Genomic DNA, 144,179 nt, shown 5'->3' on the forward strand with positions numbered 1-144,179 from the left:
GGTTCAGTTAGAGCCCAACGCCTCGCACACACGCGCGTACGTATGAGAGAAACGCACATCGCTCAGCCCCGACCACCTACCGTAACCGGGGACTCCCCGATATTTTCTGCGCCCTCACTTCTACCACGGTTTTTCCACCATGGACGGCCCAAAGAATGTCATGCAGCTGTGTCTCCGACCTGCCCAGGACGAACAGCCCATTTTCTGTCATGATTTTTTGTCATAGAAGTAAGACCCCACCACATCTATGATGATATCGGGTTTTGTCACAATTATCGTCATAGAAGTGTCATAAGTATGACAGAAAAAATTTCGTTTGGCCCAAAATGTCCCGGATGTGTCTTTTTTTGTAGTGTCTAATTCTGACTGCCATGCCTTTGCCCGGCTTAAAGCCGTAATGGCACCGGCTCTAGCAGCGGACCGTTTGTTCTCCTCAATCCTGGCAGGCAAGACAAAAAGTTGGCTTAGGACATTGCTGAGCAGAGATGGTGCTTGTTTGCTTGTAGAGATGGTGGCTATTGTGCGCTAAGCTCCAGTGTATAGTTGTTCGACTAATGTGTAAACGCCCTTGAGCTTAATCAGCATTTCCTTCCCAAGATTGCTGTTTCTCGGACCTGCATGGCATATTATGATTAAGTCAATTAACGGTTTACCACATGGAGGTTGGAAAAAGTTATTGCACTATAAAAGTTCTTACCAAAAATAGCAAAGGTCATCGGGTTGATATGATGCTTTAATCCAGTAAGTTCAGAGGTAACCTCCTCCAATGAGGTCTCAGCCTTTTCAGCCCTTTGGATCAGGGCAGCTTTCTCGGTATTAAACTCAGTTTTGAGTTTTTCATTTTCATTCAAGCTAAACTTGAACTTGGAGTCAGCCTTTCGGGTTTCAGCTTCTTGTGCTTCAAGCCGGGTTTTCAAATCAGTCAGCTGAGATTGAAATTGACTGGATGCTTCCTGAAACAAAACAAATATGCATAATTATGAAACAATATATATTGATAAGTCCCAAGCCCTTTGCAAGCAATAGCACTTGGCATTTGGGGGCTAATGGGTCAGAAAGTTTCTTTATGAAGTGCTATATATTGATAAGTCCCAAGCCCTTTGCAAGCAATAGCACTTGGCACTTGGGGGCTAATCGATGCAAAGTTTATTTAATAATGTAAAGGCAGATGACCCCGGTTCATCATTTGTTTGAGTTTCCTGGCTTGCAAGGGTGACTAGATGAGATTTTTCAACAGTGATAAGTCTCGGTTTATTCAGATGGATTCAACCAGTACTTGGGGACTACAGCTACAAAGTTGATTGCTATTAACTTAAGACCCGGCTCAACTTAATAGTTTAAGCCGGCCCTGGGGGTTACATGCGCAAAGATGATTTTTGAAAGTCCCAGCTTATATTTATAAGTTTAAGCCGACCCTTGGGGGCTACATGTTTTGACGCAGATGCACAGCTACAAGGCTATCTATACAAGTCTACATTATATTTTATTCTATCGTATTCAGTAGACTTGGGGGCTAAAGGAATATATCTCATATGAGAGGACGGATTGATACCTCATGTTTCTGATGCATGTTTGACCATGTCAATCTCTAGATCACGGTTGTTGTGTACTTGATTCAGATAAGCGAAGAGGGTTTCACTAATACTCAGTTGAGAATAATTGGCCATGTCAAATTTGACCTTGTGTCTCTCGATTAGTTCTTCGTTGGCAGAGTGCTTTGCAAGAGCAATTGGATTCCCCAATTCTTCAAAACCAGTGCCAGTAATCACAACTTCCTCAGTGTTTGGTTCGGAAGACTTGATTGGGTTTGGCGGTTCAGCACCCAAGGGATCGGCAACTGGATGATCAGCAGAGGCACCACGATTTTCTGGTAGCGGGTCATCAGCAGGTTCCTCCAGCTATTGCACGGAGGCCTCAGATATTGGAGCTTGTTTCTCCGGTTCTTGAGTCTTGGGGCCTTCTGTGGGCTTGTTCATTTTGGCCTTTTTACTAGGCTTTGCTTTTCCACAACAAGAGGATTCAAAAAGTCAGTATGAGTCTAGCGATGTTGAAAAACACAGATAAAGTTGGTACCCAGGGACAGTCTTGAAAGCCAGAACCAGAGTCTGAGATGAATCGCCAGACGAAGAGTGAGAGGTCCCCTGGTAATTTGAGTCAGAAGGATTAAAGTCTTGATGAATAAGACTTGCTTTAGAATAAATAAAGTTGGAATTTTAAGTACCTCACTCCGGCGTTTGCGTGGGGCCGGTGTATTAGGTAAGCCGGGGGAAAGTTCTCCGCCTCCACTGGTCCGAGTTCTGCGCCGGTTCTCATGTTGTTATTGCTTCAACATAAAGTTGGGATCCAAGTGAGCCAAAGGGTTAGAAAACCTTACTTTCCCGATCACTCATTGAATTTTCTCGCTTGGCAAGGGCTCTGAGTTGGAGGAAATAATAGTTACCTCGACATCACCCGCCTGGCTGGTTTCCGCGTCATCCTGATAACAATCAGTGTCAATAAGATGGATGAAAAAAGAGCCATGGGAGTCAAGGTCTACCTCCGACTCATCGTCATCGTCCAAGTTAAACATATCAGAAGCAGTGGATTTCTTTCTGTTCTTCTTCACGGCTTTGTTCTTAGCCCTGGCCTTCTTGGCGGCTTTCTCATCATATTTCTTGTCCCAAAAAGTAGATCCAGCCTGCAAAAACTATAATAAAGGTTAGAGATTTCCAGATTCTATGAACAATGAAGAAAAGTATATAAACCAGACAGACTTACATCCGGTGCCGGGTTAAGTGTGCAGAAGGGATTCAGACCCACTTTACTCCAGCTCTCCAAGCTTTCATTGAGAAGAGTCTTGGTCATCTCATTGATGGCTTTATCAGACAAACATGTCGAATTGTAACGCAATAGATCTTTTGTGTTGCCAGTATATGTACACATTAAACCGGACCGGCAACTTAAAAGTATGATCCTCCAAGCCACCCAGCACCGAACCATATCATCATCGGTCAATCCGTTACCCAATAATGCCCTAACCTTTGAGAAGGTAGGGGCGAGTTTGGCCCGTTCAGTTGTGAGCCGGTCGGGAAGAGGGTGTTTCGGGTTGAGCCACTGATCACGGAAGCCTGGCAAGGGGTTCTCATCAGCAGGAGAGGTATCTTTGTCGTAGAACCAAGTTTGATTCCAATCCTTGGGATGGCTTGGAAGCTGAGCATAAGGAAAAATGGCGTCTCTGCGTCGTTGAATTGAGATCCCTCCAAGTTCTTGGTAGGGCCCGTCAGTAAATTCATTTTGGCGGTTTAAGTACAAATATTCTCTAAAGAGATCAACACTGGGTTCTTCTGGAAGGTATACTTCACAAAAGACTTGGAAATTGCAGATATTAGAAACAGAATTGGGTTCGATGTCTTGGGGATTAAGTTGTAAAAAATGGAGAACATCACGGAAGAATTTTGACCCGGGCGATGAAAAGCCCCGGTTCATGTGATCAGTGAAAACAATGACTTCATCATCCTGTGGATGAGGTCTGACTTCGTCAGGGTTCGGAGCACGCCAGTGAATGGTGTTCTTTGCTGGTAAAAAGCAGATCTTGACGAACTCTTGGAGAATTGCCTCGTTAACTATGGACGGGACCCAGTCGCATGACGTGACGGTCTTAGTCATGATTGAGTGCACGACCTACATAAGGCGATTCAAGATATGTTTGGCGAGTTACAAGTTATTGCTTAAACCATTGTACAAGGTTAATGCTTATGGAGGTATGATATGTCTCCATCGTATCTATAATTTTTTATTCTTCCATGCCAATATTCTACAACTTTTACATACTTTTGGCAACGTTTTATACTATTTTTGGGACTAACATATTGATCCAATGCCCAGTGGCAGTTCCTATTTGTTGCATGTTTTTTGTTTCGCAGAAAATCCATATCAAACGGAGTCCGAACAGGATAAAAACTTATGGAGATTTTTTTGGAATATATGTGAATTTTGGGAAGTGGAATCAACGGGAGACGATGCCCGAGGGGCCCACGAGGGTGAGGGGTGCGCCCTGGGCCCTCGTGGCCACTACGTAAGGCGGTTGGTTCCCTTCTTTCGCCGCAAGAAAGCCAATATCCGGATAAAATCGTGTCAAAATTTCAGCCCAATCGGAGTTACGGATCTCTAGGAATTTAAGAAACGGTGAAAGGGCAGAATCAGAGAGCGCAGAAATAGAAGGAAACACAAACACACACACACACACACAGAGAGAGAGAGAGAGAGAGATCCAATATCGGAGGGGCTCTCGCCCCTCTGCCGCCATGGAGGCCATGGACAAGAGTGGAAATCCTTCTCCCATCTAGGGGTAAGGTCAAGGAAGAATAATAAGACGGGGGCTCTATCCCCCTCTCTCTCGGTGGCGCCGGAACGCCGTCAGGGCCATCATCGCGACAACGATCTACACCAACAACCTCACCGCCGTCATCACCAACTCTTCCCCCCCTCTATGCAGCGGTGTAACCCCTCTTTTACCCGATGTAATCTCTACTTAAACATGGTGCTCAAGGCTAAATATTATTTCCCAATGATGTATGGCTATCCTATGATGTTTGAGTAGATCCATTTGTCCTATCGGTTAATTGATGATCGTGATTGGTTTGAGTTGCATGTTTTATTATTGGTGCTGTCCTAAGGTGCTCTCCGTGTCGTGCAAGCATGAGGGATCCCCACTTTAGGGTTTGCAATATGTTCATGATTTTCTTATGGTGGGTGGCGTGAGTGACAGAAGCACAGACCCGAGTAAGTAGGTTGTTTGCGTATGGGAATAAAGAGGACTTGATACTTTAATGCTATGGTTGGGTTTTACCTTCATGATCTTTAGTAGTTTCGGATGCTTGCTAGAGTTCCAATCATAAGTGCATATGATCCAAGGAGAGAAAGTATGTTAGCTTATGCATCTCCCTCATATAAAATTGCAATAGTGATTACCGGTCTAGTTATCGATTGCCTAGGGACAAATAACTTTCTTGTGTGACAAAAAGCTCCCTACTAAAACTAACTTAGTTGTGTCTTCATCTAAACAGCCCCTACTTTTTATTTACGTGCTCTTTATTATCTTGCAAACCTATCCAACAACACCTACAAAGTACTTCTAGTTTCATACTTGTTTTAGGTAAAGTGAACGTCAAGCGTGCGTAGAGTTGTATCGGTGGTCGATAGAACTTGAGGGAATATTTGTTCTACCTTTAGCTCCTCGTTGGGTTCGACACTCTTACTTATCGAAAGAGGCTACAACTGATCCCCTCTACTTGTGGGTTATCAAGACCTTTTTCTGGCGCCGTTGCCGGGGAGCAATAGCATGGGGTGAATATTCTCTCTTGTTTGCTTTATCACTAACTGGATTTTATTTGCTGTTCTAAGTTGTTCTCTATCATTAGTTATGCATATGGAACACGAAATACCCAAAAATTAGGTTTACTTGCTACTCATGGAGATGGGGAACCTCCTAAAACCCTCGATGCTCATTATGTGAAAGATATTATGCACTACTTTAATAATCCTGAGAAACCCCATTCAATTATATAATGGGAGACACGTTGGATCAACGTGAATACTTTAGGGATTATCGCTTGACTCAAAAAGGGAAATTATTATGGGATCAAATTTATATGTTGCATTGGTATGCTCGGCAACTATGCTTGAGATATGATTATACTTGTTGCTCTAGGATGAAGGCTCCACACCTTCCCTTTTCATGCAAATTTAATGATAATGAAACCTTAGCTTCTTATGCTAATGGTATATATGATTACTATTATGTGGAACGAATAGAAGAATTTGTTGATTTTAAGGGTGCTTGTGAAATTGAATGTTTGTTTAAAGAGTTTGAAGATTTTGATGATTCAGTTTATAGACCTGAAAATTTAGCTATCCTTAAATATTGCTATGAGAATTATAAATAAAATTATGATATTGATGAATTTATTGAGAAAGTCTCCGCTATCCGAGAAGAGACTAATATTTTGCAGGAGTCTATGGAAGAAGAAACTGATGAAACTTTGAGCTCATTGGATGAAAAAGATGATGAGGAGAGCGAAGAACAAAAGGAGGAAGATCGGATTAGCTACCCGTGCCTACCTTCTAATGAGAGTAACTCTCCAACTCATACATTATTTAATGTCCCTTCGTTCTTATCGAAGGATGAATGCCATGATAATTGCTATGATCCCGTTGATTCGTTTGAAATATCCCTTTTTGATGAACTTGATGCTTGCTATTCTTGTGGCCAAGATGCCAATATGAATTATGCTTATGGAGATGAACTTGCTATTGTTCCTTATGTTAAACATAAAATTGTTGCTATTGCACCAACACATGATAGTCCTATTATCTTTTTGAATTCTCCAAACTACACTATATCGGAGAAGTTTGCACTTATTAAGGATTATATTCATAGGTGGCCTTTTACAGTTGCACATGATAATTTTGATGAATATAATATGCATGTGCTTGCTGCTCCTACTTGCAATTATTATGAGAGAGGAACTACATCTCTGCCTCTCTATGTTTCCAACACGATAAAATTGCAAGAAACTTCTTATGCTATGCATTGGCCTTTACTTGATGTGCATGAATTGTTCTTGTATGACATGCCGATGCATAGGAAGAGAGTTATACTTCATCATTGCTTGATATATGTTGCTTTATGCTCACTACTAAATTCCAAATCATTGCTAATTCAAATTGGCTTTGATATACCTTGGGATCTGGGTGGATTCATTACTTGAGCACCTTATGCCTAGCTTAATGGCTTTAAAGAAAGCGCTGCTAGGGAGACAACCCGGAAGTTTTAGAGAGTCATTTATTTCTGTTGAGTGCTTTTATAGAGTTTAAAAACAAAAAAATTAAGAGGGGAACCCAAAACTTTTCAAAAAGGAAAGTGAAAGTGAGAGATACAAGCATTGTTGAAGTGAGGGAGCTCCTTGAACTTTGTTCATGCTCATGGAAACTTTGTGAATCTTGATTACAGAAACTTTTCAACAAAAATAATTATCCCCTTGTACAATTCCATTGTATTATAAAAATAATGTGCCAAGGTTTTCCTTTAGGATGTTTACATTGCTTGTTGGTTTGTGCGGTGCAAAACAGAAACTTTGGCTGTAGTGCGTGATTTTACATTTTTTTACTAGAACGTCAAATGGTTCTGAAACTTTTTGCACTGTCTTTCTATACAAATTGTTTATTTTTCCTAATTTTTCAGAATTTTTTAAGTACCAGAAGTATGGTGAATGTTTAGATTACTATAGATTGTCCTGTTTAAGACAGATTCTGTTTTTGATGCATTGTTTGCTTGTTTTGAGGAAACTGATTTCTATCAGTGGATTAAGCCATGGAATTGTTATATTACAGTAGCTACAATGCAAAAACAAAATATGAATTGGTTTGCAACAGTACTTAGAGTAGTGATTTGCTTTATTATACTAACAGATCTTACCGAACTTTCTGTTGAGCTTTGTGTGGATGAAGTGATCAAGGATCGAGGAGGTCTCGATATGAGGAGAAGGAGGAGAGGCAAGAGCTCAAGATTGGGGATGAAAAAGTCACCCCAAGTAAATATTCAAGTAGACTCAAGCGTCTAAGCTTGGGGATGCCCTGGAAGGCATCCCATCTTTCTTCAACAAGTATCGGTATGTTTTCGGTTTCGTTTCGTTCATGTGATATGTGCAAATCTTGGAGCGTCTTTTGCATTCAGTTTTCACTTTTCTTTGATGCACCATGCTGGTATGAGATAGTCCATGGTTGATTTATAGAATGCTCATTGCACTTCACTTATATCTTTTGAGTATGGCTTTATAGAATTGTTCATGTGCATCACATATATCATTTGAAGTTTGGATTGCCTGTTTCCCTACAGATAGAAAACCTCCATTTGTAGAATGCTCTTTTGCTTCACTTATATCTGTTAGAGCGTGGGCATATCTTTTGTAGAAAGAATTAAACTCTCTTGCTTCACTTATATCTATGTAGAGAGATGACAGGAATTGGTCATTCACATGGTTAGTCATTCAATCCTACATAAAACTTGTAGATCACTGAATATGATATGTTTGATTCCTTACAATAGTTTTGCAATATAAAGATGGTGATATTAGAGTCATGCTAGTGGGTAGTTGTGGATTGTAGAAATACTTGTGTTGAAGTTTGTGATTCCCGTAGCATGCATGTATGGTGAACCGTTATGTAACGAAGTTGGAGCATGAGGTATTTATTGATTGTCTTCCTTATGAGTGGCGGTCGAGGACGAGTGATGGTCTTTTCCTACCAATCTATCCCCCTAGGAGCATGCATGTAGTACTTTGTTTCGATGACTAATAGATTTTTGCAATAAGTATGTGAGTTCTTTATGACTAATGTTGCGTCCATGGATTATACGCACTCTCACCCTTCCATCATTGCTAGCCTCTTCGGTACCGTGCATTGCCCTTTCTCACCTTGAGAGTCGGTGCAAACTTCGCCGGTGCATCCAAACCCCATGATATGATGCGCTCTATCACACATAAGCCTCCTTATATCTTTCTCAAAACAGCCACCATACCTACCTATCATGGCATTTCCATAGCCATTCCGAGATATATTGCCATGCAACTTCCATCATCATCATATACATGACTTGATAATTTATTGTCATATTGCTTTGCATGATCGTAAGATAGCTAGCATGATGTTTTCATGTCTTGTCCGTTTTTGGTTTCATTGCCACGCTAGATCATTGCACATCTCGGTACACCGCCGGAGGCATTCATATAGAGTCATATCTTTGTTCTAGTATCGAGTTGTAATATTGAGTTGTAAGTAAATAAAAGTTTGATGATTATCATTATTAGAACATTGTCCCATGTGAGGTTATGAAAATAAAAGTGGCTAGAGAAGCCACCCCCCCCCCAAAAAAAAAGAGAGAGAGGCCAAAGAAGCCTACAAAAAAAGAAAAAAAGAAAATGAGAGAAAAGAGAGAAGGGACAATGTTACTATCCTTTTACCATAGTTGTGCTTCAGAGTAGCGCCATGTTCTTCATATAGAGAGTCTCTTGAGTTATCACTTTCATATACTACTGAGAGTTTTCATTATAGAACTTGGCTTGTATATTCCAATGATGGGCTTCCTCAAGTGCCCTAGGTCTTCATGAGCAAGCAAGTTCGATGCACACCCACTTAGTTTCAGTTTGAGCTTTCATACACTTATAGCTCTAGTGCATCTATTGCATGGCAATCCCTACTCCTCGCATCGACATCAATTGATGGGCATCTCCATAGCCCGTTGATTAGCCGCGTCGATGTGAGACTTTCTCCCTTTTTTGTCTTCTCCACACAACCTCCATCATCATATTCTATTCCACCTGTAGTGCTATATGCATGGCTCAAGCTCATGTATTGCATGAAAGTTGAAAAGGTTTGAGAACATCAAAAGTATGAAACAATTGCTTGGCTTGTCATCGGGGTTGTGCATGATTTGAATATCTTGTGTGATGAAGATGGAGCATAGCCAGACCATATGATTTTGCAGGGATAACTTTCTTTGGCCATGTTATTTTGAAAAGGCATGATTGCTTTATTAGTATGCTTGAAGTATTATTGTCTTAATGCCAAATGATAGACTATTGCTTTGAATAAATCATGTCTTAATATTCATGCCATGATTAGATTACATGATCAAGATTATGCTAGGTAGCATTCCACATCAAAAATTATCTTTTTTATCATTTACCTACTCGAGGACGAGCAGGAATTAAGCTTGGGGATGCTGATACATCTCCGTCGTATCTATAATTTTTGATTGTTCCATGTCAATATTCTACTACTTTTACATCTTTTGGCAACTTTTTATACTATTTTTGGGACTAACATATTGATCCAATGCCCAGTGCCAGTTCCTTTTCATTGCATGTTTTTTGTTTCGCAAAAAATCCATATCAAACGAAGTCCAAACGGGATAAAAACTTACGGAGATTTTTTTTGGAATATATATGAATTTTAGGAAGTGGAATCAACGCGAGACAATGCCCGAGGGGCCCACAAGGGTGAGGGGCACGCCCCAGTGGGTAGGGTGCGCCCTGGGCCCTCGTGGCCACTTCGTAAGGCGGTTGGTGCCCTTCTTTCTCTGCAAGAAAGCCAATATCCGGATAAAAATCGTGTCAAAATTTCAGCCCAATCGGAGTTACAGATCTCCGAGAATTTAAGAAACGGTGAAAGGGCAGAATAAGAGAGCACAGAAACAGAAGGAAACAGAGAGAGATCCAATCTCAGAGGGGCTCTCGCCCCTCCGCCGCCATGGAGGCCATGGACCAGAGGGGAAACCCTTCTCCCATCTAGGGGGGAGGTCAAGGAAGAAGAAGAAGAAGAAGGGGGGCTCTCTCCCCCTCTCTCCCGGTGGCGTCGGAACGCCGCCGGGGCCATCATTGCGACAACGATCTACACCAACAACTTCAATGCCGTCATCACCAACTCTTCCCCCCTCTATGCAGCGGTGTAACCCCTCTTTTACCCGCTGTAATCTCTACTTAAACCTATCCAACAACACCTACAAAGTACTTCTAGTTTCATACTTGTTCTAGGTAAAGCGAACGTTAAGCGTGCGTAGAGTTGTATCGGTGGTTGATAGAACTTGAGGGAATATTTGTTCTACCTTTAGCTCCTCGTTGGGTTCGACACTCTTACTTATCGAAAGAGGCTACAACTGACCGCCTATACTTGTGGGTTGTCAAGGTACAATTCAAAATATGCGGATTGTTAAACCAGAAAGTAGGATTATGAAGATGAGTAACCAAATCCGGTTAAACCAAAACGATATTGCAAGGTTATTGACTTTGGTGGATGGTGGCAGCTTAAATGGGGCCTAATGCTATATGATGGGTCATGGTTACTATCATAAGCCGCCATGGCAGTTTTGGTGCTTCAAATCTATCAAGTGGAAATTTTGCCAAAGTGGTGGACAAACAGATTTCACAAGCATGAGAAATAACTTTGGATCTACCACAGTTCAAAAAAGCAGTCAAATTCTAGCCTAAGGTGGAGGCAGCGGAAAGGGATGGATGCTCTAATGAGATATTATATGGAGAGATGCTATTCTAATGATGAAAATGATGTCAAAACTACTTTCGCACAAAGTTTATAGCCTGTCCAGATTAAAAGCTATCAAGAGTTGACGGAAGCAGTGTAAGAACGCAAGAACACCGATGAATGGCTCGAACCCTAATACAGAACTGAGACGGGAGGGGGAGGTGCGCATATAGGTGATGAGGAGCAGCAGTGGCGCGCCAGAGTTCTCTGGTACGATCAGGGTGATGCAGCGTCCTGGGTTGACGCAGCGGTCGAAGGTCGCAGCGGCGAAGCTCGAGCATGTATGGCTGTGCGAAGGAGGAAGACGAAGGAGGAAGCGAGGGGAAAATCATAAAGACCCCTGACCCTATTTATAAGGGGGTGAGTACAAGGCATGTGCAGGAATCGAGGAGGCCGAAATCATCATGTGGCTATATGGACGCCTCGGTTTTCGGGGTGTTTATTAAGATAAGGATCAGTTAAGATATCCTGGGCTTTGTGCGAAATTAATACGAGATGACGTCATGGCGATTTAAGAAGATTTTAAGAGCTAACGTCATGGCGGGTTACAACAAAGTTCATCAAACAAGTCATGCAAGATTTTGACAAGTCTGGTATTGGAGATTGACATGAACAAGTTCAAATCAACCTGGGGTCTAATGTTGGGGATATAACTACTGGGTATGAACCGCCCAGGAGGGGCCGGGTCATACCACTAGTGCCTTACCGATGAAGATGGCGGATCATACGAGCTCATTGGCGGCCCAAGACCTAGTGGCGACTTGAGGCCCAAGAGGATGAACCGCCATGTATGTATGACTTGTATTATAAGGCAAGCGTAGTTTGTCACCGAGCTGGACACGTTGTGTATGAGCCGACCGGGACTCCATGAGCCACTGGGCGTCAACCTGTGTATATAAAGGGATAACCCGGCGGCGGTTTAGGGAAAGAAACAAGAGATCAAGAACTAGGTCAAGCGTATTCGCTCCCTGGTAATCAAAACCCAAGCAATACAATCCCAAACTAAAGTAGGCCTTGTTACCTCCACCGCGAGGGGCCGAACTAGTATAAACCCTATGTGTCCTTTGTCCCGATTAACTCCTTTAAGCTAACCTAGTTGCGATGGCTCCACGACTAAGTCCTTCTGCTAGGACATCTGCCATGACAATTCCACAACAGGCTCTCTTTTGATTAGAGGAAGGGAGCGTTACCGATGAATCTGGCCTCGTCCCCGGTGAGGGAGTCCTGGATTAAGGGGTCCTCAGGCGTCCGGACAATATGACATGGGCCAGACTAATGGGCCGTGAAGATACAAGACAGAAGACTTCCTCCTGTGTTCGGATGGGACTTTCCTTGGCGTGGAAGGCAGGCCTACGTGAGGATATGGATATTCCTTTCTCTGTAAACCAACTCTGTAAAACCCTATCCCCCTCCAGCGTCTATATAAACCAGAGGGTTTTAGTCCATAGGGGCAATCATAATCATACAGGCTATACAATTAGGGTTTAGCCATTACGATCTCGTGGTAGATCAACTCTTGTAACCCCTATACTCATCGAAGTCAATCAAGAAGGACGTAGGGTATTACCTCCATCAAGAGGGCCCGGACCTGGGTAAAACATCTTGTCCCTTGTCTCTTGTTACCATCAATCCTTAGACGCACAGTTCGGGACCCCCTACCCGAGATCTGTCGGTTTTGACACCGACATTGGTGCTTTCATTGAGAGTTCCTTTGTTGCATCGACAACAGGATTAATGGCTCGCCTTGTTATCAAGGACGGTATCACTTCCAGAGGAGCCTTGGCCTCAGGCCAAACCCTCCGGCTAGGCACCTGTTCGGCCTTTAAGACGATGATGACTTCCCAAGTCATTGAAAATCGTCTCCGTATTGACTCCGAATACTCCAAGTAGATGGATCCGACGGATTTGTCGTCCTTAAATGAACTCCTGGATTGCATCGCCTCCCTGGGAGTCGCTACGGACTATGATCAGATTGGGCTTAAACCCGATCGGAGAGAAATCAAATCTCTGCCGATCACCCATCAGATAGCGGTCGTTGAGGAGCAAAGCAATAACAACTCTTCCCCTATACTGAAAACAAGCTATGTTCGGATCTCCGAGCTCATAGAGCCTGATACTCATCTGCGGGGTGACACTCCCGGTCCTCCGAACTTAGAATCAGATGTGGAGCCTAAGGAATCATTGGACATCTCGGATCCCAAACTGATAAACTTGGAAGTTATTCAAACTCTGGGTCAGGGTTCGGATTAAACGCCACCCACCCACCACAAACAATATTCGCCAAGCAATCCCGGTCCCTCGGATATAGGCGACCTCATGTACGTATGGCAGCAGCCTCGGGAAACAGTCCACCACTAATGGGCTAGATTCCTCCTTGTCAAGGACAAGGTTAAAGATTGCTGCGACGAGGACGCAATTTCAGCATTCCTCAATAATTGCACGGACAAAGGAATCCTCAACGCCCTCAACCGCCGTAGCATACTGCACTTCGCTGACCTGGCAACCATAGTACAAAAGTACTGCAAAATGGAAAGCGCCTGGAAAACTTAGACAGCTCGCTAGGAACCCCCGGCCTTCATGCCACCTCCCTGGCGAGCAAAAAGGATGCACCCTTGCGGAGCACCTGACCCCGTAGGCAAGAAAACTAAACCCATTACGGGACGTGGCACTGTTCTTGAAGGATGGCTTGATAGGCCATGCAAAATACACACGACACCGGATACCGAACCAACCCACAGCCTTAGAGCATGTTGGATTCTCCGGCAAGTAGCCAAGAGCGGTGAGGACATCCTCACCAAAAATACCTCAGAGCCACACCCTCCGGAAGACGATGACATCAGAGTATTGACGGGCTTCGAGACTTTCGCTTCAAACAATCGGCGTAAGAGAACACTCCGTGACCTCGCTGAAGTCTGCCAAGTCACATCAATAAATCATTGGAGCGATATGGCAATAACTTTTAATGCCAATGACAAACCAAAATTCTGTTCAGTCGGGGCACCGGCTGCCTTGGTCCTCGACCCCATTGTGGACGGCTTCCGACTCACTAAAGTGCTAATGGACGGTGGCAGCGGACTAAACCTCATTTACGAGGATACACTTAGTAAAATGCAAATAGATAGAAGCCGCATCGAACAAAGTGATACGACCTTTCTAGGAATCATCCCCAGTCGGGAAGCAAGATGCGCCGGAAAAATTAAACTCGACATGGTATTCGGCACGCCGGAGAACTATCGGTCCGAAGAGATAACCTTCCAAGTGGCCCCTTTCAATAGTGGATATCACGCCCTGTTAGGGCGAGGCGCATTCACGTGCTTTCAAGCCATACCACATTACGGGTACATGAAGCTCAATATGCCCGGGCCCAACGGTATTATCACTCTCGCCAGTGATCCAGACATAGCACTCCGCGCTAAACCGCATCTCTGGCCCTCAAGGCACTATCCGAGGCCCTTGTGGCCGAAGAATTAACCGCACTAAGCTCCACGGTGGACAGGGACGACGTAATCCTCGATAAGCGCCCCAAGTCCACCTCCTTCAAACCAGCAGACGAAATAGTCAAATTTCAAGTTCACCCGATGGATCCCAAGAAGACAGCCTCCATCGGGGCACAACTGGACCCTACAGTCGACGCCGCATTACGCGCGTTCCTGCGCGAGAACTGGGACATATTTGCCTGGCACCCTTCTGACATGCCTGGAATCCCACGCAGGTTGGCCGAACACAGCCTCAATATGTTGAAGGGATACAAGCTGGTCAAGCAAACACTACGGCGCTTTTTTGAACCCAAACGACAAGCTATGGGGGAGGAACTAGCAAAGTTAATTGAGGTCGGGTTCATCAGAGAAATAAAATATCGAGACTGGCTAGTAAACATGGTGATGGTACCAAAGAAGGATAAATTCTGGCGCATGTGCTTCGATTTCAAAGACCTCAACAAGGCCTGCCCCAAGGATCCCTTCCCCCTCCCCCGCATCTATCGGATCATCGACGCTACCGCAGGACATGATTCACTGTGTTTCCTCAACGCATACTCTGGATAGTATCAAATCAGAATGAAGGAATCTGATCAAGTCACAACAGCGTTCATTACCCCATACAGGCCTTTCTGCTTCAACACTATGCCCTTCAGGTTGAAAAACACCGGCGCCACCTACCAACGCATGATTCAAACATGCCTGGAGAAACAAATCGGCAAAATGGTCGAAGCATATGTAGATGACATCGTCATCAAAACTAAGCACGTCGGTTCACTAGTAGATGACCTGCATCTCACATTTGACAGCCTCCGCGCAAATGACATCAGGCTCAATCCGGAAAAGTGCATCTTTGGCGTTCCCGCTGGAAAACTGTTGGGCTTCATCGTTTCCAATAGAGGAATTGAGGCAAACCCAGCCAAAATTCGAGCCTTGTCACAATTAGCTACACCAACAGACCTTAAACAGGTCCAAAAGGCGTGGCAGCTTTAAGCCGCTTTATCTATAGATTAGGAGAAAAAGCATTGCCACTATACTGCCTACTCTGACGCACTGACCACTTCAAGTGGACGGACGCGACAACGGCTGGACTAGAAGAAGTAAAAGCTCTTTTAGCGAGCAACCCAATCCTGGCCGCGCCGAACGTCGGTGAACCCATGTTATTATACATCTCTGGAACACACCAGGTGGTGAGTGTGGTGCTCATCGTCGAACAAGAGGAGCACGGACATAAATTCCCACTTCAGAAAACGCTATACTACGTATCCACTGTCCTCACACCATGCAAATCTCGGTACCCTCATTACCAAAAGACAGCATATGCGGTCTTCATGGCATCCCGGAAGCTACGGCACTACTTTCAAGAGTGCTCAATCATGGTGGCTTCCGAAGTACCACTCAATGATATAATAAACAACCACGACGCTATAGGCTGGATTGCCAAGTGGGCCATCGAGGTCTTGCCATTTGACATCACATACAAACCACGTCAGGCCATTAAGTCCCAAGTATTGGCTGATTTTGTCGCCGAATGGACAGAGGCTGAACTCCCTGAAGAGTATGATACATATTCCAACTGGGTCATGCACTTCGATGGCTCTAAAATGCTGGCCGGTTTAGGAGCAAGCTTTATACTAACGTCCCCCACAGGAGACACAATCCACTATGTACTCCAAATATTATACACAGACTCCAATAATGCAGCCGAATACGAGGCCTTATTGCACGGTCTTCGGATGGCTGTCTCTATGGGCATACAACGCCTGGAGGTGTGTGGGGAATCAAACCTCGCAATATCCCAAATAACGGAGACTTCAACGCTAAAGATCCGAAAATGGAGGCCTATCTTAATGCCGTACTCAAAATATCAGCTCGGTTCGAGGGACTCGAGTTTCATCATGTGGCTCGAGAAAGTAATCAAGAGGCGGACGTCCTTGCTCGCATGGGCGCCAAGCGTGACCCTGTCCCGCCTAACATCTTTTTGGAAAGGCTCTCCAAGCCATCCGTGGTGTGGCAGGACGAGAGCGGCAACACTAGTCCGGATTCGGTTATACCCCAAGAATCCGAACACAATTCCGATATCATCGGGGGCTCAGCCACCGAAACAACACCATCGGCCCACCTAATAATGGCAGTAATTGCCCCATGGACCGAACCCTTCTTGGCCTACCTTAATAGGCGAGAGCTCCATGAGGACCAGAATGAGGCTCGATGCATTGCTCGGCGCTTGAAAGCCTACAAGGTTCATGAAGGAGAGCTCTACAAGAAGAGTACTACCAGAATACTTCAAAGATGTATCTCTGAAGAAGAAGGACGGCAGCTCTTGGCTGAAATCCATGATGGTCTGGGCGGTCACCACGCCCAGCCCGGGCTCTTGTAAGCAAGGCCTTCTGTACCGGTTTCTTCTGGCCGACGGCCCGAGCAGATGCATAGGACCTTGTCCAACATTGCGTGGGATGCCAGCTTTTCGCCAATCAAAGCCAGATGCCGCCTACTGCCTTACAAACAATCCCCATTACTTGGCCTTTCGCGGTCTTGGGGCTTGATATGGTCGGACCTCTCAAAGGGGGAAGCCATAATAAAAAATATCTGCTAGTCATGGTAGATAAATTCACTAAGTGGATAGGGGCGAAGTCGGTTAAAATGGCCGAAGCCAGACCAGTGATAGACTTCATATCCGGCGTCGTACACCGTTATGGTGTCCCACACAGCATCATAACCGATAATGGCTCCAACTTTATAGCCAACGAAGTGAAAAAATGGTGTGCTAACCTGGGCATCAAGCTCGATTATTCCTCCGTCTATCTCGCCAAACGAATGATCAAGTTGAACGAGCTAATGGTCTCATCATGAGCGGCATTAAGCCTAGACTAGTACGGTCTTTAAAAGAGTCAGACAAACACTGGGTCGAGGAGCTTGACTCCGTACTCTGGGGGCTGCGAACCACGCCCAATCGCACTACCAGTTACACAGCATTTTTCATGGTGTACGGTGTGGAGGATGTTTTGCCCTACGACATTATTCATGATTCACCTCGAGTGCGCATGTATGAAGATAGAGAAGCCGAGCTAGATCGGCAGGACAGTCTAGATACCCTGGAGGAGGAGCGAGACATTGCAAAGGCCCGTTCCGCATCCTATCAACAACAAGCTCGCAGATACCAAAGCAGAGAGGTGCGGGCCAAGACTTACAATGTTGGTGAACTCGTTCTACGCTTGCCAGAGAAGAAAAAGGACAAACTCAAGCCCAAGTGGGAAGGTCCCTTCATTATAGATGAAGTTCTCATTGGAGGGGCGTACCATCTGCGACACATCGGATAATCGCTTAGAGCCAAACCCGTGGAATGCCGCCAGACTCCGAAGATTCTACGCCTAGAGTCGGACTCATTGTTCGTTTTCTTTTTGCTCCTCTTCTCATTTTTATCTCTTTATATATTTCTCTTTAGCTTTATAGCTCTTATGCGGCTAGATCGCACACTTATGAGGTACACATCCTTAAATGTATACGCCCATAACACCTGGGGGCTTCTTTTACGCAAGCTTATTATCACTCTCCGAGCATCAAGCTCGCTGCATATATGTCCTTTTCTCAAAGATACCTTTTCTTTGCCATGATATGCACCTTTATGACTTAAGTTTTTGCCAAGCTGGGTTGCCTGACTCCTGTGCTTATGCCCTACATTCCCGTTAATTCGGCTAGGGCATAAAGGGAGCACCTCTGCGATTGTTACAGCCAGGTCATCCGGACTTGTACCTCAGACTAGGTGAAGCCGAAATCTAGCGTTCTTAAGGGAATAATCGGTCGGCGGACTAAAGACGTTTAACCTCGCTACACTATGAACCCCCAGATATTATATATACTGCAATTTTTTCGAATCACAGCTTGGGCATGCATATTAACGCATGTTCACCCAGGGAAAGGAACCCTTAACGGAACTATTCTCTCTGGAAGATGTTTCTTACAATCCATAAGTAATATAACATAGCTAGCCGAATACAACTTGTCTATTCAAGCAACTATGACCCCTACGCCTGGTTTTCATGCATGCCCCGGTATTTATTGTCGGTTTGGTATTCAGAAACACTCCGCACCTTCGGGTCCGGAGGTCGAAGCAAAAAGGTCTGCCATGACAATCGTTTTACAATTTGGCTAGGGACAAAATTGTCAATTGAAGTACATAGTCACTTGGACTCAAAAACTTCTTCCTCTATACCGTCTAACAGGCTGTCTAGTTTACAGTCCTGTTGTGAAAACTTCGTGGCTATCTTCACTTGGTCATACACCAAGCTCACTGGAATCTCTTGTCCATCCGACCCCCGAGGTCCGACCTGGGCCATCTAATTCGGATCAAGTCCGGTGTACCGTGTTTTCACCATGGCCCAGGCATCTCACGCGCCTTCCCGGCAAGCCGATATCTTCCATAATCTGAAGCAGCGCCGAGCTCCCTTGAATAGCTTCACCAACTCCTCCACACTTCTTGGAGGGGATGTGGATGGCCATAAAGCCTTGGCAACACTCTGCATCGCTTTCCGTGCTCGCTCATACACTTCGGACAGCTCTTGTAACAGATCTCCTTGGAAGCTCGATGCCTCTTATTCGGGCTGTCCAGTCAAAATACCTACAAGAATAAACTTATCAGAAGCCGCCTCGGTGAACTGTACGACAATAAGTTGAAAGGCATACTAAATATGCCGCCTCGCAGCTTTTTGTTCTCCTTTATAGCATCCGCTAGTTGGGCCCGCACATCCTTCAGCTCTTCGCCGAGCTGCGTATTGGCGTCCTGCAGCTTGTTCTTTTCGTCCCTGGTCCATTTCCGTACATGTTGACCAGCGGCCTCTTGCCTTTCGGCGTGTTCTTTTTCTGCCTGTGCGGCCTTCAGCTTCTCTTCCATCTGAGCCAACGAGCCTGCCATCATACAATACAGCAACGTTTATTCGTATAAACACGACTGGCACATGATTACATTTTCCGATAGAAGGAAGCCTTACCAGTTGGTAACTCCTTGGACTTTCCCAGTTCAACGGTAACTGTAGTAAGCTGGGTCCAGCACTGTTCCAGTGATAACCCACAAGTATAGGGGATCGCAACAGTTTTTGAGGGTAGAGTATTCAACCCAAATTTATTGATTCGACACAAGGGGAGCCAAAGAATATTCTCAAGTATTAGTAGCTAAGTTGTCAATTCAACCACACCTGGAAACTTAATATCTACAGCAAAGTGTTTAGTAGCAAAGTAATATGATAGTAGTGGTAATGGTAGCAAAACTAATATTTTTGTGTTTTATAGTGATTAACAGTAACAACCGAAAAGTAAATAAACGAAGAACAATATATGAAAAGCTCGTAGGCAATGGATCAGTGATGGATAATTATGTCGGATGCGATCAATCATGCAATAGTTATAACATAGGGTGACACAGAACTAGCTCCAGTTCATCAATGTAATGTAGGCATGTATTCCGAATATAGCCATACGTGCTTATGGAAAAGAACTTGCATGACATCTTTGGTACTACCCTCCCATGGCAGCGGGGTCCTATTGGAAACTAAGGGATATTAAGGCCTCCTTTTAATAGAGTACCAGACCAAAGCATTAACACATAGTGAATACATGAACTCCTCAAACTACGGTCATCACCGGTAAGTATCCCGATTATTGTCACTTCGGGGTTAACAGATCATAACACATAATAGGTGACTATAGACTTGCAAGATAGGATCAAGAACTCACATATATTCATGAAAACATAATAGGTTCAGATCTGAAATCATGGCACTCGGGCCCTAGTGACAAGCATTAAGCATAGCAAAGTCATAGCAACATCAATCTCAGAACATAGTGGATACTAGGGATCAAACCCTAACAAAACTAACTCGATTACATGATAAATCTCATCCAACCCATCACCGTCCAGCAAGCCTATGATGGAATTACTCATGCACGGCGGTGGGCATTATGAAATTGGTGATGGAGGAAGGTTGATGATGACGATGGCGATGGATTCCCCTCTCCGGAGCCCTGAACGAATATATGGAGTTGGAGTTGAGGTCGGTGGAGCATTAGGGGGCCCACGAGGCAAGGGGCGCGCCCAGGGGGGTTGGCGCGCCCCCCACCCTCGTGGACAGGGTGTGGCCCCCCTAACGTGGATTCTTCCGCCAGTATTTTTATATATTCCAAAAATAATCTCCGTTGATTTTCAGGTCATTCTGAGAACTTTTATTTCTGCACAAAAATATGGCAACTCTGCTGAAAACAGCGTCAGCCCGGGTTAGTTCCATTCAAATCATGCAAGTTAGAGTCCAAAACAAGGGCAAAAGTGTTTGGAAAAGTAGATACGACGGAGACGTATCAATCCCCCCAAGCTTAAACCTTTGCTTGTCCTCAAGCAATTCAGTTGATAAACTGAAAGTGATAAAGAAAAACTTTTACAAACTCTGTTTGCTCTTGTTGTTGCAAATATGTAAAGCCAACATTCAAGTTTTTAGCAATGATTATGAACTAACCATATTCACAATAACATTTAGGTCTCATGTTTACTCATATCAATGGCATAATCAACTAGCGAGCAATAATAATAAATCTCGGATGACAACACTTTCTCAAAACAATCATAATATGATATAACAAGATGGTATCTCGCTAGCCCTTTCTAAGATCGCAAAACATAAATGCAGAGCACCTTTAAAGATCAAGGACTAACTAGACATTGTAATTCATGGTAAAACAGATCCAGTCAAGTCATACTCAATGTAAACTAACGATAATACATGCAAATGACAGCGGTGCTCTCCAACTGGTGCTTTTTAATAAGAGGATGATGACTCAACATAAAAGTAAATAGATAGGCCCTTCGCAGAGGGAAGCGTGGATTTGTAGAGGTGCCAGAGCTCGATTTTGAAATAGAGGTGAATAATATTTTGAGCGTTATACTTTCATTGTCAACATAACAACCGAGAGATCTTGATATCTTCCATGCTACACACATTATAGGCTCTTCCCAAGCAGAATGGTAAAGTTTATACTCCCCCACCACCAACAAGCATCAATCCATGGTTTGCCCGAAACAATGGGTGCCTCCAACTAACAACAATCCCGGGGGAGTTTTGTTTGCAATTATTTTGATTTGATTAGAGCATGGGACTGGGCATCCCGGTGACCAGCCATTTTCTTGTGAGTGAGGACCGGAGTCCACTCCTCTTGAGAATAACCCACCTAGCATGGAGGATACAGACAACCCTAGTTGATACATGAGCTATTCGAGCATATAAAACAGAATGTTTATTTGAAGGTTTAGAGTTTGGCACATACAAATTTACTTGGAACGGCAGGTAGATACCGTATATAGGAAGGTATAGTGGACTCATATGGAATAACTTTGGGGTTTATGGAATTGGATGCACAAGCAGTATTCCCGCTTAGTACAAGTGAAGGCTAGAAAGATACTGGGAAGCGACCAGCTAGATGGCGACAACAGTCATGAACATGCATTAAAATTAATCAACACCGAATGCAAGCATGAGTAGGATATAATTCACCATGAACATAAATATCGTGGAGGCTATGTTGATTTTATTTCAACTACATGCGTGAACATGTGCCAAGTCAAGCCACTCGAATCGTTCAAAGGAGGATACCACCCTATCATACCACATCACAACCATTTTAATAGCATGTTGGCACGCAAGGTAAACCATTATAAACTCCTAGCAAATTAAGCATGGCATAAGCAACTATAATCTCTAATTTTCATTGCAAACATGTTTTATTCATAATAGGCTGAATCAGGAATGATGAACTAATCATATTTACAAAAACAAGAGAGGACGAGTTCATACCAGCTTTTCTCATCTCAATCAGTTCATCATATATCGTCATTATTGCCTTTCACTTGCACGACCGAATAGTGTGGATAATAATAATAGTGCACGTGCATTGGACTAAGCTGGAATCTGCAAGCATTCAATTCAAGGGAGAAGACAAGGTAATATGGGCTCTTTGTTAGATCAACAATAATGCATATGAGAGCCACTCAACATTTTCATCGTGGTCTTCTCCCCTCGACCCCCCCCCCCAAGAAAAGAAAGGAAATATAACTATTTACACGGGAAAGCTCCCAACATGCAAAACAAGAACGAGAAATCTTTTTTGGTTTTCTTTTAAATTACTACTACTACATGCACGAAAAGTAAACTAGCTAAGAGCTACAACTAATTTTTTTTGGTTTTTCTTAAGGGTTTTCAAACACACAAGAAGAAAGCTTAAAAATAAAATAAACTATCATGGTTGATACAATGAAAAAGTATGAGCACCGACAACTAGAATGAGTGTGTGAACATGAATGTAATGTCGGTGAGAAATACGTACTCCCCCAAGCTTAGGCTTTTGTCCTAAGTTGGTCTATGCCCATGGATGGCATGGTGGATATCCGAAGTTGAAGCTAGGGTCATACTGAGATGCATCAGCTACTGCCTGAAGAGCTGCAGCTTGGAGGCAAGCTGCCTCCGTCCTCCTCTCGTACTCGTTCGCCTCCTCCATGGTTATAACATATCTCCCTTTTGCCTAAAATTCAAAGAAAGTAGTAGTAGGGACAGCGACATGATAGGTACGTCGTCTGTCAAAGATTAGTCGGTACTGGAGGGACTGATCGTTCCTCTCAACAAACTGATGACGAACCATAGCATTATAATCTAAATAAGCAGGAGGCAACTCAATATCATCTCCACGTATGGGTATCTCAAGAAAATCAGCTAAATGGGTTGCATAAATTCCACCAAAGAAATCTCCATTAATACTATTATTATGCAACCTACATGCAATAATGGCCCCCAAGTTATATTGTTTATCTCCTAATACATCACTCTTGAGAACACTAAGATCGGGAACGCACATGTGACATGCCTCGTCCTTACCGTTTATGCATCTACCTATAAAGAGAGCAAAATAATGTATGGCAGGAAAATGAATGCTCCCTATGGTAGCTTGTGTTATTTCTCTAGATTCCCCCACAGTTATAATAGCAAGGAAGTCTTTATATTCAGATTTGTGAGGCTCACTAGCACTACCCCACTAAGGGAGTTTACAAGCAGTATTAAAATCTTCTAAGTCCATGGTATAAGATTTTTCATAAAGATCAAATAGGACAGTTTGAGAATTGTGTGATGATGTAAATTTAAACCTTCTCACAAATGAATCGGTTAAATAGAGGTACAGACGGCACTTATCTGACTCGAAGCTCTCAAGATCAGTGTTACTCACATATGCTTCAAATTCTTCCTTAATTCCTGCCTGGACCATGAAATTTTCTGACGGCCATTCACAAGGCCGCACTTGAGCATCCCTTGGTAATTCATTGTCCGGCTCGCGTATTACGGGACTGGGTCCTTGCTTCCTTGAGGAACCACCTTGGTACATTTTCCTAAACATATTTCCTCCTCTGAAAAATTTCTGAAATTTTTAGTAACTCAAAAATAAAAGTGAACCAAACTCAACAAAATTGATAGCAACTACTCCTACAAGTGCCTAGAAGCCATATCATGTATTAGAACTACTTAGAACCATATAAATTTGACATGCAAGCTCAAGAAAAGGGTCACCTAAGCAGCAAAAATTTGCAATAAATAAATCACTAGAACAAAAACTAATTGGACCATTGGGGGAGTCACATACCAAAGAACAATTCCCCAAAGCAGTTTTGTGAACGGAGCTTTGAGCAAGGAGATCGAAAAATGGCAGCAAGATGAGCTAGAACTCGGGTTTGAGCTCGCTAGTGATTTTTTTGGAGCAAGACGAAGTGTGTGGGTGAAAGGATAAGTGGAGGAGACCCACATGGGGTCCACCAGGTAGGGGAGCGCCCAGGGGGTGGGCGCGCCCTCCACCCTCGTGGGCACGTGGCTGCTCCCCCTGCTGTGTTCTTAGTGCCTAAAATCCTCAAGTATTCTAGAAAAAATCATATTTCATTTTTAGGGCATTTGGAGAACTTTTATTTTTGGGGTATTTTTATTGCAAGGATAATTCAGAAAATAGACATAAAATACTATTTTTACTTTATTTAATATAAATAACAGAAAGTAAAAAGAGGGTACAGAAAGTTGTGCCTTCTAAATTCATCCATCTCATGCTCATCAAAAGGAATCCACTAACAAGGTTGATCAAGTCTTGGTAACAAACTCTTTTTGAATAACATGAAACTGGAGAATTTTCGAATAACACTAGGTTACCTCAACGGGGATATGCATGTCCCCAACAATAAGAATATCATATTGCTTCTTAACAGTAGGAAGAGGAAATTCAAAACCTCCAATAGTAATCGTTGAAATTTTTCCAATAGAATTGATACTGTGGACTTGAGGTTGTTTCCTCAGAAAGTGTACCGTATGCTCATTACCATTAACATGAAAAGTGACATTGCCTTTGTTGCAATCAATAATAGCCCCTGCAGTATTCAAAAAGGGTCTACCAAGGATAATCGACATACTATCGTCCTCGGGAATATCAAGAATAACAAAGTCTGTTAAAATAGTAACATTTGCAACCACTACAGGCACATCCTCACAAATACCGACAGGTATAGCAGTTGATTTATCAGCCATTTGCAAAGATATTTCAGTAGGTGTCAACTATTCAAATCAAGTCTACGATATAAAGAGAGAGAGAGAGAGAGAGAGGCATAACACTAGCACCGGCTCCAAGATCACATAAAGCAGTTTTAACATAGTTTCTTTTAATGGAGCATGGTATAGTTGGTACTCCTGGATCTCCAAGTTTCTTTGATATTCCACCTTTAAAAGTGTAATTAGCAAGCATGGTGGAAATTTCAGCTTCCGGTATCTTTCTTTTATTAGTAACAATATCCTTCATGTACTTAGCATAACGGTTCATTTTAAGCATATGAGTCAAACGCATACGCAAAAAGATGGGTCTAATCATTTCAGCAAAGCGCTCAAAATCCTAATCATCCTTTTTCTTGGATGGTTTAGGAGGAAAAGGCATGGGTTTCTGAACCCATGGTTCTCTTTCTTTACCGTGCTTCCTAGCAACAAAGTCTCTCTTATCATAACGTTGATTCTTTGATTGTGGGTTATCAAGATCAACAGTAGGTTCAATCTCTACATCATTATCATTGCTAGGTTGAGCATCATCATTAACATTATCACTAGGTTCATGTTCATTACCAAATTGTGTTTCAGCATCAAAATAGAAATATCATTGGGATTCTCAGGTGTGTCAACAACAGGTTCACTAGAAGCATGCAAAGTCCTATCATTTTTCTTTTTCTTCTTCTTAGAAGAACTAGGTGCATCAACATTAGTTCTCTAAGAATCTTGCTCAATTCTCTTGGGGTGGCCCTCAGGATACAAAGGTTCCTGAGTCATTTTACCTCCTCTAGTCATAACTCTAACATCATTATCATTCTTCTTATTATTTAATTCATTGAGCAAATCATTCTGAGCTTTAAGTACTTGTTCTACTTGAGTGGTAACCATAGAAGCATGTTTACTAATGAGTTTAAGTTCACCTTTAACTCTAGACATATAATCACTCAAGTGTTCAAGCATATGAGCATTATGTTTCAATTGTCTACCAACATAAGCATTGAAGTTTTCTTGTTTAACCATAAAGTCATCAAACTCATCCAAGAATTGGCTAGCAAACTTAGTAAATGGAGTTTCATATTTATCAAATCTATAGAGAGAATTTACCTTTACTACCTGTGTCGGGTTATCAAGACCATGTATTTCTTCAATAGGTGGTAAATTCTTAACATCTTCAGCTTTAATACCTTTTTATTTCATAGATTTCTTTGCCTCTTGCATATCTTCAGGACTGAGAAATAGAATACCCCTTTTCTTTGGAGTTGGCTTAGGAGTTGGTTCAGGAAGTGTCCAATTATTTTCATTACTCAACATATTATTCAATAGCAATTCAGCTTGATCAACAGTTCTTTCCGTGAAAACACAACCAGCACAACTATCCACGTAGTCTCTGGAAGCATCGGTTAGTCCATTATAAAAGATATCAAGTATTTCATTTTTCTTGAGAGGATGATCAGGCAAAGCATTAAGTAATTGGAGAAGCCTCCCCCAAGCTTGTGGCACAAAATTATACATTTCCCTTAAGGCATCTGTTTCTTATGAGCGGGGAAATATTTAGCAGAGAAGTAATAAATCATATCCTAGGTACTACGCACACAACCAGGATCAAGAGAATTAAACCATGTTTTAGCATCACCCTTTAATGAGAACGGAAACAACTTAGGGATAAAGTAATAGCGGGTTTTCTCATCATTAGTGAATAGGGTGGCTATATCATTTAATTTAGTAAGATGTGCCACAACAGTTTCAGATTCATAGCCATAAAAAGGATCAGATTCAACCAAAGTAATTAACTCAGGATTGACAGAGAAATCATAATCCGTATCAGTAATAAAGATAGGTGAAGTAGCAAAAGCAGGGTCATATTTCATTCTAGCATTCAAAGACTTTTCTTTAAGCTTAGCTAATAATTTATTATGATCAGATCTATCATTGCAAGCTAAGAAGTCTCCAGCAGTTTCTTCATCCATAACATAACCGCCAGGAACAACAGGCAATTCATATCTAGGGGGAGAATCTTCATCATCACTTTCATAAATATTATCAGTTTCAATAATTTCATTCTCTCTAACACTAGCAAGTTGTTCATCAAGAAATTCACCTAATGGCACAGTATTATCAAGCATAGAAGTAGTTTCATCATAAGTATCATGCAAAGCAGAAGTGGCATCATCAATAACATGTGACATATCAGAATGAATAGCAGGAGTAGGTGTCGCAAGTTTACTCAAAACAGAAGGTGAATCAAGTGCAGAGCTAGATGGCAATTCCTTACCTCCCCTCGTGGTTGAGGGAAAAATCTTGGTTCTTTGATCTTTCAAATTCTTCATGGTGATAAGCAGATATAAATCCCAAGTGACTCAAAGAATAGAGCTATGCTCCCCGGCAATGGCGCCAGAAAATAGTCTTGATAACTCACAAGTATAGGGGATCGCAACAGTTTTCGCGGGTAGAGTATTCATCCCAAATTTATTGATTCGACACAAGGGGAGCCAAAGAATATTCTCAAGCATTAGCAGCTGAGTTGTCAATTCAACCACACCTGGAAACTTAATATCTGCAGCAAAGTGTTTAGTAGCAAAGTAATATGATAGTAGTGGTAACGGTAGCAAAACTAATATTTTTGGGTTTTATAGTGATTGTACCAGTAGCAACGGAAAAGTAAATAAGCGAAGAACAATATATGAAAAGCTCGTAGGCAATAGATCAGTGATGGCTAATTATGTCGGATGTGATCAATCATGCAACAGTTATAACATAGGGTGACACAGAACTAGCTCCAGTTCATCAATGTAATGTAGGCATGTATTCCGAATATAGTCATATGTGCTTATGGAAAAGAACTTGCATGACATCTTTGGTACTACCCTCCCATGGCAGCGGGGTCCTATTGGAAACTAAGGGATATTAAGGCCTCCTTTTAATAGAGTACCAGACCAAAGCATTAACACATAGTGAATACATGAACTCCTCAAACTACGGTCATCACCGGTAAGTATCCTGATTATTGTCACTTCGGGGTTAACGGACCATAACACATAATAGGTGACTATAGACTTGCAAGATAGGATCAAGAACTCACATATATTCATGAAAACATAATAGGTTCAGATCTGAAATCATGGCACTCGGGCCCTAGTGACAAGCATTAGGCATAGCAAAGTCATAGCAACATCAATCTCAGAACATAGTGGATACTAGGGATCAAACCATAACAAAACTAACTCGGTTACATGATAAATCTCATCCAACCCATCATCGTCCAGCAAGCCTACGATGGAATTACTCATGCACGGCGGTGAGCATCATGAAATTGGTGATGGAGGAAGGTTGATGATGACGATGGCGACAGATTCCCCTCTCCGGAGCCCCGAACGGACTCCAGATCAGCCCTCCCGAGAGAGTTTAGGGCTTAGCAGTGGCTCCGTATCGTAAAACGCGATGAATCATTCTCCCTTATTTTTTTCTCCCCGAACACGAATATATGGAGTTGGAGTTGAGGTCGGTGGAGCATTAGGGGGCCCACGAGGCAGGGGGCGCGCCCAGGGTAGTAGGCGCGCCCCCCACCCTCGTGGATAGGGTCTGGGCCCCTTGACGTGGATTCTTCCGCCAGTATTTTTTATATATTCCAAAAGTAATCTCCGTTGATTTTCAGGTCATTCCGAGAACTTTTATTTCTGCACAAAAATAATACCATGGCAACTCTGCTGAAAACAGCGTCAGTCCGGGTTAGTTCCATTCAAATCATGCAAGTTAGAGTCCAAAACGTGGGCAAAAGTGTATGGAAAAGTAGATACGACGGAGACGTATCATCCAGCTCCTGAGATAGCATATTGTTCTTCTCCGTGAGTACCTGATTATACAATGATCCTTAAATCAGTTGTTTTCAACTGCTTCAAGTCTCGGGGGCTACTGCTATACGGTTACCAGATCTATACAATGCATACTTACCCGCATATCTTTCTAATACTGGTTAGTGGATCTGGCAAGCCCATCTCGAGCAGGTCAGATGTACGCATCTACCGAGCTGAAGGCATTGAACGCCTCTTCATGAAAGTTGGGGTCGCGAAGAGCGACCCTTCGTCGCCGATGATTCATGGCGCTCTCTACTTCGGAGTTCGTGATGGACACATCATCTAAATCCTCTGAAGGGGGGCAATTCGGCGTCACTCCCGCATCAGCCCCTACCCTAGAAGCAGGGTCTGGAACCTGATTGGTAGAGGCGCGACCGGCAGGATCCTCGGACATAGTCCGGCGGACACTCTTCCTAATAAAACACAACGGACAATATCACAATTCGATATGACTGCCAGGGGGCATATTCGAATCCTTACCTCTTTGATGAAGGCTCGGCCGCGTTGACATCTGCCTTCCTCTTCGAAGACCTGCCCGACGCAGGCGCCGCTCTCCTATTAGACGCCTCTAGTGCAGGATGACGCGCCGAGCGCCTCCCCTTCGGAGCACGAGACAGTGCAGTGGGTGAGGCATAACGAGGAAGCTCTTTGGGAGGAGATGCTCCCTGGGCACTTACATGGGAAGACGGCAGGAGACCGGGGTAATCAGCTACGATGGCCACTTCTATGCAGTCGTAGCTTGCCTGATAGAAGACTCCCCCCTTAAGCTCTACAAATATATATCCGGATCCTCCTCACATCCAGGATCTAGGTCCCGGATATGATTCTCCGGCTGCGGAGTAGGGCTGTAGATCCCCGCGGTGGCCTTCCGCCATTCCTGTTAAAGGTGGTCGGTTTGAGTCCAATTAATTAAGGCTTAAGATGAGGATCGGATAAGATTCTGGATTGAAAGCTTACCCAGCTAGGGGGTTGTACATGGAGAATCCGTCCCGGCACTTAAGACGAGCGAATTCTTCTTTCTCCCCTTTATAAAGATCCGCCAGCATGGCGGCTAGGGCGGCAAAGTCATCAGGACCCTTATGCCCTTAGCGAGATGTATCATCCTCCCTGTTGTAGTTCCACATGGGGAGTCCTCTGGACTGGAGTGGTTGGACGCCTCGCATTATGGAAATTGCCATGACCTTGATCATGTATAGTCCGGATTGGGCGAGTATTTTTATATTGTCCATTAACATCTTGACTTCCGTGCTATCTTCCTCCTCGAGCCTCCGAGGGTGCCAGCTATGGTGTTTCTTTAATGGAGCGCTGGAAAACTCGGGAAGGCCCATTCGGACTGGGTCGCGGAGGGCGACGTCTTCAATATAAAACCACTCCGAGGGCCACTCCTCGGACGCCTTCTTCGGTGTGCCGGACAGGTATCCGGTTCCGGCTATGCGCCGTATATCGGCACCGCCCACCTCGAATATGGATCCCTTTTGGGAGCGAGGAACGAGGCAGAACAGTTTTCTCCATAACTCAAAGTGGGCCTCACAGCCTAGGAACAGCTCGCAAAGAGCGACGAGGCCCACGATGTGCAGAATGGAGCCCAGCGTAATATTGTGCCGTTGAAGGCCGTAATACTCCAGGAGACCTTGGAGGAAAGGATGGATTGGAAATCCAACGCCCCTTGAGAGAAAGGAAACGAAGAACACTCGCTCCCCTTCTGAAGGATTCGGGAAGCTTTCCGCCAGGGCTTTGCCTGTGAAAGAAGTTAATCCCACTTGTATCGGGACTAGATCTGTATGGGGAAGGTAACCTTGCGCCTGGAGCTTGGTCAGCTGGGCGTGGGATACTGAGCATCCCTCCCAATCGCCTTTTTTGGAGCCATGAGGGCGGGAGGAAGAACTGGGAGCGCTAGCCATGTTTGAGTGGTTTCTCCTAGCAAGCTCTAAAGATTTTCTGCCCGGTGTGGAATGGCATCTGAGATCCAATCCCTTTAAATAGACGCCTTTTTACAGCCAGGTTGTTGTGTGCAAAAATATACGCTGGCCTTTTGTATTCGTTCGACACGTGGAAGCAGAAGAGACGGAGGCGCGGGAGCCAAAGGGCATGACATTAAATGAAAAGCTGAACACAACTCTTTGGGTCAAGATGCTTTCAAGTATTCGGAGGAGGAACCCGCCTTGCAATGCCAAAGACAACCTGCGCGCCGGACACACCGTCATTGAAGCCTGGTTCGAGGGCTACTGAGGGAGTCCTGGATTAAGGGGTCCTCGGGCATCCAGACTATATGACATGGGCCGGACTAATGGGACGTGAAGATACAAGATAGAAGACTTCCTCCCGTGTCCGAATGGGACTCTCCTTGGCGTGGAAGTTAAGCTTAGCGTGCGGATATGGATATTCCTTTCTCTGTAAACCGACTCTATACAACCCTAGCCTCCTCCGGTGTCTATATAAACGGGAGGGTTTTAGTCCGTAGGGTCAATCATAATCATACAGGCTAGACAATTAGGGTTTAGCCATTACGATCTCATGGTAGATCAACTCTTGTAACCCCTATACTCATCAAAGTAAATCAAGCAGGACGTAGGGTATTACCTCCATCAAGAGGGCCTGGACCTGGGTAAAACATCGTGTCCCTTGTCTCCTGTTACCATCAATCCTTAGACGCACAGTTCGGGACCCCCTACCCGAGATCTGCCGGTTTTGACACAGACACCCGGCGTGCAAGGGTAATGGCTACCCTTGATCCGTCAAGGCTCTCCAGGAAAAACTTTCTCCCTTCGTAAATAAGGGCTAGATCTTCGTCCTCATTGAATAGGTGGTCCTCTGCTCGATAGCTCAGGTGTCGGACTGCTTACGCCCTCAAGCCAATGCCTCCATCTCTGCTCGAAGAGTCAGTACATGGCGGGTCAGATGCTAATATAAACTCGAGGAAAATGAGGAAGTCGGGAACGAACTTACTATTTCAGCGGGATTGTAATAAGAAAGTCCATCCGGGAACTATCACTGAGTGAAGTCCTGCGCCATCCCATGATAAATCTTGGCCAGCACTATCCCGAAGGCTGCTTGGTCGTATAAACTTTCCTGAATGGTTCGTGAAGGATCGTCGGTCCCGTTGAACTCACACAACAAGTGGGGGCGCTGCCGAAGTGGTTGGATTCTTTGGTCTATCACCATGGCCATTACGTCGGTAATGGTTAGACGAGTGCGCATCAGCTGTGTCACTTGAGCCACCAGTTTCGTTACCTCGGCACTTTCCTCTAAGGCCAGGCTCTTTGGCATCCAGCTGTACTGCTTCTTTGGGGGCTCCATGGAGAACAAGGGGAGTCCTGGCCGAACTAGATCCGTGAGAGGGACGTCGTCTATATAAAACCATTCGGTCAACCAGACGTCGGTATCCTCCGGAGGTGAGCCAGGCAGGTATTTTGTCCCCTCTATGCGACACACTTCTGCTGCCCCAAACTCATATAACTTCTCAGCTGGAGAGCGGGGAATTATGCAGAAATACCTTCGCCACAGCTCAAAGTGTGCCTCTCATCCAAGATGCATCTCATAGAGGGCAACGTACCCCGCAATATGTAGAATAGCATTGGGGGTGAGGGGATGAAGCTGCAGCCCGTAAAACTCTAGCAGACCCCATGGGAAGGGGTGAATAGGAAACCCTAATCCACGTAGTAAAAAGGAGATGAAACATACCCTCTCGCCCTCTCGAGGGGACGGGTGATTCTCTCCATGTACTTGACCATTCATGGATGTCAATCTTGCGTCACTCGTGGTCAGATCTGAATCTGGCAGATAACCTTGCTTGGCTAATCACTCCAATTGAAGGCGCGAGACTGCACAGCTGCCCCAATCGCCTCTGGCAGGGCTGTGAGGGCGCCTTGAGGAGCCTGCATCGCTTGCCATGAGAACTCTAGAGGATGGACTTGAGAGAAGGGGATGATGGCGCAATTGGCTTGGAAGGGAAGGGTTGGGCCACTGCAGTAAATTGATGCAACTAACCCATGCATATAAAGGGGAAGAGACCGACACTTTGATGTTTCGCCATAAAGCGACTTACTTCCCCTAATGGTGCAATTGCCAAGGTCAGGGACTAGAGACACGTGCGGCAAGTCCGGGTCCACCTGGCAGGACCATTGGTGTTTGACGACTCCTTAGAGGGGAACCCGCCTGTTGAGCTGATGACTCCGGATCCAAAGTCTAGCAAAGTTGTCTTCGGTGTCGAAGACCCGTTCAGGGGCTACTAACGGTGTCCTCGGTCAGGGAGTACTAACCTTGTCGGCCCATGATCCTTGGGCTGGGAAGATGGCCCCCATTCATGATCAAGATGGACTCCGGAGGCCGTACGCAGGAGGCGTGATCAAGACCACCACCACTGAAGACTTGATGTATACTCCAAGATCTCTCCTGCCGCCTTGCTCCTAGATACCGACCTTGTAACCCTAGATACCCTCCCTGGCATGTATATAAGCAATAAGGTTTAACCCATAGAAGGGACATCAACGAAATATCATTCACCTAGCCCTAGAGTTAGACCACATATTACAATCTAGAGGTAGATCAACTATGTACTCGATACATCTTCATCAATATAAACAAGAGCCGGACGTAGGGTTTTACCTCCATAGAGAGGGCCCCAACCTAGGTAAACATCATCTCCTTCGTTCTTGTTACCCTCGATCCGAGATACATAGCTCGGGACCCCCTCCCCCGAGGTATGCCGGTTTTGACACCGACAATATACAATTGCTATATTTCCTAGTTCTTAATCATGCTTGGTTTGGATAAATGGTTTTTCCATGTGGCTAAATTAATCTATTGAATCTGCAATGTGTTTATTTTCCATCAACATATTTTATTGATAGTATGCCAACCCTCACTTAACCTGATCAATAACTACCTTATATGTGTTGCAGGGAAATAATGTGAAGCATTGAGGTTTACAATCGATATTTACACATGCATGGTCCTTTTCTAATAGCACATTATTGTGCAATTACCGAAACCATTCTAATATTTAGGTTTTTAACAATTTGGTCTTGCACATGTAGGTCCTGCTATTAGTGGTTTTGACCCACTATTTGACCCATTTCGCATATGGGGAAATGAGTTGTCCATGAATATCAGTCAAGTCAAGAAACTCAGAAAGATTGTTAGGATAAAGAAACTAGCGACGAAAAACAACAAGATATTTATCTGCACAATTAAGAAGACATCAGGGCACTACAGGATGGTACTAGCTATTATACATTGTCTTTTTTTATTCCTTTGCACCATTTCCAAATTTAGAGAAGATATTTATGCATATCTTTGTTTTCAAGTCTTTCCAAAGTAGTTCACTGATGATTACCTCTCAAACCACATGCATGGTCAAGAGGCGAGGAAGGTATTCATACAACAGCCATGGTACAATATTGAAGTCTTCCTCAAGAGGACGAAGGATGGATGGTCAATCATCCACAGGCTCTGGCCTAAAGTTGCAAGGACCTTCAACATCAATGAAGGCTCAATATTCGCCTTCCGCTTCAGTAGTTTTTCAGATGAGATTCATCTGTCTATCTACCGTCTACGATGCTAATTTCCGAAGGTTATAGATGTTGCATGTGAAACTTGGTGTTGGTGCAGTTGTGTAATGGGGTAGCTAGCTATATGCCTATATGTTGTAACTGAGTGCTGAAGCTATATGATGTTCTACTCTGATGTATTTCAATTCTGAAATCCTAGTTTTGTAATATGAAAATGAAATACATCGTGTGCTTAATATGAAATTTCAATTTGATTAATAAATGGATTATTAATAATAGGCCAATTAGCCTGCTTATTAGGTCTTTCTATTGCAAATGGTTACTAAGACAACACCATGGGCAATGACCTCAGACAACCCACACAGTTTCTAGGAAGAAACGTGCTGGATCAATGAACAAACACGCACGACTTCCTCTTGAAAACTGTTTGCGTTAGGCCACCTTGCGCAAATATTTTCCACAAAAAAAGTGTGTGTGATGGACAACATATTCCACACAGTTTCTTCTACGCATCGTGCTGATGCATTCAATAACGCAAACAATAAAATTGTCAATATCGTCTGCAATATGGCAACTATATCACTGACGATTTGATGGGGAAAATTGTGTGTGATGTACGTGCGAACGAAAACCTTTGTCTGGGATTCATCGTGTGGGATGTACATATGAACGGAAACGTACTTCTTGCATTGACTGTGTGGGATGTACATATGAATGGAAACGTATTCCTTGGATTGACTATGTGGGATGTACATATGAAGGGGAATGTTTCTCTGGGATTCACCGTGTGGGATGTACTTACGCACAGAAATGATTGGGCATGTATAATTGTATGCGATGGCTAGCCTGATCGCACACGAGCATATTTCGCCCAGCGTGTGTGACCGGACAGCCTATCCCGGACGGTTTCTGGGTTGTGTGGGAAGGACCCCCCTATCGCACACACTAGCAAGGTGACGGTTTAAAATGGCGTCGCGGAAAGGGGTTAAAACCGTTTGTATAGCAGCACGTTGTATGAGTGATAATACATAATTCCCACACTCCCACCTCTCCACATATTGCTAGCCTCTTCGGTGTCGTGCATTGCCCTTTCTCACCTTGAGAGTCGGTGCAAACTTCACGAGTGCGTCCAAACACCATGATATGATACACTCTATCACACATAAGCCTCCTTATATCTTCCTCAAAACAGCCACTACACCTACCTATAATGGCATTTTCATAGCCATTCCGAGATATATAGCCCTGCAATTTCCACCATTCTGTCTTATGACATGTGAGTTCATCATCATATTGCTTTGCGTGATCATATAGAGTTGACGTGTGATACGTCTCTGTCGTATCTACTTTTCCAAACACTTTTGCCCTTGTTTTGGACTCTAACTTGCATGATTTGAATGGAACTAACCCGGACTGACGCTGTTCTTAGCAGAATTACCATGGTGTTATTTATGTGCAGAAACAAAAGTTCTCGGAATGACCAGAAACTTCACGGAGTAACTTTTTGGAAAATATAAAAATACCTGCAAAAGATGAAGGCCAGGGGGCCCACCACCTGTCCACGAGGGTGGGGGCGCTCCCCCTACCTCGTGGGCCCCCTGGAGCTCCTCCGACTCCAACTCCAACTCTATATATTTTGTTTCGGGGAGAGAAAAACCAAAGAGAAGGATTCATCACGTTTTACGATACGGAGCCGCCGCCAAGCCCTAAAACCTCTCGGGAGGGCTGATCTGGAGTCCGTTCGGGGCTCCGGAGAGGGGAATCCATCATCATCGTCATCATCAACCATCCTCCATCACCAATTTCATGATGCTCACCGCCGTGCGTGAGTAATTCCATCGTAGGCTAACTGGACGGTGATGGGTTGGATGAGATCTATCATGTAATCGAGTTAGTTTTGTTAGGGTTTGATCCCTAGTATCCACTATGTTCTGAGATTGATGTTGCTATGACTTTGCTATGCTTAATGCTTGTCACTAGGGCCCGAGTGCCATGATTTCAGATCTGAACCTATTATGTTTTCATCAATATATGAGAGTTCTAGATCCTATCTTGCAAGTCTATAGTCACCTATTATGTGTTATGATCCGTTAACCCCGAAGTGACAATAATCGGGATACTTACCGGTGATGACCGTAGTTTGAGGAATTCATGTATTCACTATGTGTTAATGCTTTGTTCCGATACTCTATTAAAAGGAGGCCTTAATATCCCTTAGTTTCCGTAAGGACCCCACTGCCACGGGAGGTTAGGACAAAAGATGTCATGCAAGTTCTTTTCCATAAGCACGTATGACTATATTCGGAATACATGCCTACATTATATCAATGAACTGGAGCTAGTTCTGTGTCACCCTAGGTTATGACTGTTACATGATGAACCGCATCTGGCATAATTCTCCATCACTGATCCATTGCCTACGAGCTTTCTATATATTGTTCTCCGCTTATTTACTTTTCCGTTGCTATTGCTATCATCACTACAAAATACCAAAAACACTACTCTTGCTACCGTTACCTTTTGCTACTGTTACCACTACTATCATATTACTTTACTACTAAACACTTTGCTGCAGATATTAAGTTTCCAGGTGTGGTTGAATTGACAACTTAGCTGCTAATACTTGAGAATATTCTTTGGCTCCCCTTGTGTCGAATCAATAAATTTGGGTTGAATACTCTACCCTCGAAAACTGTTGTGATCCCCTATACTTGTGGGTTATCAAGACTATTTTCTAGCGCCATTGCCGGGGAGCATAGCTCTATTCTTTGAATCACTTGGGATTTATATCTGCTTATCATTATGAAGAACTTGAGAGATCCAAAAACCAAGATTTATCCCTCAACTACGAGGGGGGGTAAGGAACTGCCATCTAGCTCTGCACTTGATTCACCTTCTGTTATGAGTAAGCTTGTGACACCTAAACCTGCTTCTGCTATTCGTTCTGATATGTCGCATGTTATTGATGATGCCACTTCTGCTATGCATGATACTTATGATGAAACTACTTCTATGTTTGATACTACCGTGCCACTTGGTGAATTTCTTCATGAACAACTTGCTAGGGCTAGAGAGAATGAAAATATCGAATCTGATAATACTGATGAAATTGATGATGAAGACTTGCCTGTTATTCCTGAGGGTTTTGTTTTTTATAAAGAAGCTTCTTTAGCTATTTTATCTTGCAAAGATAGATACGAACTCAAGAGGTTATTAGCTAAATGGAATCAACAATCACTAAATGCTAGAATGAAACCTGACCCTGCTTTTGCTACTTCACCTATCTGTGTTACTGATAAGGATTATGAATTCTTTGTTGATCCTGATATAATTACTTTGGTTGAATCTAATCCTTTTCATGGCTATGAATCTGAAACTGTTGTGGCACATCTTACTAAATTAAATGATATAGCTACCCTGTTCACTAATGATGAGAGAACTCGCTACTTTTATATCCTTAAAATATTTTCATTCCCATTAAAGGGTGATGCTAAGATATGGTTTAATTCTCTTGATCCTGGTTGTGTGCGTAGTCCCCAGGATATGATTTATTACTTCTCTTCTAAATATTTCCCTGCTCATAAGAAATAAGCTGCTTTAAGGGATATATATACTTTTGTGCAAATTGAAGAAGAGAGTCTCCCACAAGCGTGGGGGAGACTTCTCAAGTTACTTAATGCTTTGCCTGATCATCCTCTTAAGAAAAATGAAATACTTGATATCTTTTATAATGGACTAACCGATGCTTCCAGAGATTACCTGGATAGTTGTGTTGGTTCTGTTTTCAGGGAAAGAACACCGGATGAAGCTGAAATACTATTGAATAATATGTTGACAAATGAAAATAATTGGACACCTCCTGAGCCAGTTCCTGAGCCTATTCCTAAACCAACTCCGAAGAAGAGGGGTATTCTATTTCTTAGTCCTGAAGACATGCAAGAGGCAAAGAAATCTATGAAAGAAAAAGGTATTAAAGCTGAAGATGTTAAGAATTTACCTCCTATTGAAGAAATACATGGTCTTAATTTACCGCCTGTTGAAAAAACATATGATCATAATCCATTACCTATTGAAGAAACTCGTGGTCTTGATAACCCGACACGGGTAGTAAAGGTAAATTCTCTCTATAGATATGATAAAGCTGAAATCCCATTTACTAAATTTGGTAGCCCATCGTTAGATGAGTTTGATAAATTTATGGCTAAGCAAGAAGATTTTAATGCTTATTTGGTAGACAATTGAAATACAATTCAAATATGCTTGAACACTTGGGTGATTATATGGCTAATCTTAAAAGTGAACTTAAACTTATTAGTAAACATGCTTCTATGGTTACCACTCAAGTAGAACAAGTACTTAAAGCTCAAAATGATTTGCTCAATGAATTGAATAGTAAGAATAATGATTATGCTGTTAGAGTGGCTACTAGAACTGGTAGAATGACTCAGGAACCTTTGTATCCTGAAGTCCACCCTAAGAGAATTGAGCAAGATTCTCAGAGAAATTGTGATGGCCTGGCTTATTAGGGATGATAGACTACTCATATCAATAAGGAATTCCTTCTTTTCCGGGAGCCCATTCGGACAGAACTCCAAAGTTAAGCGTACTCAGCTTGGAGTAGTGTCGGGATGGGTGACCGACCGGGAAGTTGCTCCCGGGTGCGCACGAGTGAGGACAAAGTGCGCAGAAAAGACTAGTATTGATCTGTGGGGCCAGTCTAGATCCCGCCAGGAGTAAAGACCATCGGTGGGTGTGTCCGGGGCGTTACAAGTAACCTGGCTCAGATACCAACTTGTAATGCCCCAGACACACCCGTCGGTGGTCGTTACTCCTGGATGGATCTAGACTGGCCCCACAGATCAATACTAGTCTTTTCTGCGCACTTTGTCCTCACTCGTGCGCACCCGGGAGCAACTTCCCGGTCGGTCACCCATCCCGACACTACTCCAAGCTGATCATGCTTAACTTTGGAGTTCTGTCCGAATGGGCTCCCGGAAAATAAGGAATTCCTTATTGATATGAGTAGTCTATCATCCCTAATAAGCCAGACCATGCGTTACAGAAATAATGTAGATGCACCTAGTCCTTCTAATAGGAGAAAAAGAAAAATGATAGGACTTTGCATGCTTCTAGTAAACCTATCACAGAAACCCCTGAATATCCCAATGATATTTCTATTTCTGATGCTAAAACACAATCTGGTAATGAACCTGAAACTAGTGATAATGTTAATGATAATGTTCATGATGATGCTCAACTTAGTAATGATAATGATATAGAAATTGAACCTGTTGTTGATCTTGATAACCCACAATCAAAGAATCAACATTATGATAAGAAAGACTTTGTTGCTAGGAAACATGGTAAAGAAAGAGAGCCTTGGGTTCAGAAACCCATGCCTTTCCCTCCCAAACCATCCAAGAAAAAGGATGATGAGGATTTTGAGCGCTTTGCTGAAATGATTAGACCTATCTTTTTGCGTATGCGATTAACTGATATGCTCAAAATGAATCCTTATGCTAAGTATATGAAAGATATTGTTTCAAATAAAAGAAAGATGCCGGAAGCTGAAATTTCCACCATGCTTGCTAATTATACTTTTGAGGGTGGAATACCAAAGAAACTTGGAGATCCAGGAGTACCCACTATACCATGCTCCATTAAAATAAATTATGTTAAAACTGCTTTATGTGATCTTGGAGCCGGTGTTAGTGTTATGCCTCTCTCTTTATATCGTAGACTTGATTTGAATAAGTTGACACCTACTGAAATATCTTTGCAAATGGACGATAAATCAACTGCTATACAAGTCGGTATTTGTGAGGATGTGCCTGTTGTAGTTGCAAACGTTACTATTTTAACCGACTTTGTTATTCTTGATATTCCCGAGGACGATAGTATGTCTATTATTCTTGGAAGACCCTTTTTGAACACTGTAGGGGCTGTTATTGATTGCACTAAAGCCAATGTCACTTTTCATGTTAATGGTAATGAGCATACGGTACACTTTCCGAGGAAACAACCTCAAGTCCACAGTATCAATTCCATTGGAAAAATTCCATCGATTATATTTGGAGGTTTTGAATTTCCTCTTCCTACTGTCAAGAAGAAATATGATATTCTTGTTGTTGGGGATGTGCATATCCCCGTTGAGGTAACATAGTGTTATTCGAAATTTCTCCGGTTCCATGTTATTCGGAATGAGTTCGTCAACAAGACCTGATCAACCTTGTTAGTGGATTCCTTTTGATGAGCATGAGATGGATGAAACTAGAAGGCACAACCTTTTGTACCCCACTTTTAATTTGTGTTATTTATATTAAATAAAATAAAAATAAATATTTTTCTGTCTGTTATCTGATTATTCGTGCAATATAAAAATACCCCGAAAATAGAAGTTCTCCAAACGTCCTGAAATTTAAATATGATTTTTTCTAGAATATTTGAGAATATTTGGCACCGAGAACACAGCAGGGGGGCCATCCACCTGGCCACGAGGGTGGAGGGCGCGCCCTGTTGGAAATATGCCCTAGAGGCAATGATAAATTGATTATTATTATATTTCCTTGTTCATGATAATCGTTTATTATCCATGCTATAATTGTATTGATAGGAAACTCAGATACATGTGTGGATACATAGACAACACCATGTCCCTAGTAAGCCTCTAGTTGACTAGCTCGTTGATCAATAGATGGTTATGGTTTCCTAACCATGAACATTGGATGCCGTTGATAACGGGATCACATCATTAGGAGAATGATGTGATGGACAAGACCCAATCCTAAGCATAGCACTAGATCGTGTAGTTCGTATGCTAAAGCTTTTCTAATGTCAAGTATCATTTCCTTAGAACATGAGATTGTGCAACTCCCGGATGCCGTAGGAGTGCTTTGGGTGTACCAAACGTCACAACGTAACTGGGTGACTATAAAGGTGCACTACAGGTATCTCCGAAAGTGTCTGTTGGGTTGGCACGAATCGAGACTGGGATTTGTCACTCCGTGTAAACGGAGAGGTATCTCTGGGCCCACTCGGTAGGACATCATCATAATGTGCACAATGTGATCAAGGAGTTGATCACGGGATGATGTGTTACGGAACGAGTAAAAGAGACTTGCTGGTAACGAGATTGAACAAGGTATCGGGATACCGACGATCGAATCTCGGGCAAGTATCGTACCGCTAGACAAAGGGAATTGAATACGGGATTGATTAAGTCCTTGACATCGTGGTTCATCCGATGAGATCATCGTGGAACATGTGGGAGCCAACATGGGTATCCAGATCCCGCTGTTGGTTATTGACCGGAGAACGTCTCGGTCATGTCTGCATGCCTCCCGAACCCGTAGGGTCTACACACTTAAGGTTCGATGACGCTAGGGTTATAAAGGAAGTTTGTATGTGGTAACCGAATGTTGTTCAGAGTCCCGGATGAGATCCCGGACGTCACGAGGAGTTCCGGAATGGTCCGGAGGTAAAGATTTATATATGGGAAGTCCTGTTTTGGTCACCGGAAGAGTTTCGGGGTTTATTGGTAACGTACCGGGACCACCGGGAGGGTCCCGGGGGTCCACCAAGTGGGGCCACCAACCCCAGAAGGTTGCGTGGGCCAAGAGTGGTGAGGTACCAGCCCCTTAGTGGGCTGGTGCGCCTCCCACCAAGGCCCAAGGCGCAGGGAGAGTGGGAGGGGGCAAACCCTAGGTCCAGATGGGCCTTAAGGCCCACCCTAGGGGCGCCTCCCCCTCTCCCCTCTCTTGGCCGCCACCCAAGACCCATCTAGGGCTGCCGCCCCTCTAGGGGTGGGAACCCTAGAGGGGGCGCAGCCTCCTCCCCTTCCCCTATATATATGAGGCCTGGGGGGCTTCCCATAACACAGGTGATTCGATCTCTCGTTGGTGCAGCCCTGCATCTCTCTCTCCCTCCTCTTCTGTGGTGCTTGGCGAAGCCCTGCAGGATTGCCACGCTCCTCCATCACCACCACACCGGTGTGCTGCTGCTGGATGGAGTCTTCCTCAACCTCTCCCTCTCTCCTTTCTGGATCAAGGCGTGGGAGACGTCACCGGGCTGCACGTGTGTTGAACGCGGAGGTGCCGTGCGTTCGGCACTTGGTCATCGGTGATTTGAATCACAACGAGTATGACTCCATCAACCCCGTTCACTTGAACGCTTCCGCTTAGCGATCTACAAGGGTATGTAGATGCACTCTCCTTCCCCTCGTTGATGGTCTCTCCATAGATAGATCTTGGTGACACGTAGGAAAATTTTGAATTTCTGCTACGTTCCCCAACAGTGGTATCAGAGCTAGGTCTATGCGTAGTTTCTATGCACAAGTAGAACACAAAGTAGTTGTGGGCGTTGATTTTGTTCAATATGCTTGTCGTTACTAGTCTTATCTTGATTCGGCGGCATCGTGGGATGAAGCGGCCCGGACCGACCTTACACGTACTCTTACGTGAGACAGGTTCCACCGACTGACATGCACTAGTTGCATAAGGTGGCTAACGGGTGTCTGTCTCTCCTACTTTAGTCGGATCGGATTCGATGAAAAGGGTCCTTATGAAGGGTAAATAGCAATTGGCATATCACGTTGTGGTTTTGCGTAGGTAAGAAACGTTCTTGCTAGAAACCCATAGCAGCCACGTAAAACATGCAAACAACAATTAGAGGACGTCTAACTTGTTTTTGCAGGGTATGCTTTGTGATGTGATATGGCCAAAGGATGTGATGAATGATATATGTGATGTATGAGATTGATCATGTTCTTGTAATAGGAATCACGACTTGCATGTCGATGAGTATGACAACCGGCAGGAGCCATAGGAGTTGTCTTTATTTATTTATGACCTGCGTGTCAACATAAACGTCATGTAATTACTTTACTTTATTGCTAACCGTTAGCTGTAGTAGTAGAAGTAATAGATGACAAGACAACTTCATGAAGACACGATGATGGAGATCATGATGATGGAGATCATGGTGTCATGCCGGTGACGAGATGATCATGGAGCCCCAAGATGGAGATCGAAGGAGCTATATGATATTGGCCATATCATGTCACTACTATTTGATTGCATGTGATGTTTATCATGTTTATACATCTTATTTGCTTAGAACGACGGTAGTAAATAAGATGATCCCTTACAACAATTTCAAGAAGTGTTCTCCCCTAACTGTGCACCGTTGCGACAGTTCGTGTTTTGAAGCACCACGTGATGATCGGGTGTTAGATTCTAACGTTCGCATACAACGGGTGTAAGACAGATTTACACACGCGAAACACTTAGGGTTAACTTGACGAGCCTAGCATGTACAGACATGGCCTCGGAACACAGAAGACCGAAAGGTCGAGCATGAGTCGTATAGAAGATACGATCAACATGAAGATGTTCACCGATGTTGACTAGTCCGTCTCACGTGATGATCGGACACGGCCTAGTTGACTCGGATCATGTAATCACTTAGATGACTAGAGGGATGTCTATCTGAGTGGGAGTTCATAAGATAAACTTAATTATCCTGAACATAGTCAAAAGGATTTTGCAAATTATGTCGTAGCTCGCGCTTTAGTTCTACTGTTTAGATATGTTCCTAGAGAAAAATTAGTTGAAAGTTGATAGTAGCAATTATGCAGACTAGGTCCGTAAACTGAGGATTGTCCTCATTGCTTCATAGAAGGCTTATGTCCTTAATGCACCGCTCAGTGTGCTGAACCTCGAACGTCGTCTGTGGATGTTGCGAACATCTGACATACACATTTTGATAATTACGTGATAGTTCAGTTAAACGGTTTAGAATTGAGGCACCAAAGACGTTTTTGAAACATCGCAAAACATATGAGATGTTTCGAGGGCTGAAATTGGGATTTCAGGCTCGTGCCCACGTCAAGAGGTATAAGACCTCCGACGATTTTCTTAGCCTACAAACTAAGGGAGAAAAGCTCAATTGTTGAGCTTGTGCTCAGATTGTCTAAGTACAACAATCATTTGAATTGAGTGGGAGTTGATCTTCCAGATAAGATAGTGATGTTTCTCCGAAGTCATTACCACCGAGCTGCTTGAGCTTCGTGATGAACTATAATATATCAGGGACATATATGATGATCCTTGAGATATTCGCGATGTTTGACACCAAAGTAGAAATCAAGAAGGAGCATCAGTTGTTGATGGTTGGTGAAACCAGTAGTTTCAAGAAGGGCAAGGGCAAGAAGGGATACTTCATGAAACGGCAATTCAGCTGCTGCTCTAGTGAAGAGACCCAAGGTTGAACCCAAACCCGAGACTAAGTGCTTCTGTAATAAAGGGAACAGCCACTGGAGCAGAATTACCCTAGATACTTGGTAGATAAGAAGGCTGGCAAGGTCGATAGAAGTATATTGGATATACATTATGTTAATGTGTACTTTACTAGTACTCCTAGTAGCACCAGGGTATTAGATACCGGTTCAGTTGCTAAGTGTTAGTAACTCGAAATAAAAGCTACGGAATAAACGGAGACTAGCCAAAGGTGAGATGACGATATGTGTTGGAAGTATTTCCAAGGTTGATCAAATATCGTACGCTCCCTCTACCATCGAGATTGGTATTAAAACCTAAATAATTGTTATTTGGCGTTTGCGTTGAGCATAGACATGACTGGATTATGTCTATCGCAATACGGTTATTCATTTAAGGAGAATAATGGTTACTCTGTTTATTTGAATAATACCTTCAATGGTCTTGCACCTAAAATGAATGGTTCATTGAATCTCGATCATAGTGATACACATGTTCATGCCAAAAGATATAAGATAGTAATGATAGTACCACCTACTTGTGGCACTGCCACGTAAGTCATATCGGTATAAAACGCATGAAGAAGCTCCATGTTGATGGATCTTTGGGCTCACTTGTTTTTGAAAAGTTTGAGGCATGCGAACCATGTCTATTGGTGTATATGCATGAAGAAACTCCATGCAAATGGAGCATTTGGACTCACTTGATTTTGAATCACTTGAGACATGCAAATCATACCACATGGGCAAGATGACTGAAAGCCTCGTTTTCAGTAAAATGGAACTAGAAAGCAACTTGTTGGAAGTAATACATTTTGATGTGTGCAATCCAATGAGTGCTGAGGCATGTAGTGGATATCGTTATGTTCTTACTTCACAGATGATTTGAGTAGATGTTGAGTATATTTACTTGATGAATCACGAGTCTGAATTGTTGAAAGGTTCAAGTAATTTCAGGGTGAAGTTGAAAGATCGTCGTGACAAGAGGATAAAATATCTATGATATGATCATAGAGATGAATATCTGAATTATGAGTTTGGCACAGAATTAAGACATTGTGGAAATTGTTTCACAACTAATACAGCCTGGAACACCATAGTGTGATGGTGTGTCCGAACATCATAACTGCACCCTATTGGATATGATGCATACCATGATGTCTCTTATCGAATTACCATGATAGTTTATGGGTTAGGCATTAGAGACAACCACATTCACTTTAATAGGGCACCACGTAATTCCGATGAGATGACACCGTATGAACTATGGTTTAGAGAAACCTAAGCTGTCATTTCTTAAAAGTTTGGGGCTGCGACGCTTATGTGGAAAAGTTTCAGGCCGATAAGCTCGAACCCAAAGCGGATAAATGCATCTTCATAGGACAACCCAAAAACAGTTGGGTATACCTCCTGTCTCAGATCCGAAAGCAATAAAGGATTGTTTCTAGAATCGGGTCCTTTCTCGAGGAAAAGTTTCTCTCGAAAGAATTGAGTGGGAGGATGGTGGAGACTTGATGAGGTTATTGAACCGTCACTTCAACTAGTGTATAGCAGGGCACAAAGAGTTGTTCCTGTGGCACCTACACCAATTGAAGTGGAAGCTTATGATATTGATCATGAGACTTCAGATCAAGTCACTCCCAAACCTCGTGGGATGACAAGGATGCGTACTACTTCAGAGTGGTACGTAATCCTGTCTTGGAAGTCATGTTGCTAGACAACAATGAACCTACGAGCTATGGAGAAGCGATGGTGGGCCTGGATTCCGATAAATGGCTTGAGGCCATATAATCCGAGAGAGGATCCATGTATGAAAACAAAGTGTAGACTTTGGCAGAATGGCTCGATGGTCGTAAGGCTGTTGAGTACAGATGGATTTTAAAAGGAAGACGGACAATGATGGTAAATGTCACCATTAAGAAATCTCGACTTGTCGTTAAGATGTTTTCTGACAAGTTCAAGGAGTTGAATACGGTGAGATTTTCTCACTCGTAGCGATGCTAAGAGTCTGTTAGAATTATGTTAGCGATCACTGCATTATTTATGAAATCTTGCAGATAGGATGTCAAAACATTGTTTCCTCGACGATTTTTGAGGAAAGGTTGTATGTGATACAACCGAAAGGTTTTGTCAATCCTGAAAAGATGCTAATAAGGATGCAAAGCTCCAGCAATCCTTCTGAGGACTGGAGTGAGCATCTCGGAGTTGGAATGTACACTTTGATGAGATGATCAAAGATTTTCGGTTTATACAAAGTTTGTGAGAAACTTGTATTTCCAAAGAAGTGAGTGGGAGCACTATAGAATTTCTGATGAGTATATGTTGTTGACATATTGTTGATCAGAAATGACGTAGAATTTCTGGAAAGCATATAGGGTAATTTGGAAAGTGTTTTTCAATGAAAGCCTGGATTAAGCTACTTGAACATTGAGCATCAAGATCTATAAGGATAGATCAAAACGCTTAATGCTACTTTCAAAATGAGCACATACCTTGACATGATCTTGAAGGAGTTCAAGATGGATCAGTCAAAGAAGGAGTTCTTGCCTGAGTTGTAAGGTATGAAGTTAAGACTTAAAGCTCGACCACGGCAGAATAGAGAGAAAGGACGAAGGTCGCCCCCTATGCTTAAGACATAGGCTCTACAGTATGCTATGCTGTGTACCGCACCTGAAATGTGCCTTGCCATGAGTCAGTCAAGGGGTACAAGAGTGATCCAAGAATGGATCACAGGACAGCGGTCAAAGTTATCCTTAGTAACTAGTGGACTAAGGAATTTTCTCGATTATGGAGGTGGTAAAAGAGTTCGTCGTAAAGGGTTACGCCGATGCAAACTGTGAGACTAATCCAGATTATTCTGAGTAGTAAACTGGATTCGTATAGTAGAATAGTTATTTGGAATAGCTCCAAATAGAGCGTGGTAGCTGCATCTAGGAGATGACATAGAGATTTGTAAAGCACACACGAATCTGAAAGGTTCAGACCCGTTGACTAAAACCTCTCTCACAAGCAACATGATCAAACCTAGAACTCATTGAGTGCTAATCACATAGTGATGTGAACTAGATTATTGACTCTAGTAAACTCTTTGGATGTTAGTCACATGGCGATGTGACCTGTGAGTGTTAATCACATGGCGATGTGAACTAGATTATTGACTCTAGTGCAAGTGGGAGACTGTTGGAAATATGCCCTAGAGGCAATGATAAATTGATTATTATTATATTTCCTTGTTCATGATAATCGTTTATTATCCATGCTATAATTGTATTGATAGGAAACTCAGATACATGTGTGGATACATAGACAACACCATGTCCCTAGTAAGCCTCTAGTTGACTAGCTCGTTGATCAATATATGGTTATGGTTTCCTAACCATGGACATTGGATGTCGTTGATAACGGGATCACATCATTAGGAGAATGATGTGATGGACAAGACCCAATCCTAAGCATAGCACTAGATCGTGTAGTTCGTATGCTAAAGCTTTTCTAATGTCAAGTATCATTTCCTTAGACCATGAGATTGTGCAACTCCCGGATGCCGTAGGAGTGCTTTGGGTGTACCAAACGTCACAACGTAACTGGGTGACTATAAAGGTGCACTACAGGTATCTCCGAAAGTGTCTGTTGGGTTGGCACGAATCGAGACTGGGATTTGTCACTCCGTGTAAACGGAGAGGTATCTCTGGGCCCACTCGGTAGGACATCATCATAATGTGCACAATGTGATCAAGGAGTTGATCACGGGATGATGTGTTACGGAACGAGTAAAAGAGACTTGCTGGTAACGAGATTGAACAAGGTATCGGGATACCGACGATCGAATCTCGGGCAAGTATCGTACCGCTAGACAAAGGGAATTGAATACGGGATTGATTAAGTCCTTGACATCGTGGTTCATCCGATGAGATCATCGTGGAACATGTGGGAGCCAACATGGGTATCTAGATCCCGCTGTTGGTTATTGACCGGAGAACGTCTCGGTCATGTCTGCATGTCTCCCGAACCCGTAGGGTCTACACACTTAAGGTTCGATGACGCTAGGGTTATAAAGGAAGTTTGTATGTGGTAACTGAATGTTGTTCGGAGTCCCGGATGAGATCCCGGACGTCACGAGGAGTTCCGGAATGGTCCGGAGGTAAAGATTTATATATGGGAAGTCCTGTTTTGGTCACCGGAAGAGTTTCGGGGTTTATCGGTAACGTACCGGGACCACCGGGAGGGTCCCGGGGGTCCACCAAGTGGGGCCACCAACCCCAGAAGGTTGCGTGGGCCAAGAGTGGTGAGGAACCAGCCCCTTAGTGGGCTGGTGCGCCTCCCACCAAGGCCCAAGGCGCAGGGAGAGTGGGAGGGGGCAAACCCTAGGTCCAGATGGGCCTTAAGGCCCACCCTAGGGGCGCCTCCCCCTCTCCCCTCTCTTGGCCGCCACCCAAGACCCATCTAGGGCTGCCGCCCCTCTAGGGGTGGGAACCCTAGAGGGGGCGCAGCCTCCTCCCCTTCCCCTATATATATGAGGCCTGGGGGGCTGCCCATAACACAGGTGATTCGATCTCTCGTTGGTGCAGCCCTGCATCTCTCTCTCCCTCCTCTTCTGTGGTGCTTGGCGAAGCCCTGCAGGATTGCCACGCTCCTCCATCACCACCACGCCGTTGTGCTGCTGCTGGATGGAGTCTTCCTCAACCTCTCCCTCTCTCCTTGCTGGATCAAGGCGTGGGAGACATCACCGGGCTGCACGTGTGTTGAACGCGGAGGTGCCGTGCGTTCGGCACTTGGTCATCGGTGATTTGAATCACGACGAGTACGACTCCATCAACCCCGTTCACTTGAACGCTTCCGCTTAGCGATCTACAAGGGTATGTAGATGCACTCTCCTTCCCCTCGTTGCTGGTCTCTCCATAGATAGATCTTGGTGACACGTAGGAAAATTTTGAATTTCTGCTACGCTCCCCAACACGCCCTACCCCCCTAGGCACGCCCCCTACCTCGTGGGCCCACAGTGGCCCTCCTCCACTTATCCTTTCACCCACACACTCCTTCTTCTTGCCAAAAACATGAACAACCAGCTCAAACCCGAGTCCAAGCTCGTTTGCTGCCATTTTCGATCTCCTTGCTCAAAGCACCTCTCACAAAACTGCTTGGGGAGATTGTTCCTTGGTATGTGACTCCTCCATTGGTCCAATTAGTTTTTGTTCTAGTGTGTTATTCATTGCAAATTTGTGCTGCCTAGGTGACCATGTTCTTGAGCTTGCATGTCAAATTTATATGGTTCCAAGTAGTTTTGATGCATGATATAGGTCCTAGGCACTTGTAGGAGTAGTTGCTATCAATATTATTGAGTTTGGTTTACTTTTATTTTGAAGTTACTAAAAAATTCAGAATTTTTCAGAGGAAGAAATATGCTTAGGAAAATGTTCCAAGGTGGTTCTTCAAGGAAGCAAGGACCCAGGCTTGCAATGCGTGATGCCGATGAAGAGCCACCAAGAGACGCTCCAGTGCGTCCTTGTGAATGGCCTTCTAAGGACTTTATGGATCGAGCGGGAATTAAGGAAGAATTTAACGCATATTTGCGTAACGCTGATCTTGTGAGCTTCGAGGAAGAGAAGTGCAGCCAGTATCACCAGCTCACTAATTCCTTTGGAGGAGGTTTGAATTTTCATCTTCACGTAATTCTCCAACTGTACTGTTTGATCTGTATGAAAATTCTTACACTATGGACTTAGAGGATTTTACCACTGCTTGCAAACTTCCACAATGGGGTAGTATCAGGGATCCTCGCAAATCTGAATTTAGAGATTTTCTTGCTAGTATAACTGTGGGGGAATCTAGAGATATAACACAAGCTACAATAGGGAGCATTCACTTTCCTGCTATACATTATTTTGCTCTCTTCATAGGTAGATGCATTAATGGTAAAGATAAAGCATGTCATATGTGTGTTCCTAACCTCAATATTCTTAGGAGTGATGTGTTAGGAGACAAATCTTATAATTTGGAAGCCATTGTTGCACGTAGGTTGCATCTTAATAGATTTAATGGAGATTTCTTTGGTGGAATTTATGCAACCCGCATAGCTAATTTTCTTGGTGTAGCCATACGCGAAGATGATATTGGATTACCCCCTGCTTACTTAGACTTTAATGCTATGGTTCACCACCAGTTTGTTGAGAGGAATGAATCACCTCTACAGTATCGACTAATCTTTGACAGACGGCATGCTGTCCGTATTACTCTCCCTGCTCCTGCCTTCTTTGATCATCAGGCAAAAGGAAGATATATTATTACCAGAGAGGAGGCAGATGAGTACGAGCGGAGAGCGGAGGCCGCTCATCGCCACGCTGCAGCTCAGGAGGCGATAGCTGCTGCATCGCAGTACGACCCCAACTACTATTATGGATATCCGCCAGGCCAGCCGTGGCCATAGACCAACTTAGGCCAAAAGCCTAAGCTTGGGGGAGTTCGTATTTCCCACCAACATTACACTTATGTTCACACACTCATTGCTAGATGTCGGTGCTCATACTTTTTCATTGTATCATCCATGCTAGTTTACTTTCCTTTTTATGCTTTCTTCTTGTGTGTTTAATAAACCTTAAGAAAACCCAAAAAAATTAGTTGTAGCTTTTAATTAGTTTACTTTCCATGCTTGTAGCAGTAATTAAAAAGAAAGCCCAAAAAGATTTCATGTTCTTCTTTTGCTTGTTGGGATGTTTCCCGCGTAAATAGTTTTATTTCTTTTCTTTTCTTTGGGGGTCGATGGGAGAAGACCATGATTAAATTGTTGAAGTGGCTCTTATATGCATAAATGTTGATCTGACAAAATAACCCATATTGCCTTGTCTTCTCATGTTTATTGAATGCTTGCAGATTCCAGCTTAGTCCAATGCACGTGCACAATTATTATTATTCACATCGTTCGGTCGTGCAAGTGAAAGGCAATTATGACGATATATGATGGACTGACTGAGATGAGAAAGGCTGGTATGAACTCGACCTCGTTTGTTTTTGTAAATATGATTAGTTCATCGTTCCTGATTCAGTCTATTATGAATAAACATGTTCGGAATGACAACTAGAGATCATAGTTCTTGTGCCATGCTTGATTAGCTATGAGTTATAATGGTTTACCTTGAGTGCCAACATGCTATTGAAATGGTTATGATGTGGTATGATAGGGTGGTATCCTCCTCTGAATGATTTAAGTGACTTGACTTGGCACATGTTCACGCATGTAGTTGAAACAAAATCAACATAGCCTTCAGGATATTTATGTTCATGGTAGATTATATCCTACTCATGCTTGCATTCGGTGTTGATTAATTTTAATGCATGTTCATGACTGTTGTCGCTCTCTAGCTGGTCGCTTCCCAGTCTTTTGCTAGCCTTCACTTGTACTAAGCAGGAATACTGCTTGTGCATCCAACTCCATAAAACCCCAAAGTTATTCCATATGAGTCCACCATACCTACCTATATACGGTATCTACCTGCCGTTCCAAGTAAATTTGTATGTGCCAAACTCTAAACCTTCAAATAAATATCCTGTTTTGTATGCTCGAATAGCTTATGTATCAACTAGGGCTGTCCGTATCTTCCATGTTAGGCGGGTTATTCTCAAGAGGAGTGGACTCCGCTCCTCACTCACGAGAAAATGGCTGGTCACCGGGATGCCCGGTCCCATGCTTTATGCAAACTAAATCACAATAATTGCAAACAAAACTCCCCCTGGGACTCATGTTAGTTGGAGGCACTCGTTGTTTCGAGCAAGCCATGGATTGATGCTTGTTGGTGGAAGAGGGAGTATAAACTTTACCATTCTGTTTGAGAACCGCCTATAATGTGTGTAACATGGAAGATATCGCCATCTCTTGGTTGTTATGTTGACAATGAAAGTATACCGCTCAAAATATTATTCATTTCTATTTCAAAACCGAGCTCTGGCACCTCTACAAATCCCTGCTTCCCTCTGCGAAGGGCCTATCTATTTACTTTCATGTTGAGTCATCATCCTCTTATTAAAAAGCACCAGTTGGAGAGCACTGCTGTCATTTGCATTCATTATTGTTAGTTTACATTGGGTATGACTTGACTGGATCTCTTTTACCATGAATTACAATGTCTAGTCGGTCCTTGATCTTTAAAGGTGCTCTGCATTTATGTTTTGCGGTCTTAGAAAGGGCTAGCAAGATACCATCTTGTTATATCATATTATGATTGTTTTGAGGAAGTGTTGTCATCCGAGATTTATTATTATTGCTCGCTAGTTGATTATGCCATTGATATGAGTAAACTTGAGACCTAAGCGTTATTGCGAATGTGCTTAGTTATAATCTTTGCTGAAAACTTGAATGCTGGCTTTACATATTTACAACAACAAGAGCAAACAGAGTTGGTAAAAGTTTTTCTTTATCACTTTTAGTTTGTCAACTGAATTGCTTGAGGACAAGCAAAGGTTTAAGCTTGGGGGAGTTGATACGTCTCTGTCATATCTACTTTTCCAAACACTTTTGCCGTTGTTTTGGACTCTAACATGCATGATTTGAATGGAACTAACCCAGACTGACGTTGTTTTCAGCAGAATTACCATGGTGTTATTTATGTGCAGAAACTAAAGTTCTCGGAATGACCTGAAACTTCACGGAGTAACTTTTTGGAAAATATAAAAATACCTGCAAAAGATGAATGCCAGGGGGCCCACCACCTGTCCACGAGGGTGGGGGCGCGCCTGCCCCCCTAGGGCGCGCCCCCTACCTCGTGGGCCCCCTGGAGCTCCTCCGACTCCAACTCCAACTCCAACTCTATATATTTTGTTTCGGGGAGAAAAAAATTAGATAGAAGGATTCATCGCGTTTTACGATACAGAGCCGCCGCCAAGCCCTAAAACCTCTCGGGAGGGCTGATCTGGAGTCTGTTCGGGGCTCCGGAGAGGGGAATTCGTCACCATCATCATCAGCAACCATCCTCCATCACCAATTTCATGATGCTCACCGTCGTGCGTGAGTAATTCCATCCTAGGCTTGCTGGATGGTGATAGGTTGGATGAGATCTATCATGTAATCGAGTTAGTTTTGTTAGGGTTTGATCCCCAGTATCCACTATGTTCTGAGATTGATGTTGCTATGACTTTGCTATGCTTAATGCTTGTCACTAGGGCCCGAGTACCATGATTTCAGATCTGAACCTATTATGTTTTCATCAATATATGAGAGTTCTAGATCCTATCTTGCAAGTCTATAGTCACCTATTATGTGTTATGATCCGTTAACCCCGAAGTGAAAATAATCGGGATACTTATCGGTGATGACCGTAGTTTGAGGAGTTCATGTATTCACTATGTGTTAATGCTTTGTTCCGGTACTCTATTAAAAGGAGGCCTTAATATCCCTTAGTTTCCGTAAGGACCCCGCTGCCACGGGAGGGTATGACAAAATATGTCATGCAAGTTCTTTTCCATAAGCACGTATGACTATATTCGGAATACATGCCTACATTATATCAATGAACTGGAGCTAGTTCTGTGTCACCCTAGGTTATGACTGTTACATGATGAACCGCATCCGGCATAATTCTCCATCACTGATCCATTGCCTATGAGCTTTCTATATATTGTTCTCCGCTTATTTACTTTTCCGTTGCTATTGCTATCACCACTACAAAATACCAAAAACACTACTCTTGCTACTGTTACCTTTTGCTACCGTTACCACTACTATCATATTACTTTGCTACTAAACACTTTGCTGCAGATATTAAGTTTCCAGGTGTGGTTGAATTGACAACTCAGTTGCTAATACTTGAGAATATTCTTTGGCTCCCCTTGTGTCGATTCAATAAATTTGGGTTGAATACTCTACCCTCGAAAACTGTTGCGATCCCCTATACTTGTGGGTTATCAACGTGGTATTTGTGGCAAAGCCACCGTTCATCATTGTACTACATGTTACGCTAGATCATTGCACGTCCTGGTACACTGCCAGAGGCATTCATATAGAGTCATCTTGTTTCATTATTGAGTTGTGAGTAAATAAAAGTGGGACGATCATCATTATTAGAGCATTGTCCCAGTGAGGTAAAGAATGATGGAGATTGATGAGTCCTCCAAAATGTGGGGGATGAGGTTCATGATATTGTTCTAAGAGAGAGAGACGGAGAGAGAGAGAGAGAATGAGAGAAAAAGAGAGAAGGGACAATGCTACTATCCTTTTACCACACTTGTGCTTCAAAGTAGCACCATGTTCTTCATATAGAGAGTCTCCTGATTTGTCACTTTCATATACTAGTGGAAAATTTTCATTATAGAACTTGGCTTCTATATTCCGATGACGGGCTTCCTCAAATGACCGAGGTCTTCATTAGCAAGCAAGATGGATGCACACCCGCTTAGTTTCAGTATTGAGCTTTCATACACTTATAGCTCTAGTGAATCCGTTGCATGGCAATAACTATTCCTTGCATTGATATCTATTGAAAGGCCTCTCCATTGCCTATCAATCCACCGAGCTGATGCGAGACTTTCGAAACAATGTTCCGCCGCCGCAAGCTTCTGTTCTTCCGCGATCCTGTTTGGATGCCTTTTTCGGTACTCTCTGTAGGGAGAATCGATCAGATAGGGCTTCTATATCAACCTTAATGCACCTCCGATGATCTATGAGTATTTACCACAGACCTACGGGTCCATAGTGATTATCTATATGGTTTCCTCTCTCTCTCTCTTTGATCTTCAATACAATGTTCATGTAACACCCCGGACACACCCGCCGGTGGTCATTACTCCTGGCGGGATCTAGACTGGCCCCACAGATCAATACTAGTCTTTTCTGCGCACTTTGCCCGCACTCGTGCGCACTAGGTAGCAACTTCCCGGTCAGTCACCCATCATGAAACTACTCCAAGCTGAGCACGCTTAACTTTGGAGTTCTGTCTGAATGGGCTCTCGGAAAAAAGGAATTCCTTATTGATATGAGTAGTCTATCATCCCTATTAAGCCAGGATATCACATACACCCCCACTCAAAGGAACCGACGTCCTCGTCGGGCCACAGGAATGTTCCCTCTTGGCACATACGTCTATGCATGTAGTCCGGTACATGTGCCATGCCGTGTGCCACGACGGGTCACAAAGGTCATGAACAACATGACCGCACACCTGTCCACAAACATCAGTATAACCGCGAGGGTCGGTTCTGATACCAACTTGTAATGCCCCAGACACACCCGCCGGTGGTCGTTACTCCTGGCGGGATCTAGACTGGCCCCACAGATCAATACTAGTCTTTTCTGTGCACTTTGTCCTCACTTGTGCACACCCAGGAGCAACTTCCTGGTCGGTCACCCATCCTAAAACTACTCCAAGGTGAGCATGCTTAACTTTGAAGTTCTGTCCTAATGGGCTCCCGGAAAAGGATTTCCTTATTGATATGAGTAGTCTATCATCCCTATTAAGTCAGCTATCACAGTTCCCCTTGGAATTTTATCCGATGTAATCTTCTTTCGCGGTGTGTTTGTTGGGATCCGATGAATTATGGGGTTATGATTGGATAATTCTTTGAAAGTAGTTGAATCTTTTCTGAACTTTATTATGTATGACTGTTATAGCTATGTTATGCTTTTCGATCTATGGGTTTTCTTTGGCCAAGTTGCTTCGTTGATCTTCAATGGAAGTGGTGCATAGTAGTAGGTTCAATCTTGCGGTGTCCTCACTCGGTGACAGCAGGGGTAGTGAGGCACGTATTGTATTGTCACTACTAAGGAGAAAATGACAAGGTTTAATCATATTGCTTGGTTTTATTGTCTACATATGTCATCTTGCTTAAAGCATTACTCCGTTTGTCATGAACTTAATACCATAGACGCATGCTGGATAGCGGTCGATTGGTAGAGTAATAATAGTAGATGCAGGCAGGAGTCGGTCTACTTGGCATGGACGTAATGTCTATATACATGATCATGCCATGAATAACGTCATAACTATACGCTTTTCTATCATTAACGTCATAATTTGTCTACCCACCGTATGCTATTTTTACGAGAGAAGCCTCTAGTGAAACTATGGCCCCCGAATATATTTTAATCATATTACAAATAACAAAAATACCTTGCTACAACTTTATTAATTTTAATTTACTTTGCAATTTGCTATCTACAATATCAGATTTAATCCTTGCAATTAAAGAGTACAAGGGGATTGACAACCCTCTTGCCCGCGTTGGGTGCAAGTATTTGCTTTTCTATGTGTAGGTACTGCTAAAGGTTGTTTGCCTAAGTCTTCTATTGGTTCGATAACCTTGATTCCCTACCGAGGTAAATACTATCCACTACTATATTGCTTCACCATTCCTCTCCAGGGAAAATCCCAATGTAGCTCACAAGTAGCAGGCAACCTAGTGGATAGTTGGTCCCTAACTCGTGCTCGCTCTAACTGATGGCCTGTCCCCTGTTCCTAATCCTGACCGGGTCCTTAGCGTACATGGGCCTAGGCCTGCCTAGGCCCTTAGCCGAGCCTTTATGTAATTGTGGGCCTACATGGTGGGGAATTGCCTCGTCATTAGCCCACAAGTCTGTCAGGGTATCGATACATAAATCAACCAAACCCTCAAAAGAAGTAGATTCCGATTGGACCCGTAGTGGAACATAGGTTCTGAGTGGTCTTCGGACTTGAGACGCTGCTAGTTTACTCGTGAAGAGACCATGTGGACTCTATAGAGCAAATGCATGTGGAAATGGTTAATTCAAACAAGTTATGAAAAAGAACGAGTGATACTCGATCATCTTTTGGGAGAGGCTGACTTGCGGCTCGACTGAGGGCGTATCATATAATTCGAGTGATGATGTTGGCGCCTGGTCTGACTCTCTCGAGGAGATGCGAGTCGGTATCCCTGAGGAACATCGTTCATTCATCTTCATCATATCCGAATTTGCGAATTTCAGGACTTGGTTCCATATTGAAGCCTCAACCCATGCTACAAAGGATACCAATTTTTTCCCTTGTTTAGGGTGTCCTTGAGTAATTTAGCAATCTTCAGGAGACGGATTAACAACACCTAGATTACAGAACTTATCTATGCTGAGTGTGAGGTCACTTGATTATTTTGTAAATTGGCACGAAACATTTGACCCAGAGTTGTCATAATAGGGTTCATATTTTACCCGACTAAGGGGAAATCCGATTAGTGCCGTGAGTGATGACATGACAAATCTTTTTTGTGTTGCCAAATTGATTCAGCCGCGTAAATAGTGGGATTTGACTAGACAACGAAGAACGCAATCTCCTCGGCACTCGCGCATTGCTGACTCAGACAGATGGGTACGTTGGCGTGTGCTCGAAAATTGCCATGACGGCGCCTGGGTTATCATGTGGTTACTGCCCTGCCGCACGTTACGACTTCTAGATTTCGACACATGGATGGATGGATCTTGACTACGAACAACTGGATTTAGTTGACGATTGAACTATGTGCCCTTTCAAAGGCGAGGCGAGGCGAGGGAGAGGGAGGAAGGACTCTTCTCGCAAATCTCGCCGCCTCCCTCTGGAACCGCCACTGTGAGCAGTTGCTGCATCCGCATGATCTCCTTCTTTAAAGATTAAAACGCTAAGAATTAGCATCATCTCGCGATAGAGATTTGCCCTATAATTTTTTTTGTTGGGTGGGTGGGGGGGGGGGGGGGGGGACTCGCCATAGTTACAAGGATCTCTACTTATGTCGACCAAAAATGTTGTGATTAGTGTTGTACAATGGCGTCGACATTTTTAGCAAGAATCACCATACCACGTTTCTTCACATGGATGAGAGCTGTCAAAAGACAAAACGCATGGGGCCGCCGCGGAGTAAATCGTCTGGTCTCACAGGGTCACGCACAAGCGCAGCGATCATTTGGCATCCATGACAGGTGGGTCGCCACCAGAAACTTTCTTCCTCGTCCTCTCTTTCCTCCATGCCCTCCCCCTCCTCCTGTCTCGGGCCTCGCCGTCTCCACGATCTTTACAAAAAGAACCCCAAATCCACACCTTTTGTGCCATTGTCCCCGGACCCCGACGGTTCCCTTATTAAAGGCCATCTTCCCAACCAGACACAGCTAGTACTAGCACACTGCGTAGCAGGCAGCAATGGTGGCTTCCTCTCCCCCATAAAGCCACAGCCTGCGCTTCTTGGCGTGTTCTTGCCCCTTCCTCGTACGGACGCCATGGACATGCCGGGGGAGGACGAGTACGTCTACGGCTACGAGTACGAGTTCGACTTGGAGAACCCCTTCACGAGCCCCGCCGACGAGCCGATCGCCAGCCTCCTCGACGCCGAGGCCCACCACGCGCCCTCCGTGTCCGCCGCCGCCTCCGCCGTCCGCCGCGACGCCGCCCGATTCATCTCCAAGGTACGGGTCTTCCTTCATGGGGTTCTTTCTCGCGAGCGGTTCGTCCCCTTCCCTTTCTGATCCGATCAGCCTCGGTTGGCCCAGGTGCGGTACGACGGGGAGCTCGCCGTGCACCCGCGGGTGGCCTACCTCGCGCTGAACTACGTGGATCGCTTCCTCTCCAAGGGCCAATTGCCGGTAAGAAGGCGAAAGATGGTGTCTTTCTTTCAAGAATCTACAATATTTCGGTCTGATCTGACAGCCCGTGGTTCTGCCCCGCAGTTCGAGCGCAAGCCATGGGCGCCGCGGCTGCTCGCCATCAGCTGCCTCTCCATCGCCGCCAAGATGCAGCGCGTCGACGCAATCTCCATGGACTACATCCAAGTACGCTGATTATTGCCCTTTTCCTTTTCGGTTGCTCTGTCGCGAGTTCATATGGGGATTAGTTGTCAATCAAGCGTGTGTTGGCGTGCGTACGTGGCTTGCAGAGGGACGAGGAGTTCATGTTCGACGCGGTGACCATCCGGCGCATGGAGCGGGTGGTGCTGGGCGCGCTGGAGTGGCGCGCGCGCTCCGTGACGCCGCTCGCCTTCCTCGGCTTCTTCCTCTCGGCGTGCTTCCCTCCGCCGCGGCACCCGGCCCTGCTGGACGCCGTCAAGGAGCGCGCCGTCGACCTCCTCCTCCGTGCCCAGCCCGGTACGTGCGCGCGCTCCTCCGGCATGCCAATGCCAAGCAAACCCGAACGCTTTGCCCTCAGATTCATCGCCCGCTCAACCGCTGATCTCTTCCCGTCCTGCAGAGGTGAAGATGGCGGAGTTCTCGCCGTCCGTGGTGGCCGCGTCGGCGCTGCTGGCCGCCGCCGGAGAGATCGCCGTCGCCCACCTCCCCGCCTTCCAAGCCGCCGTGGCCGCTTGCCCCTTTGTAAATAGCGTGAGCATGATATTATAAAACCGCACATTTTTGTTCTCCACTGCCCACTAAACCCCCCCTTAATTCTCCCAAGTAACCACCACCTGTCATGTCACGCCACGCCAAACACACTCCAGATCCTTTGGGAGAGGAGACCTTGGCCACCCCAACTGTTCGCCTTTTCGTAGTTATTTTCCTCGTGAAACGCGCCCGAGCGCAGCGATTGACCCGCACTGCTGATAAGCTTTCTTGTTTTCTCGTCGGAGTTGATAATTTCGTGCGCTCCTCTCACAATGATCAACCCTCTGTCCAGGAGAAGCTACGGGAGTGCGGCGAGGTGATGGCGGCGGTCTGCGGTGTGGTCGGCGTCGGCGTCGGACCGGCGGCGAGCGCCGAGACGCCGGTGACGGTCCTCGGGCACGGCCACTACCGCAGCGCCAGCTCGGAGAGCGACCGGACCGTCGGATCGGCAGCCAACGTCGCCGATGCCAAGAAGCGATGCATGGGCCCACCTTCCCAGTCCCAGTGTGGGTAGGCGGCGTGCGGTGCGGCAGGACCCCATGGGGCGCGACAGCTGGAAGAGCCGGGAATTTACTCTTGCCCTGTTGTTCATTTTTACCTTTTCCGATTTATTTTCCATTTTAATCTTCTCGACTCGAGGCGAAGTAGTAGGCAGCGATGCAGATTCGAGAGAACCGCTGGTGGTAGCTGTCATTTACTAATTGCTTTTTTTTTGTTTCCCTTGGCTTTTCTTTTGTTCCCTGGAGTGATTTTTGCGGCAGTCGTAGTAGTGGTAGCAGCAGATGCTAGGCTGGTATTTTCCCGTAAAAGAAAAAGATGCTAGGCTGGTGGATGAATATATTGGGATGTGGAGTAGTGGTAAACTACAATGTTTCGGTGCTGCAAAATAAGACCAAAATCATGTGCTCATTACTGATCTTCTCTTTTCTGCCCGTTTCTCTTTTGAAAAGTCTTCATGTACGTCGGATTTTGTTCTGGAAACATCTGAGGTTGAGATTCATCTCCGTGTACCGGTAGAAAACCCAACCCTAGCAGTACGCCAGGGTACTGGGCTCTGTAGATACGTATGAGTACGATAAAAAGAAAGAAAGAAAATAAGCCAGGGATGGTCAACGGAGAAACGGGCAAATGCCACGTGCCGGGACGGAGACTGGCAGCAGCTGCCGTACTTTACCTTTACGGGCAGACCCTCCGCTAGATGGGCTCCACGTGGCCACAGGGCCGCTGTCCCTCCTGGCTCTCCCGCCTCGTGCATGCAGCGTGCATGGCGCTGTAGACGTCCATGCGTCAGTACGTACTATTACTCCTCCTACTACTGTACGAAGAGTGCATAGTGCTACTCGTGACACTGCGTATACGCGTATCTGTTTTTCGAAAGCCGCCGTATACGCGTGCGTATCTGCCCAACGCTGTGGACGCAAACGGCTCTCATGTCTCATGACATCAGGCACGAGCATGACCACCATGCCTGTAGGAGCAGCAGTGAGCTTTGCGAAAGCAGGCTTACATGTGGGCCCAATCGCTCGGTTTCCGCACGGAAGGAAGGTAATTGCCGGGTCCACGGTAAATCGATTTCACGCACGCCAGCCAGCTACCGCAAGCTTTGCTTTCCAGGGCGAAAAAGAGACGGGCGACACATCGATCGTCACCGCATGTGCTCAATGTTGCTGCAACGCTGGTAACTTTCAATCAATCAAGAATGTAAAATGTTCCGACGGTTGCTCCGATCCAACATGTTTCTCACAGGCGACGACGCGACAAGTTTTTAACTCCATGGCCGGGTTAGACTACGGACTGAGGCTCACGGACTGCGCTGCTATCAATTAGTTGGGGGAAGGAGGGCCCCACACCACAAATTCAGGGGGGAATGGTGAATTAGGAAAGAACACGTACGCCTGTAGAATTCTCTCCGTAATAAACGTCCGTAAGTGTATCATTTTCGGGCGCAATGTGCCGACGATGTGAGTGTACGGTACCCAGCCTTTTCCACCGGGAATTCCGTGGCGATTTTCGCCGACGTGCGCTCCTACTCGAGTGCCATCTATTGCTCGTGCCGCCGGCATGTTCTTCACTTGTGCTCCAGTCACTGTGCAATAAATTGACAGCCCGTATGCCCGTGGCCATGCGTGGATACGTTCAAATCATTGCGTGTTGGAGGTGGACTGGCGTTTGCGCTGGCCAGTATAGAAGCTGTCGACATCTTCTTCTTTGTTGAATTGGTTCGCTAAACCAGGCACATGACAATCCAAGATTTGTCACGTTCGTGAAGAATTTTGAGCTAACATGGAGTCTCTTGGTAGAACTTGGAAGATACTTTAGTTTTAGCGATACACCATATGGTTATTGGAATTTACTTAGTTAATCACAAGAAAAGGCGACTCCTAGACGAAAAGGGCTTCTTGCGTCCCGTTGGTGTCGCCGCCGGTCCGTCTCATCTCCCATGGCCTTAGGTCCATGGAGGCGTGGTGAATCCCAGCCCTTGCCGATGCAGGGGCATCTGATTCGTTTGTTGTTGTTGTTTTTTTAGCTCAATTAGGATTTATATCCTGCTCAAGAAAGGCGAGGCGGTGGGCGGTGGCTGCTCACAGAAGGCGATCCAGCTTCTCTTCATCGGGGAAGTTTGTTGTTCTGGTGTGCTGGTCCTGTAATGACTTAACACGATGACTTTATGATTGTCTACTATAACAATGTTTGGTCCGTATCAGTGAAGGAAGAGCGATGACGGCAGAAGGCCGTTAGCTCGCTTCAATGATGATACAGAACTTAGCATGCACATAACTAAGGCTTTCTTACCAAACAATGTAGAGTACTCGTAAAGAAGATCCTCTGAGCAAAAATGGAGACTAGCTAGAGTCGGTCTTCTTTCCTTGATGCCATGGCTATGCCAACTCAGACAAGGTAGGCTATCAGTGAACCAAATAAGCAGAGGCCAGCACCTGCGATCTCACTTTAAAATGGTACGGGATCTGGGTTGAGGTCGTCTATTGTGATGAGCAGTTTGGAGCAGGCCTGATCGTTGATGAATTGAAGAAAATTTTCTGCCAAAAAGCTGGACTTACCTAAAAGGAAGGGATCCGGGGCCTTTAGAGCCTACCGTTACGTACAGGTTATTAATGCCATGAATGTAAGGTCATTATCAGTAAGGCTGCCTGTCTATCTCGTGTCTTGCTCTCTGTTTTCGCTCAGCCCCGTGTTGGTGAGATCCCAGAATCGTGCAGGGTTCGTGGGGCTTGCCGCCCTTATATACGACCGTCGCCGGCCGGATTTCGCCGTCGACCGTCGATGACGGAGCAAAGGTGCATGGTTCCGGACGGGGCGGAACGGTATTGGAACGTGCCAATGTGCATGCCACGTGTCAATCAGTCGACTAATCATCTGCACCCAGTGGCGGAGACAGGCCTGAGACAGCTAGGGCTATAGCCCCAGGCCTAGAAACAACTTCCTTTGTAATTTCTTCATGCAAAGTATAGAAAATCATAGAAGTTTATCACTCAACATAGCACAGCCCCAGGCGTAGTCTGCATCTAGCTCCGCCACTGTCTGCACCCCCGATCAGGTGGACGTACGGAGAGTCGGAGACGAGCACGCATCCGCGGACACGTCCGATCCTGGGAGTTGGCGCGATATGCATAAGGTGGGCATGGCACGCGCGCTGCGGCGGCACAGCGCTTCCGATGGAGTGCAGGCCATGCTACACACTACACAGTAGTGCCTGGGCATGGTGCGTGCAGCCAGTTACGTCGACCAGCCAGCGGGTCGCATGCACTAGCTGGCGCAGAGGGGCGAGGAGAGGTCGACAAGCGAGGAGCGGGCACGGGGAACGGCACATGACCTGGCCACTGCACGCCCGAGCGCGCGCGCAAGGGCAAGGCTGCTCCTGCAGTGCTAGAGCGCAGCGGTAGAGTAGCTAGCAGCAGAAGGAGCTGTAGTCGCTGCAGCATGTTTGCATGCTCGTAGAAACGTGCGCGCGCCTCTCCGTCCGTCCGTCCGTCCCGCTTATCTTGGCTTTGCGGTCGCGTCCATGCCTATCCACTCGGTCCGGTCCTGCTTGACTGACGCCGCGCAGAAATTATCTTTGCTTTGACAACATAGAGTAGTTAGAGCCTTAGAGGTACGTAGTACTACTAGTGCGTACGTGTATAAAATATAAATACTCCTCTTTGATTAGCTGATCGGCCGGATCGTAGACGTAGTTTATGGCTTGTCATAAGAGGCGTGCGTATCAGACAGACTTTGGTTGGACGGATGGCAGGACGGGTGAGTGCAGACGGCCGGGTGCAAGCAGGATCCGTAGTGCGGTTGGAGGATCCCAGCCGAGGACCACACGGGGCGGACCGCTGCATCTTACGGTCATCCCTGCGCGTTTTTTCCTGGTATAATACTTATCTCGTTTATAAAAGTATTATAGTACAAATCAGGCACACACCGACGGATCAAAACTGAAAAAAAAAACAGAACGCTAGCTCTTACATAAAAAACACACTAGTCAAAAAGTAATTATAATTAAGACCAAAGAATCCCTTGAACGCACATCAACACGCTCATCTGCCTTTGATACCATCACAATAATCATAAAAAAACAATGACGGATTACCTTTAACATCAAATTCAACGGGGCTCCATCATTTATATGGAGCTTTAGGCCAACTCTAACGCATGGCTCAGAACGGACGTCCGTTTCATCCGCTTTTCGTCCACTTGGGGTGGCAATGGGGCCGCGTCCGCCCGGATTTGTGGATGCGCCGATAGTGCGCCTAACTCGCAACCGCATTTCGACCGCATCTTGTTCTTTCGAGATCAACAAGCGTACTAAGGGGTTGTTTGGTTTGTGACTAACTTTGCCAAAGGTTACCACACCTAAGTTTAGGCAACTTTGACCAACTTAGATGAGTGTTTGGTTCAAGCCACGCCTTAGGCATGCCGCAGTAGGGTCCCACATAGCATACACACAAAAAGTGTGTCAACTTCTCTTAGGCTTGCCAACTTGTGTTTCTTATTTTTATGAACTAACCTTAGACAAACTTAGAAAAAAAATGTGTGGCAAAGTGTTACAATGCAAGGCCTAGAACCAAACAACCCCTAAAAGAAGCATGGCAAATAGTTGAAATCAAACATAGCAAATAGCTTCACATCCGAAATAGGCTTACAACCCAATCGAAATAAAAACAATATCAAATAGTCTTACAACCTAGTCGAAATTTGTTTGCATGAAAAGAAATTAAACCGATAACTCTACTGGTTGCAAATGTGAGTCCACATGTGCTCAACCAAGTCATCCTGGAGTTAGACATGAGTATACCAATCATGCAATTCACGATGAAAATGGACAAATTGTTCGAAGGTCGCAGGAGGTGGTTGCTCAGGCTCAACATTTTCATCCTGGAAATCTAACCTTTGGTCGTAGGTGGTATCATCAAGCTCATCCTCCACGATCATGTTGTGCATAATCACACAAGCAGTCATTATCTCCCAAAGCTTCTGAGTGCTCCATGTCAATGCAGGATTTCGAACGATACCTCATATAGACTGAAGCACACTGAAAGCACGCTCCACATCCTTTCTAACATTCTCTTACATTTGGGCAAACCTCTCTCTCTCTCTCTTCTCTCCTTGCGGATTGGGTATGGTCTTCACAAGAGTGGGCCACTGAGCATATATACCATCAGTTAGGTAATATCCTTTGTACTGGTGGCAATTGACATGAAAGATGGCCTTCGGAGAGTGGCCTTCTGCAAGTCTTGCAAACACTGGAGAACGCTGAATAACACTGATATTATTGTGAGAACCAGCCATGCCGAAGAAAGAATGTCATATCCACAGATCTTGTGAAGCCACCGCTTCAAGTACGACAATGGCACCTTTCACATGCCCCTTGTACTGCCCCTGCCAAGCAAATGGACAGTTCTTCCACTTCCAATGCATACAATCGATACTACCAAGCATGCCCAGAAAGCCCATCTCGGCATTGATCGCCAACAACCTCTCTGTATCAGCGGTAGTTGGCTCTCTCAGGTACTCAGGGCCGAACACTGCCACCACGGCCTTGCAGAAACTATACATTGAGAGGAGACATGTGGACTCACACATACGCACATACTCATCGACAAGATCACCGGGAATTCCATATGAAAGCATGCGAATAGCCGCAGTGCACTCAAAGTATGGGTCATATGCTACCAATCCCTCCCGAATATGAGTGAACACATGTCTCACCATACGGAAGCAGCAGCGAAATTTGTGGGTTTGAGAGTGCGCCATTCTCAAAGTAATCAGCATAGAAAAGGGTGTGGCCTCTCTCCCTATTGCGGTTCAAGGCCAGAACATGGCCGGGGATTGATCCCCTGAACCGAGGCCGCTTCCTATTAATGTGGTCGTGGATGACCAATTCAGCCGCCACAAGCTCTTCATCATCCGAGGACGAATCATCCGATGAACAAATGAGGTTGTGAAAGAAAAACTCATCCCCGTTGTCCATGATACCTTATGAGCAAAGTGTCGAAAACCTTGAGGTTGTGGTGGAGACGCGGCCGGAAAGATCAAGTCGATGAAGCAAAGCAAGGTTAGTGTTGGTGGGGTGGGCACCCTGCGGCAATGTAGCGCCTGCTGGAAGTTGTTGGGGTCGACGGTCGACGCTAGTGGTTGTAGCTTCTTTCCCACTAGCAACAAAGAACCACGAACGCCGGCAAAAACTCTACCAAAAAGCGGACATGGGCCGGCTATGACATGGCGTTGTTGTGGGGTGGACGGCCTTGATGGAAGAAGACACGGCCGGGAATGGCGTGTTGGGGAACGTAGCATGCAATTTCAAAAAATTTCCTACGATCAAGCAAGATCTATCTAAGAGATGCATAGCAACGAGAGGGGGAGAGTGTGTCCACGTACCCTCGTAGACCGAAAGCGGAAGCATTAGGTTAACGTGGTTGATGTAGTCGAACGTCTTCACGATCGAACAGATCTTAGTACCGAACGCACGACACCTCCGAGTTCAGCACACATTCAGCTCGATGACGTCCCTCGAACTCTTGATCCAGCAGAGGGTCGAGGGAGAGTTCCTTCAGCACGAAGGCATGGTGATGGTGATGGTGATGTGATCCGCGCAGGGCTTCGCTTAAGCACTACGATGATATGACCGGTGGAGTAAACTGTGGAGGAGGGCATCGCACACGGTAAGAGAACAATTGATGTGCCTTCGGGGTGCCCCCCGCCCCCGTATATAAAGGGGGAGAGGAGGAGGCCGGCGGCCAAGAGGGGCGCGCCAAGGGGGAGTCCTACTTGGACTCCTAGTCCAAGTAGGATTCGCCCCCCCTTTCCTTTCTCCACCGGAGGGAATAGGAAGGAGAGGGAGAGGGAAAGGGAAGGGGGGCACCCCGTCCTCCTTGTCATATTCGGACTCCCTAGGAGGGGGCGCGCGCCATCCCCCGCGGGCTTCCCTCTCTCTCTCTCCCTTTAGGCCCATGTAGGCCCAACACTTCCCCGGGGGGTTCTGGTAACCCCTCGGTACTCCGAAAAAATACCCGAATCACTCGGAACCGTTCCGATGTCCGAATACTACCTTCCAATATATGAATCTTTACCTATCAATCATTTCGAGACTCCTCGTCATGTACATGATCTTATCCGGGACTCCGAACAAACTTCGGTCACCCAAACACATAACTCATAATACAAATCGTCATCGAACGTTAAGCGTGCGGACCCTATGGGTTCGAGAACTATGTAGACATGACCGAGACACATCTCCGGTCAATAACCAATAGCGGAACCTGGATGCTCACATTGGTTCCTACATATTCTACGAAGATCTTTATTGGTCAAACCACAATAGCAACATACGTTATTCCCTTTGTCATCGCTATGTTACTTGCCCGAGTTTCGATCGTCGGTATCATCATACCTAGTTCAATCTCATTACCGGCAAGTCTCTTTACTCATTCCGTAATGCATCATCCCATAACTAACTCATTAGTCACATTGCTTGCAAGGCTTATAGTGATGTGCATTACCGAGAGGGCCCAGAGATACCTCTCCAATACTCGGAGTGACAAATCCTAATCTCGATCTATGCCAACCCAACAAACACCTTCGGAGACACCTGTAGAGCATCTTTATAATCACCCAGTTACGTTGTGACGTTTGATAGAACACAAGGTGTTCCTCCGGTATTCGGGAGTTGCCTAATCTCATAGTCAGAGGAACATGTATAAGTCATGAAGAAAGCAATAGCAATAAAACTTAACGAACATTATGCTAAGCAGACGGATGGGTCTTGTCCATCACATCATTCTCTAATGATGTGATCCCATTCATCAAATGACAACACATGTCTATGGTCAGGAAACATAACCATCTTTGATTAACGAGCTAGTCAAGTAGAGGCATACTAGGGACACTCTGTTTTGTCTATGTATTCACACATGTACTAAGTTTCTGGTTAATACAATTCTAGCATGAATAATAAACATTTATCATGATATAAGGAAATATAAATAACAACTTTATTATTGCCTCTAGGGCATATTTCCTTCAGCCTCCCACCTGCACTAGAGTCAATAATCTAGATTCCATAGTAATGATTCTAACACCCATGGAGTCTTGGTGCTGATCATGTTTTGCTCGTGGAAGAGGCTTAGTCAACGGGTCTGCAACATTAATATCCGTATGTATCTTGCATATCTCCATGTCTCCCTCCTTGACTTGATCGCGGATGGAATTGAAGCGTCTCTTGATGTGTTTGGTTCTCTTGTGAAATCTAGATTCCTTCGCCAAGGCAATTGCTCCAGTATTGTCACAAAATATTTTCATTGGACCCTATGCACTAGGTATTACATCTAGATCGGATATGAACTCCTTCATCCAGACTCCTTCATTTGCTGCTTCCGAAGCAGCTATGTACTCTGCTTCATACGTAGATCCCGCCATGACGCTCTGCTTGGAATTGCACCAAATTATAACTCAACCATTCAATATAAATACGTATCCGGTTTGCGACTTTGAGTCATCCGGATTAGTGTCAAAGCTTGCATCGACATAACCATTTACGACAAGCTCTTTTTTACCTCCATAAACGAGAAACATATCCTTAGTCCTTTTCAGGTATTTCAGGGTGTTCTTGATCGCTGTCCAGTGATCCACTCCTGGATTACTTTGGCACCTCCCTGCTAAACTTAAAGCAAGGCACACATCAGGTCCGGTACACAACATTGCATACATGATAGAACCTATGGCTGAGGCATAGGGAATGACTTCCATTTTCTCTCTCTATCTTCTGCAATTGTAGGGCATTGAGTATGACTCAACTTCACACCTTGTAATACAGGCAAGAACCCTTTCTTTGACTGATCCATTTTGAACTTCTTCAAAACTTTATCAAGGTATGTGCTCTATGAAAGTCCAATTAAGCGTCTTGATCTATCTCTATAGATCTTGATGCCCACGATAAAAGCACCATCTCCGAGGTCTTTCATTGAAAAATTCTTATTCAAGTATCCTTTTATGCTATCCAGAATTTCTGTATTATTTTCAATCAATAATATGTCATTCACATATAATATTATGAATGCTATAGAGCTCCCACTCACTTTCTTGTAAATACAGGATTCTCCAAAAGTCTGTATAAAACCATATGCTTTGATCACACTATCAAAGCATATATTCCAACTCCGAGAGGCTTGCACCAGTCCATAAATGGATTGCTGGAGCTTGAACACTTTGTTAGCACCTTTAGGACCGACAAAACCTTCTGGTTGCATCATATACAACTCTTCTTTAAGAAATCCATTAAGGAATGCAGTTTTGAAATCCATTTGCCAAATTTTATAATCATAAAATGCGGTCAATTGCAAACATGATTCGGACAGACTTAAGCATCGCTACGGTTGAGAAGGTCTCATCGTAGTCAACTCCATGAACTTGTCAAAAACCTTCCGCAACAAGTCAAGCTTTGTAGACAGTAACATTACCGTCAGCGCTAGTCTTCTTCTTGAAGATCCATTTATTCTCTATGGCTTGCCGATCATCGGGCAAGTCAACCAAAATCCACACTTTGTTCTCATACATGGATCCTATCTCAGATTTCATGGCCTCAAGCCATTTTGTGGAATTTGGGCTCATCATCGCTTCCTCATAGTTCGTAGGTTCGTCATGGTCAAGTAACATGACCTCCAGAATAGGATTACCGTACCACTCTGGTGCGGGCCGTACTCTGGTTGACCTACGAGGTTCGGTAGTAACTTGATCTGAAGTTTCATGATCATCATCATTAACTTCCTCACTAATTGGTGTAGGCATCGCTAGAACTGATTTTTGTGATGAACCACTTTCCAATTCGGGAGAAGGTATAATTACCTCATCAAGTTCTAGTTTCCTCCCACTCACATCTTTTGAGAGAAACTCCTTCTCTATAAAGGATCCATTCTTAGCAACGAATATCTTGCCTTCGGATCTGTGATAGAAGGTTTACCCAACAGTTTCCTTTGGGTATCCTATGAAGACGCATTTCTCTGGTTTGGGTTCGAGCTTATCAGGTTGAAACTTTTTCACATAAGCATCGCAGCCCCAAACTTTAAGAAACAACAGCTTAGGTTTCTTGCTAAACCACAGTTCATATGGTGTCGTCTCAACGGATTTAGATGGTGCCCTATTTAATGTGAATGCAGCCGTCTCTAAAGCATAACCCTAAAACGATAGTGGTAAATCAGTAAGAGACATCATAGATCGCACCATATCTAATAAAGTACGGTTACAATGTTCGGACACACCATTACGCTGTGGTGTTCCAGGTGGCGTGATTTCCAAAACTATTCCACATTGTTTCAAATGAAGACCAAACTCATAACTCAAATATTCACCTCCACGATCAGATCATAGAAAGTTTATTTTCTTGTTACGATGATTTTCTACTTCACTCTGAAATCCTTTCAATTTTTCAAATGGTTCAGACTTATGTTTCATTAAGTAGATATACCCATATCTGCTCAAATCATCTGTGAAGGTCAGAAAATAATGATACCCGCCGCGAGCCTCAACACTCATCAGACCGCATACATCAGTATGTATTATTTCCAATAAGTCAGTGGCTCGCTCCATTGTTCCGGAGAACGGAGTCTTAGTCATCTTGCCCATGAGGCATGGTTCGCAAGCATCAAGTGATCCATAGTCTAGTGATTCCAAAAGCCCATCAGCAGGGAGTTTCTTCATGTGCTTTACACCAATATGACCTAAACGGCAGTGCCACAAATAAGTTGCACTATCATTATTAACTTTGCATCTTTCGGCTTCAATATTATGAATATGTGTATCACTACGATCGAGATTCAACAAAAATAGACCACTCATCAAGGGTGCATGACCATAAAAGATATTACTCATATAAATAGAACAACCATTATTCTTTGATTTAAATAAATAACCGTCTCGCATCAAACAAGATCCAGATATAATGTTCATGCTCAACGCTGGCACCAAAAATCAATTCTTCAGGTTTAAAACTAATTCCGAAGGTAGATGTAGAGGTAGCGTGCCGACGGCGATCACATCGACCTTGGAACTTTTTCCGACGCGCATCGTCACCTCGTCCTTAGACAATCTTCGTTTAATCCGTAGCCCTTGTTTCGAGTTGCAAATATGAGCAACAGAACCAGTATCAAATACCCAGGCGCTACTACAAGCATTAGTAAGGTACACATCAATAACATGTATATCAAATATACCTTTCACTTTGCCATCCTTCTTATCCGCCAAATACTTGGGGCAGTTCCACTTTTAGTGGCCAGTCCCTTTGCAGTAGAAGCACTCAGTTTCAGGCTTAGGTCCAGACTTGGGCTTCTTCCCGGGAGCAGCAACTTGCTTGCTATTCTTCTTGAAGTTCCCCTTCTTCCCTTTGCCCTTTTTCTTGAAACTAGTGGTCTTGTTAACCATCAACACTTGATGCTCCTTCTTGATTTCTACCTCCGCAGCCTTTAGCATCGCGAAGAGCTCGGGAATTGTCTTTTCCATCCCTTGCATATTATAGTTCATCACGGAGCCTTTATAGCTTGGTGGCAGTGATTGAAGAACTCTGTCAATGACACTATCATTAGGAAGATTAAGTCCCAGCTGAGTCAAGTGGTTATGGTACCCAGACATTTTGAGTATGTGTTCACTGACAAAACTATTCTCCTCCATCTTCCAGCTATAGAATTTGTTAGAGACTTCATATCTCTCAACTCGGGCATTTGCTTGAAATATTAACTTCAACTCTTGGAACATCTCATATGCTCCATGATGTTCAAAACGTCTTTGAAGTCCCGATTCTAAGCAGTAAAGCATGGCACACTGAACTATCGAGTAGTCATTAGCTTTGCTCTGCCAGACGTTCATAATGTCCGGAGTTGCTCCTGCAGTGGGTCTTGCACCGAGCGGCGCTTCCAGTACATAATTCTTCTGTGCAGCAATGAGGATAATCCTCAAGTTTCGAACCCAGTCCATGTAGTTGCTACCATCATCTTTCAACTTATCTTTCTCTAGGAACACATTAAAATTCAAGGGAACGATAGCATGGTCCGTTGATCTACACTAGGACAACGAGGTGCTATACAAATAGTTTTTAACCCCTTTCCGCGATGGCATTTGGAACCATCGCCTAGTGAGTGTGGGCGATAGGGGGGTCCTTCCCACACGACCCAGAAACCGTCGGGGATATGCTCTCTTGGCACACACACTCGGCAAAATGAGGTCGTGTGCGACCGGCGAGCACTCAAATACGGAAATACGTACAGTAGAGCTAAAAAAATACAACTATACATGCGAAATTGTGTCCGATCGCAAGTACATCCTACACAGCCAGTCCCCGCTAAACGTTTCCGTTCGTATGTACATCCCACACAGTGGCTCCAAGGAAAATGTTTCCGTTCACAGGTACATCACGCACAATTTTTCCCGTTAAATCGTTTGCATTATTGAATGTATCACACACGGTCTCTAGAATAAACTGTGTGGCAAAGGCTGTCCATCACACACATTTTTTATGTGGTAAACGTTTGCGCAAGGTGGCCTAACACAAACATTTTTCAAGAGAAATTCGTGTGTGATTGTTCATTGATCCATCACGGTTTATTCCTAGAAACTGTGTGCGTTTCCTGTGGTCATCGCCCACGGTATTTTTTCAATAACCGTTTGCAATAGCAAAACCCAATTAGCAGGCTAATTCACCATTAGCAGGCTAATTGCCCTATTATTAATAATTCATTTATTAATCTAATTGACATTCATATTAAGCACATAATATATTTCATTTCTATATTAAGGAAGCAGAATTTCATAATTGAAATACATCAGAGTACAACATGATATAGCTTCAGCACTCAGCTACTGTTGGGAACGCAGTAATTTCAAAAAAATTCCTATGCACACGCAAGATCCATCTAGGTGATGCATAGCAACGAGAGGGGAGAGTGTTGTCCACGTACCCTCATAGACCGAAAGCGAAAGCGTTATGACAACGTGGTTGATGTAGTCATACGTCTTCACGATCCGACTGATCCTAGCACCAAAGGTACAGTACCTCTGCGATCTGCACACGTTCAGCTCGGTGATGTCCCACGAACTCTAGATCCAGCTGAGGTCGAGGGAGAGTTTCGTCAGCACGACGGCGTGGTGATGGTGATGATGAAGTTACCGGCGCAGGGATTCGCCTAAGCACTGCAACGGTATGACCGAGGTGGAAATCTGTGGAGGGGGCACCGCAAACGGCTAAGACAACTGTCAACTTGTCTGTTCTAGGGTGCCCCCTGCCCCCGTATATAAAGGAGCAAGGGGGAGGCCGGCCGGCCCTCTTGGGGTGCGCCCCAAGTAGGATTCCTACTAGGAATCCTATTCCTAGTTGGTTTCCAACAAGGGGAGGGAGGGGGAAGGAAGGAGAGGGAGAGAGGGAGAAGGAAAGGGGGGCCCCGCCCCCCTTCCCTAGTCCAATTCTGACCCAAGGGGGAGGGGGCGCGCGGCCTTCCCTAGCCGCCCCTCTCTCTCTCCACTAAGGTCCATGTGGCCTATTAGTTCCCCCGGGGGGTTCTGGTAACCCTCCGGCACTCCAGTTTTATCCGAAACGTCTCCGGAACATTTCTAGTGTCCGAATATAGCCTTCGAATATATCGATCTTTACGTCTCGACCATTTTGAGACTCCTCGTCATGTTCGTGATCTCATCTGGGACTCCGAACAACCTTCGGTACATCAAATCACATAACTCATAATACAAATCGTCATCGAACGTTAAGCGTGTGGACCCTACGGGTTCGAGAACTATGTAGACATGACCGAGACACATCTCCGGTCAATAACCAATAGCGGAACCTGGATGCTCATATTGGCTCCTACATATTCTACGAAGATCTTTATCGGTCAAACCGCATAACAACATACGTTGTTCCCTTTGTCATCGGTATGTTACTTGCCCGAGATTCGATCGTCGGTATCATCATACCTAGTTCAATCTCATTACCAGCAAGTCTCTTTACTCGTTCCGTAATGCAACTTCCCGCAACTAACTCATTAGTCACATTACTTGCAAGGCTTATAGTGATGTGCATTACCGAGAGGGCCCGGAGATACCTCTCTGACAATCGGAGTGACAAATCCTAATCTCGATCTATGCCAACTCAACAAAAACCATCGGAGACACCTGTAGAGCATCTTTATAATCACCCAGTTATGTTGTGAAGTTTGATAGCACACAATGTGTTCCTCCGGTATTCGGGAGTTGCATAATCTCATAGTCATAGGAACATGTATAAGTCATGATGAAAGCAATAGCAATAAAACTAAACGATCATTTATGCTAAGCTAACGAATGGGTCTTGTCCATCACATCATTCTCTAATGATGTGATCCCGTTCATCAAATGACAACACATGTCTATGGTTAGGAAACTTAACCATCTTTGATTAACAAGCTAGTCAAGTAGAGGCATAATAGGGACACCCTGTTTTGTGTATGTATTCACATATGTACTAAGTTTCCGGTTAATACAATTCTAGCATGAATAATAAAGATTTATCATGATATAAGGAAATATAAATAACAATTTATTATTGCCTCTATGGCATATTTCCTTCAGCTACCCCATTACACAACTGCACCAGCACCAAGTTTCACATGCAACATGTAGAACCTTTCGAAATTAGCATCATAGACGGTATATAGACATATGCGTCTCATCTGGAAAACTGTTGAAGCGGAAGGCGAATATTGAGCCTTCATTCATGTTGAAGGCCTTTGCAACTTTAGGCCAGTGCCTGTGGATGATTGACCATCTGTCCTTCGTCCTCTTTAGGAACACTTCAATATTGAACCATGGGTGTTGTATGAAAACCTTCCTCGCCTCCTAACCATAGAGGTGGTTTGAGAGGTAATCATCAGTGAACTGCTTTGTAAAGGCCTGAAAACAAGGATGTGCATAAATATCTTCTCTATATTGGAAATGGGGCAAATGAATAAAAAAATGCAAGGTATAATAGTTAGTGCCATCATGTAGTGAACTGATGTCTTCTTCATTGTGCAGACAAAGATCTTGTTGTTTTTTGTCGCTAATTTCTTTACCCTAACAATCTTTCTAAGTTTCTTGACTTGACTGATATTCATGGACAACTTATTTCCCCATATGCAAAAAGGGTCGAACAGTGGGTCAAAACCTTTGACAGCAGGACCTACATGTGCAAGACCAAATTGTTAAAACCTGAATATTAGAATGGTTCCTGCAATTGCACAATAATGTGCTATTAGACAACGGACCATGCACGTGCTAACCTCGATTGTAAACCTCAGTGCTTCCCATTGTTTCCCTGCAACACATATAAGGTAGTTAGTCATCAGGTTAAGTAAGGGTTCGCATGCTATCAGTAAAATATGTTGATGAAAAATAAGCACATTGCAGATTCATCAGATTAATTCAAGCCACATGGAAAACCCATTTATCCAAACCAAGCATGATTAAGAACTAGGAAATATAGCACTTGTATATGTTTCTCATGTATTAAATGTAGCCAAATTCGATTTATTCCTCACATGCACAACAATACAAAATTCTACCCACGACAATTGGACATCGAATTGCAGAATTGAACCAAGCAGTTAGCTAAACACCACAACAAATGAACCAAACATTAACTGAGCACCACATTGCACAATATAACATACTCCTAATAGAAGATCAGACAGTTAACCAAACCAGGCATGCTTAACAACTTGGAAATATAGCAATTGTATTTTTTCTCATGTATTTAATACAACCAAATTCAATTTATTCCTCACACGGTACACAATAATAGAATGCACCCACAATGATTGAACATCACATTGCAGAATTGAACCAAACAACCAACCGCGTCGCTGTAACACCCACCATGCGGCTATATCTCCCACGTGTCGGGGCACGACTTAGAGCCATAACCGCATAGTGGTCGTTACAAGTTGGTATCATAGCCGACCCTCACGGTTACAGGGATGTTTGTGGATAGGTGCGCGGTCATGTTGTTTATGACGTTTGTGACCCGTCGTGGCACACGACATGGCACATGTACCGGACTAGATGCATAAACGTATGTGCCAAGAGGGAACGTTCCTGTGGCCCGACGAGGACGTCGGTTCTTCTGAGTGGGGGTGTATGTGATAGCCTGGCTTATTAGGGATGATAGACTACTCATATCAATAAGAAATTCCTTTTTTTGGGAGCCCATTCGGAAAGAACTCCAAAGTTAAGTGTGCTCAACTTGGAGTAATTTCATGATGGGTGACCAACAGGGAAGTTGCTCCTGGTTGTGCATGAGTGAGGACAAAGTGCACAGAAAAGACTAGTACTGATTTGTGGGGCCAGTCTAGATCCCGCCAGGAGTAACGACCACCGGCGGGTGTGTCCGGGGCGTTACAGTCGCATCATCGACGCGCGAGGCGTCGATGGTGGCCTCGACGGCGAGGTGATCCTCCAAGATCTGGGGGTCGACACGAATGGTAGCCATCGCAACCTCATCCACGCGTGCGTCCGCGATTTGCTTCTCCGCTGCCAAATGGTCCTTGGGATCCTGGCTATACTGCGCACCATGGCTTAGGGCAACGCTTATTTGGTGGAAGGGTCGGTGATTTGGGTGGAAGGTGTCGCGTCGGCGGTCGGGGCATGTGGGATGTGGAAGGAGAAGGAGGATGGGGTGGGGTGTGGATTATCTGCCTAGATAGGCGAGGCCGAGCAGCGTGGAGGAGGGTCGCCGGTGAGGAGGCGGCGCTGCAAACAAGGAGTGAAGGTTTCAACTTGGAAAGGAAGGCAGAAACTGGGAAATGTCGCTTTTGGTAAGGGGGAGGGGGCGGGGAGGTAGATATTTCCACGGAAGCCGAAAATTTGGAATCGCTTCAGCGAAAAAACTGGCGCGCAAAGTGTCATCAGACACGGTCCCTTATTCAGAACTGTGTACGATATGTGAACATCACAAACGATTCAGATAGTTTAACCCATGTGTGTTGAGTTTGAACGTCAAAATTTTTGGTTCAAATTTCCCTAGTTACAGTGGTCATCCACGTCATTGCATAATTTGGGTACACAAAGGAGACTACAGCACACCCACACTTCTTAATCGAGCAAGTTCAGCAATTAAACAGAGCTAGCTGACTTAAACATTACTCTAACAAATTAAAGACCGACGCTCTTAATTAAACAAAACAAAGAGTACTACTACGGCTGGTGCTCGTCGATCTCCGCCGCCGCCTCCATGTCCAGCTCGCGCCTGACGGTCTCCTGGGGAAGGGCTCCATGGCATCAATTGCACCATACTCGGCAAGCATCTCGCCATCCGCATCTGCCATATCTTTAGAATAGGCGGACGTGATTTGGGCGTGGGCGGCCACGATCTGGGCTCTGGCGGGCTCTGTCGTGGCAAGGTATGACACACAGGAGCGGATGGCTGCTCGAACTCTCTCGGCGATTGTCAACTCTTCGGCCGTGGGTTGTCGACCGTTCTCGGAGAAGCTTCGTTCGATTTGTGCGGTGACCGCCATGAGATGGGCGTTGACGGCCTCGACATGGTAGTGGGCGGCCTCCATCAGGGCTAAGGCCGTCGCTGTGGAACGGACGACTACTGTGCCGCTCTGGCTAGTTGCTATCTGTAGGATCGAAAGTATGTCTAAAGGGGGGGGGTGATTAGACTACTTGACCAAATAAAAACTTAACCTTTTCCCAATTTTAGTTCTTGGCAGATTTTAGCTATTTTGGGACAAGTCAAGCAGTCATCACACAATCCAAGCAAGCATGCAAAGAGTATATTGGCAGCGGAAAGTAAAGCATGCAACTTGCAAGAATGTAAAGGGAAGGGTTTGGAGAATTCAAACGCTATTGGAGACACGGAGGTTTTTCCCGTGGTTCGGATAGGTGGTGCTATCCTACATCCACGTTGATGGAGACTTCAACCCACGAAGGGTAACGGTTGCGCGAGTCCACACAGGGCTCCACCCAAGGGTAACGGTTGCGCGAGTCCACACAGGGCTCCACCCACGAAGGGTCCACGAAGAAGCAACCACCCACAAAGGGTCCACGAAGAAGCAACCTTGTCTATCCCACCATGGCCATCGCCCACACAGGACTTGCCTCACTAGCGGTAGATCTTCACGAAGTAGGCAATCTCCTTGCCCTTACAAACTCCTTGGTTCAACTCCACAATCTTGTCGGAGGCTCCCAAGTGACACCTAGCCAATCTAGGAGACACCACTCTCCAAGAAGTAACAAATGGTGTGTAGGTAATGAACTCCTTGCTCTTGTGCTTCAAATGATAGTCTCCCCAACACTCAACTCTCTCTCATAGGATTTGGATTTGGTGGAAAGAAGGTTTGAGTGGAAAGCAACTTGGGAAGGCTAGAGATCAAGATTCATATGGTAGGAATGGAATATCTTGGTCTCAACACATGAGTAGGTGGTTCTCTCTCAGAACATATGAGTTGGAATGGTGTGTGTGTGTTCTGATGGCTCTCTCATCGAATGAGGAGGAGGTGGAGGGGTATATATAGCCTCCACACAAAATCCAACCGTTACACAGTTTTCCAATCTCGGTGGGACCGAATCTATGAACTCGGTCGGACCGAAAATGTAAACCTAGTGACCGTTAGTGATTTTTGGTGGGACTGACATGCAACTCGGTAGGACCGATATGGTTAGGGTTTGGGCATAACGTAATCTCGATGAGACCGATTACACAAACTCGGTGAGACCGAATTTGGTAATTAGCTAACCAGAGAGTTGGTCAGGCAAACTCGGTGGGACCGATTTGCTCTTTCGGTGAGACCGAGTGGAACTCGGTGAGACCGAAAAGTTACAAAGGGGAAACACTGAGTTTACATTCCAATCTCGGTGGGACCAATTCGCTCTTTCGGTGAGACCGAAAAGTTACGAAAAGGAAACAGAGAGTTTGCAACCCCATCTCGGTGAGACCGAGATCCTTATCGGTAGAACCGAATTGCTAGGGTTTGGCAATAGCTTATGACAAGTGAAACTTGGTGGCGCCGGATAGGAAGAATCGGTAGGACCGAGTTTGGCTTAGGGTTTAGGTCATATGTGGATATGGGAAAGTAGTTGAGGGTTTTGGAGCATATCACTAAGCACATGAAGCAAGAGGCTCATTAAGCAACACCTCATCCCTCCTTAATAGTATTGGCTTTTCCTAGAGACTCAATGTGATCTTGGATCACTAAAATATAAAATGAAGAGTCTTGAGCTTTTGAGCTTGAGCCAATCCTTTGTCCTTAGCATTTTGAGGGTTCCACTTTCACATCCATGCCATGCCAATCATTGAGCTTTCCTGAAATAATCATCTTGGAATAGCATTAGCTCAATGAGCTATATGTTGTTATGAATTACCAAAACCACCTAGGGATAGTTGCACTTTCAATCTCCCCCTTTTTGGTAATTGATGACAACATATAGATCAAAGCTTCGACAAATGATAATAAGCATGAAATATATCGTCGCTTTGAGAAGTATGTGATAAGTAAGAGCTCCCCCTAAATTTGTGCATATTTAAAATTTGCTTTGGACTGCAAATGCACAAGGAGTTAGAGTCATGGGTTACTCTTCCATGTCACATACATCTTGGTGGAGCGCTTAAAATGATAAGAATGAAATACATGCACTCATCACCAAGAATAATGAATGATCACATAAGATAGATAGGATAATAGCATTAAGCAAACATTAAGTGTAGCTTATGATCAAACACATGATCATCAATGTCTCACAAATAATGACGTAGTATCTCAAGCACTCAAAAGCAAACAAGTTTGAAAAACCACCAAATAAAGCAAGAGAGAAAAGCAACACTCTCTCTCTCTCGAAGCCTATGATCTATACATCTTCTCCCCCTTTGGCAACAAGTTACCAAAAAGTTCCTAGAAAATGCATAGCACTAGATCGACGCTCAGGCTTGATCTTCAGGTGGTGGTGGAGTCCGGATCACTCCAAGGACGAAGGCTTCGGTAGATGCTGAAGTAGACGCTGGGGTTGGAGCTGAAGTAGATGTTGGAGCTGGTGGAACTGAGGCTGTGGCTGGTGCTGAGGTGGTGGCTCTTGTGTCAGCAACTGGCATGGCAGACGACCTCGGACCTCTTGGCACTCTGGCAAAGGCATGAGTAGTAGTCCTGCCTCTCCTCTCCTGCATGTCCTCCTGGAGCTACTCCACTGCAGACTGAACTTCCGTTACTTTGACATCCAAGTCATAGAACTTCTGTTCCATGATTCTCTCTAGGCTCTGCTGATTTTGAGTGAGGGTGGACAGACTTTGCTCAATCCTCAGCGTGGATGCAATCAAGTAACCAAGCTGCTCTTGTTTAGTCTTCAGGAAATACTCAGATGCCTCCTCTTGAGTTGGCATCTTGGCAGCTTTCTCCTTCCTCGCCTTCTCCTTCTTTGCGTAGGCTTGTGCAGACGATGGCTCATTCTCAGTCATCACAACTTCATTGTTCTCAAAATCTAGACGGATGGGCAAATGTTCCTTGTCCAATAAATATATGCCCGTGCCCATCTTGGAGTTGATGAGCTCCTGAATCTGAGGGGCATATCCGCAGCTCCTCTTCTGGTCTGCTGCAGTCCTCTTGATTGTTTCCACTATGAGGCTCATCACCTTGAACTTCTGAGGCACATCAAACACATGTAGCAAGTTGATAGCATGGCCTCTGATCATCTTGTGATCTCCAGACTTGGGAAGTAAGGTGTGCCTTAGTATCCAATTGATCGTCGGGAGCCCTGACAGAAGGTAATGTACTGAGCCAAACTTGAAGGTATCAAGTGCTTCATTTGGGATCTCCTTGTACATATTTGACATTGAGTTGTGGTCCATTTTCTTCTTGGCATAGATATCCAAGTCATCATCTTGCTCCTCTGGGGCATTAATTAACTTTGCCCATTCCTCAACAGTGGATTGGTACCTTGTACCCTCAGACATCCATCTGATCCTCCCATCTGGATAAAAGTGAGCTGTGGAGTAGAACTGCATGATGAGTTCCTCGTTCCACTTTGTGAGCTTCTGCCCAACAAAGTCAGCTACTCCACAAGCTATGAAGCTGTCTTGCACTCCAGGATAGTGCTCCTCATTGTCCTTGATGTATGTCCAATCAACCCATCACATATCTGTGGCGACCCGACCCGAATGGATCAAGTGCTCTGTGCTCAGGTGTCATCCCTGGATCAGTAATGCTGACACCACACAGTACATCGAAGGATTTATAGCAGAGTGGCAATCACACACTTATTACATCGTTGTCTCAAAGAGAACTTATTACAATAAATATGGCTTAAGGCCATCTAATAATGATAACAGCGGAAGACTCGGAAGATAAAAGGGTCCATCAACTCCAGCGGCATCACTGAGTATAGAACCACGACCTAAAAGCACCTTACTCGTCATCTGAAAAGTCTGCAACATGAAAGTTGCAGCCCGAAAACGGGTCAGCACATGGAATATGCTGGCAATGTAACACATAGAGAGTAATGGAATGAAACAACTATACTATATGCATGTATGGCTGGTGGAAAGCTCTATGGTTACAGTTTTGCGTAAAGCCAATTTTTCCCTACTGCAAAGGAATAAATTTATTTAACTATCATGGTGGTTGTGAAACATCGAGAATGGTTGACAGCATTCCGGTCCCAATTAAGTGAACAATTAAAACCCAACAACATTAATTTAGAAGTAACATGTTGAGATTCACATGATATTCAAGTACTAGATACTCAAGTTGTCCATAACCGGGGACACGGCTAATCATGATTAGTTTGTACACTCTGCAGAGGTTTGCGCACTTTTCCCCACACGACTCGATCGCCTCCGTTTGTTTTCTCGCACTACATGGTGTTTGAGAAACGGATGATCGAGACATAGTCTTTCAGAAGCGCTAGCGCCTTACATGTGGGGTAGACAGTACCACCTACAACCCCTACATCTGCTAGTCCACCCCGTAAGAGTTCGCACAACTTAGTCAACTATGCCAGAGCCCATAGTAGCATGTGGCTGCACACGGAAGTTTCTAGCATGAATTATCTTATGATCCCTTTGAGCCTGGGTGGCGGTCCAAAATAAAACAGGCAAGTCCTGATAGACATCAGGTGCCTCAATCCACCCAGATGTGTGTTTAAGTTGCCACCTTAGATAAACCATTAAAAATTATCAACTCACATCTGTCATGGATATCACTCACCCAATCCACGTCTACTAGCATAGCATGGCATAATAAGCAAACGTAGAAGTAACTCCCAAAGGTTTCATAATAATACAGGTGATAGGTACTACCTCATCTACTTCCCATCCCACAGTTTAATTAGATCCTAATCATGCAATGTGAGAGGATTGATCTAATGCAATAAAACATGGGTTGTAGAAAAGGTATGATCAAAGTGTTACTTGCCTTGCTGATGATCCGCGAGACCTAGGGTTTCGAAGTAACAGGCGGCGCAATCCGGGTGATCTATCGCAGACAAACAACAAGCACACAATAAGTACTCATCTAATGCACAGGTAAAACTCAAACAAGAGAACGAAACAGAAAGTTCAACTTAACAACTCCGGTTGCAAAGAAAGAACGAACCGAACAAAGAAACGGAAAACAAACGGCGGAAGAAAACAACTCGGTTCTAGCAAGTTGAAACTAGGTCAAATTTTACCGAGGAAAAAACTTGTTTAAGTTGATTAGACGGAACGGCGGTTTCGAGACAAAACTCCAGGCGCTTGAATCACCTGATTCCGATAAACGAGCGAGAAGAAAGACTAGAACGAAGATCGGATCTGAGATCACGATCGCGGAATAAATCCAACGAAAAGAAAGAGACGAACGGTTAAACGAACAGGCGTCGTTAACTGGGAAAAATCGGTGATCACGTTCGTTGAGACGAACGGTCCGAAAGAAGAACGAAAACCGATCTAGGGTTTTCGGAAAAGAAACTGAAAACCGATCTAGGGTTTCGGAAGAAAACCGAAACAAAACCGGAAGAAAAAGAAAAGAACCGGAAGAAAAACGAGAAGAACCGGAACGGTTTCTAGAAGAAAAACCGAACCGAGGAATAGAAAGAGGCGGCGCGGCTACCTCGGGAGGCGGGCTCCGGGCGGCGGCGGGCTAAGGCGGCGGCGGCGCGGCTAAAGGGCGGCGGCGGCGGGTGAGGGGCGCGGGGTGGGGCGCGGCTTAGGAGGAGAGAGGGGCTTGGGTTTTGGTGTGAGGAGAGGGGGGGGGTGTGGGGGTATTTATATAGGTGAGGGGAGGGGGTTTCTTGGGGTAGGGGACAAGAAATAGAGTAGGAATAGGAAAGAAAAAGAGGAAACGGAGTAGGACTAAAGTCCTACTAGGAATCAAAAAGGGGCGGCGGCGGATCCTGCCTCTGGCGCCTGGCGCGGCCGGCTGCCTGCGCTGGGGAGGCGGTGGCTGGCCTGGGCCTTGGCCCGGCTGGCCTGCTGGATTTTTTTAAACGGTTTCGTGCGCAGAAAAACACAGAATAGAAAATCTAAACGGGCTCGAAAATTTCTAAAGTAAATTTTCCCCGACTCCTAAAAATGAGCCGAACAAAATGAACTTTTCTCCGGGCCTAAAATGCAATTTTCGAAAACGCGCATTTTTCCCTATCCAAATAAAACAAACAAACTCTGGCAAACAAAAATTGGTCTATTTATTAAATCTTCATTTTTCCTCAATTTTGGGAAAGTCATATTATTCCCTCTCTTATATTTTTGATATCGGAAAAATTATCGAAGATGAAATAAATAAATCAAGTGATCCTCTTTTCAAATTCGAGAAAACTCTCAAATATGAAAATAACGAAATCTCCAACTCTCTCCGAAGGTCCTTGAGTTGCGTGAAATTTCTAGGATCAACCAAAATGCATGAAAATATGCTATGCATGATGATCTAGTGTATAACATTCCAAATTGCAAATTTGGGATGTTACAAACCTACCCCCCTTAAGATGAATCTCGCCCTCGAGATTCGGGTTGGCTAGAAAATAGGTGAGGGTGGTCATTGAGCAAATCTTCTTCTCTTTCCCAGGTGGCTTCAGCCTCTGAGTGGTGGTTCCACTGAACTTTGCAAAACTTGATAACCTTGCTGCGAGTAACTCTGCTGGCAAACTCGAGAATCTTGACTGGCTTCTCCTCATATGTTAGGTCATCCTTTAACTGAATCGCTTCGAGTGGTACGGTATCTCTTAGTGGTACCTCCGCCATCTCGGCATGACATTTCTTCAGCTGAGAAACATGGAATACATCATGAACTCCTGACAGTCCCTCTGGTAATTCCAACTTATAAGCGACTTCTCCCATACGTTGCAAGATCTTATACGGTCCAACAAAACGCGGTGCTAACTTTCCCTTAACTCCAAAGCGCTTAATTCCTCGAAGTGGGGATACTCGAAGGTAAACTCTGTCTCCGGTTTCGTAAACTGTCTCCTTGCGTTTTGAATCTGCGTAGCTCTTCTGCCTGGTCTGGGCTACCTTGAGCCTATCGCGAATCAACTTAACTTTCCGTTCAGACTCCTTAATCAAATCTGGTCCAAAGAATTGACGGTCTCCAACTTCGTCCCATGACAACGGTGTCCTGCACCTCCTTCCGTACAAAGCTTCGAAAGGTGCCATCTTCAAACTGGTTTGGTAACTGTTGTTATAAGAAAACTCCGCATACGGTAGGTTATCGTCCCAACTAGATCCATAATCTAGTGCACAAGCTCTCAACATATCTTCCAAAATCTGATTGACTCTCTCGGTCTGTCCATCTGTCTGCGGATGAAAAGCTGTGCTGAACTCTAGTCTGGTTCCTAAAGTTTCATGCAACTGATTCCAAAACTTTGAGGTAAATTGGGTTCCTCTATCCGATATGATACTCCTCGGAACTCCATGCAAACAAATGATCCTAGTCATGTATATCTTCGCCAACTTAGCACTGGTGTAAGTGGTCTTAACTGGAATGAAATGTGCTACCTTTGTCAAACGATCAACTACTACCCATATCGAGTAATAGCCTGATTTTGTCCTGGGTAATCATGTGATAAAATCCATGCCTATCTTATCCCACTTCCATTCGGGTATCGGCAATGGTTGTAACAATCCTGTTGGCTTCTGATGCTCTGCCTTTACTCTCTAGCATACGTCACAAACTGCTACATATGCTGCAATATCCTTCTTCATTCTGGTCCACCAGAATGTTTCCTTCAAATCCAGATACATCTTGGTATTCCCTGGGTGAATCGAATACGGTGAATCATGTGCCTCTTGCAAAATCAACTTCCTGATCTCCGGGTCATTGGGCACATAAACTCGGTCCTCAAACCATAAGGTATCGTGCTCATCCTCACGAAATCCCTTTGCTTTTCCTTCGCTCAATTTCTCTTTTATGGCAGCAATCTCCTTGTCAGAATTCTGAGCTTCTCTGATCTTATCCATCAATGTTGACTGAATCTCCAATGCTGCTACATAGCCTCTCGGAACTATTTCCAAACATAGCTCACGAAGGTTTTCTGCTAACTCCTTTGGTACTTTTCCTGTCACTAGGGTATTGACATGGCTCTTACGGCTCAATGCGTCAGCTACTACATTAGCTTTTCCGGGATGGTAATGCAATCTCATGTCATAATCCTTGATGAGCTCCAACCATCTCCTTTGTCTAAGGTTTAACTCCTTCTGCGTGAAAATGTACTTCAAACTCTTGTGATCCGTGTACACCTCACAATGATTTCCAATGAGGAAATGTCTCCACGTCTTCAATGCATGCACTACGGCTGCTAACTCCAAATCATGGTGGCATAATTCAACTCATGAGGCTTCAGTTGCCGTGAAGCATACGAAACAACTCTCCCTTCCTGCATAAGCACTGCTCCAAGTCCTCGACGTGAAGCGTCACAATACACCTCAAAATCCTTGGTCTGATCTGGCAAAATCAATACTGGTGAGGTAACCAAGCGTTTCTTCAATTCCTGGAAACTAGCCTCACACTCCTCTGTCCATTTGAACTTAGTATCCTTCTTCAACAATTCAGTCATAGGCTTTGCAATCTTTGAAAAGTTCTCAATGAACCTCCGGTAGTATCCTGCGAGTCCAAGAAAACTCCGGATCTCACCAACTGTTGTTGGTGCTTCCCATTCGGTTACGGTCTCAACCTTAGTGGGGTCAACTGCTATACCTTCTCCGGATATAACGTGTCCGAGGAATCCAACTTCCTTCAACCAAAACTCACATTTGCTGAATTGGCGTATAACTGATGTTCCCTTAGTTTCTCCAAAACCAAATGCAAATGTTCTTTATGCTCCTCTTCATTCTTTGAATAAACCAGGATGTCATCAATGAACACTACGACGAACTTATCCAAAAACTCCATAAACACTTTGTTCATCAGGTTCATAAAATAGGCAGGTGCGTTAGTCAATCCAAATGACATAACGGTATACTCATACAGTCCATATCTCGTGGTGAATGCTGTCTTAGGTATATCCTGTTCTCGAATCTTTAACTGATGGTACCCTGATCGCAAATCGATCTTGGAAAACACTTTAGCTCCTTGCAACCGATCAAACAGATCATTAATCATTGGCAGTGGGTACTTATTCTTGATGGTTACTTCATTCAATCCCCGATAATCAACAACCATCCTTAATGATCCATCCTTCTTTTCCACTAGAAGTACGGGTGATCCCCAAGGCGAAGAACTTGGGCGAATGTAACCTTTATCCAATAACTCCTTAATCTGATTCTTAATTTCCACCAAATCCTTTGCTGGCATCCGGTACGGTCGCTTCGATATTGGGCCTGTACCTGGCAATAACTCAATCAAAAACTCAATGTCTCTATCCGGTGGCATGCCTGGTAATTCCTCAGGAAATACATCAGGAAAATCCTTTACCACTGGTACTTCCTCTTGCACAACTCCTGTTAGGAAGTTTACTTGTGTCCTGTTCGGCACATGCCGGGATACATACTTGATCCTTCTTCCTTCTGGTGTGGTAAGCAAAATTGACTTACTAGCGCAATCGATGTTTCCTCCATACATCGACAACCAATCCATGCCTAATATCACATCCAATCCTTGAGATTCCAATACTATTAGGTCTGAGGGAAAACATAGTTACCAATCCTTAATGGTAACCGATCACACCATCGTCTAGTCATAAACTCCGCTCCTGGTGAGCTTACTAACATGGGTGACCTAAGGGCTTGGGTTGGCAGGTTATATTTATCCACAAATCCCCTTGATATGTATGAATGCGATGCACCAGTGTCAAAAAGAACGAGTGCGGTAAATGACTTAACCAAAAACTTGCCGATTACTGCATCGGGCTGATCTTCAACCTCCTCCACATTAATGTGGTTCACCTGTCCCTTATTGAAAGGGTTCGGCTTTTTCCCAGAGCTTCCATTGCCATTTCCATTCTGGCCTTCAGGACATTCATTGGCATAATGTCCGGTCTTGGAACACTTGAAACAAGTGACTTGACTCAGATCTCTCTTAGTTGGGGTCGATGGGGTGGTCCGGTTCTGGCCGTTGCTTCCTCCATTCCCATTACCATTCTTGTGGCCATTATGGTTGTGCGAGCTACCTCCTCCATGGGTGTGTTGAAACTAAAATCCCGGTTTAGGGGTAAAACGGGGCTTCTGCTGGGCTCCAGAGTTATACTTCCCCTGTCCATACTTCCTCTTACGGTTCTCAATCTGCTGTTGCTTCCCTTCAATCATGATGGCACGATCTACCAACTCCTGGTAGTTGTTGAAATTTGCTACCATCAACTGCATGCTTAGTTTATCATTCAGTCCTTCCAGAAACTTCTCCTGCTTAGCTGCATCCGTAGCAACGTCATCTGGGGCATAACGTGCTAACTTGCTGAAGTCGTCAACGTACTGGCCAACTGTCCTTCCTCCTTGGCGTAAGTTGCGAAACTCACGCTTCTTTATGGCCATAGCTCCTGCTGAAACATGGGCAGTGCAGAAAGCTTGCTGAAACTGATCCCATGTGACAGTGTCAACTGGGTAAGTGGCTGTGAAATTCTCCCACCATGCTGCCGCGGGTCCGTCAAGCTCATGAGCGGCAAACTTCACTTTCTCACCATCCGTGCATCCTGCAGTGGTCAACTCCTTTCCTATCTTACGGAGCCAATCGTCTGCTACTATCGGCTCGGTGCTACTGGAAAACACCGGCGGATTCAGCCTAAGGAAATGGGCTAAGTGGTCAACAGGTGGTGGTGGTGGTGGTGGGTTGTTGTTGTTGTTCTGCTGGTTCTGGACTAACATCTGCATCAATTGATTCTGCTGCTGGATCAACTGAGTGAGCTCCAGTGGAAATCCATTGTCACGTCTCGGAGGCATCTGAGGGTTTAGAAAAGACGAGAATTAAGAATAGAGTGAGGTCTAAAGGGAAAACACTACCCCAATGCACATGAGCAAATGCACACAAAATCACTTCATTCAATCAAACAAGGGCTTACAAACGATCTAAAACTATCGCAAAAGTGCTCGAACTATAATGTTTACATGGGGGGAATACTACTACTATCTGGTGGTCATCTAAAAATTTGAACCGGTGGAAGACTCCATGATATCTGCTCCAGCTTCGTCTTCAAAGTCGGGTTCACTTGGATCCGAATCGGTGTCGTCGATGATGATGTAGTTGCCCGGACATGCGACGTACTCGTCCTCCTCCTTGGTTGCTAACTTCCTCTTGAGTTCTTCAATCTCCTGCTTCAGATCGCCATTGTGTCTCGCTAGAGCTACGATCTCGTCCATGTAGTCCTTGCGTGTAGACTTCAGTTTTCCTTCTAGCTCGATGATCCTTGCCTTTGCATTCTTCAACTCTATCATATCATTGCACATCTGGTTCTCGTGGCGTCGAATGTGCTGGTTTAACTCCTGGATGAAAGATGCAATGGATCTATCCTTCTTGGTGCTGACTAACTCCCATTGTTCATCTCGGCGTCCGCAAATCTGGTAGATAGTGTCCTTGAGGTCTTCTTGATAAACTTCTCCAATGCGTCCTATGGTGATATGAGCTGCCAAGCTCTTTCCCAGACTCCAGGTTGGTGCACTGAAAACACTATCTATAGGCTTCGTGATTGGCGCGAATGTCCTTCCCTAAACGTGAGCTTGAATCTTCCAGCGCTCCTCTTCAGGTAGAGTGGCGTTGAAAGTTCCCGTGAAGCTTGGTAATCCAATGTTCAGGTACTTGGTGACTTCCTTCAGGTGAAATCCAAATGGTGTGCCTTCATCCGGTTGAGAGTACTTAATCTTCGCATGCGTCATCCTAAAAGAGTAAAAAAGATGAGGAGTTAGAAAATAAGAAGAGAATGGTGATCTATGGCTTTAACTTAGTGGTCGTGTCCTACAGTCAGCGTGTGCTCTGATACCATCTCTGTGGCGACCCGACCCGAATGGATCAAGTGCTCAGTGCTCAGGTGTCATCCCTGGATTAGTAATGCTGACACCACACAGTACATCGAAGGATTTATAGCAGAGTGGCAATCACACACTTATTACATCGTTGTCTCAAAGAGAACTTATTATAATAAATATGGCTTAAGGCCATCTAATAATGATAACAGCGGAAGACTCGGAAGATAAAAGGGTCCATCAACTCCAGCGGCATCACTGAGTATAGAACCACGACCTAAAAGCACCTTACTCGTCGTCTGAAAAGTCTGCAACATGAAAGTTGCAGCCCGAAAACGGGTCAGCACATGGAATATGCTGGCAATGTAACACATAGAGAGTAATGGAATGAAACAGCTATACTATATGCATGTATGGCTGGTGGAAAGCTCTATGGTTACAGTTTTGCGTAAAGCCAATTTTTCCCTACTGCAAAGGAATAAATTTATTTAACTATCATGGTGGTTGTGAAACATCGAGAATGGTTGACAGCATTCCGATCCCAATTAAGTGAACAATTAAAACCCAACAACATTAATTTAGAAGTAACATGTTGAGATTCACATGATATTCAAGTACTAGATACTCAAGTTGTCCATAACCGGGGACACGGCTAATCATGATTAGTTTGTACACTCTGCAGAGGTTTGCGCACTTTTCCCCACACGACTCGATCGCCTCCGTTTGTTTTCTCGCACTACATGGTGTTTGAGAAACGGATGACCGAGACATAGTCTTTCAGAAGCGCTAGCTCCTTACATGTGGGGTAGACCGTACCACCTACAACCCCTACATCTGCTAGTCCACCCCGTAAGAGTTTGCACAACTTAGTCAACTATGCAAGAGCCCATAGTAGCATGTGGCCGCACACGGAAGTTTCTAGCATGAATTATCTTATGATCCCTTTGAGCCTGGGTGGCAGTCCAAAATAAAACAGGCAAGTACTGATAGACATCAGGTGCCTCAATCCACCCAGATGTGTGTTTAAGTTGCCACCTTAGAAAAACCATTAAAAATTATCAACTCACATCTGTCATGGATATCACTCACCCAATCCACGTCTACTAGCATATCATGGCATAATAAGCAAACGTAGAAGTAACTCCCAAAGGTTTCATAATAATACAGGTGATAGGTACTACCTCATCTACTTCCCATCCCACAGTTTAATTAGATCCTAATCATGCAATGTGAGAGGATTGATCTAATGCAATAAAACATGGGTTGTAGAAAAGGTATGATCAAAGTGTTACTTGCCTTGCTGATGATCCGCGAGACCTAGGGTTTCAAAGTAACAGGCGGCGCAATCCGGGTGATCTATCGCAGACAAACAACAAGCACACAATAAGTACTCATCTAATGCACATGTAAAACTCGAACAAGAGAACGAACCAGAAAGTTCAACTTAAGAACTCCTGTTGCAAAGAAAGAACGAACCGAACAAAGAAACGGAAAATAAACGGCCGAAGAAAACAACTCGGTTCTAGCAAGTTGAAACTAGGTCAAATTTTACCGGGGCAAAAACTTGTTTAAGTTGATTAGACGGAACGGCAGTTTCGAGACGAAACTCCAGGCGCTTGAATCACCTGATTTCGATAAACGAGCGAGAAGAAAGACTAGAACGAAGATCGGATCTGAGATCACGATCGCGGAATAAATCCGACGAAAAGAAAGAGACGAACGGTTAAACGAACAGGCGTCGTTAACTGGGAAAAATCGGTGATCACGTTCGTTGAGACGAACGGTCCGAAAGAAGAACGAAAACCGATCTAGGGTTTTCAGAAAAGAAACTGAAAAAGGAACGGAAAACCGATCTAGGGTTTCGGAAGAAAACCAAAACAAAACCGAAAGAAAAAGAAAAGAACCGGAAGAAAAACGAGAAGAACCGGAACGGTTTCTAGAAGAAAAACCGAACCGAGGAATAGAAAGGGGCGGCACGGCTACCTCGGGAGGCGGGCTCTGGGCGGCGGCGGGCTAAGGCGGCGGCGGCGCGGCTAAAGGGCGGCGGCGGCGGGTGAGGGGCGCGGGGTGGGGCGCGGCTTAGGAGGAGAGAGGGGCTTGGGTTTTGGTGTGAGGAGAGGGGGGGGGGTTGTTGGAAATATGCCCTAGAGGCAATAATAAAAGCATTATTATTATATTTCCTTGTTCATAATAATTGTCTTTATTCATGCTATAATTGTGTTATCCGGAAATCGTAATACATGTGTGAATAACAGACACCAACATGTCCCTAGTAAGCCTCTAGTTGACTAGCTCGTTGATCAACAGATAGTCATGGTTTCCTGACTATGGACATTGGATGTCATTGATAACGAGATCACATCATTAGGAGAATGATGTGATGGACAAGACCCAATCCTAAACATAGCATGAGATCGTATAGTTCGTTTGCTAGAGTTTTTCCAATGTCAAGTATCTTTTCCTTAGACCATGAGATCGTGTAACTCCCGGATACCGTAAGAATGCCTTGGGTATACCAAATGTCACAACATAACTGGGTGACTATAAAGGTAGACTACGGGTATCTCCGAAAGTGTCTGTTGGGTTGACATGGATCAAGACTGGGATTTGTCACTCCGTATGACGGAGAGGTATCGCTGGGCCCACTCGGTAATGCATCATCATAATGAGCTCAAAGTGACCAAGTGTCTGGTCACGGGATCATGCATTACGGTACGAGTAAAGTGACTTGCCGGTAACGAGATTGAACGAGGTATTGGGATACCGACGATCGAATCTCGGGCAAGTAACATATCGATTGACAAAGGGAATTGCATACGGGGTTGATTGAATCCTCGACATCGTGGTTCATCCGATGAGATCATCGTGGAGCATGTGGGAGCCAACATGGGTATCCAGATCCCGCTGTTGGTTATTGACCGGAGAGTCGTCTCGGTCATGTCTGCTTGTCTCCCGAACCCGTAGGGTCTACACACTTAAGGTTCGGTGACGCTAGGGTTGTGAAGATATGTATATGCAGTAACCGGAATGTTGTTCGGAGTCCCGGATGAGATCCCGGACGTCACGAGGAGTTCCGGAATGGTCCGGAGGTAAAGAATTATATATAGGAAGTGCTGTTTCGGCCATCGGGACAAGTTTCGGGGTCGCCGGTATTGTACCGGGACCACCGGAAGGGTCCCGGGGGTCCACCGGGTGGGGCCACCTATCCCGGAGGGCCCCATGGGCTGAAGTGGGAGGGAACCCAGCCCATAGTGGGCTGGGGCGCCACCCCCCCTAGGGCCCATGCGGCTAGGGTTGAGGGGAAACCCTAAAGGGGGCGCCCCCTTGCTTGGGGGGCAAGCCCCCCACCCTAGGCCGCCGCCCCCCCTAGTAGATTCCATCTACTAGGGCCGGCGCCCCCCTAGCACCCCTATATATAGTGGGGGAGAGGAGGGACTTCATACCCAGCCCCTGGCGCCTCCCTCTCTCCCCGTTACGTCTCTCTCTCGTAGTATAGGCGAAGCCCTGCTACTGTGACGCCCTGCATCCACCACCACGCCGTCATGCTGCTGGATCTTCATCGACCTCTCCTTCCCCCTTGCTGGATCAAGAAGGAGGAGACGTTCCCCGTCCCGTACGTGTGTTGAACACGGAGGTGCCGTCCGTTCGGCGCTTGGTCATCGGTGATTTGGATCACGTCGTGTTCGACTACATCATCACCGTTCTTTGAACGCTTCCGTGCGCGATCTACAAAGGTATGTAGATGCATCCAATGACTCATTGCTAGATGAACTCCTAGATGGATCTTGGTGAGACGAGTAGGAAAATTTTTGTTTTCTGCAACGTTCCCCAACATTGGCATCATGAGCTAGGTCTATGCGTAGTTCTTCTTGCGCGAGTAGAACACAATTTGTTGTGGGCGTAGATTTGTCAACTTTCTTGCTGCTACTAGTCTTTTCTTGCTTCAGCGGCATTGTGGGATGAAGCGGCCCGGACCAACCTTACACGTACGCTTACGTGAGACCGGTTCCACCGACTAACATGCACTAGTTGCATAAGGTGGCTGGCGGGTGTCTGTCTCTCCCACTTTAGTTGGAGCGGATTCGATGAACAGGGTCCTTATGAAGGGTAAATAGAAGTTGACAAATCACGTTGTGGCTTTAACGTAGGTAAGAAGACGTTCTTGCTAGAACCCTAATTCAGCCACGTAAAACTTGCAACAACAATTAGAGGACGTCTAACTTGTTTTTGCAGCAAGTGGTTTGTGATATGATATGGCCAAAGTTGTGATGAATGATGAATGATCTATATGTGATGTATGAGATGCTCATGCTATTGTAATAGGAATCACGACTTGCATGTCGATGAGTATGACAACCGGCAGGAGCCATAGGAGTTGTCTTTATTCTTTTATATGACCTGCGTGTCATTGAGAAACGCCATGTAAATTACTTTACTTTATTGCTAAACACGTTAGCCATAGTAGTAGAAGTAATAGTTGGCGAGCAACTTCATGGAGACACGATGATGGAGATCATGATGATGGAGATCATGGTGTCAAGCCGGTGACAAGATGATCATGGAGCCCCAAGATGGAGATCAAAGGAGCTATGTGATATTGGCCATATCATGTCACGTTTATTAATTGATTGCATGTGATGTTTATCATGTTTTGCATCTTGTTTACTTAGAACGACGGTAGTAAATAATATGATCCCTCATAACAATTTCAAGAAGTGTTCTCCCCTAACTGTGCACCGTTGCTAAAGTTCGTCGTTTCGAAGCACGCCGTGATGATCGGGTGTGATAGATCCTTATGTTCACATACAACGGGTGTAAGACAGTTTTACACATGCAAAACACTTAGGGTTAACTTGACGAGCCTAGCATGTACAGACATGGCCTCGGAACACAGAAGACCAAAAGGTCGAGCATGAGTCGTATAGAAGATACGATCAACATGAAGATGTTCACCGACGTTGACTAGTCCGTCTCACGTGATGATCGGACACGGTCTAGTTAATTCGGATCATGTAATACTTAGATGACTAGAGGGATGTCTAATCTAAGTGGGAGTTCATTAATAATTTGATTAGATGAACTTAATTATCATGAACTTAGTCTAAAATCTTTGCAATATGTCTTGTAGATCAAATGGCCAACGTAGTCCTCAACTTCAACGCGTTCCTAGAGAAAACCAAGCTGAAAGACGATGGCAGCAACTATACGGACTGGGTCTGGAATCTGAGGATCATCCTCATAGCTGCCAAGAAAGATTATGTCCTACAAGCACCGCTAGGTGAAGCTCCCGTCCTACAGAACCAAGACGTTATGAACGCTTAGCAGACATGTGTTGACGACTACTCCCTCGTTCAGTGCGGCATGCTTTACAGCTTAGAGCCGGGGCTCCAAAAGCGTTTTGAGAGACATGGAGCATATGAGATGTTCGAAGAGCTGAAAATGGTTTTTCAAGCTCATGCCCGGATCGAGAGATATGAAGTCTCCGATAAGTTCTTCAGCTGTAAGATGGAGGAAAATAGTTCTGTCAGTGAGCACATACTCACTATGTCTGGGTTACATAACCGCTTGTCTCAGCTGGGAGTTAATCTCCCGGATGATGCGGTCATTGACAGAATCCTCCAGTCGCTTCCACCAAGCTACAAGAGCTTTGTGATGAACTTCAACATGCAGGGGATGCAAAAGACCATTCCTGAGTTGTTCTCAATGCTGAAATCAGCGGAGGTAGAAGTCAAGAAGGAACATCAAGTGTTGATGGTCAATAAAACCACTAAGTTCAAGAAAGGCAAGGGTAAAAAGAACTTCAAGAAGGACGGCAAGGAGGTTGCCGCGCCCGGCAAGCAAGCTGCCGGGAAGAAGCCAAAGAATGGACCCAAGCCTGAGACGGAGTGCTTTTATTGCAAAGGGAAGGGTCACTGGAAACGGAACTGCCCCAAATACTTAGCGGACAAGAAGGCCGGCAACACCAAAGGTATATTTGATATACATGTAATTGATGTGTACCTTACCAGTACTCGTAGTGACTCCTGGGTATTTGATACCGGTGCCGTTGCTCATATTTGTAACTCACAGCAGGAGCTGCGGAATAAACGGAGACTGGCGAAGGACGAGGTGACGATGCGCGTCGGGAATGGTTCCAAGGTCGATGTGATCGCCGTCGGCACGCTGCCTCTACATTTACCTACGGGATTAGTTTTAAACCTCAATAATTGTTATTTAGTGCCAGCTTTGAGCATGAACATTGTATCGGGATCTCGTTTAATTCGAGATGGCTACTCATTTAAATTTGAGAATAATGGTTGTTCCATTTATATGAGAGATATGTTTTATGGTCATGCTCCTATGGTAAATGGTTTATTCTTAATGAATCTCGAGCGTATTGCTACACATATTCATAGTGTGAGTACCAAAAGATGTAAGGTTGATAATGATAGTCCCACATACTTGTGGCACTGCCACCTTGGTCACATAGGTGTCAAACGCATGAAGAAGCTCCATGCAGATGGACTTTTAGAGTCTCTTGATTATGAATCATTTGACACGTGCGAACCATGCCTCATGGGTAAAATGACCAAGACTCCGTTCTCAGGAACAATGGAGCGAGCAACCAACTTATTGGAAATCATACATACTGATGTGTGCGGTCCAATGAGTGTTGAGGCTCGCGGTGGCTATCGTTATGTTCTCACCCTCACTGATGACTTGAGTAGATATAGGTATGTCTACTTAATGAAACACAAGTCTGAAACCTTTGAAAAGTTCAAGGAATTTCAGAGTGAGGTTGAAAATCAACGTGACAGGAAAATCAAGTTTCTACGATCAGATCGTGGAGGAGAATACTTGAGTCACGAGTTTGGCACACACTTAAGAAAATGTGGAATAGTTTCACAACTCACGCCGCCTGGAACACCTCAGCGTAACGGTGTGTCCGAACGTCGTAATCGCACTCTATTAGATATGGTGCGATCTATGATGTCTCTTACCGATTTACCGCTATCCTTTTGGGGCTATGCTTTAGAGACTGCCGCATTCACTTTAAATAGGGCTCCGTCGAAATCCGTTGAGAGGACACCATATGAATTATGGTTTGGGAAGAAACCTAAGCTGTCGTTTCTAAAAGTTTGGGGATGCGATGCTTATGTCAAGAAACTTCAACCTGAAAAGCTCGAACCCAAGTCGGAAAAATGCGTCTTCATAGGATACCCAAAAGAAACTATTGGGTACACCTTCTACCTCAGATCCGAAGGCAAGATCTTTGTTGCCAATAATGGGTCCTTTCTAGAGAAAGAGTTTCTCTCGAAAGAAGTAAGTGGGAGGAAAGTGGAGCTTGATGAAGTATTACCTCTTGAACCGGAAAATGGCGCAACTCAAGAAAATGTTCCTGAGGTGCCTGCACCGACTAGAGAGGAAGTTAATGATAATGATCAAGATACTTCTGATTAAGCTCCTACTGAAATTCGAAGGTCCACAAGGACACGTTCCGCACCAGAGTGGTACGGCAACCCTGTCTTGGAAGTAATGTTGTTAGACAACGGTGAACCTTCGAACTATGAAGAAGCGATGGCGGGCCCGGATTCCGACAAATGGCTAGAAGCCATGAAATCCGAGATAGGATCCATGTATGAAAACGAAGTATGGACTTTGACTGACTTGCCCGTTGAACGGCGAGCCATAGAAAATAAATGGATCTTTAAGAAGAAGACAGACGCGGATGGTAATGTGACCATCTATAAAGCTCGGCTTGTCGCTAAGGGTTATCGACAAGTTCAAGGGGTTGACTACGATGAGACTTTCTCACCGGTAGCGAAGCTGAAGTCCGTCCGAATCATGTTAGCGATTGCCGCATTCTATGATTATGAAATATGGCAAATGGACGTCAAAACGGCATTCCTTAATGGTTTCCTTAAGGAAGAATTGTATATGATGCAGCCGGAAGGTTTTGTCGATCCTAAGAATGCTGACAAGGTGTGCAAGCTCCAACGCTCGATTTATGGGCTGGTGCAAGCATCTCGGAGTTGGAACATTCGCTTTGATGAGATGATCAAAGCGTTTGGGTTTACGCAGACTTATGGAGAAGCCTGCGTTTACAAGAAAGTGAGTGGGAGCTCTGTAGCATTTCTCATATTATATGTAGATGACATACTATTGATGGGAAATGATATAGAACTCTTGGACAACATCAAGGCCTACTTGAATAAGAGTTTTTCAATGAAGGACCTTGGAGAAGCTGCTTATATATTAGGCATCAAAATCTATAGAGATAGATTGAGACGCCTCATAGGTCTTTCACAAAGCACATACCTTGATAAGATATTGAAGAAGTTCAATATGGATCAATCTAAGAAGGGGTTCTTGCCTGTGTTACAAGGTATGAAATTGAGCTCAGCTCAATGTCCGACCACGGCAGAAGATATAGAAGAGATGAGCGTCATCCCCTATGCATCAGCCATAGGTTCTATTATGTATGCCATGCTGTGTACCAGACCTGATGTAAACCTTGCCGTAAGTTTGGTAGGAAGGTACCAAAGTAATCCCGGCAAGGAACACTGGACAGCGGTCAAGAATATCCTGAAGTACCTGAAAAGGACTAAGGAAATGTTTCTCGTTTATGGAGGTGACGAAGAGCTCGTCGTAAAGGGTTACGTCGACGCTAGCTTCGACACAGATCTGGATGACTCTAAGTCACAGACCGGATACATGTATATTTTGAATGGTGGGGCAGTAAGCTGGTGCAGTTGCAAGCAAAGCGTTGTGGCGGGATCTACATGTGAAGCGGAGTACATGGCAGCCTCGGAGGCAGCACATGAAGCAATATGGGTGAAGGAGTTCATCACCGACCTAGGAGTCATACCCAATGCGTCGGGGCCAATCAAACTTTTATGTGACAACACTGGAGCTATTGCACTTGCCAAGGAGCCCAGGTTTCACAAGAAGACAAGGCACATCAAGCGTCGCTTCAACTCCATTCGTGAAAATGTTCAAGACGGAGACATAGAGATTTGTAAAGTACATACGGACCTGAATGTAGCAGATCCGTTGACTAAACCTCTCCCTAGAGCAAAACATGATCAACACCAGAATTCCATGGGTGTTCGATTCATCACAATGTAACTAGATTATTGACTCTAGTGCAAGTGGGAGACTGTTGCAAATATGCCCTAGAGGCAATAATAAAAGCATTATTATTATATTTCCTTGTTCATGATAATTGTCTTTATTCATGCTATAATTGTGTTATCCGGAAATCGTAATACATGTGTGAATAACAGACACCAACATGTCCCTAGTAAGCCTCTAGTTGACTAGCTCGTTGATCAACAGATAGTCATGGTTTCCTGACTATGGACATTGGATGTCATTGATAACGAGATCACATCATTAGGAGAATGATGTGATGGACAAGACCCAATCCTAAACATAGCATGAGATCGTATAGTTCGTTTGCTAGAGTTTTTCCAATGTCAAGTATCTTTTCCTTAGACCATGAGATCGTGTAACTCCCGGATACCGTAAGAATGCTTTGGGTATACCAAACGTCACAACGTAACTGGGTGACTATAAAGGTAGACTACGGGTATCTCCAAAAGTGTCTGTTGGGTTGACATGGATCAAGACTGGGATTTGTCACTCCGTATGACGGAGAGGTATCGCTGGGCCCACTCGGTAATGCATCATCATAATGAGCTCAAAGTGACCAAGTGTCTGGTCACGGGATCATGCATTACGGTACGAGTAAAGTGACTTGCCGGTAACGAGATTGAACGAGGTATTGGGATACCGACGATCGAATCTCGGGCAAGTAACATATCGATTGACAAAGGGAATTGCATACGGGGTTGATTGAATCCTTGACATCGTGGTTCATCCGATGAGACCATCGTGGAGCATGTGGGAGCCAACATGGGTATCCAGATCCCGCTGTTGGTTATTGACCGGAGAGTCGTCTCGGTCATGTCTGCTTGTCTCCCGAACCCGTAGGGTCTACACACTTAAGGTTCGGTGATGCTAGGGTTGTGAAGATATGTATATGCAGTAACCGGAATGTTGTTCGGAGTCCCGGATGAGATCCCGGACGTCACTAGGAGTTCCGGAATGGTCCGGAGGTAAAGAATTATATATAGGAAGTGCTGTTTCGGCCATCGGGACAAGTTTCGGGGTCGCCGGTATTGTACCGGGACCACCGGAAGGGTCCCGGGGGTCCACCGGGTGGGGCCACCTATCCCGGAGGGCCCCATGGGCTGAAGTGGGAGGGAACCCAGCCCATAGTGGGCTGGGGCACCACCCCCCCTAGGGCCCATGCGGCTAGGGTTGAGGGGAAACCCTAAAGGGGGCGCCCCCTTGCTTGGGGGGCAAGCCCCCCACCCTAGGCCGCCGCCCCCCTAGTAGATTCCATCTACTAGGGCCGGCGCCCCCCTAGCACCCCTATATATAGTGGGGGAGAGGAGGGACTTCATACCCAGCCCCTGGCGCCTCCCTCTCTCCCCGTTACGTCTCTCTCTCGTAGTATAGGCGAAGCCCTGCTACTGTGACGCCCTGCATCCACCACCACGCCGTCGTGCTGCTGGATCTTCATCGACCCCTCCTTCCCCCTTGCTGGATCAAGAAGGAGGAGACGTTCCCCGTCCCGTACGTGTGTTGAACGCGGAGGTGCCGTCCGTTCGGCGCTTGGTCATCGGTGATTTGGATCACGTCGTGTTCGACTACATCATCACCGTTCTTTGAACGCTTCCGTGCGCGATCTACAAAGGTATGTAGATGCATCCAATGACTCGTTGCTAGATGAACTCCTAGATGGATCTTGGTGAGACGAGTAGGAAAATTTTTGTTTTCTGCAACGTTGCCCAACAGGGGTGTGGGGGTATTTATATAGGTGAGGGGAGGGGGTTTCTTGGGGTAGGGGACAAGAAATAGAGTAGGAATAGGAAAGAAAAAGAGGAAACGGAGTAGGACTAAAGTCCTACTAGGAATCAAAAAGGGGCGGCGGTGGCTCCTGCCTCTGGCGCCTGGCGCGCGCGATGGCCTGGCGCGGCCAGCTGCCTGCGCTGGGGAGGCGGTGGCTGGCCTGGGCTTTGGCCCGGCTGGCCTGTTGGATTTTTTTTAAACGGTTTCGCGCGCAGAAAAACACAGAAAGAAAATCTAAACGGGCTCCAAAATTTCTAAAGTAAATTTTCCCCGACTCCTAAAAATGAGCCGAACAAAATGAACTTTTCTCCGGGCCTAAAATGCAATTTTCGAAAACGCGCATTTTTCCCTATCCAAATAAAACAAACAAACTCCGGCAAAAAAAAATTGGTCTATTTATTAAATCTTCATTTTTCCTCAATTTTGGGAAAGTCATATTATTCCCTCTCTTATATTTTTGATATCGGAAAAATTATCGAAGATGAAATAAATAAATCAAGTGATCCTCTTTTCAAATTCGAGAAAACTCTCAAATATGAAAATAACGAAATCTCCAACTCTTTCCGAAGGTCCTTGAGTTGCGTGAAATTTCTAGGATCAACCAAAATGCATGAAAATATGCTATGCATGATGATCTAGTGTATAACATTCCAAATTGCAAATTTGGGATGTTACAATATCACAGACAATGGGCTTCTTATCTAGCAGCACTGTCTCATAAAAATCCTGCTGCTCCTTGGTGTGAAACCTGTAGTCCACGGCAGTCCTTCTCCTTGAAGCATATGGGTCTGCTTCTCTCCACTTCCTCAGCCCTGAATCTCTCCTGAGCTTCATGTCCTCAGCCACAGGATGAGCATCGTTGTGGTCTGGGATCTTGGGCTTGAGCTTTCTCAGAACATTCTCTTCCTCTTCTTCAGCAACAGTTTCAGGCACTGGGGCCTTGTTCTTCTCAGCTGCAGGAATGCTCCGTGTATTCCTCTTTGGTTTTGGCTTGGAGGCAGCTTTGGGCTTAGATGCAGTAGCCCCTGACCTTATGGCATCACCCATCAGCTTGGGTGCCTTGGGTGCTGGTGCAGCTACCTCTTCTTCTTCTTCTTCCTCTTCCATGATGGAAGCTTTGCCAAGCACTCTATCCACAGTCTTCTTCACCCTTTCCTTTCTTTTCTTGCTCTCAGCTGCAACTGGCTCTATGGGCTTCTCAGTTGACATTCTGGCCTTTGACATTGGCTGCCTACCTGCTGGCCTTTTGATTTTCAGGCCTGGCTTAGTGCCTTGAGCTGGCTCAACTCTCTTGGAAGTGGCCTCTTCCTCTGCCACATAGTCTTCATCTTCGGAATCTGAAGTCCTCTTCTTCCTCTGTCTCGTGGCAGCCTTTGGCAAGTTGCTAGGAGTGCTCCTGCTGCCTTCATCAGAAGAGCTGGAGGGACTAGTGCCCTCACTCATCACCACTTGCTGTTCTGACACATTCTGGCTATCACTTTGGTCTGACATGCTGTAAGCTCTGACTGCTGACCCTGTGAACAGATTATAGATGAGGTAGAAAAGATGAGCATCACAAAATGCAGAGATTTTTGCAAAAAGAATGATCCAAAAACTTAGTTTTAGTTTCCTACTGAAATCATCTCGGATCTACCGATTTTCAAACTCGGTGATACCGAAGTAGTTTTTGGAACCTATACTAGTGAACTCGGTAGGACCGAGTCACAGTTCGGTGGCACCGAGACTGCTAGGGTTTCACAGAGTTCCAAAATCGGTCACACCGATAAGTAATTCTCGGTCAGACCGAGTCTTACTTGTGCAATGGCATAAGCCAAATCGGTGGGACCGAGTTTTTCAACTCGGTGGGTCCGAGATGGTTTCGGCGGAAACCTAAACCTAGAATTTTCGAATCAAACCTAATCTACGGGTGTTTTGACTGGATAGAAGTTTATCAAACGTGGCTAGAATCAATATGATCACAATGTGCTAGGAATCAGATTGAGAAATAGCACAAAGATCAAGTCCATACCCTAGTTCGGCGGGGACTTGCTACGGCGGCAACGGCGGGACAGAATTCCCGTTGACGGCGACGGAGACCAGCGACTGGAGGCGGCTGGCGGCGAGAAGATGATCCGGAGACCACGAGGGCAGAGTAGGCTATCGCGCGAGCGAAGGGGTTCGGAGAAATTTCCAAATTTTGCCCGTGACTATATATAGCCCGACCCTGTCGGTGTGACCGAGTGGAACGACTCGGTGGCACCGAGATTCATAACTGCGTGCAGTTATTGAAACTCGGTGTGACCGAAAGGTTCAAATCGGTTGCACCGAGATCGAAAACCTAGATCAACTTAATGATCTCGGTAGGACCGAAAGTGGAGTATCGGTCAGACCGAGAATCATAAAGAGGTTTTGGAAGTTTAAGTCTATGACAAATTGGGGACTCCGAGCGCTCCTCACACAGAGTGGTTCGAATCTGACTTGATCAAATTTTGTGATGCAGCATGAATAGAGTTTGAGACGAGAAAAACATAGATAGCTAGAGGAGGTTCTTAGGCATTCTTGTCCATCCACTTGGCAAAAAGAAATAAAGCCGAACAATCAAAACAACAAGTGGATGTCCTCGAATGAGTAAAATATGCAACCAGCATGCTCACACAATAATATGGCAAATGAAATATGTGACAAGGCATGCACAACCAATTCTAGCATCTATCAAGCAATTTGCGATGACTAGGTCATCTATATATGAGTATATTAACTTAGGAGCCAAGTGAGAACACTTGATCATAGGTCATACTCATCGTTTAAGCTCAAGTGGGGTTACCACTTTTACATAAAGCATTGTTGTGTTCACATCTTTAGAGTTGCTTTAGCTCAAGTCTTAGAGTAAAGCTCCCCCTAGATGTGATATCCCCCCTAAGAGGGATGAACTAACCTTGGGTTTTGTCGATGATGACTTCATGTAGATATTGAAGATGTGGATGCTCAATGTTGATGTTGATCTCTTGGAGCTATCCATTTGAGTGAATTGCACTTTCAATACCTACATGGGTTAGTCCCACAAGGAACAAACAAGGATATCCATAGACATAGAGTGATGCACACAAAAGATGGTGTCCATGAAAACTTTTAGGTTACCTTGTCCCTTGTCTTACCAACAAGAGGGTTTGTGACTCCTTGAACTAGTGCAAGATGTGGAAGTTGATTGCACTTGTTCTTGCCAAAATGATAAGAGTGAAGTATGTTGGCGGAGTCACCCTCAAGAACTCTCTAGTTCTTCTTCTTTTGGATCCACATCATCTTGATGGGAATCCTTGGAGTTGTAGTCGTACTTGATGAAGTGGAACTTGAAGTAGTCTTGGGAATCCACTTGACTAAGGTCTTAGGAGCTTCTTCAAATGCATCAATTTCCTCTTGAAGCTTGTCCTTGCCTTTTTGCTCGTAGTCTTGTGGTGGAAGATCATCTTGAGCTTGTGTCCCCTTGAAAGAAGCATACTTCTCTTGTTGAGGGACAAACTTTGTCTTGGGGTATTGATCTTCTTCCCACTCAACTCCATTAGCATTGAACTTTCGTTCAAAACCAACACCTTGATTCTTCCGGTGCATTCCTTGCTTGCGCACAATTTCCTCGAATTGCTTACTCCCGGCAAGGCTTTTGTACACTCCTTTCTCTATAATTCCCTTCAATAAACTATTTTCTTGCTCAAGTGTAACTTGGCTAAGAGAATCATTAGTGGAATCAAGAGAACTACTAGAAGCAACAATATTGGATTTAACATGATCATTGTTACTGCTAGAGGAAGAATCTTTCTTGTTACTAGATTTGACTTGAGGCATGTAAGTGGATAAGAGTAAACGCTTGGCAATGTAAGAAGAACTTTTCTTGCGGAGATCATCTTTGATTGCCTTTAAGAACTCATGCTCTTGCTCAAGATTGAGCTTTTCAAAGCGTAATTTCTCATGAGCTCTTAAAAGCTCTCGATGATCTTCGAAGATAGTGTCATGAGCTAACTTAAGAGTTTTTAGTTCTTTAGTTAGAGCCTCAATCTTCTCCTTATCATTGTCATTCGTTTTATCTTGATTAGCATGATTAATTGGTCTTTCATCATAGTATTCATCACTAGAGTTGTCAACAAGCAAATCATCACCTAACAAGTCATCTTCATCACTATTGAAATCAACATACTCGGGGTGTGTTACCTTAGGACCTTTGGCCATGAAGCATCTTCCAATTCCTTCATTTGGTGAGTCAAATATGTCGTAGGAGTTGGTTGACACAAGTGCTAGACCGGCAACACCTTCATCTTGAGTGTCTTCGGAGTTGGAGTGATAACTTCTCTCGGAGTGGCTGTCGGAGTCGGAGCCGGATACCCATTCACCAACATGAGCTTGATGTCTTCTTCTTGTGTAGCTCCTTGATGATTTTTCCTTCCTTTTCGAATCCTTGCTTCTCCGTGAGTATCTTCGTTCATAACGATCATCTCTACTCCTTCTCTCTCTTGGTGGTGATTCTTTGCTTCTTCTTCTTGGAGAATCTTCTCTTCTCTTGTAGGGAGCCGTACACTCATTGGAATAGTGTCCGGGTCTTCCACAATTGTAGAAGTTTCGCTCTCAACTAGAAGATCTTTTGTCATTGTAGGACCTTGACTTGAAACTTCTATCTTTGCTTCTACTCTTGTAGAACTTGTTGAAGTTCTTCACCATTAAGCTCAATTCTTCATTGAAGTCTTGTTTCTCACTTGATGATGTAGGGGCTTCACATGAGGCTTTATAGGCACCACTTGATTTGTTGTGAAGTTCCTCCTTATCCTTAAGTGACATCTCATGAGCAACAATTCTTCCAATCACCTCCGTTGGCTTGAGATCTTTGTAATTGGGCATCATTTGGATCAATGTGCACACGGTATCATATTTTCCATCCAAGGCTCTTAGAATCTTCTTGATGATGAATCTTTCGGTCATCTCTTCACTTCCTAAGCCGACAATCTCATTTGTGATGAGAGCAAGCCTAGAGTACATTTCAGCGACACCTTCACCATCCTTCATCTTGAACTTGTCAAGTTGGCTTTGAAGCACATCCAACTTGGATTCCTTGACGGAGTCGGTACCTTCGTGCATACCAATCAAAGTGTCCCAAATTTCCTTTGCATTCTCAAGACGGCTGATTTTGTTGAATTCTTTGGGGCACAATCCGTTGAAGAGAATATCACAAGCTTGAGCATTGTATTGCAACATCTTCAACTCATCCGCGGTAGCTTCACGGTTTGGTTCTCTCCCATTAAAGAAGTCACCTTGCAAACCAACACACACAATAGCCCAAACGGCGGGGTTATGTCCAAGAATATGCATTTTCATTTTATGCTTCCAACTAGCAAAATTAGTACCATCAAAGTAAGGACCTCTACGGTGATAATTTCCCTCGCTAGACGCCATACTCTCCTAGGTTGTGAAACCAAGGCTATGACCACCAAAAGCTATGGAGATCAAGCAAATGGAGACCAAAGCTCTGATACCACTTGTAGGATCGAAAGTATGTCTAAAGGGGGGGGTGATTAGACTACTTGACCAAATAAAAACTTAACCTTTTCCCAATTTTAGTTCTTGGCAGATTTTAGCTATTTTGGGACAAGTCAAGCAGTCATCACACAATCCAAGCAAGCATGCAAAGAGTATATTGGCAGCGGAAAGTAAAGCATGCAACTTGCAAGAATGTAAAGGGAAGGGTTTGGAGAATTCAAACGCTATTGGAGACACGGAGGTTTTTCCCGTGGTTCGGATAGGTGGTGCTATCCTACATCCACGTTTATGGAGACTTCAACCCACGAAGGGTAACGGTTGCGCGAGTCCACACAGGGCTCCACCCAAGGGTAACGGTTGCGCGAGTCCACACAGGGCTCCACCCACGAAGGGTCCACGAAGAAGCAACCACCCACAAAGGGTCCACGAAGAAGCAACCTTGTCTATCCCACCATGGCCATCGCCCACACAGGACTTGCCTCACTAGCGGTAGATCTTCACGAAGTAGGCGATCTCCTTGCCCTTACAAACTCCTTTGTTCAACTCCACAATCTTATTGGAGGCTTCCAAGTGACACCTAGCCAATCTAGGAGACACCACTCTCCAAGAAGTAACAAATGGTGTGTAGGTAATGAACTCCTTGCTCTTGTGCTTCAAATGATAGTCTCCCCAACACTCAACTCTCTCTCAAAGGATTTGGATTTGGTGGAAAGAAGATTTGAGTGGAAAGCAACTTGGGAAGGCTAGAGATCAAGATTCATATGGTAGGAATGGAATATCTTGGTCTCAACACATGAGTAGGTGGTTCTCTCTCAGAACATAAGAGTTGGAATGGTGTGTGTGTGTTCTGATGGCTCTCTCATCGAATGAGGAGGAGGTGGAGGGGTATATATAGCCTCCACACAAAATCCAACCGTTACACAGTTTTCCAATCTCGGTGGGACCGAATCTATGAACTCGGTTGGACCGAAAATGTAAACCTAGTGACCGTTAGTGATTTTCGGTGGGACTGACATGCAACTCGGTAGGACCGATATGGTTAGGGTTTGGGCATAACGTAATCTCGGTGATACCGATTACACAAACTCGGTGAGACCGAATTTGGTAATTAGCTACCAGAGAGTTGGTCAGGCAAACTCGGTGGGACCGATTTGCTCTTTCGGTGAGACCGAGTGGAACTCGGTGAGACCGAAAAGTTACAAAGGGGAAACACTGAGTTTACATTGCAATCTCGGTGGGACCGATTCGCTCTTTCGGTGAGACCGAAAAGTTACGAAAGGGAAACAGAGAGTTTGCAACCCCATCTCGGTGAGACCGAGATCCTTATCGGTAGAACCGAATTGCTAGGGTTTGGCGGTGGCTTATGACAAGTGAAACTCGGTGGCGCCAGATAGGAAGAATCGGTAGGACCGAGTTTGGCTTAGGGTTTAGGTCATATGTGGATATGGAAAAGTAGTTGAGGGTTTTGGAGCATATCACTAAGCACATGAAGCAAGAGGCTCATTAAGCAACACCTCATCCCTCCTTAATAGTATTGGCTTTTCCTAGAGACTCAATGTGATCTTGGATCACTAAAATATAAAATGAAGAGTCTTGAGCTTTTGAGCTTGAGCCAATCCTTTGTCCTTAGCATTTTGAGGGTTCCACTTTCACATCCATGCCATGACAATCATTGAGCTTTCCTGAAATAATCATCTTGGAATAGCATTAGCTCAATGAGCTATATGTTGTTATGAATTACCAAAACCACCTAGGGATAGTTGCACTTTCACTATCCCCAAGGCACATGCTGCTGCCGCTGCCTAAGAAGCAACAACGGCCATTTGGGCTACCTTGGCCGGCTAGACGCAGACTGCGGTCACCCTCATGAAGCTTGTTAGCACGCGCCTGGCGGCTGCGGCCGCGCTCTCGCCGGAGTGGGCCGCCGAAGTTGCCCTCACGATGTGGGTCCACGTCCCCATCTTTCACCGGTGATGAATGAATAGTGAAATGATATTTGGGGAGTGAGCTAGTGTGCTTGACACGCCGGCTGTGGACTGTAGCCGACGCACCTTCTCATGTAAGCCGTAGGCGTACTATACACCGACGGTGCACCAAGATATTTTGTGCTGCATCTCACACGGTTGGTGATAATAAACTATGTGCGATCTACTTGATTCATCGTCTTGATTTGAATTACGTAATGGGGTCACAACTGCAAAGGATGGTGTTTGAATTGCTAGAACTTTTATCTGCAGTGAACATGCAACTATAGGTGTGTCGTTAAAAAAATTGGAATTATTCAGGGTCCGTTTGGACGTTTTTATACATTAACTTGGCTTTGTAGGCATTTCAGGTGCACAATTCGAATTTGAACTACATGCACATGATCCAGTGCATATAAACGGGTTGAAAAATCAAATATGTGTCCTTGGTTGCATGCTTAGGTCCCATGCAAGAAATGGGAATGAATGTCACACACCCTGCCATCGTCACTCGGTCGCAAACATTAAGATACCTGATTTTTAAATTCTAGTAAGTCCAAAACTCGTTTGAAATTCATGAAACTTGGCATGCTATCATGGAGCGGCATCAACATGCCGTGGTAAAATTTTTGTCCCATTTGGGGCAAGTTTGGGTATAAGCTTCTCACAAACCAGAGCTTCTCACAACAAGCATGATGGTTTCGGTAGGGAACATGCCACCTTTGGGGATGAAATGATATCTATTGCCTCTTATTGCTTTCCAAAATTTTCGAGTGTCAACATAGAACAATAGGAGTGTTGTGTTTAATTTTGGAATTTTTTGGGGTTTGTTTGGACATTTTTATACATTAACTGGGTTTCCCAGGAATTTGATGTGCATAAATCAAATTTGAACTACATGCACATTCTCCAATGCATATAAACTGGTTGAAAAATCAAATATGTGTCCTTGGTTGCATGATTAGGTCCCATGCAAGAAATGGGAATGATTTTCAAACACCCTGCCACCGTCACTCAGCCGCAAACATTGAGATACCTGGTTTTTAAATTCTAGTAAATCCAAAACTCGTCTGAAATTCATGAAACTTGGCATGCTATCATGGAGCGGCATCAATACGCCGTGGTAATTTTTTGTCCCATTTGGGGCAGGTTTGGGTATAAGCTTCTCACAAAGCAGAGCTTTTCACAAAAAGCGTGATGGTTTTGGTAGGGAACGTGCCACCTTTTGGGATGAAACAATATCCGTTGCCTCTTATTGCTTTCAAAAAATTTCTAGTGTCAACATAGAACAACAGGAGTGTTGAGTTTAATTTTGGAATTTTTCGGGGTTTGTTTGGAAATTTTTATACATTAACTAGGTCTTCCAGGCATTTTATGTGCATAATTCAAATTTGAACTACGTGCACATTCTCTGGTGCATATAAACTGGTTGAAAAATCAAATATGTGTCCTTGCTTGCATTATTAGGTCCCATGCAAGAAATGGGAATGAATTTCAAACACCCTGCCACCGTCACTCGCCCGCAAACATTGAGATACCTGGTTTTTAAATTCTAGTAAATCCAAAACTCGTCTGGAATTCATGAAACTTGGCATGCTATCATGGAGCGGCATCAACATGCCGTGGTAAATTTTTTGTCCCATTGGGGGCAGGTTTGGGTATAAGCTTCTCACAAACCATAGCTTCTCACAACAAGCATTATGGTTTTGGTAGGGAACGTGCCACCTTTGGGGACGAAACGATATCCATTGCCTCTTATTGCTTTCAAAAAAAAATTCTAGTGTCAACATAGAACAATAGGAGTGTTGTGTTTAATTTTGGAATTTTTCGGGGTTCATTTGGACATTTTTATACATTAACTGGGTTTTCTAGGCATTTCATGTGCATAATTCAAATTTGAACTACATGCACAAGCTCCAGTGCATATAAATTGGTTGAAAAATCAAATTTGTGTTCTTCGGGGCATGCTTAGGTCCCGTTCAAGAAATGTGAATGAATTTCAAACACCAGGGCACTGTTGATTGGTGGCAAAACGTTGAGATACTTTGTTTTTAAATTCTAGTAAATCCAGAACTAGTCCGAAATTCATGAAACTTGGCATGCTATAATGGAATGGCACCCGACATGCTGTGGTATTTTTCATGTCCATTTTGAGAGAAGGCACACTCGAATAACAACAAACAAAGGCATTTTGAAACAAATAGCTGCCATTGTAACATCTCAAACGTTTCATATAATTTAAATTGTGTGCGTTCTGTTAACCATTCATGTGACGCCATGCCTCACTTTTTAAATGGCTAGGAGGTGCTGTGCGGACAGGTGCTTGAGTGCTTGACTAAACAGAAGGCATGCGAGCTGTACTCCAATGTGGAGGCTCACCGGGAAGCGTGCTAGCTGTACGCCGCGCAGGCTCACCGGGAAGCGAGCCCTTTGACTTCCATGGCCGCCCGACTTGCTCGCATCCTCTACATTAATGGCGCCCAAGCCGCAGTTTAATAAGGTTTTTAAATATAAAACACTCATCACAAACGTTTTAGTTAGAACGCCCGTATGCAAAACCAACAATTTCCCCAGGAAGCCAAGGGAAAATGTGCCTAGCAGGATTTGTGCAGCTCTTGATCGCAAACATTTTAGTCAGAACACCTATATGCAAACTAACAACTTCCCAGGAAGCCAAGAGAAAATGTGCCGAGCAGGATTTCTGAAGCTCTTGATCGCAAACGTTTTAGATAGAACACCCGTATGCAAAGTGAGAGCTATGGTCTTCCCCCTTAAGTTGAGGGAAAATCCACAGTGCGGGATTTGTGCATCCCTTCAACGCAAACGGTTGTTTTGGATGACCCGTGTGCAACCACGTACAAATAATTTGGTAAGATTTGCATCTGTCATATTGGGTATGTTGCCATTTGTCAAACTGGAAAGATTGACATTTGTTGATGTAGTAACATTGACATTTGTCAATCCTTGTAACACTGCGATTTGTCAAAATATTCAGCTAAAAATCACTAGTAGTATCTAATTTTTGCAATTAAAATTAAGTAATTAAACATAGATTTCATTCATAGATTAAGCAGTCGTTCTTAATTTATACAAACAGTTCAACTCGACAGCAGAACTGACCAAACTTTTCCCCAATTGTTGCCAACCACGTACTAAAATAGCTAGTTCAACTATATATACTAGCTAATTTTAAGTACGTTCTACAGTTCGACCATACATCTATAGTCAGATGAACTAAACAAAATAGCCCCTAAATACTACTAATACCACGGAGGGGCTGCTACTTCCGGCAGCCTCTCCTCTGCCGAGTGTGCTCAATAAGAGACCGGGGATGAGGAGGTGCCTACCGACGAGCTGGAGAAATGCAATACGGTGACTGGCGTTGCTTGACGTTCAACGACGCTTGCCAGCTCGAACGCCCACTACCGCTCCAGATGATCCCTCTCGAAGCGGCCGGACTGCTCGTAGATCTCCTGATTCCTCGCCTCTGCGTCGGCGTGTGCTGCGACCACGGCTGCGGTAAGGCTCTTTGCATGCTCGAGGAGGCGCTCCTCCTCCTCCTGTAGGAACTCGAGTAGGGCGCAAGGTCACTTACGCACGTGCGGGCCTCCACCTCTGCCTCCCTCCTTCGGGCGGCGGTGGCGGAGCGGGTGATGATCTGGCGGTCGACGATGGGCTGGCGGCCATGACCACCACCTCCTGCCTTCGGGCCGCGGTGGCGGAGCGGGTGATGGCCACAGTGGCCGGCACTGGGGTGGCGGCCATGACGACCACCTCCCGCCTTCCGGCCGCGGTGGTGGAGCGGGAGATCGCCCTGGCTTTCGATGGTGGTGTGGCAGCAACGGCGGCCGGCAACAACTGGCGACGGGCAGCGACGGCGGAGCGTGTGGTGGGTGTTCCGTGCACACCCAATAGGGATGCCACGCACACTACACTACGCCGGGGACTGCGCCGCCGCGGCGGTGTAGCCTCCCAGCTAGAGCTGTCCTCTGCTGATGGCGGAGTGGCTGAGCGACGACGATGGACCGGTGCCATTGGCGATTGTGGGAGAAGCACACGAGATAAGCTACAGGGAGGGAGGGGAAGATGCGACGCAGGACTCACCGGCCGTGAGGGTTTTTATAGAAGGCTAGTAAGCATTGGGATTTTGGGGCATTTTATCGAGTCGGGTGAGAAGCTTGCGCGGGAACCTGCAAGGTTGCGCGAGAACGGGCTCACCGACGATTTGTTGGCACCACTTCGAGCCACCGTTTGGCCAAAAGAACACCCCCATGCGCTGCGCAAGCTTGCACGGTAAGCCGTCTGCGACAACGGGGTGACAAGACTGCGAGAGGAGGACGAAAGAACACATACACATACGGTTAATACAAAAACATTTGCGATTTAATTACCTACTATACCCCCATCCTGAATTTACAAGTAGGATTTAACTAATAAAATACGAATGCATGTCGCCAAAGATTATATCGTTGGAGTCGTATTTGAACATAGTTTCCAGCTATACAATTTTTGTAACATGCATTAAGACTTTTTTGGTTAAATTTAAGGTTATATACCAGCAAGCATTTACCCGCAACACACATGACGTATTTCATCACAAACAGCTTGGATGGATCAACTGTATGTGACGTATCATACATGCAACTCTAATCTGATTCGTGCTTGATGTCTTCGACATCGCTCGCACAGTTCGTTTTATTTGCCACGTATCACTTTGCTGGCCTCTGCTCGCATCCCCCGGCAAGCTCTGCTCGCCGTTAGGCGCTGCGGCGTGCTCTGCTCGTGTCCGTTGGCGCGCTCGGCTTATGGAAAACTTCTCCTTGCGTGTTCAATTCCTATATGCACACACACACACACACACACACACACACACACACACATATATATATATATATATATATAGACTCGCTGTTGATGCGACCGCGGAGCGCTTTGCTCGCGTCTCTCCGCATGCGCTCTGCCAGCGGTTGGGCGTGCGCACAATCACGTCGGGGGCCCCATATGCATGCGGTTGCACCGCGCGCGTTGCCACGCGATGCAGTTACGTGCGGGACGATGGAAGTTACGCGCTGCAAATTAGGACTGCCATCAGGGCCTACCGATATTCCTGGCCGTCCGGCTTCCCCTTTAATTCCCGCGACCATTATAACCTTAGTCTCTTCAACCTTTCGATCGCGCCCCACAACACAACAAGCACACCCATGACGACACATAGAGAGGGGATGTCCAGCGGCGCTCGAATGGAGTTCGGCGAGCATAGAGTGGAGACCCACACGAGGGAGACGGATCTCTCGGTGGTGTACACCATCGACCTGACCGTGGTGGACGACTACATCAACAACGTTGAGTAGTTGCTTGCTCGAGACAAATACAAGGTGGTGGCATCGACCTCCAGTACACCGCCGGTTGTCCCAGCATAGATCAGAAGGTTGCCGTCGCCCAGTTGTGCGTGCGCCATCATGTCCTCATCTACCACTACTACATGGCCATAGAGCCTTGTGACCGTTTCAACAGGTTTGTCAAGAGCACCGTCTACAAGTTCGCCACGGTGGAAACCATAGACAATGTAAACGCGCTTAGTGTTACGGGCTTGGCCTGCAAGAACCTTAATGAAATCCATGACCACTACAGGGTCTGGGGCAGCACGAAGGACTCCCTGGTCGAATTCGCCTCAGCCATCATCGACCCCTACTACGAAAAGATGAAGCAGGATGCGTAGAGAACAAGTCCCCTATCCTAGCACGGAGCCTTGATGCGGCAACTGGATGAACCTCACCTCAGCTTCACGTACAAGAGCGTGTACACATGCTACGAGACGCACATGCGGATCGTTGACATGAGGAAGTGCCTCGTTACCCAAATCGACGAGCTCGGATCGAGCCACAAGCAGAGCAAGCATCATAAGAAGTAGATGATGATCACATGATTGTTTGTGCTAGTTAATCATGCATGTAATATATAGTTTACTTTATTGGTGTGTGGAAATGTCATGTGTGTAGTAGCCACCTATGTAATTATGCATGTAATAGTTTACTTTGGTGTGTGAAAATGCCATGGTTGTAGTAGCCACCTATGTAAGTGGATGTTTAATTTGGTTATGCAACCATGGCCTTATAAGTGTGTGTGTGTGTGTGTGTATGTTGTTGTTCTATATGCAATCCCATCGCACAACACACACGTCTTATTAGCAGCAACCGTCTTTGTTATTATCGGTCTTCTCACACATTTCTGATTACAGACCTGTTTGCTGCGTATCACACACATTTTATATTGAACCGTTTCAGTTCTCTTGTCTCAACACAAATAGTTCATCCGAGTGAACCGCATGCCGTATATCGCACACACCTTGATCTGGCTGACCGTTTCTTTTGTGTTGCCTAATCATAAACAGTTCATCCGAGTGAACCGTATGCTGTATATTGCACACACCTTCATCTGGCTGCCCATTTCTTTTGTTCCTCCTCATCGCAAACAGCTAATTGAGCTGAACCGTATGCCATGCATCGCACACGCAACTAAAATCTGAACCGTGTTTGATGCATCCTCCATCTCAAACGTTTTGCACCTTTTTTGACGGTTTTTTACACCACCGTTTGAGATTATGGATCGCGCATAGTTTCGTCGAAGGGTCTCAGATCATAGTGTCACGTTAGCAGCATCCTGCAGTAGTGCTACAACAACATAGATATGCAAAAAACTATCAGGACTAAGTTCATGATAAATTAAAGTTCAATAGATCATATTACTTAATAACCCCTACTTAGATAGACATCCCTCTAGTCATCTAAATGATCACGTGATCCATATCAACTAAGCCATGTCCGATCATCACGTGAGATGGAGTAGTTTTCAATGGTGAACATCTCTATGTCGATCATATCTACTATGATTCACGTTTGACCTTTCGGTCTCAGTGTTCCGAAGCCATATCTGCATATGCTAGGCTCGTCAAGTTTAACCCGAGTATTCTGCATGTGCAAAACTGGCTTGCACCCATTGTATGTGAACGTAGAGCTTATCACACCCGATCATCACGTGGTGTCTCGGCACGACGAACTGTAGCAATAGTGCATACTCAAGGAGAAAACTTATACCTTGGAATTTAGTGAGGGATCATCTTATAATGCTACCTCCGTACTAAGCAAAATAAGATGCATAAAAGATAAACATCACATGCAATCAAAATATGTGAGATGATATGGCCATCATCATCTTGTGCCTTTGATCTCCATCTCCAAAGCACCGTCATGATCTCCATCGTCACCGGCTTGACACCTTGATCTCCATCGTAGCATTGTTGTCATCTCGCCAACTATTGCTTCTTTGAATATCACTACCGCTTAGTGATAAAGTAAAGCAATTACATGACGATTGCATTTCATACAATAAAGCGACAACCATAAGGCTCCTGCCAGTTGATGAAGGAAATATGACCTAGAGGCAATAATAAAGTTGTTATTTATATTTCCTTATATCATGAAAAATGTTTATTATTCATGCTAGAATTGTATTAACCGGAAACTTAGTACATGTGTGAATACATAGACAAACATAGTGTCCCTAGTATGCCTCTACTTGACTAGCTCGTTAATCAAAGATGGTTAAGTTTCCTAGCCATGGACATGTGTTATCATTTGATGAATGGGATCACATCATTAAAGAATGATGTGATGGACAAGACCCATCCGTTAGCTTAGCATAATGATCGTTCAGTTTTATTGCTACTGCTTTCTTCATAACTTATACATGTTCCTCTAACTATGAGATTATGCAACTCCCGAATACGGGAGGAACATCTTGTGTGCTATCAAACATCACAATGTAACTGGGTGATTATAAAGATGCTCTACAGGTGTCTCCGATGTGTTTGTTGAGTTGGCATAGATCGAGATTAGGATTTGTCACTTCTTGTATCAGAGAGGTATCTCTAGGCCCTCTCGGTAATGCACATCACTCTAAGCCTTGCAAGCATTGTGACTAATGAGTTAGTTACGGGATGATGCATTACGGAACGAGTAAGGAGACTTGCCAGTAACGCGATTGAACTAGGTATGAGGATACCGACGATCGAATCTCGGGCAAGTAACATACCGATGACAAAGGGAACAACGTATATCATTATGCGGTTTGACTGGTAAAGATCTTCATAGAATATGTGGAAGCCAATATGAACATCCAGGTTCAGCTATTGGTTATTGACCAGAGATGTGTCTCGGTCATGTCTACATAGTTCTCGAACCCATACGGTCCGCACGCTTAATGTTCGGTGAAGATCGATATTATGAGTTTATGTGTTTTGATGTACCGAAGTTTGTTTGGAGTCCCGGATGAGATCGGGGACATGACGAGGAGTCTCGAAATGGTTGAGACGTAAAGATCGATATATTGTAAGGCTATATTCGGACATCAGAAAGTTTTGAGTGATTCGGGTATTTTTCGGAGTACTTGAGAGTTACGGGAATTCGTATTGGGCCTTAATGGGCCATACGGGAAATGAGAGAAAGGCCTCAAGGGTGGCCGCGCCCCTTCCCCATGGACTGGTCCGAATTGGACTAGGGAAAGGGGGCGCCCCCTTCCTTCCTTCTCCTTCTCCCTTCCCTTTTTCCTATTCCATGTGGCAGGTGGAATCCTACTAGGATCCACACTTTGGGCGCGCCCTATGAGGGTCGGCCTCCTCCTCCCTCCATCCTTTATATACGTGGCCAGGGGGCACCCCATAGACAACACAAATTGATCATTGATCTTTTAGCCGTGTGCATTGCCCCCCTCCACCATAATCCACCTTGGTCATTTCGTAGTGGTGCTTAGGCGAAGCCCTGCGCCGGTAACTTCATCACCACCGTCACCACGTCGTCGTGCTGATGAAGCTCTCCCTCGACACTCTGCTGGATCGTGAGTTCATGGGACGTCACCGAGCCGAACGTGTGCCGATCGTGGAGGTGCTGTACCTTTGGTGCCAGGATCGTTCGATCGTGAAGACGTACGACTACATCAACCGCGTTGTCATAATGCTTCCTCTTACGGTCTATGAGGGTACGTGGACAACACTCTTCCCTCTCGTTGCTATGCATCACCATGATCTTGCATGTGCGTAGGAAATTTTTGAAATTACTACATTCCCCAACAGTGGCATCAGAGCCAGGTCTATGCATAGATGTTATATGCACGAGTAGAACACAAAGGAGTTGTGGGTGTGGGTATATACATATTGCTTGCCGTCAATAGTTGATTCTTGATTCGGCGGTATTGTTGGATGAAGTGGCTCAGACCGACATTATGTGTACGCTTATGCGAGACTAGTTCTACCGACGTGCTTCGCACACAGGTGGCTAGTGGGTGTCTGTTTCTCCAACTTTAGTTGAATCGGTTTCAATGAACTGGGTTCTTTCTGAAGATCAAAAAGAAATCACTATACTACGTTGTGGTTTTGACGCGTAGGTAAGAACGGTTCTTGCTAGAAGCCCATAGCAGCCACGTAAAACTTGCAACAACAAAGTAGAGGACATCTAACTTGTTTTTGCAGGGCATGTTGTGATATGATATGGTCAAGACATGATGAGATATAAATTGTTGTATGAGATGATCATATTTTGTTAAAGTTATCAGCAACTGGTAGAAGCCTTATGGTTGTCTCTTTATTGCATAAGATGCAAGCACCACATAATTGCTCTACTTTATCGCTATGTGATAGCAATAGTTGCAAAAGCAATAGTTGGCAAGACGACCATGTGAGGACATGTTGATAAAGATCAAGATGATGGGGATCATGGTGTCATGCCGGTGACGATGGAGATCATGATGGTACTTTGGATATGGAGATCAAAGGCACAAGATGATGATGGCCATATCATGTCACATATTTTGATTACATGTGATGTTTATCTTTTATGCTTCTTATTTTTCTTAGAACGGCGGTAGCATTATAAGATGATCTCTCACTAAATTTCAAGGTACAAGTGTTCTCCCTGAGTATGCACCGTTGCGACAGTTCATCGTGCCGAGACACCATGTGATGATCGGATGTGATAAGCTCTACGTTCACATACAACGGGTGCAAGCCAGTTTTGCACACGCAAATACTCGGGTTAAACTGGACGAGCCTAGCATATGCAGATATGGCCTCGGAACACTGAGACCGAAAGGTCGAGCATGAATCATATAGTAGATATGATCAACATAGTGATGTTCACCATTGAAAGCTACTCCATCTCACGTGATGATCGGACATGGTTTAGTTGATTTGGATCACGTGATCATTTGGATGACTAGAGGGGTGTCTATCTAAGTGGGAGTTCTTAAGTAATATGATTAACTGAACTTTAATTTATCATGAACTTAGTCATAATAGTATTTGCATATGTATGTTGTAGATCAATAGCTGGCGATGTAGCTCCCCGTTTATTTTTGATATGTTCCTAGAGAAAAATAATTTGTAAGATGATAATAGCAATGATGTGGACTGGGTCCGTGATCTGAGGATTATCCTCATTGCTGCACAGAAGAATTATGTCCTTGATGCACCGCTAGGTGACAGACCTATTGCAGAAGCAGATGCACACGTTATGAACGTTTGACAAAGCTCGGCATGATGACTAGTTAATAGTTTAGTGCACGATGCTTTATGGCTTAGAACCGGGACTTCAAAAAACATTTTGAACACCACGGAACATATAAGATGTTCTAAGAGTTGAAATTGGTATTTCATACTCATGCCCGTGTGGAGAGGTATGGGACCTCTGACAGTACTTTGCCTACAAGGTGGAGGAGAATAGCTCAACCAGTGAGCATGTGCTCAGATTGTCTGGGTACTACAACTGCTTGAATCAAGTGGGAGTTAATCTTCCAGATAAGATAGTAATTGATAAAGTTCTCTAGTCACTATCATCAAGTTACAAGAACTTGGTGATGAACTATAATATGCAAGGGATGACAAAAGTAATTCCCAAGCTCTTCATGATGCTGAAATCGGTGAAGGTAGAAATCAAGAAATGGCATCAAGTATTGATGGTTAACAAGACCACTAGTTTGAAGAAAAGGGCAAAGGGAAAGAAAGAGGAACTTCAAAGAATAAAGGCAAGCAAGTTGCCACTCCCATGAAGAATCTCAAAGCCAGACCCAAGCCTGGAACTGAGTGCTTCTACTGGAAAGGAAATGGTCACTAGAAGTGGAACTTCCCTAGATACTTGGCGGATAAGAAGGATGGAAAAGTGAACAAAAGTATATATTTGATATACATGTTATTGATGTGTACTTTACTAGTGTTTATAACAACACCTCAGTATTTGATATTGGTTCAGTTACTAAGAGTAGTAACTCGAAATGGGAGTTGCAAAATAAATAGAGACTAGTTAAGGGCGAGGTGATGATGAGAGTTGGAAGTGATTCCAAGGTTGATAGGATCACCATCTCACACTCCCTTTACCTTCGGGATTAGTGTTGAACCTAAAATAAATGTTATTTGGTGTTTGCGTTGAGCATAAATATGATTGGGCCATGTTTATTGCAATATATTTATTCATTTAAGTCAAAGAATAATTGTTGTTCTATTTACATGAATAAAACCTTCTATGGTCATAACTCAATATAAATGGTTTATTGAATCTCGATCGTAGTAATACACATATTCATAATATTGAATCCGAAAGATGCAAAGTTAATAATGATAGTGCAACTTATATGTGGCACTGCCGTTTAGGTCATATTGGTGTAAAGCGCATGAAGAAACTCCATGCTGATGGACTTTTGGAATCACTTGATTATGAATCACTTGATGCTTGCAAACCATGCCTCATGGGCAAGATGACTAAGACCCCGTTCTCCGGAACAATGGAGCGAGCAACTAACTTATTGGAAATAATACATACTGATGTATGCGATACGATAAGTGTTGAGGCTCGCATCGGGTATCGTTATTTTCTGACATTCATAGATGATTTGAGCAGATATGGGTATATCTACTTAATGAAACATAAGTCTGAAACATTTGAAAAGTTCAAAGAATTTCAGAGTGAAGTAGAAAATCATCGTAACAAGAAAATAAAGTTTCTACGATCTGATCGCGGGGGCGAATATTTGAGTTACGAGTTTGGTCTTCAACTAAAACAATGTGGAATAGTTTCACAAATTCATGCCACCTGGAACACCACGTCATAATGGTGTGTCCAAAAGTCATAACTGATTTACCACTATCGTTTTGGGGTTATGCATTAGAGACAACGACATTCACATTAAAGAGGGCACCGTCTAATCCATTGAGACGACACCGTATGAACTATGGTTTGGCAAGAAACCCAAGTTGTTGTTTCTTAAAGTTTGGGGTTGTGATGCTTATGTGAAAAAGTTTCAGCCTCATGAGCTCAAACCCAAATCGTAGAAGTGCGTCTTCATAGGATAACCAAAAGAATCTGTTGGGTACACCTTCTATCACAGATCTGAAAGGCAAGATCTTTGTTGCTGAGAGTGGATCCTTTCTAGAGAAGGAGTTTTCCTTGAAATATGTGAGTGGGAGGAAAGTAGAACTTGATGAGGTAATTGTACCTTCTCCCAAATTGGAAAGTAGTTCATCACATAAATCAGTTCTAGTGATTCCTACTCCAATTAGTGAGGAAGCTAATGATAATGATCATGAAACTTTAGATCAAGTTACTACCGAACCTTGTAGATCAACCAGAGTATGGTCCGCACCAGAGTGGAACGGTAATCCTTTCTGGAAGTCATGTTAGTTGACCATGACGAACCTATGAACTATGAGGAAGTGATGATGAGCCTGAATTCCGCGAAATGGCTTGAAGCCATGAAATCTGAGATGAAATCCATGTATTAGAGAAAAGTATGGACTTTGATTGACTTGCCTGTTGATCGGTGAGCCATTATGAATAAATGGATTTTCAAGAGGAAGACGGACACTGCTAGTAGTGTTACTATCTACAAAGCTCGGATTGTCACAAAAGGTTTTCGACAAGTTCAAGATGTTGACTATGATGAGGTTTTCTCACTCATAGCAATGCTTAAGTCTGTCCGAATCATGTTAGTAATTGCCACATTTTATGAAATCTGGCAAATGGATGTCAAAACTGCATTCCTTAATGGATTTCTTAAAGAAGAGTTGCACATGATGCAACAAGAAGGTTTTGTCAATCCTAAAGGTGCTAACAAAGTGTGCAAGCACCAGCAATCCATCTATGGACTGGTGCAAGCATCTCGGAGTTGGAATATATACTTTGATAAAGTGATCAAAGCATATGGTTTTATACAGACTTGCGGTGAAGTCTGTATTTACAAGAAAGTGAGTGGGAGCAGTACAACATTTTTGAGAAGTATATGTGAATGATGTATTGTTGATCGAAAATAATGTAGAATTTTCTGGAAAGCATAAAGGAGTGTTTGAAAAGAGTTTTTCAAAGAAAGACCTCGATGAAGCTACTTACATATTGAGCATCAAGATCTATAGAGATAGATCAAGACGCTTGATATATTTTCAATGAGTACATACCTTCACAAGATTTTGAAGTAGTTCAAAATGGAAAAGTCAAAGAAGGAGTTCTTGCCTGTTTTGCAAGGTGTGAAGTTGAGTAAAGACTCAAAACCCGACCACGGCAGAAAATAGAAATAGAATGGAAAGTCATTTCCTATGCCTCAGTCATGGGTTCTATAAAGTATGCTATGCTGTGTACCAGACCTACTGTGTACCTCACCATAAGTTTGGCAAGAGGGTACAATAGTGATCCAGGAGTGGATCACTGTACAACAGTCAAAAATATCGTTAGTGGAATAAGGAAAAGTTTCTCGGTTAGTGGAATAAGGAAAAGTTTCTCGTTAGTCAAAAATATCTTCATAACTTATACATGTTCCTCTGACTATGAGATTACGCAACTCCCGAATAAGGGAGGAACACCTTGTGTGCTATCAAACATCACAATGTAACCGGGTGATTATAAAGATGCTCTACAGGTGTCTCCGATGGTGTTTGTTGAGTTGGCATAGATCGAGATTAGGATTTGTCACTCCGTGTATGAGAGAGGTATCTCTAGGCCCTCTCGGTAATGCACATCACTCTAAGCCTTGCCAGCATTGTGACTAATGAGTTAGTTGCAGGATGATGCATTACGGAACGAGTAAAGAGACTTGCCAGTAACGAGATTGAACTAGGTATGAGGATACCGACGATCGAATCTCGGGCAAGTAACATACCGATGACAAAGGGAACAACGTATATCGTTATGCGGTTTGACCGATAAAGATCTTCGTAGAATATGTGGGAGCCAATATGAACATCCATGTTCCTCTATTGGTTATTGACCGGAGATGTGTCTCAGTCATGTCTACATAGTTCTTGAACCCGTAGGGTCCGGACGCTTAACGTTCGGTGATGATCGGTATTATGAGTTTATGTGTTTTGATGTATCGAAGTTTGTTCGGAGTCCCGGATAAGATCGGGGACATGACGAGGAGTCTCGAAATGGTCTAGACGTAAAGATCGATATATTGGAAGGCTATATTCGGACATCAGAAAGGTTCCGAGTGATTCAGGTATTTTTCGGAGTACCGGAGAGTTACGGGAATTCGTATGGGGCCTTAATGGGGCATACAGGAAAGGAGAGAAAGGCCTCAAGGGTGGCCATGCCCCTTCCCCATGGACTGGTCCGAATTGGACTAGGGAAAGGGGGTGCCACCTTCCTTCCTTCTCCTTCTCCTTTCCCTTTTTTCCTATTCCATGTGGGAGGTGGAATCCTACTAGGACTAGGGAGTCCTAGTAGGACTCCACGTTTTAGGCGCGCCCTATGAGGGTCGGCCTCCTCCTCCCTCCATCCTTTATGTATGTGGCTAGGGGGCACCATATAGACAACACAAGTTGATCTTGTGTTGTCTATATGGTGCCCCCTAGCCACATATATAAAGGATGGAGGGAGGGTCGGCCTCCTCCTCCCTCCATCCTTTATATATGTGGCTAGGGGGCACCATATAGACAACACAAGTTGATCATTGATCTTTTAGCCGTGTGCGGTGCCCCCCTCCACCATAATCCACCTCGGTCATATCGTAGCGGTGCTTAGGCGAAGCCCTGTTCCGGTAGCATCATCATCACCGTCATCACGCCGTCGTGCTGATGAAGCTCTCTCTCAACACTCTGCTGGATCGTGAGTTCGTGGGACGTCACCGAGCCGAACGTGTGCAGATCGCGGAGGTGTCGTACCTTTGGTGCTAGGATCGGTCGATCGTGAAGACGTATGACTACATCAGCCGTGTTGTCATAAAGCTTCCGCTTACGGTCTACGAGGGTACGTGGACAACACTCTTCCCTTTCGTTGCTATGCATCACCATGATCTTGCGTGTGCGTAGGAGTTTTTTTTGAAATTACTACATTCCCCAACAGTTTCCGATAACTTTTACAAAACATGATCATCTCATATAACAATTTATATCTCATCACGTCTTGACCATATCACATCACAACATGCCCTGCAAAAACAAGTTAGATGTCCTCTACTTTGTTGTTGCAAGTTTTACGTGGATGCTATGGGCTTCTAGCAAGAACCCTTTTTACCTACACATTAAAACCACAATGATTTTTCGTCAAGTGTGCTGTTTTAATCTTCAACAAGGATCGGTCGTAGTCAAATTCGATTCAACTAAAGTTGGAGAAACAGACACCCGCCAGCCACCTGTGTGCAAAGCACGTCGGTAGAACCGGTCTCATGAACGTGGACATGTAATGTTGGTCCGGTTCCCTTCATCCAACAATACCGCCGAATCAAAATAAGACGTTGGTGGTAAGCAGTATGACTATTATCGCCCACAACTCATTGTGTTATACTCGTGCATATCATCTATGCATAGACCTAGCTCTGATGCCACTGTTGGGAAACATAGCATGAAATTTCAAAAAAATCCTATGATCACGCAAGATCTATCTAGGAGATGCATAGCAACCAGAGGGGGAGAGTGTGTCCACGTACCCTCATAGACTGAAAGTGGAAGCATTAGGTTAACACGGTTGATGTAGTCGAACGTCTTCACGATCCAACCGATCTTAGTACCAAACGTATGGCACCTCCGTGTTCAGCATACGTTCAATTCGATGACGTCCCTCGAACTCTTGATCCATCAGAGGGTCGAGGGTGAGTTCCATCAGCACGACGGCGTGGTGACGGTGATGGTGACGTGATCCGCGTAGGGCTTCGCCTAAGCACTACGACGCTATGACTGGAGGAGTAAATTGTGGAGGGGGGCACCGCATAGGGCTAAGAGAACAATTGATCTGCCTTTGGAGTGCCCCACACCCCCGTATATAAAGGAGGAGAGGAGGAGGCGGGTGGCCAACAGGGGTGCACCATGGGGGGGCGTCCTACTGAGACTCCACTCCTAGTAGGATTCCCCCCTTTTCCTTTCTTCCATCGGAGGGAAAAGGAAGGAGAGGGAGAGGGAAAAGGAAAGGGGAGCTGCGCCCCCTCCTCCTAGTCCTATTCGGACTCCCTAGGAGGGGGGAGCGTGCCACCCCCCCGCGGGCTTCCCTCTCTCTCCCTTAGGCCCATGTAGGCCCAACACTTCTCAGGGGGTTCCGGTAACCCATCGGTATTCCGGAGAAATACCCGAATCACTCGGAACCATTCCGATGCCTGAATACAACCATTCAATATATGAATCTTTACCTCTCAATCATTTCGAGACTCCTCGTCATGTCCATGATCTCATCCGGGACTTCGAAAAAACTTCGGTCACCAAAACACATAACTCATAATACAAATCCTCATCGAACGTTAAGCGTGCGGACACTACGGGTTCGAGAACTATGTAGACATGACCGATGCACATCTTCGGTCAATAACCAATAGCGGAACCTGGATGCTCATATTGGTTCCTACATATTCTACGAAGATCTTTATTGGTCAAACCGCAATAACAACATACGTTATTCCCTTTGTCATCAGTATGTTACTTGCCCGAGATTCGATCGTCGGTATCATCATACCTAGTTCAATCTCGTTACCGGCAAGTCTCTTTACTCGTTCTGTAATGCATCATCCCGTAACTAACTCATTATTCACAGTGGTTGCAAGGCTTATAGTGATGTGCATTACCGAGAGGGCCTAGAGATACCTCTCTGATACTCGGAGTGACAAATTCTAATCTCGATCTATGCCAACCCAACAAACACCTTCGGAGACACCTGTAGAGCATCTTTATAATCACCCAGTTACGTTGTGACGTTTGATAGCACACAAGGTGTTCCTCTGGTATTTGGGAGTTGCATAATCACATAGTTAGAAGAATATGTATAAGTCATGAAGAAAGCAATAGCAATAAAACCTAACGATCATTATGCTAAGCTAACAGATGGGTCTTGTCCATCACATCATTCTCTAATGATGTGATCCCGTTCATCAAATGACAACACATGTCTATGGTCAGGAAACATAAACCATCTTTGATTAACAAGCTAGTCAAGTAGAGACATACTAGGGACACTCTGTTTTGTCTATGTATTCACACATGTACTAAGTTTTCGGTTAATACAATTCTAGTATGAATAATAAACATTTATCATGATATAAGGAAATATAAATAACAACTTTATTATTGCCTCTAGGGCATATTTCCTTGACAGGGGGTGGAAGCGGCAATGGCGGGGGCGGAGGGAAGAGAAAAATGGTTGTTTCCCCAATGGGCGGGCCAGGGAGGACTAGGCCATGCGTCTCGCCCATCCACGCATGTCCTTTCGGCCTAAAACGCAGCCCAAATTTGGGCCAAGAATGGGTCGAAAGCGGACTAAAAATGGAGAAAGATCTGTTTGCTCCCGCATGTTGGGTGGCCTGTTCTGTCCGTTTCCCCCCGAACGAACGCGGCCAAACCATTTGGGGTCGCGCATTGGAGTTGGCCTTACGAATCTCTAAGAGAAACGCCAACGTAGCGGCCCATTTTGTCCGTGTGTGTCCATTGGGTTCCGCACGGACCCATTTCCATTTCGCTTCCGTTTTGTATCCGCTCGGACCCATTTCCGTCGCAAATTTGAGTCACATTTGGGTCGGAAACAGACACAAAGGGGACATTTTCTGTGTCCTCCTCATCCACCTCTATCCACTACATACGAGTGGTGACCCATCTGTCATCCAAACAAGAGGGGCCCACCCACCCATCCCACCACCTATCTCTTTCCTCCTTTTCTCTCTTTCTTCCCCATCCATGCCACCGGGCACGCCGATGCAGGAGTGACATTGGCTGCTTCAGCCTCCGTCACGAGCACATTGACGACCTCCACCGTCGCCAACCTCCACTTCATCGGCGAGCTCGCTCCATTGGAGTTGCTAGCCACCGCCGCGCGTGCTAGCTATGGTGCGTGCATGCTGGTGCTGCCGGTCGAGCTGCTCCGGCCGCGCGCGTGCTAGCTAGCTAGCTTGCCATGGCCCCCGCTCACACAACTCGCCGTGGCCTTCGCTCACCATGGCCTTCACTCACCATGACCTTCGCTCGCCCCGCTTGCCCAGCTCGCCATGCCCGCGCTCGCCCAGCTCGCCTGCTGCCGCTGCCGGCCTCCCCGCTCGTCCAGCTTGCTTGTTGCCGTTGTCGGCCTCCCCGCTTGCGCACCTGGCCTACCGTCCCCGCTCACGCGTCACTGCGTTGGAGCTCGTGCGCCCAACAACTTCCATGATCGTCGTGTCTAGCCGCCATGCTTGCCGCGCCCGCCCCCGCCGTGTCGCGCTAGCCCTGCCTTGCACCTGCTACGTCTTCAACGAAATGCCGACATGCACAAAATGCGTATGCCTCTTGTTGGGTGCACCGTCCGACCCAAATAAAAATGCAGATACGAACGAGCGGACGGCCGACTCAAACGGACAAGAAGCAAACAAAATGCATGTCTGTTTGGGTCCGCGTGTTGAAATTGCACTAAGATGGCTCACCAAAATCGAAAACATTACCATTGAACAAATCAGACCAAGACAGTTGCCATCTCACCCTCACCCACGTACGTAACATCTGCGGCTTGGGTTACGCGCGTGGAAGGAGCAGCTGTGTCTATACTGTACGTGCGGCAGATATAAGCACTGGTAGTACGATCGGCCAATTATTACCCAGGATCTATTTCTAATTAATCAAGCAAGTTGTTACGTAAGTACAGCGAGTGGCGTACATACATTATTTATGGCTCTCGTCTGATGACTTTTCAATCCAATCATGCTCAAGCTCTAAAGAGTTTATCTATGTGAGGTCTAGACTATTTAGAGCATGGTTAATAGCACATCCAACTGCTAGCTATATAGTATTGCCACATCATATATAGTCATCACTCATAATCACTTTAATGCCAGTTGTGGCTTGATGTTTCTTTTGTTTTTTTTCTGAGATGTTTGCTCCTTTTGCGAGCTGTACTGCATTGTAGGCTTGGGTGCTTTTGATTCTGGTTTAATAATGAGATTTTTTACGATACATCATACTACCTAATATGTTGAGTAGTATTAGGCTGATCGAACGGTTGATATAAATTGGTATAAAATTTGACTTAAGGACAGATTGGTAATTTTTGGCCGCTCCATCCTCCGTGCCGTGTGCTGCCCCAGGTCCCTCGCCATCTCGACGCCGCCTTCCCGCCTCTGCGCTGGCCGCCAGATCGCCCGTGCATGCCCAAGGACGGGCACGCTGCACCAACGCCCCTGCTCAGCCCGACAACTAATGGCGCCCTCGTCTACACGGCCGTGTAGATCAGCAGCTCCGCAGGTTCTCCATTTTTGCCGGCTGCCGGCACAATGCTGACACCGATTGTCAAACCAGTTAGCTATGTCTCCTAAGGCTGCTATGATTAGGTTTGCTGGAGCACTGTTGAAGTTAATCAGGATTTAGGTTTTGTGGAATTAATCAAAGATTTAGCTGTCCTGTCCGATACATGCGTGTTTGTGTAGCAGAGAATCGATCACAAGTATGCATCATTATGATGCAGAGGCCAGGGTTCGCCTCCTTTTCCAAAAAAACCACTTACACAATAAAGTTAAATATAAAATTGACTATAAAAGCAATACTTCTTTTCACCCTTTTTTTACTTTCTTCATATTTATTGTATTTATTTAGGAGCACACATATGACTAGGCCTGTGCTTGAGAGATCACTCCATTCACTTTTCATGTCTTTCTTCTTCACATTGATAAAATTGTCATGTAAACAGGCTATTAGCCTGTGATTGTACTTGCTCTCAAGAGGCATCCTAACTTTCTACTATCTTCAGTTCATAAGTATTTAAATATAGGCTAACCAATATGATGTTTCTTTGGTCTCAATTAATATGCAAAAGCAAAAGTAACTTGACATAAACTGTAATGCACACAAATTTGGAATTTCAACGCTGCGCCGATATCTCTATAGTTCAACAAACGTTTCAATATATCACTCTCTCAGATATAACTACAGATGTCTAACCAACATGGCTGGGTTGCAGGTTTCAGCCACCTAGCTTTCCATGTGTTTCATTACTTCTCACTGCTCGAAGTTTCGTAATGCAGCTGTTGGAGAGAGAATCGCTCCACGTCTCTAGCTTTCCCTTACATATCCCTTGGAGGCTAGGGATATGTGAGGGAAAGCTAGAGCCCCTAGGTTCATCTCCACTGTGTCCACCGCTTCGATGGCCTATGGTGTTAGGTTGATCTCCTCTGTGCAGGCCCAACAGCCTGCGAGGCCCTTGGTCAATGCACCCTGATCGGGGGCACCCAACCCATTATGGTTGGTGGGCCCCTGTGACCCGTGCTATATTAACAGAGGTGGGGCCGGGGCATGACGGACGAAGTTCATCGCCGCCACAAACCCTACCTACACGCCCTACCGATCTAGGGTTAGTGCGGTGCTCACGGGAAGCACCAGCTCCTCACCATCTCTCTGTCCACATCACCATGGCTGGTGCTGGATCAAGCTCGTCAGCACAAGGAGAAGGTAGGTCTAACGGAGAATCTAACCTGTCCGATCCAAAGAATCTATCAATGGTATCAGCCAGATAAGGTTAGACCTTTTCGGTAGAAAGAAATCACAGTAAAAGTAAATCCCTCCCCAAAGAACCCAAAAAAGACAGGGCAAAGTAAATCGGAGAAGGCCTTGGGCCGCCGGTAAAGTGCACCGCCACTCCGGCCGCGCCTGTTCATCTCGATCCCCACACGCATCGGCAAGCCGAGGTGCGGGGACGAAGAACCACCCCGCGAGGGGCAAAGTGCACCACGGCCGATCCTTTCGACGGCGGCGCGCTTCCGCTAAGGGAAACGCGTCACCGGTGAAGGGGAGGCAACGGCGCCACAGATCGTCGTCGTCCATCAGGCACAGAGGGGAAGAGGAGGCTCTCCCGTCTCTCTCTCTCTGTGTGTGTGTGTGTTGCAGTAGAGATGGATAAAGAAAAGAAAGGTGGAAGATGGAACAGAGGGTAGCGCTTGCGGCGCGGTGGCTTCAGGTCGCCGTCGCCGGCGGCCAAACCTAGCTCGCCGATGGCCTCGGGCCTCGGCTGCGGAGACAGATTGGAGGCCGGGCCTCCTCTCTCTCCCAGCCACAGGAGCACGCAAAGAGGAAAAAAGTGAGTGGGGAGGGAGAAGATCTCGTGGGGGAGCGGTGGCTATCAGCCCCGTCTCCATCGGCTGGCGTGGTCATGCCACGGCGCAGTTTGGGAGATGAGGAGGCGAAGAAGAAGAGGAAGGGAGCGGCGAACAGGAAAATGAACTAGGGTTTCCCCCTCCCGCGGGCGCTGGCTCGTTTTGATCAGGCGAGATCGGCGTTGGATCGTTGGATCGCGTCCGACGGCTGAGATCGAAACCCTAGCATGCCGGTGGGCTTTTGGGCCGAAAGAGGAGCTGGGTGCCGCCGCGTGCTGGGCCGCGACCAGCAGCCGCGGGCGCAGCTGCGCAGGTGATGACCCACAAGTATAGGGGATCTATCATAGTCCTTTCGATAAGTAAGAGTGTCGAACCCAACGAGGAGCAGAAGGAAATGATAAGCGGTTTTCAGTAAGGTATTCTCTGCAAGCACTGAAATTATAGGTAACAGATAGTTTTGTGATAAGATAATTGGTAACGAGCAACAAGTAACAAAAGTAAATAAAGTGCAGCAAGGTGGCCCAATCCTTTTTGTAGCAAAGGACAAGCCTGGACAAGTTCTTATATAGAGAAAAGCGCTCCTGATGACACATGGGAATATCGTCAAGCTAGGTTTTCATCACGTTCATATGATTCGCGTTCGGTACTTTGATAATTTGGTATGTAGGTGGACCAGTGCTTGGGTACTTCCCTTACTTGGACAAGCATCCCACTTATGATTAACCTCTATTGCAAGCATCCGCAACTACAACAAAAGTATTAAGGTAAACCTAACCATAGCATGAAACATATGGATCCAAATCAGCCCCTTACGAAGCAACGCATAAACTAGGGTTTAAGCTTCTGTCACTCTAGCAACCAATCATCTACTTATTACTTCCCAATGCCTTCCTCTAGGCCCAAATAATGGTGAAGTGTCATGTAGTCGACGTTCACATAACACCACTAGAGGAGAGACAACATACATCTCATCAAAAATCGAACGAATACCAAATTCACATGACTACTAATAGCAAGACTTCTCCCATGTCCTCAGGAACAAACATAACTACTCACAAAGCATATTCATGTTCATAATCATAGGGGTATTAATATGCATATAGGATCTGAACATATGATCTTCCACCAAATAAACTGACTAGCATCAACTACAAGGAGTAATTAACACTACTAGCAACCCACAGGTACCAATCCCGGACTTAGAGACAAGAATTGGATACAAGAGATGAACTAGGGTTTGAGAGGAGATGGTGCTGGTGAAGATGTTGATGGAGATTGACCCCCTCCCGATGAGAGGATCGTTGGTGATGATGATGGCGATGATTTCCCCCTCTCGGAGGGAAGTTTCCCCGGCAGAACGCTTCGCCAGAGCCCTAGATTGGTTCTGCCAAGGTTCTGCCTCGTGGCGGCGGAGTCCCGTCCCGAAAGCTGGTTTATGATTTTTTTCCTCAACGAAAGACTCCATATAACAGAAGATGGGCATCGGAGGGTCACCAGGGGGCCCACGAGGCAGGGGGCGCACCCAGGGGGGTAGGGCGCGCCCCCACCCTCGTGGGCAGGGTGTGGCCCCCCCTCTGAAACTTCTTGCGCTCAGTATTTTTTATATATTCTAAAAATGACTTCCGTGAAGTTTCAGGACTTTTGGAGCTGCCGGGATTCTTCCTCTTTATGTAAACCTTGTAAAATAAGAGAGAATAGGCATAAGTATTGTGACATAATATGTAATAACAGCCCATAATGTAATAAATATCGATATAAAAGCATGATGCAAAATGGACGTATCACCAGGCGCTGGGCTGAGGCTGCAGCTGCGGGCGGCCCAGGCCGGGTCGAGGCGGCTCGGCTCGCGCGAGCGCGCGGGGGAGCAGGCCGTGGGCCGCTGCGGGCCTCCCACGCCACGCCGAGGCCGGCTGGAGCTGGCTATTTTTCTTTTATATAGTCTTTCTATTCAAATTAATCCAAAGATTTTTTGTCCAGAAAAAGAAATGTTCATGAATTTTATAAAGAAAATTAATAAAGTTCATGAATTTTTAGTTTTGTCAAAGAAAAGTTTCTGTAAAGAGTAAAAAGTTCACTACAAGGAAAGACACATGTGTGACATTTTGGGCCGAACGAATTTTTTTCCTGTCATACTTATGACATTTCTATGACGATAATTGTGACAAAATCCGGTATCATCATAGATGTGGTGGGGTCGTACTTCCATGACAAAAAATCATGACAGAAAATGGGCTTTTCGTCCTGGGCGGGCCGGAGACGTAGCTGCATGACATTCTTTGGGCCGTCCATGACGGAAAAAACCGTGGTAGAAGCGAGGACGAGGAAAATACCGAGGAGTTCCTGGTTACGGTGGGTGGTCGGGGGCCGAGTGATGCACGTTTGTCTCGTACGTACGCGCGTGTGTGCGAGGCGTTGGGATCTAACTGAACCCGAGCGAGGCGTTGGGCTCTAACTAAACCCGAGCGATTGCACTGCAGGCTACGCGTTACTGAACCCGAGCGATCGATCGATCCCGTGTTGTTAACTGAACCCGAGTGATTCCTTCGCTACTGCTGCTAACTGAAGCTGATCGAACACTGCTGCCTCCATCCCTGGATGAACAGTGAGCGTTGTTGAGGGGGTTTGGATGAACAGTTCCCGGTGGGGGTTGGATGAACAGGAACCCGTGGTAGTAGAGGCCGTTGCCGCTGGATGAATAGTACCCCGATCGATCGAGCCGGTGGATGAATAGGACCCCGTGGAGGGTTGGATAAACAGGACCCCGTGGAGGGCTGGTTGAACAGTAACCGGTGGAGGGCTGGATGAACAGTAGCCCGTGGAGGGGTGGTTGAACAGGACCCCCGTGGGGAGGGCTAGTTGAACAGTAGCCGGTGGAGGAGCGCACAGTGGAGGCTGGATGAACAGGAGCCCGTGGATGAACAGTCGCAGGTGGATGCTGGAGGAGGTCGACGGTGGATGAACCGGAGCCCGTGGAGGCTGGAGGAGGCCGACGGTGGAGATGAACAGTATCCCGTGGAGTCCCGTTTTGCGGTACGCCACACCCCTCCCGATGAACAGGACCACGTTTCGACCGTAGCGCTCCAACACAAGTCCGTTTCCTCCGTTTTGCGGTACGCCACACCCCTCCCAATCAACAGGACCCCATTTCCATCGTAGGAGGCCCGTTTCCTCCATTTTGCGACACGCCAGGCCCCTTCCGATGAACAGGATCCCGTTTCCACCGTGGCCGGTCGAACACAAGGCCGTTTCCTCTATTCTGCGGTACGCCATGCCTTGTTTCCATCGCTGTTCCATCCAAGCCGGTTGGCTCTCGATGAACAACACGTGTTTCGTTGCCTCCCGATGAACACGATGCATTCTGTTGCCTCCCCATGAACACGACGACGACGCAGTTTCTCCGTTCCGACCCAGTCACAGCCATGTACATGAGCCCTGGCCGTACGTATCCGCGAGTAGGTGTTTGAGACCCCGCCCATATGTACATATGTGGACGTATGTACTTTCTTGCACCCTAGTCGTTGTACGTACGTGTACATGCTACGTGCGCGCCTCTACTACCACACGTGCGCGCCTACTACCACACGTGAGCTTCCTTACATGGCCACGGTTCATCACTGCAGCCTGCAGACAGACCGATCGACCAGTATGTACGTACACGTTCGCGACCAGAATGACAACGCTACGTACGCTTCGACCGGGTGGGCCCCGACTGTCAGACACTTCCTTGCGTGCGAAGATGTAGCTGGTGGGTCCTAGTAGTCAGGGGGCGGATCATTTTTTTGCCCGTAATATGAACACACTTCCTTGCGTGTGAAGATGTAGCTGCTGGGTCCTAGCAGTCAGGGCGAAATGTTTTTTTCGCGAAATACAGTGGCCCGTCCGGTGGGTCCCTGCTGTTAGGTGGAGGAATCATTACTTTGCACGTAATAAGGAGGCATTTCCTTGCTGCGGCCGTGGACCCAGCTGTCAGCCTCTCCATGTACAGTACTCTTCCGATGGAAGTCGTTCCTTGACCACGTTGACCACGCCACACCGAGAGCACCAGGGCGGTGGACGACAGCGAGGCCTATGAAGGGAACGACACGGAGCCGGGGAAGACACGACAGTGGCTGCCCATGCGGTGGGGAGTACGAGGGTTTACTGGTTCGGCTGCCGTCGCCGGAGAATAACAACAGGTGTCGGTGAGTAGAGGGATGGCTAGGCCAGCGATGGGAGTACGGTGGGGCGGTGAGGCCTGCGCGGCACCACAGCCGGCCGTGGGAGGAGGGAGCAAGCAGTCCCGGCGGCGCTTGTTTGAGCGGCTGGAGTAGGAAGAGCAGAGATAGAAGAAGCACGACGGCCGTTGGATGGACATCCAACAACCACTGCTTGTGCGTCAACTTTTTTTTATGAAAGCCTCAAATCTGTGGGAAACAACATATAGCCCATCTCCCATTATTTCAATTAATTTACAGCCCATTTGCTCATTCTTAAGGTTTTTTTGGATCCATATTCTTTTTGTTAGCATTACAACCCATATTGTGGCCACGGTTAAAAAATCATACGAAAATTTGCATATTTCGGTGCGGTCCAAACCTTTTTTAATCCCGAAATTTCGAGTCACATTCAAACTGATTTTAAAAATAAATGTATATCAATATAAAACCCAACAAGTTGCCTACTCATAAAAATCAATGCAATTCAAATCTCGAAATGAAAAAAGAAATTTTAAACTAATTGCCGATTTGATGTGTTTGAAAAATGTACAGCCCATTTCTCATTACTGGTAGGCCATTTTCTCGGCCAGCCGAATGAAGCTCTCCTCGTCTTGAAAGTTTGCAGCCCAACAGGCCTGACAAAGCAACTTACTTGAAAAATCACAAAAAAACTGGGCTAGCCATTTTCACAAATAACAAAAAAACTACTGGGCTGGTGTGTGGTAAACATAAAAGAAAAGGTTGTCTACACAGGCCAGAGTGCCCCACACAGCCCAGTTGACACCCTACTTCCATCTCAAAAACAAATTAGATAAATGCCAGCCCAATTATGGCGATTCATAAAAATTGCACTGCAATTTTCAAACTTTGAAAAATGCCACTCCAGACTTCGAAAAACGCCACTAGAAATGGCATGAAATGGCATTTTTCAAAGTTTGGAAATTGCAGTGGCATTTCTCGGAATCACTAGATTTGGAGTGGCATTTATCAAATTAACCCAAAACAAAAATAATTGGGCGAGCTGCTGGGTCCCTGGTGTCAGCCGCTCGTTGTGCAATTCTCTCGTTTATTGACTACATTGACAATGGCATGGGACCCAGATGTCAGAAATCCATTAGGAGGAGCCATTTTTTTGGCTTGAAATAAGGAGGCACTTGCTTGCGTACTGCCTAGAATCAACTATATAAGGTCTGAACTTATCACAAGCACATACAACTGCTAAAAACTCCTTTTTAGTAGTAGCACAATTTCTTTGAGCACTGTCTAGAGTTTTACTAGCATATTGGATAACATTTAATTTCTTATCAACCCTTTGTCCTAGAACAGCCCCTACAGCATAATCACTAGCATCACACACAATTTTAAATGGTAAATTCCAATCAGGAGGCTGGACAATAGGTGCAGAAATCAAAGCTTTCTTAAGTATTTCAAATGCTTCTACACAATCATCATCAAACACGAAAGGAACATCTTTTTGTAAGAGATTAGTCAGAGGCCTAGAAATTTTAGAGAAGTCCTTATTGAACCTCCTATAAAAACCGACATGACCAAGGAAACTTCTTATACCTTTAATGTCCTTAGGACACGACATCTTTTCAATAGCATCAACTTTAGCTTTATCAACTTCAATACCTCTTTCAGAAATTTTATGCCCCAAGACAATACCTTCCTTAACCATAAAGTGGCACTTCTCCCAACTCAAGACAAGATTAGTTTCTTCACATCTCTGCAAAACTCGATCAAGGTTGCTTAATCAATCATCAAAAGAAGTTCCGTATACGGAGAAATCATCCATGAAAACCTCAACAATCTTTTCACAGAAGTCAGAGAATATAGCAGTCATACATCTTTGAAAAGTAGCAGGTGCATTGCATAAACCAAAAGGCATACATTTATAAGCAAATGTACCGAAAGGGCAAGTAAAACTTGTCTTTTCCTGATGCTCTTTTGACACATGTATTTGAGAGAAACTAGAATAACCATCTAGAAAGCAAAAATGTGTATGTTTGGATAATCTTTCTAGCATTTGATCAATAAAAGGTAAAAGGATAATGATCCGTTTTAGTAGCTTTATTTAATTTGCGGAAATCAATTATCATTCTATAACCTGTAACAATTCTTTGTGGGATTAGTTCATCTTTATCATTAGGAACAATAGTAATACCTCCCTTCTTAGGAACACAATGGACATGACTTACCCACTGACAACCAGCAACGGGATAAGTTATACCTGCCTCCAGAAGCTTTAGTATTTCTTTTCTTACCACTTCTTTCATCTTAGGATTTAACCGTCGTTGGTGATCAACAACCGGTTTCGTGTCTTTCTCCAATTTTATTTTGTGCTGGCATAAAGTGGGACTAATGCCCTTAAGATCATCAAGAGTATAGCCGATAGCAGCAAGGTGCTTCTTCAGAGTTTTCAATAATTTCTTTTTTTCATGCTCTGAAAGGTTAGCACTAATAATAACAGGATATATCTCTTTCTCATCAAGATAATCATATTTCAGAGTATCAGGTAAAGGTTTAAGCTCAAACACGGGATCACCCTTGGGTGGAGGGGGATCCCCTAAAATCTCAACAGGCAAGTTGTGTTTCAAAATAGGTCCCTGTTTAAAGAATACTTCATCTATTTCCCTTCTTTCATTCATAAACATATCATTTTCATGGGCTAGCAAATATTGTTCTAAAGGATCATTAGGAGGCATGGCAATAGAAGCAAGACCAATAGTTTCATCTTTACTAGGCAATTCTTTATCATGGGGTTGTCTACGAAATGTAGCAAAATTAAACTCATGAGACATATCCCCCAAACCAATAGTAACTACATCCTTTTTGCAGTCTATCTTAGCATTAACAGTATTCAAGAAGGGTCTACCAAATATATTGGGACAAAAGTTATCTTGTGGGGAACCAAGAACAAGAAAATCAGCAGGATATTTAACTTTCCCACACAATACTTCAACATTTCTAACAATCCCAACTGGTGAAATAGTGTCTCTATTGACAAGCTTAATAGTAACATCAATTTCCTCTATCTCAGCATGTGCAATATCATGCATAATTTCTTTATATAAGGAATGAGGTATTGCACTTGCACTAGCACCCATATCACATAAGCCATGATAGCAATGATCTCCCATTTTAACAGAAATAACAAGCATGCCTACAACAGGTCTACATTTATTTTTAGTATCGGGTCTAGCAATTCTAGCAGCTTCATCATAGAAGTAAATAACATGCCCATCAATATTATCAGCCAAGAGATCTTTAACCATATCAATACTAGGTTCAACTTTAATTTGCTCACAGGGAGTAGGTGTTCTAGTATTACTCTTACGAACCACAGTTGAAGCTTTAGCATGATCCTTTATTCTAACAGGGAAAGGTGGTTTCTCAATATAAGCAGTAGGAACAACAGGATCATTATATGTGATAGTCTTTTCTTCAACTTTAATAGGTGCAACTACTTTTACTTTAATGAGAGGATTATATTTAAACCACTTCTCCTTAGGGAGATCAACATGAGTAGCAAAGGATTCACAGAAAGAAGCTACTATCTCAGAGTCAAGTCCATATTTAGTGCTAAATTCACGGAAAGCATCGGTATCCATAAAAGATTTAACACAATGAAACTTAGGTGTTATACCTGACTCCTTACCTTCATCAAGATCCCAATCTTCAGAGTTGCATTTAATTCTTTCCAATAAATCCCATTTGAATTCAATAGTCTTCATCATAAAAGAACCAGTACAAGAAGTATCAAGCACGGAGCGATCATTGAGAGAAAGCCGAGCATAATTTTTTTGAATAATAATTTCTCTTGAGAGCAAATGATTGGGGCATGAATATAACATTGACTTAAGCCTCCCCCAAGCTTGAGCAATGCTTTCTCCTCTGCGAGGCCAAAACTTATATATATAATTACGATCACGATGAACAAGATGCATAGGACAGAACTTCTGATGAAATTCCAATTTCAATCAGTTGTAGTTCCATGATCCCATATCATCACATTGCCTAAACCATGTCAATGCCTTTCCCTTCAAAGATAAATGGAAGACCTTCTTCTTGATAACATCCTCGGGCATACCTGCAAGCTTAAATAATGCACAAACTTCATCCACATAGATTAGGTGCAAATAGGGATGTAATGTTCCATCACCTGTGAAAGGATTAGCTAGCAGTTTCTCTATCATACCCGAAGGAATTTCAAAGTAAAAATTTTCAGTAGGTTCACTAGGTTTAGGAGCAACTCTTTGCTCTACTGGTCGGGGTGAAGATACCCCGAACAAGCCCCTCAAAGGATTATGTTCCATAGTAGCAAGTGTCAGTAAATTTCAGCACACTATATAAAATTTTCCTTACCAAATTCCACCTACCAAAGGCGCTTCACTCCCCGGCAACAACGCCAAAAAAGAGTCTTGATGACCCACAATTGCAGGGGATCTATTGTAATCCTTTCGATAAGTAAGAGTGTCGAACCCAACGAGGAGCAGAAGGAAATGATAAGCAGTTTTCAGTAAGGTATTCTCTGCAAGCACTAAAATTATCGGTAACAGAGTTTTGTGATAAGATAATTTGTAACGAGTGACAAGTAATAAAATTAAATAAGGTGCAGAAAGATGGCCCAATCCTTTTTGTAGCAAAGGACAAGCCTGGACAAACTCTTATATAAAGGAAAGCGCTCCCGAGGACACATGGGAATTATCGTCAAGCTAGTTTTCATCACATTCATATGATTCGCGTTTGGTACTTTGATAATTTGATATGTGGGTGGACCGGTGCTTGGGTACTGTCCTTCCTTGGACAAGCATCCCACTTATGATTAACCCCTATTGCAAGCATCCGCAACTACAACAGAAGTACTAAGGTAAACCTAACCATAGCATGAAACATATGGATCCAAATCAGCCCCTTACCACTACTAGGAAAAGGCCTGCTAGTGGCGCACCTGTTTTGCCTACTAATGGCGCACTATAGGTGCGCCACTAGTATCACGCCATTAGAATTTTTTACTAATGGCGCACCACGGGTGCACCATTAGTATCTGGTATACTAATGGCGCACCACGCAGTGCGCCATTAGTATATCCCACGGTGCGCCATTAGTATGCCTCCCAGGGGCCAAATTTACCCATGTGCTCTAGCTTACTAATGGCGCACTGGTTGATGATGCGCCACTAGTGTGCTCTGGCTTACTAATGGCGCACTAGTTGGTATTGCGCCACTAGTATGAATATTAGGGATTTTTTCTTTTCTGATATTTGCACAGGTTACAAAATATATTACTGGACAGAATATAGACAGCACCACACAGCAACAGCAGATTCATCGAATACAATAGAAGATTAGTCTCCGAATACAATTCATCATATTAGTTTCCGAATTCAAAAGACCGAACAAAGATAGAATATTACAAGTCTCGAGACCGCGAGTAGTGAGTTTGTCTTCACATTACAAGTCTATATCGATCATCTAAACTACCATCACATAGAAGAGAGATGCGGTCATCACGATGAGCATCATCGCGATGAAACTGGTCTTCATCCGGTTCCTCCTCCGCTCCCTCCTCTCTCCCACTAGATAGCGCGCATATCTAGATTCCGCCTCTGCCCTAGTGGTGTACCCTTTGTAACTGTTACCGCTGAAATGGTGAACCAGTCTCCGACACTCCTCCCAGTCATCGTAGACTCCGGGAACCTTACCCTTGTACACGACATACGACGGCATCTCTATGCACTAGCCAAACAAAACGTTAGTAGCAATTCACAGACAATACATAAGCAATATATAAGTATGCAACAAAAGGATCGGTAGAGAAAAGCAAGACATTAATAACATGATTCATGGTCCTACTAATAAATAGCATCGATTACATCTAAGTTGAACGACTGTCCAAACCAAAGAGACATACAAGTTCATTAAAGTTTAATTACAACATGAGCTAATCGATATTTCAGAACTACACATAGCATCACTACTTTCGACTCGACTCAGGGACCGGAGCGTGGATGAAGCCGCCGTCTCTCGTGATGGTCATGAAATCGCGGGCGCTGTCAGCCTGCATTTGTAGCGTTATGTCTATCTCACTGTTGGACAGTTGATATCTGAGGTAGAACTGCCCCGAGGTACAAAGGACATCTTGATGGATGATTTCCGCAAACTCTGACTGGATGCGAAAGAATTCTTGTGTGATGTCCGCGTCCTGGATTGCCGACAAGCTTGCGTCCCAATGTTTGAGATTATTTGGTAGCAGAAGGTGATTATGGTCCCGTACGATCGCCCGCATGTGATGGAGGGCGTAGTACGCATCCTTATGACCGCCAGACGGCTGCTTGACGCAGGGGAACGTCGTATTGTGGGCGAACACGTGCTTGCCGTACCTACGAACTGGCCTGGTGAAGGTGCCTCCAGATCTGGCGTAGCCGGGGAGAACATCATCAAGAACTTTCTTGATATTTGTGTAGTCTTTCTTCGACTGATGGTACGAGTCGAAATATGTGGCCATGGAATATTTCGGGCTTAAGAGGATGAGTGTGCAATGTGTGTCACTGCACAAAACACGGAATGTTAGAAAAAAAAGAACGATCAAAATCTAAGAAATCATATGTTACGGTGCGGTGAGGGGATGACTTACTCGGGAAAGTAAGGCACGAGGAAGTTATCCTTATCTGGGTTTCCCAGAATGACGCCTTCGAGGTAAGAACTCGCGACTTGCCGGTTCCCAGCGCTGCCCAAGATCTTGGCACGCATGTAGAAGGGGTCGATTATCACGATGTCCGGGGTCTTGTCTCTAATGATCCACATCTCCATACTCAGCGAAAATAGCCGAACGAAGGTGTAGTGCAGCGGGTGAAGGTTAAACATAGCGAAGATGTCATCAAACCGCAGGGCGATCGTACCCCCGATGGCGTTATCCACAAAGACGTTGCCCTCTGGCACCTTGGCCACGAAAACCGGGTATGCCACATCATTCTCGGAGAGACGCCGCTTCTCCAAAGAAAGAACACTGTCATGCAGACTCTGCATAGCACCGGTTGCAACATTGAGCAGATTAGTCGGTAGCATCGGCCTACCCACCACATGCACCCTCCTCGAGATATCCTTAGGTGAAGGTGGACCGTCCTAAGCACGAATCATACTCGGTGCCGGCTGGCTGGCACCCTTGTTACTCTTTCTTTTCCGTCCCTTCTTCTTCTGCTGTAATGGGTTCGAGTTCTGCTCACAGACCGCCTTCTTGATTGTGTTGGGGCTGATAATATTTGGCACCTCGGCTATCTGAGGCTCGGTGAAGGTGGCAGCTGGAGGCGTCTCCTGAGAACTGAACGCCAGACGACACCTATTGCAATTTGGTTTCTCCGCGGTACCAGCATGATCGCAGTCGTCTTTTTCAGGGTTGGGTTCTGGAGAAGGAGGCCCGAAGAATTCGTCACTGTACCCATGTTCGGCAAAGTACTTATCGACGTTGGTAAATGTACCATCGTCATTGTCGTTGTCGTCTGGATCCTATGCGATATGCATGTTCGGATCCTGTGCCATAGGGATGTCCGGCATGTCCGGTAGTGTTGCGGCGGTCTTGCCATGGCTTGGCACCGGCACGACTGGCGATGTTGTCTGTGGGGTGGTGACCCCCGCCCCCAAACGAATCTGGCTCTTCGGCCAAAGCAGGGGCCAGCTTACGCAGGCGCTGAGGGTCATCCCATCATCTTCGTCGGCCCCAGCGGGTCAAATTGGAGGTAACAACTTGTCGTAGCCTGGCAGCACCCGAACCAGTTCAACCCTATACAGGGTGGGTGGCATCGGATTACCGTGGAACACGGGGTTGCCCGGTTGAATGATTCTGCCCTTGGCGACATCGATCAACTTGCCGCCCACGAAGTGCAGGAGAGTGCATGGAATGTCGGCAGCGCCCTGCGAAAACATGTAGGGCGTCAGGGATGCCCAGTGAAAGGCAAGGAGATGAAGTCATCGGCCGAGAGGCTTAGTTACCCTGACGGCGTCGAGCTCGGCTAATGTCGAGGCACCGCCAACGGCGGGCGTGCAACTGACAAAGGGGCCGCTTGCTGCCGAGGTGCCGGCCGGCATACACCAAGGTGCATTAAGCTCCAATGCCCGTGCCGGCATCGGAGACACCAATACCGCCTCCGCCGGAGACACCAATGGCGCCGCCTGCACGTTGTGCGAGTTGCTGGCCGTGAAGCTGGGAACCGGGGCGGCCCCTATTGGCCGCCCGCAATCCACGCCTGCAGCCCCTCAATCAAGGTAGGCACAATGGCGGTGAGCGTTGTTCCCAGTTGTTGTTGTACTTGCTCTTGGACAATCTTCAGAATCCGCGCCACTTGTGCCTTGAGTTCTTGATCCTCGCGCGACTGGCTTTCCGAGCTGGTCTTTCTCTCCTTTCACCCACTAGCGTTATAGTATGACGACCATTTTGTGAACAAGCCTTTGCCGGCCACACGACCAGCTGATGACGGCTTACTGAGCTTATCCTTGTTTTTCATTACGTTTGACGCCCTATTTAGAGTGCTGTCCCAAGGGGAGCTCTGAGACGACCCCTCGCTACTGCTTCAGTCTCCTGCGGAAGGAATGTGAACCATTTAGAAATTTGGCTTCATTAATTAGAATGCAAACCATATGGAGCTAATTACGCGGGGGTGTATTCCTTACCAGAACACGCTCAAGTGCCCTGGTCTTTGGATCCGTGGTAAGCTCCTTTGTTACTGGGTCCTCCTTGTACCGGTCCCTGACATAGTTCCTATTCTGCTTGTCACGGTATTCCTCAAAGCGGTGCGGTAGGCCTTGCTCGACACGCTCCACGTCCTCCTTGTCCCATATAGGCTCCACCACTCTATAACCACCGGGACCGAGTTGGTGGACCCCTAAGTTCAACTCCCGCATTTCTTTCCCCCGCTATCTTGATTCGGAGGTTGCACTGCTCTCGCACTTGATCTTGAACTCCTTGTAGTCATCTTCGCTGATCGAAGGATATTTCGCCTTGATCTTCTCATAACTATCACCTTTGTCAATCATTCTCTTCACCACGCTTCTCCAAGTAGACAGGGCCGTGCTCATCCTCGTGAGGGCGGCACTGTTCACTTTATTCCTGAGAGGCGCGTGTTTGCAAAGTCAGCGGGGAACTTGTATCGTTCGTGCAGCTTCATGAAGAGGAGGCTGCGCAAATTCCCTCGGTCCTTATGCCTTAGGTTCTCGGTGTTGATCGAGACGGTGCTCCAGAGAATGCACCCGAGCTGAACCGAGTACCCCTTGACTAATTCTTTGGGCGTCGTTGGATGCCCGTCGGAGTTCACTTCAGTAAATTCCTCCTTGACGGTGCCGAGCACGTTCGGGCGCCGATCCTTCCGTTGCCTCTTCGGTTGGCTGCCATCTGTGCGTGCACTGCCATCATCAGTGGTGGCATCCTCGGCGGCACCATCAGTGGTGTCATCCCCTACGCCACTAGGGGTTGTGTAGTCAGGATCGGTGTCTTCCGCAGCGTCCTCATAGCGGTGAGGTTCTTCCTCCATCTCCTGGGACAGCTCCCAGAATTGCTTGCCCGAACCGCCGGCCTCATCATTGTGGGCCATGTTTCGCTCTAAGTAGGAAAAAAGTTTGGCCAAAAAGTTGGTTATTTTCAAGGAACAAGATCATGGTCTCATCATTTAGGGTTTGTCGACACCGAGGCATCCTAAAAGCTAAGCTTTTATCATTTAGGATTTGTCGACGTTGAGGCACCCTAAAAGACTAAGCTTTCATCATTTAGGTTTTTATCGACACCAAGGCACCCTAAAAGCCAAGGTTTTATAATTTATGGTTTGTCAACACCGAGGCATCCTAAAAGCTAAGCTGGGAAGGAGAATTCTAAGTTGGGCCTAATCACTTGGCTCTATTGCCACCTATGGTTTAATGCAGCAAGAATAAAGGGGCAGTTGATCCTACTTAATTAAGTACTAAGATATCCCGGCCCATGCATTAGTCACAAGTACCCCATATGTCCTATTTTTTGCAAAGTCATGCTAAAATTCACGGAAAAATTTAGCATGACCTTTGCTGAAAATAGGACATATGGAGTACCCGAATTTGCCGGAACGGAAGTTAATCGACATTCCAGCAAACTCAAGGGCCTCTCGGGGTACCTGCAAAATCATCACGACATGATGGTCGGAGACAAAACCCAGCAAA

At 45.1% G+C, this 144,179-nt stretch overlaps 1 protein-coding gene across 2 annotated transcripts; it reads left to right on the top strand.

The window, feature by feature from the left end:
* The first annotated feature begins 58,795 nt into the window (after positions 1-58,795).
* On the top strand, positions 58,796-60,967 carry LOC125541373 (cyclin-D6-1). 2 transcript variants are annotated; one of them, XM_048704800.2, is made up of 6 exons: positions 58,796-59,146; positions 59,231-59,323; positions 59,408-59,509; positions 59,614-59,821; positions 59,925-60,046; positions 60,348-60,967. In XM_048704800.2, exons 1-6 carry the CDS (start codon positions 58,961-58,963, stop codon positions 60,567-60,569), a joined length of 933 nt encoding a protein of 310 aa, XP_048560757.2. In that variant the 5' UTR covers positions 58,796-58,960; the 3' UTR covers positions 60,570-60,967. The 2 variants fall into 2 exon arrangements, with proteins under 2 accessions (XP_048560757.2, XP_048560756.2); XM_048704799.2 differs by having other exon boundaries at positions 58,797-59,146; positions 59,925-60,055.
* The last annotated feature ends 83,212 nt before the right edge of the window (positions 60,968-144,179 follow it).

This window comes from Triticum urartu, chromosome 2A (genome assembly GCF_056163025.1).
Source record: "Triticum urartu cultivar PI428250 chromosome 2A, HENAU_Tu73, whole genome shotgun sequence".
NCBI classification, from domain to species: domain Eukaryota; kingdom Viridiplantae; phylum Streptophyta; class Magnoliopsida; order Poales; family Poaceae; genus Triticum; species Triticum urartu.

Coding starts and splice junctions, on each gene's coding strand:
- LOC125541373 (XM_048704799.2), top strand. CDS start 58,961: ATGGACATGCCGGGGGAGGACGAGTACGTCTACGGCTACGAGTACGAG. Junction 59,147..59,230: donor CCGCCCGATTCATCTCCAAG/GTACGGGTCTTC, acceptor CGGTTGGCCCAG/GTGCGGTACGACGGGGAGCT. Junction 59,822..59,924: donor CCTCCTCCGTGCCCAGCCCG/GTACGTGCGCGC, acceptor CCCGTCCTGCAG/AGGTGAAGATGGCGGAGTTC.